Below are 144179 nucleotides of genomic sequence, written 5' to 3'. Positions count from 1 at the left end.
ATGTGACACATGTGGTGGGTAAACACCCTGGATGGTGTGTGTGGTCTGTGTTGTGGATGCCCCATGGGCCCCAATATGGACACAATGGGAATAAGCCTCCCACCCACTGCTACTCACAACAGCAGTCCACGCCCTAAAGGTGCCTGGCCTGGAGGCTGAGCAGAAGGAGCATGTCAGCCCCATGAATGTGTACTGGGTGCCTCAGATGTTGTAGCACAACCTACATGTGTCTGTGGAGCCCGTTATGGAACAGATCCTGGACCTGACTTCAGGGGACAGGAACATGTCTGTGAGTGCCCCCGGGGGAGACAACATCCCCTGGGTTGGTTCCACCTGACGGTATTGCTGGACCAGTACATGAGGAGGCCCCAGGGTGGGACCCACATGTGATGTGGCCAGGTAACATGGGCAGATGGGTTTGGAGAGGTGGGTCTGCTGAGCAATAGTACATATACATGCTATTGTGTCACTGTTATAGAACTTATGTTAGTAGTAATAGTCTACACAATCCCGGAACATGTTCAACAGCATGGATAGATATCCCCAGTGACACAGAATGTCAGATGTGCAGCAATCACAAAGCAGCCATATCACAGGCATATATGGAACCATAGAGACCCTGACAATGGCATACAGGTGGATAGTCTGTAACAGGCCAGCAATGATAGTGTCCACACAGGGAACATGGCTACAAACACATAGCAGAAAGTGTGGTACATTGCAATATCTGTCCCACTGGTAGGTAAGCTGTAGCCATACCTAAGGAGTTGTGTGTACAGTTTGTTGTCAATGATATGGTGGGAGGGGTAACAGAGATGTGTATTATGAACTGTGGTAACCTTGCTGTATGAGTTGCTCAGACCTGTTTCCATCTTTATGTCTTTCAGCCAAGATGTCACATGCACGTCTGCCAACATATTCACCTGCCGAAAATGAAGTGCTGATCACATATTTAATCCATCACTACCTTGTGCTGTTTGGCCGGGCCACCCATGACTAGTAGGAGCAGACCACCCTGTGGAATGACCTACTCCACAGGGTCAATGATGTCGGACTGCACAACCGCAGTTACGAGCAGGTCGGGCATCATTGTACTGACCTGCTTCGCAATGCCCATCAGCGTGCTGCTGCAGTCTGGGGGGATCACCTCACTACAGTGCGGGCCATGCCATCCATCCCCCCTGACACGTGTGGAGGAGTTCCTGGCCAGCCTCGTGGCACCTGCCCATCTGGCCAGCCACCAACCGCTGGACACCTTTGTGGAGGTGAGTGCCACCCACACACTGGCTGAGGAGCATGCAGGTAAGGCCACAGGGCACATCAGTAGACCACTGTTGCGTATACATTCACTTCAGTACATGTAGAGCATGCATATCTGATATGTCATAGGTATATTGTGTTGCTGCATTATAGTGATAAACAGATGTCCATATGTGGTAGTATTGTGGAAATGTGCCACTGATGTATTGTAATACTGCACCCACCCTGTAGCACTGCCATAGGTGTGCCCACTGACATTGCATCTCTCACCCTCTTATATAGGTCCCTCCGGGATACCACCAAGGAAGCAGCCTGTAACCAGTGAGTATGGTTTATGCAGATGCTTGCCAACTCACCGGGCATGTAATGGTGATGGTTTATTCCATGCACACATCTAACACACCTATCCAGAATACATGCTGTACATGTGCATGTATTGTTGCTGTGAAATGCATGGCATCACAGGGGTGACCATGATGAGGTATTGGATGGGTATGTCAGACACCTGCATGATAACTAACATCCTGTCATTGCAGAATGTGTCCACAGGTAGTAACATAATGGTGGGAGACATGGCCTACAGTAGGGACATGTTTGGAACAACACCCATATACAGTGCAACACCAGCGTGTATACTTGTAGGACAATGTCAACTGCTGCAGAGATACACTATGGCATAAGGCATTACAGAAGTCCACATTATCATCTGGGAATAGGCTGTAACATGTGGTGTTCAGTGTATGGGACACTGCAAAGTGACACACATATGTAGGGCTTACTTGTCATGCATCTCCAAAAAGGCTGAAGGAGGGGGGTGTCATCATGACACACCAATGCACTGTAGCAGGGATCCTAAGGATGCTAAGAATGGCAGTATCTGCATATAGTCAGGTGCAGAACCTGTGACAGACGTAACCCTTCCCCCACAGCAATAGTGATGGCAGTGTGTGAACACCAAGGGATGTGCACATGAGTAGACCTTGCAATCATGCAGAGTAGGGGGACATGTGTAGGGCAGACTGAACATACACTGGCAATTGCAGATGGCCCACGCTGGTATACCCCTGCCAGGAGTAGTGACTGCTGCAGTACACACAACAAGAGATGCATCAAACCGTCATAGCACACATATGCCCACACAGAGTGTATGCATAGTGGTCTGCATCCACACACCTAACACATTCCGTAGATACTGCATGTGAAAGTACAGGTCATATGTCACATTTTGGACACATGTACTGTTAAGATGTGCAGTGACATGGTCCCAATGCAGATCATGGATGGGTGTGTCATATCAGGAAGGGTGTGTACACTCCCCATAGCCATGGTATGCTCTGATGGTTGTTAGTGTAAGAGTATTCGATTGGTCATACATGGTCTGCTGATGTTGAAAGCTGTAAATCAGGCATCAGGAATTCACAAATGACATCTGTGCACATATCATCCCAGGTATGTGTTGGAAAACATAGGGGTTGTGAGCATTAAAGCTGACATAACTGATGCAACAGTACACATTCCGCAATGGGTTGTACACCTGTGAGGTGTGGTGCACAATACATGGCAGGGTGCAGATCAGGTGCACAGAAATACCATGTTCATGGGCGCAGTGGTATCCAGGGGAAGGGGCTTCACCTAATTACACAGCACATGCATCACACACATGTATACTGTTGCCAACATAGATTGACTATTGCTGCACTGCATGCTGTCGGGTACTATATGTTCTGCATGTTGACAGATGGATAATAGGAGGACTGTGTGTACTATCATTGTACAACCTCACCTGTATGTGTGTGTGTGTGTGTGTGTGTGTGTGTGTGTGTGTGTGTGTGTGTGTGTGTGTGTGTGTTTGTGTTCATCCTGGTGGTTAGTTAGTTTGTCTGTAGGGTCACTCTGGTGAAGTGGAGGGCAGTTGATGCATGTCGGATGCGTGTGTGCATGTGTGTGTTTGTGTGGGTGGACATGTATGCACATGTGAGATTGTGGAGTGTTCATACAGCAGTACCTCCCTTTGGGACCGTGCAGTACATGGACATGGACTGCTACATTACACACCAGGAATACCTGTCATGTGTGTAATCACATGACAGCTGATAGTATAATATGGTCTGTAGCATGGAACAGGCATTGAAAGGGAAGGTAGGCACCAGGTACACCCTTAATATTGCATTCAGCAGGGAGGTCACCTACAACCCACGTACACAGCACTACAGATGGATTGGGGAAGTACTAGTCAACACTAGGGAGTGTCTCCAAATATTACAGTTGTCACATGATAGGCTGAATGAGCAGCATATCTGGCATGTACTGAGCATTACATACACATGCCACACCAGTGCATGATATTATGGATAGAACATAGTAGCCCACACATATATGGCCATGCTCATGATGTCCAGACATACAGAGGATGCATACCGAATGACAGCAGTGAGGCCATGTAGAACCTCTACACACAGTTCAGGCAGGTAATGTAGTAACAGGTCTTGTGGTGTGACTGCTTGTGTAGGTATTTAGAGGACTGATATGTTAAGGAGTAGTATCAATGTGTGTATGTTAACAAGTGTGATGCAGGATGGGGTACCACATGGAAATATATGTGGGACTGTCTGTAAAGCCATGTACAGGTAGGTATTATGTGTGTGTGTGCGTGTGTGTGTGTGTGTGTGTGTGTGTGTGTGTGTGTGTGTGTGTGTGTGTGTGTGTGTGTGTGTGTGTGTGTGTGTGTACTGTTAGGCAATGCTGTACAGGTTTTAAAGTGCGTTTATTGTTTTCCCTCACAGATGGCAAGGTGGGTCAGGGTCCCTCCTGCTTGCAATCTGATGTCGGTGTCCATACAGACACCAAAGATGATGATAGTACTGTTGAAGCACAGGTGGGGTTGTCAAGGACCGACACTGCACCATTTGACATCCTCCTTTTAGCTACCCCAACCTCGCACACAGTTTCAGTGCCTATACATACCCCATCACCACTGGCCATACGGATGGACAGCTGGTGTTTGGTGGCAGTGCACAGGAAAGTGTGGTAACCATGCCTACTGTGTCCGGTCACAGCAGGCATAGCCAGATGTCTGGCAGGGCACCATATAAGCAGATGTCCCAGGGTGCTTGTGGTAGGGCCGATGGACATCATGCTCCTGGCAGGGGTGACATAGCTGGTACCAGCAGGCACATGTTTTAGGCTGGCATGGCTGCGCAGGCACATATGGAATATTACACCAGCCAGAGCCTGAGGCTGCAGATGGCTGCTCTCGAATCTGTAAGCGATAACATCTGTGAACTGTCTGGTGCCATCCGTGCTTATACCGACCTCATAGATAGATGGCATGGTGAGATGATGGCCCTCATCGGCCGTGGTGAGTCCGTGCTTCAACATGTGGTGGGGATGCGGCGACGGCCATGTGGATGTGGGCCAGCAGCACCAACAGCTGGCAGTCAATGTGGACATGCTAGGACACTAAGGGGCTCCCATAGTGGCAGTACCATCCCCAGCAGTGGTGGGGGGTGCTGTCCACACCACACCACAGCAGGTCACGTGCACGTGGTCCTGGACAGTCCCAGGATGGGCCTGGTACCAGCAGACATTTGTCATCAGCAGGTGAGAGTAGCACATCAAGGCCTGTACCTGGATGTGCCCATGGAACCCCTGGCAGGCACAGTCCACATGTCCGTGGTCAGAGGCAGTAAACTGCACACTCTGCCAGGTATGGTCTGCAGCTGTCCATAAACACCTGTGTAGGGCAGCCACATGGCAGAACTGTGTGCATGCATACCCACATACTATACAAATACACCAAGGGCAACCCCATACCTACACACACCACAGCATCACGTCCAGCTCAACGCAGTACATCCCTCACCCACACACATGGAGTCAAATGTATGGCCCACCCTTGGCCTCTGGCAAACCAACATCATACCCTGTGCATATGATGATACCTGTGCCACATCCTTGTCATCCATACCATCAATGCAGGGACAGGCTAATATGGTCTGATGCACACAGTGACTGTACTACAGTGTACCACAGTACTGCAGTGTAACATGTTGTAAGGAGTTAAGTGTAATGCATATATGGCAGGTAGTGTAGCCATCCAGCAATGATGCATTATAGCTGTTAGTAACACTGGTCAGTTGTGGTCCCTATAATGTTATCCATTTGTGTTATAGGTGTACATTTGTCACCACAAGGATGCCCTGTGCATATGATGATACCTGTGCCACATCCCCTGTCAGCCAAACTATCAATGCAGGGACAGGCTAATTCTGATGCACATGGTGACTGTACTACAGTGTGCCACAGTACTGCAGTGTAACATGTAAGGAGTAAAGTGTAATGCATATATGGCAGGTAGTGTAGCCATCCAGCAATGATGCATTATATCTGTTAGCAACACTGCTTGGTTGTGGTCCCTGTAATGTTATCCATTTGTGTTGTAGGTGTACATGTGTCAGCACAAGGATGCCCTGTTCATATGATGATACCTGTGCCATATCCCTGTCATCCATACCATCAATGCAGGGACAGACTAATATGGTTCTGATGCACACGGTGACTGTACTACAGTGTGCCACAGTACTGCAGTGTAACATATTGTAAGGAGTAAAGTGTAATGCATATGTAGCAGGTAGTGTAGCCATCCAACAAAGATAAATTATAGCTATCAGTAACACTAGTCGGTTGTTGCCTCCATAATGTTATCCATTTGTGTTGTAGGTGTACATGTGTCAGCATGAGGATGGTCTGCAGTCATATTCCACAATGGGGTATGGCACTGTAGTGACACCATGGCTGTGACATATCTGGGGTACAGTTGAACACATGTCACAGGGTACTAAAATGGTTATTGCATGTGCCACATGGACAGGTGACCTGCTGAGGCATGTATACCCTGCAACCTGATGTAAACCCATCCACATACATGCACACTGTTACTTGGCAACACTGGGACTGGACCCCTACCTAGCTATGTAGTGATACTGAAGTGTGTGGCTGACATTGCACATACCACACAAAGTTTAGGGTAAGGTGTGTTCCAGGTTACATGTTATATGCAGAACATCCCCAGACATGTACAGTATGCTAGTGGGGGATGTAATGGTTGTATATGGACACTACACATTGTGACATACCTTCATATACACATTAACAGACACATCACAGGCAAACACACATCTGAGATACCAGAGCCTATCGCTGCTAACTAATTTGAACATGTGTCCAATGTGTTACAGGTAGGCTGCACACAGCACATGCATAACTAGCCTTGATTGTGGTATTGGCTACCTGTATGGTTGATGGTGACAGTGATAACCATAACATGGTACATGGTACTCATACTGGGTGTACCTTGGAGTAATGACAGTGTACACAGCACCCACATCCCCAGTGGACATTTTAATCCCTGAAACCCATGATGACACACTGCCATAACCACCATCACACATTGGCCATGATTGCAATACAACACAAAATATACCCCAACAGTGGTACTACAGTGATATATGCACATGCCACATGTATAGTAGGGTGTTGCACTGTCATGCCTCACCTATGGGCAGCAACAACACTATATGTACTACTGTGTGGCAATGGGTATTGTAATAGGAGTATGTTGGCCTTGGAATGCTGTACCCTACAGATATATGGACATGCACAACTACACATACATAGCAGAACACAATGGGTATCCCATGCCTATCAACCCATTTGTAAAACACTGTAGTGCTGGCACTGCAAGGCTCATAAAGCTGGTATGGGGGGAGCTTAACAGAGTACATCCATTGTCCCATACAGCAGCAGCCACAACTGACTATGGCAATGGGTGTTGCATTGGTTGTGAAGGCCCTCATGGAATTCCCAAGTACAGGTGTACAAACACACAGACACTGTTATACACAGTAATGCACACATACACATATGTCACTACAGGGGTGCATCACTGCAGGTGGTCATAGGTGTGTACCTAGCTATTGTCCAAGGAGAGATGGGTTGTGTAGGGGTTGTGTGTACAGTGGTATCCTGCTACCTGCCAGGTGGCAGCAGGCAATCTATCTACAGTCACTACTGTGGTGACCCTCAGGGTGAGAATGACATGCATCAGCCAATCCTCCAGGTGCCTCCTGCACATGGCCACTGAGGCGATCAAGTTGACATGTATGCAACATGCATTACAACACATGGTTAGTGTATGCGATGGAGACCTGTACCCAAACATGTTCTGTTGACTGTGGTAGTGTAGTGGTGGTACCCATGGCATGTGGCTCATACAGGGAGACATCTCCTATATGTGCCAGTTCTTACACAGCTGGGCAGACATGGCAATGTCAATCAAGCTTAGGTTGCCTGTACATATCCCAGCTGGATATCTGCCATCTGCACATCTGTACAGGGACTGACAGTCATCAGCTTGGCAAATAGATATGCAGTAGGATGAGTGTGTTGACAGATGGACATTTGACAACAATATGTATGCCATAACTATATGTTAAAAGCCCTCAATAACATGTGCTGTACAGACGGTAGTCTACACTTACATTCCACATATGGGATCATTACCCAGTAAGGGGTATATACTGTGACACAGCTCACACACCAGGGATACAACAGGGAAGCCTCAGTGTCCAGCTATGCCTGCAGGTGTGGCTGTTGTCAGTACTACATTTAGCACTCTGCTCTTGCCTGGGTAAGCACTGTCAACAGTAGTACTGCCATGATACACTACATGCCAGTGTGACAGCACATGCCCTGCCCTAATACCCTTGTATGTTACACATTCACATGGATAACAGTGCTGTACAGGCCACATATACATCTGTGTCCCACACATGACACTCACACCCCTTGCTACTGTAATGACAGCACGTAGGTGCATGTATTGTACATGGCATTCCATACACTTATTACAGATGTGAGTACCCTGCTATGACAGGTCTATATATGTCTACATGCACATACATATGTATACCCATACATATGTCTGTATACACATCTGTATAGTGCAACATATATATGGCCACATGTACATCTCTTCGTATGTACACACACACACACACACACACATATATATATATATATATATATATATATATATATATATATATATATATATATATATATATATATATAAATTCAAACTTCTTTTAGGCGTAGTAATTAATACTGAGCTAGTAGAACGGAAATAAAAACTCAGACACTGAATAGATGATTAAGCTTTCGCTCTTATTCAGGTGGAAGAGCTTCATCGGAATAGCCTATAGTCAACAATACTTACATTATATGTAACTAGAGTCAGATGTAAACAAAAAAACAATGAACTACTTATAACTTATTAGTACAGTAACCAATAGTACAACCAGACAATATTTAAACTGTGCCAGTCATCTTAACACAATAACCATGAACATGCATATGAATGACAGGGGCATGAATATTAAATAAAAACTCCCTTGTGTTAGCTTATCATTGAACACATATGCAGTGTGCACACTAAATATGCATGTAGGAGACATGAATATTCATATAACTGTACAAATGGTGACTTACAAGTGTGTCAAAGGTCAAGGATGGATGCAAACACATTTTGTAGAAAGAGAACAACTGTCAAAATAGAATTAAATCTTCCATTTTAAAGTGCATTTAATATTAACACTTTCATTCAGTCCAGGGCATGTTTCTGAATTAAGCAGTAATTGCCATTTAAGTTCTCTTAGTTTTAAATATAATTCCCAATCTCCAAAAAACAGTCAAATTGTTCTAATACTATGAAGTAAAATTTACTAAAAGAAGTACAAAAAATGCTATGTTTAGCAAGGGCATTATTTAAGTTATTTGCCCTGATGGCTCTTAGATGCTCCTTAATTCTATCTGAATGTTTTCTTGTAGTTTTACATACATAAAATGCTTTACAAGATGCACAAATACCTGCATATACTACTGCTGTAGAATGGCAGAAGAAATATTTCAAAAAGTTAATAGTATAATTACAATGTGTGAATGTGTACTGAGATCCTATGAAAATGTTAGGGCATACCACACATTTATTACATGAATGCATCCCATTTTGAGAGTTAGAAATAAAAGTAGAATTAATAAGAAAAGGTAAATCTCTGTTTTCTAAACTCATTCTTATGGTTTTGGTTCTTTTAAATGAAAAGGTAGGTGCAGTGCCAATAGCAGCTGACATAAATTGTTATTCAGTTAATAAATCCCAGTCATTCGAGATGACATTTCTAATTTGTGACATGTCCCTAGAGATAGGTAATGGGAAACTAAGGGTTCTGTTAATGTTACTTGGTTTTGAAGTATTAGGTGTAAAACCATGTAGTAAAATAGGTAAATATTTAGTGTCTGTCATATTCCTGATTGATATATATATATATATATATATATATATATATATATATATATATATATATATATATACATATATGTATATATAGATATATGTATATATAGCTATATATGTAAGCACGTCCTGTGTGTACAGATATGCCTAGTTATGTTGGTATATATGTAGATATCTATAACTATATGTGCATACATATCTATTCTGATATACCTACTACAGTCAATATATATGTAGATATCCATATGTATATGTGCATATGTATCTCTATCTGTATATGTGTAGACATATAATGCTCTGTATATGTATGTATCTGAGTGTTTATATGTATATCTATGTACATATACATATCCATCTATGTATATCGATATGTATATGCGTATATATCTAAATGGATATCTGGATAATTATATATATACATATATTTTCAAATTATGTCCTGAACATGGAGTGTAGCCCTACCTCAGCCCCTTTAGTTCCAACTTCGTAGTGCAAGGTGATGTCAGGTATGTATAGCAGGCATATTTCTGGACTATTGCTACTGTAATAGGGATTGTCTTCACAGACATGGTGTGTGTGGGAAGTCACATCTGCTTTTAACATGTGCGCCACTGGCTACTGACAGACATCCTAAGGACATCATAGTACAGTACCACTGGTAGCAGGTAATGCTCCTATGTACTATAGCAGAGATATTGGTCAATATATGTGGACAGTCTGACACACTCTGGACAGTATAGAAGTATACACAGAACCCCTTAGTGCAAGACATGTGGACCAAGCCTGACAATGTGGATGTTAACAGCCATGTAGATGGGTATAACACGTAACTACTGGTATACATTCACCCGCATAGCTTATGCATTCACACACACCTGTCTGTCCTGACACATACTAACTGCTGGTATGGAGGTGCCATGGCCACATACTACCCACTAGATATTAACATACATCTGTACGGCATCCCACTGCTCTGTCTGACATACATGACTGTTATGGTGTCCCAGCAGCAGTACATCTGGCAAGTATCTGGACATGACATCTCACTGCTAGGCATGTAACAAAGCACTGTGCAGGCTACAAGCAGACTGGCTCAACACTGGCCTACAATTCCTATGGGGAAATGCACATATACCTGCATATATAACAGGCTTTACAGGCATGTCACAGCACAGAGTAACATACACTTGTGTGAAAGTGCATAACCACAACCAATGTGAACACAGCCACAGCCACATATGGTAAGCTAGCGTAATATTACAGTATATGGACTATCTGTTCAACACCATCCTCATATGTGCCACTCACACACTAACCCTATATATACTGGGCCACTACACAGCATGGTCTGATGCCTGTCTGTGGTATGGGATGTGTGTGTATGGCCCTACAAACATGTAAGCCGATAGGGTAACATACAGTGAAGCAGCATGTAACATCAGATAGAATAGGACCAAGAACAATGACATCTACCACAGTCTGTACAAAGGCCAAGGTACATATTAACAATACACACACTGTCAACAATCACCATAAGTACATAGACCTCAGTACTGTATACACAACCACAAAATGTCCAGGTTATGTCATCAAATATAACCCCTACTATCCTTTACATGTGTAGCAGTCTGATATCTCACTGGCTTGTTATCAGATATGATGTCACTAATTATGGTGTACAGCACATATGCACCTCTTACTACATGACATATGTACAAAGGTTGACAGAGTTGTGGCTGGAGGCACATACACAGGGCCAATATTGACATGTTGCTGTGAAAACATCATACATTTACTGCTGTAACAGGGTTTGTTGCTACATATGTCCTATGGGGGATATGAAGTCAGTAACTCACGGCTGTCACCATCTACAGACTGCAATCCTCAAACTACCTTCTGCAGTTCACAGATAGGTGCTCTGAGGGTAACACTTGAAACTAAAGGCACCACACACTGCCCAGTCTGCAGATGACCCTACAGATGAGGGTTTCCTCATAAACATAGCACTGACATGGCAGGTATTAAAACATGTAGAACAGCCATATCAACACACACCCTGTTAAACCAACATTACTCCAAATGCAGTTAAGCAGCACTTCCAGTCTGTAGTCAGATCAGGCACATCCCCCTCCTGTGTGTTGGCCTGTTTCCACAGTGTATGTTGTTAGAGGTAAATCCCCAATCCATCTGAGATGCTGTTTGCCAAACAACATATTGAGTTTCTGCTCACAGTGAATGAAAAGGCCCAACACCAACATGATGTTCCTAGATATTGGAGTGTGTTTCCATGCAATTGGCTATGGGAATGTTATCACAGCTGTTCCACATGCAATCAGCTAGAGGAGGGCTGCAATTCATGCAGAGGCCATCAGCTGATCATGAGCATTACTTAAAATACACATGCTGCTGCCTAAGCAAAGCAGGTGTAAGTCTCCACATCCACCAGAGAGGGAGTGAGAGAGGCAGACAGAGGCAAAGAAAAGACAGGGAGGGGTGGGAGAGCAAAACTTAAGCATGTTTGTGTCACACACCTACCAGTACAGGGTATCAAACCCCTGATGACTATGTAGTGCTATCACATGTCTATGTAGTTACTGGATGCGCCACATAGGTTAAATGTTGAGGTGTCCTCAAAATGTATATGTGATGGTGAGTGACATCTGCAACAGGGATATGGTAGCTATATGGTAGGTGTAGTACACGTGCCTTTCCGCATGAACAGGTGTCAGTGTCAACACAGCCACACTCTCACAGGGATGCACACACATTGCCACACTTGGCAGGGCCAGGAATACAACTCAACACTAGTGAGATTGCCACAACACAGTACTGTGCAGGTATCACATGCACCACATGTCATAAGGAGGTTATATGGGCAAAAAGGGTATGTGGAGGTGTCTGACATCAGACAGCATGCTTCAGTATGCCAATGGGGGTTGTAGTGAGTGTGAAGATGGTCATACACATCATACAACACAGACACAGGGTGCCAGTACTGACATGCATGGGTGCATTGTTTTACAGAAGTGTAGTGGTTGACTGTGCCAGACAGCTATACAAGGTTAGGTGATGGGTATACCTTGGCATCAGCACACATGACAATGGTCTGTATTGTAGCTCAGGGGTGTAGTGTCTGGATTTGCCCACACAGGTGGGTATTGTATTCACCATCCAGTCACTTGGGTGACTATTGCATGTGGCCAATGCTGTGAATTGCTTGCCATGTATGTGTTCCTTAGTGCATGACATGGATGGTGTCTGGGATGTGCACACCTCGCACATGTATGTGCAGTGTCATGTGAAACTGTACATGGGGTGTCTGGCCCATGTTGTGTACAGAGATTATCATCAGATGTGCCAGTCCTGGCCTCATGTGGTGGGAACTGTTAATGGACAGCAGGTTGACCCTGTACCTACATTGATAGCATGTTACCGTTATTCCCTGGTTTCAGTGGCATCTGTCCATACAGGGCATGTTTTTCAGGCATGGTATGTCCTTTGTGGGTCACATTTGATGGCACCACAGGTGTTGCAGGTGTCTAGTGTCTAGTGGTGAACATGGGGAAGGTGCACTGTTGGCATGTACGTGCCTATTGGACTGATGGACAGGGTGCCATGCCCTCTGTAGCCCACTGCAATCACACCATGGTTACTATCAGTGGGCAATATGCAGGATACTACCAACATAGTGGCTATTGCCTAGGCAACTGTGTGTGTGTATGAGACATGGGTTGAGAGTGTTCTCTGGGTAATACAAGGGTTGCTAACTTTGTTCACTTGGCCTTGATGTCACATGTAGGGGTATGGATTTGCACCCCAGCCTCTTGGCTATTTCACATCTGTTATCTCTGTACAGTGGACATTGTCATATATACTAGGGCCACCATTTCAGAAATTAGCAACACCAACTCTACATTGAGTCCAGTTGTTCGTCACTCACAACCACCTCCACACAGGATATGAATGACAAACACAGACCCACACACACAGACACCTGTCATGTCTGGGATTAGAACTCCTACCTAACTAGTTTATTATACTACAGCATTGCACAGTTATAGGACACATCACAGGGATTACTGCAGTATTATTTCCCCAAAAGTGTATTTCACAGTGAATGACATCAGCAGGATTGTCTAAGTAGGGCATATGAATTGTAGTGAATGTGACTAGCCTAAAATGCATTGCTCCCTACACAGACATAGAAACACACACAAAACATCCACAACTGCCATACATGAGAATAGACCCTACCAGAGTTCTATATCACACTACAGCATGAAGCTGTTATATGACACACCACAGGGATTACTGGAGTATTCCTTCCCCAAAGGTGTATTTCACAGTGAATGACATCAGCAGGATTGCCAAAGTAGGGCATTTGAATTGTAATGAGTGTGTCTAGCCTAAAATGCATTGCTCCCTACACATACATAGAAACACACAGAAAAACATCCACAACTACCATGTGTGGGAATAGAACCCCTACCTGTGTTCTATACCACACTACAGCATGAAGCTATTATCAGATGTGCCATGAGGATTACTGGAGTACCTCTTCCCCAAAGGTGTATTTCACAGTGAATGGCATCAGCAGGATTGTCAAAATAGGGCATTTGAATTGTAGTTTGTGACTAGCCTAAAATGCATTGCTCCCTACACAGACATAGAAACACACACAAAAACATCCACAACTGCCATGTGTGGAAATAGAACCCGTACCAGAGTTCTATATCACACTACAGCATGAAGCTGTTATAGGACGGGCTATGGGGATTACTGGAGTACTCATTCCCCAAAGGTGTATTTCACAGTGAATGACATCAGCAGCCTTGCCACTGTAGGGCATTTGAATTGTAGTGACTGTGACTAGCATAAAAAGCATTGTTCTCTACACAGACAGAGAAACACACACACACATGCACACACACACACACACACACACACACACACACACACACACACACACACACACACACACACACACACATGCACACAGTTGCCATGTCTGGGATTAGAACTCATACCTAACTAGTTTATCACACTACAACCGTATGCATTTATAGGAAGCACCACAGAAATTACTGGGCTACAGCTTTCTAAAAGGTGTATTTCACAGTGAATGACATCAGCAGCCTTGCCAATATAGGGCATTTGAATTGTAATGAGTATGACTAACCTAAAAAGCATTGCTCTCTACACAGAAAGACACACACACAGTTGCCATGTCTGGCATTAGAACTCCTGCCTAACTATTTTATCAGACTACAGCAGTATGCAGTTATAGGAAGTGACACAGAGATTACTGGGTTACCACTTTCCAAAAGGTGTATTTCACAGTGAATGACATCAGCAGCCTTGCCAAAGTAGGGCATTTGAATTGTAGTGACTGTGACTAGCCTAAAATACATTGTTCTCTACACAGACAGACACAGACACACACACACACACACACACACACACACACACACACACACACACACACACACACACACACACACACACACACACACACACAGTTGCCATGTCTGGGATTAGAACGCCTACCTAACTAGTTTATCGCACTACAACAGTATGCAGTTATAGGATGTGCCACAGAAATTACTGGCCTACAGCTTTCTGAAAGGTGTATTTCACAGTGAATGACATCAGCAGCCTTGCCAATGTAGGGCATTTGAATTGTAATGTGTGTGACTAGACTAAAAGCATTGCTCTCTACATAGACAGAGACACACACACACACACACACACACACACACACACACACACACACACACACACACACACACACACACACACACACACACACACACACACACAGTTGCCATGTCTGGGATTAGAACTCCTACCTAACAATTTATCACACTACAGCAGTATGCAGTTATAGGACACACCACAGAGATTACTGGGCTACAGCTTTCCCAAGTGGGTATTTCAAAGTGGATGACCTCAGCAGGCTTGTCATAGTAGGGCTATGGGGAGGGCAGTGTGTGTGCATGGGTCATAACCCATTCATCTAGTGGTTGAGACACCACATGCGGGCACACACAGGGTTAAATACCACAGGTATGTGTATACAGCTGCTAGACGTCTACTTCCTTGTACAGACATGTTGCACAGCTAGCACTTGCACTACATAGTCTGTCATGATGACGGATACCGGTGACTAATGTCTACAGTGAGTGACATTTGCACCTCATGTGGTTGTAGCCATTTGGCTGTGTGCTGGGTGGAACAGGCCTCATAATGGATGGCTCCTTGTCACAGTCACTCTCTTCCACATATCTATGTAAGTCTACTTTTGGCTTATTATAGTGTGTTGTCCTTGGATATGTGTCTGTATTCCTAACCACTATGTGTGCAAGGCATGACTGGTGCATACTGAGGATTGTGTGCACTAACATCTGCAAATGCCAGATATGTATAATCCGTTGTTGTTTGCAGGCATGGACTTCATTTGTTTAAGTGTGTGAGCATGCCCAGTATGACCTTTCAGTATGTTGTTGTATGACATTGCCTTCATTTCTCTAAGTCTGTGAGCATGCCTACTATGGCCTTCTATTTTGAATGTGTTGATCGATTCCAGATAGTTTGTACTCCAGTGCAGACCTTGGTGTTGTACACCTACAGGTAGCAAACTGTTTCTTCAGGGTATCCCTCAATCGTTTGGCAATATGGGGACAAACTGTACAGGGGATGGTGTGTACTGTAGGTGATTGTGCCTGTGCTGCTTCAGCTGCATGGTACTGCTGTTAGCAGAGATATTCATACATGTGTACTGTTATATACTGATGTTTTCTGTCCTCATGTACTGTCAGGTGGACATTCTTGCTCACAGTGATGTCTTGGGGGACAAGGGTGACTGAAGCTGTGTCCAGTATTATGGGCAGACACCTACGTATTCATGGTAAGTTATGTCATTCTGGAGGTGGAGATGCAGACACTTGCTGCTGGGTCTGTGTATCTGGTTCAGCACCTTGGTACAGTGCTGGCAGAGGTTCCCATACTTATACACCCATCGGCATGACAGTATGGCCTTATCTTGCTGTGGCAATGCCTCACAGCTGTACAGATTCGCACAGGTTACCCAGAGGCACGGGCCATGGGTCAGGACATTACCCCTATTGTGGTATATGGGCAGGTGCGTAGCCATCCATTTATGTGTTTACAGCCAGGGATAGTGTGTGCACACAGCCTGGTGTCAGACCATGCACATTCCATGCTGCCCATGCTTCCACCCCCACCCCCTTTTCTTCCTAACCTCTTCCATACATTATGCATACATTCTCTGATACTTTCCCTAAGGATATCACCCCATCACAGGTGTGTGTTAGTGTTGGTCCACAGTTCATGCAGTGGGACATGGTGGACATGTTACTGTGGTTTGTCCAAATGGCCTTGCATATGGCTTATGTGGAGTGTGTTATGTTATTTGGGTGTCCATGACATAACATGCATTGGCAGTACATGTGAGACACAGGCCTTTGGCAGAGGCCTGTGGGCCATTAGGTGTTGCTGTGGGCCAGATGTGGCAGGCCATTGCATTCTGTCTGTCCTTCAGACTCAGACCACCATAAAGTATATTCCCCTGGTTTGACACTGTAGGTGTGATAGGTGTTCATTCCAATACCTTCTATGAGTCTTGATTAGGTGGTGTGGATGCTGGAGGGGTGCTGCCTACAGCTAGGGACACACCTGCATGGGAGACCTGCACTACATGCTGCATTCTTCCACTATTGCCATATACAGGCGGCTCATATTGTACCCATTCCCCACAGCAGGGATATGACCAGATAAGTACCTGTGGGTGGTTTTTGTGTGACCTGGGTGCATGTGTGCTATGGACACTACTTGCATCTGATACAGATATGCATGTGGCATTCCAGTTCTGCTGGCATGTGCAGGTACATAAGCTGCTTCCCAATACATTAGTCCTACTTCCTTTGTGATCTGCACATGTTTGGGCAGACATCACCGGTATCCCCTACTACAGGACCAGTTAATCTGAAGCATACCTGTATGTACAATTCCAACGGTGTCTCCATTTCACAGTGACATAATATATACTGCATGTCTGGGGTACTTTCCCCTGTGTACAGCTTGTATATCGAGCCCAGCAGCCATCCCATGTCAGTCTTTCAGATGGTGATACATATTACTATCATACATTTACAATGGCTTACTGCTAGCATGTGTTATACTGGTGGGAATTGTCTTTGGTACTGTAGTTGTGAGGGCTTGTCCCTGTCATCAGCAGTAGTGGGCAATGGCCACCAGGTCTTACCTCAACATGCATACACACTGACCACTCTCACACAATATGAAACACATACCAACCAAACACACACAGACCTGCATATTGTACAAATGCTACAACCTATCCTGCTACCTTAGCCACCTCTGGGCATCTGTTCTCCTCTGGTATTATACCTACTCATACATGTTACTACATTTCTACACATGATTGGGGAGCACACCTGACAGTTACTACATTTCTATGCTGGATTGGGGGAAGGGGCACACCTGACTGTTTCTACATGTCTACATAGGAGTGGGGGGGCACACCTGACTGTTACTACATTTCTACATAGAATTGGGGGGGGCACACCTAACTGTTACTACATTTCTACACAGGATGGGGGGGCATACTTGACTGTTACTACATTCCTGCACAGAAGTGGGGACACACACCTGACTGTTTCTACATTTCTACACATGATTGGTGGTGCACACCTGACTGTTTCTACATGTCTACATAGGATGGGGGGGCACACCTGGCACTTGTACACATTTACTATGACTGTACTGGTATGTCAGGTACTCCATTTTATTCTGTATTCTAACCTATCATGCTGACTAGAGGCATAGCAGTGTAGTACAGGTCTTAGCTTTGGTTGACCTACATATTAGTGTCTGACTTCCTACCCTTCAGATCTAACATCCCACTGCCTGACCTGCTGTAGTCTGTCTGTGTAGGCCTGGGGGGAGGTTACTCATAAGCATCATTCAGAGGACATAGCACAGCCTCTGTTTGTGTTTGTCTACACCTGTCTTGCTGGCTGAGACTGTTGTTAGGGATGTGAACCTCCCTGACTGGCATGTGTGAGTCATATGGACACACATGTCACCCAGCACATTTCCTGCAGTGAGTTTTGTCGCCCTGTGTAGTACTGGCTACTATGGTGACTCCAGTTCATATGTTCATAGGTTCATAGGTAGGTACTAAGCTATTGGCCCTAGGGCCTATACAAGCATAGCCAAACAGGTACCCTGGCTTTCGCCACCCAAGAAAATTATTTTCCTGTGCCCCTATCAAGCAGAGTCACAGAAGTGATCCCCGGGGTGAATTTCCTATTTCCCATCCAATCATCAAGAATTTTCTTGAAGAGAGCTAATGAGGAGCTCTGTTTGACATAGATAGGTAGTCTGTTCCAGAGTATGGGAAGACTCTGGGTCAGGAATCTATCCCTCCAGCACATTCTGTTTATTGTGGTGACAAGATTTGGATCCCTAGGGCATGTAGCTCGGAGGGATTGGGATTTCTTTAAGTGGACTATGTCCAACAGCTCTGGGTTTGACATAGCTTTGTACGTTAGGCAGAGATCGCCTCTGAGTAGGCGATATGCGACAGAGTAAAGCTGGAGTAGGGCATCTGTTTGAGGCCAGTAATCCTCTTTGTGAGGTATTTCTGTGGCCTTTCCAGTTGTTGTAGGTGTCTTGTGAGGTACATACCAAAAGGGGCATTGAACTCTATAATGGGTCTAATGAGTGATGAGTAGAGGGGAACAATGACCTCTTTTTTTCTGGATGAGAAACCTTTTGTGATGAGGTGTGCCACATAGAAGAATTTCCTGACCACTGTGGTGATGTGATTATCTAAGGAGAGACTACTGTCCACCTGTGTCCCAAGGTCTCTTATCACACTTTCGGTGTTAAGTAGACTACCGCCTATGTGGTAATTCATGGGTACAGAGTTTTTACCAAAAGGGATGACAATGCACTTTATGGCATTGAGCTTGAGGCCATGGCTTTGACACCAGGCATCTGTCTCAGTGAGGCCCTTTTGTAGGATGTCCACATTGTTAGGAGTTTTGATTATGGTTCCTAGTTTGTAGTAATTTGCGGACTTAGTTAGCCAAAGACTTTCTGTGTTAGCCTGTACTTCACAGAAGTAGATACCAAACAGGAGAGGACCCAGGACTGAACCCTTTGGTACTCCACTTGTCACGGGCCTGAAATTTGATTTGGAGTCTGCTACTTTCACAGCGTGGGTTCTGTCAGTAAGCCAGTTGGCAACCCATCTTATGACATAGGGATTTATACCTAGTTTAGTGAATTTATCTATAATTCCAGAGTGGGGGATGGTGTTGAATGTCTTGGCGAGATCTAAATAGGCTGTGTGAACCACCTTAACCTCATCTATGGCTTTGGTGACTGCTTCAAAGAAGTCTATCAGGTTTAGGAGACATGATCTGCCTTTTACAAACCCGAACTGTGTGGGGTCCAGTGTTTGGAGATCTCCATTGTCTTTGTTTATGAGTTCCATGATGATACGTTCCATGGCCTTGCAGACCAGGCTCATCAAGCTAATGGGGCAGTAGTTCCCAGGGACTGTCATGGCTCCCCCTTTGTGGAGTGGGATAACCATCACAATCCATCATTCAATGGGCACAAAGCCTAAGGTGAGGCTATGACTGAACATGGTACTTAGGTGGGGTGCTAGTTCATTCTGTAGTTCATGTAGAAGGCAGCCTGGGATGTTGTCAGGTCCCATGGATGCTGTGCTCTTGGCTTTGGAGAGTGAGGTTTTTACCTGTGCAGCCATGATTACAGGAACTTTGCATTCTTCCAGTATAGAGTTGGGCCCTTTAGGGGGTAAGAAGGGGTAAAGTTAGCACTGAACTTATCTGCCAGGATGTTGGCAATATCAGTTGTTTCTGTATATTTAGTGCCATTGTGCTGTAAATCAGAGCAGATCTAAGTGTTGCCATTGAGATTCTTGACATAGCTATAGAATGCTTTGTGGTTGTCTTTAGAATCAGTGGTGATTTTGTTTTCATAACTAGCTTTGGAGGATTTTTGAGGGATCTCAGCTTCTTACTGAGGCTGACCAAGGAGTTCCTCCAATCATGGGATTTTACTCTTTTTTTGCAACAGTTTCATTCTTCTGTTGTAGAGTTTGTTTATGGCAGAAGACCACCAGATTGGCTTCCTTTTTTTGGAGGATAGCATCTTCATTCTGTTAGGCATAGCATGATCCATGCACTCATGTAAGTCCTTATAAAGTGCATTTGTGTAGGGTTCAGCAGTCTTACCTCTATTGTCCATCTGCATGGGTGTTGTGAAGTTTGCCACTTCTGTCTTAAGAAGCATGAAGTTGGCTTTGGAGAACTTTTTTATGGTTGTTTCCCTAATGGGAGGTGGGAGCGGGATGTGGATGTCTAGGGTGATTAGCTTGTGGTCGGATCTGACCAACAAGGAATTGTTACAGATGCCATGGTGCCACTATGGGTGCTGGCATACCATTCAGCCACCCGATTCCCTTGCATGCTCACATCCATACCATAGATACAGCTAATGACACATTCTACTCCATTCAGCAATTGGTAGTTTGATTAACTTACCTTGTGGGTGTGCCAGTATTGAGGATGGTGCTGGAGGGCTGCCTATGTCGGATGCACATAGTACACTCCCTATACATGGTTGAGCACAGGTCGTGTCATCTTTGATATCCCTTTTACTGTATGTGTGAGTCAGAGAGAGATGTCATTCCCTGGGTCCCTACTGTGTCAGTGTATGTGCTATGTGTTGCCTCTTTGCCAAGGCCACAGCATACTGGGCACACCTCCATCTGCCTACTGGGGCAGGCTCAGGTTATTCCTCCTTTGAGTCACTCCGTGCCTGTGCAGACCTTGGCATTGGGGGGGGGCTGTGTGGCCCTCCCCATGCTCTTCCTGCTGCAGCTGTTTCAGCAGGATAATATTGTGTAGCGTGGCACATACCATAGCAATTTGAGTACAGCTGGTCAGTACTGCAAGGCTCCACCAGATGTGTCCAGACACTAGAACTGTGACTTGAGCATCCGAAACACATGCTCTATTATAAGTCTGGTCTGTGCGTGTGCCTCATTATGGTGTTCTTCAAGTGTGTGTATATTTCTGATGGGTGTCATCAGCCATGGCTCCAGTGCGTAACCAGCATCCCCCACTAGGTGACCATAAGGGATGTCCCCATTGGCAAATCTCTGGTACAACTGCATCAGATGCCAGATGTGGGAATCATGATAGCTTCCAGGGCAGCCAGCACACACATTCATTGTAATGCCCTGAGCATCGCACATGACCTGGCAGTTGATGGAGGGGAAGCCCTTGCAGTTGATGAAGACCCTACCCTGATCACCAAGTGGTGCTTTGACACATATGTGCGTGCAGTCTATAGCACCCACTACCTCAGGATATTCTGCTATTTGGTAGAAGAGATGCATATTGCTGGCTAACACCTCACGGGTGGTGAGGAAATATACGTGCTCACCAGCATGTGCTGACATGGCATCCAGGAACTGGTGGAATACTTTGGATGCTGATGCCTGTGAAATCCCCATGATATCCCCAGTTGACCTTTGGGAAGTACCTGTGGCTAGTATTCCTAGGCCTACACATACCTTGGTATCCACTGGGATGGGTTCCCCTCTGTCAGTTCTGTGTGTCAGGCGTGGCCGGCACAGCTCAACAATTTGCTGTAAGAGGTCCCTGTCCACCCTATAGTGCTCCACTATCTCCAGCTCATGTAGTTCTGGTAGGTTACCCTGGGTCAGTGCACTCTTCATCTCCTCACTGTAGGTTGGTCAACAGCATTCACATCCTCACCATCCTCAGCCTCTTCCACATGTTGTTGTATGATGCCTGCTGTAGCCCCTATTGTTTTGTTGTTTTGTTTGTTAAAAGTTCCTCGCTTGTATACACCGGTGGTTTAGAGTATGGGAAAAACCAGAGGGGAAGGTGTTTGCATAGTTTATAGTAGTGTTCTGGGCTGGTCTGCTGCCTGTATAATTAGCTGATTCTTATACATTTCACCTGCCAGCTATGCTAGTTCTCCTTGATTAACTTCCTACTACTGTTTTCCCTTCCCATTGCCTTCCTGTTTAAGCCCAGGGGCATGCCGCACAAATACAGTGCTCAAATGTGCACAGAGCTGCTATTTCCACTTAGGCAATGTAAAGAGTGCTAGGCAGCCTCAGACGCACACCCTTGCTTAGTTGTGCTAAGCTAGGAGCAAACCTGAGCCACAGGGCTCCAATCCTCTTACAGTATGCCTGACACCCTCCTATGATGTCAGCTAACCCCTAGGCTTGCACCAAGCTATTCCTGCTCTAACACTGTTGGGAGCTGACTAGCATGCAGGGGAAATCTGGGATTCACTATCATTCCCCTCATTTGCATAGGACTGCCTGCTAATGCATAGTTACATGTCCCACACTGAGCCTCCCCCCTTAGCAACCACTATTCACTGGCCATGCTGTCTTCTGCCTGCCATTGATTATAATGGCAGAATAGTGATTTTAGTTAGAATGCTTATTTTAGGTTTATTTTCTTATCCCCCCCTATCCCGTTTGCATGCCGCTGCCCTATGCTTAAACAGCCGAGATCGACTAAAAAAAATTAAAAGTTGATTTTTTTTTTTAAACTGTTTTCCATGCCAATGGCCTTATACTTTGGCCATTGGTATGCTTTTTGAATGATATCCACCCTTTATTTGGAGCTGTCATGGCTCCGTTTTGGAATATGCAGAAATGCACTCCATTACTGATGGAGTACATTTCTGCAGATTACACTAGTCCTGCACAGCTGGTTTCCACCTTCCTTGATCGCAAATTCACCTCATTTGCATGGATTTCTCCTGCAAATGGGGTAATTTGCATACATAGGCTGAGTCTGTGCAGGATTAGTGCAGGAGCGCTCGTGCGCGCCCCCTACAGGTTATTCCTGGATCGCATGGCAGACATATTGCCTGCTGGAGCTCCTGCACTAATCCTGCATGCTGTGCAAGGCTTGCAGAATCCGGGGGTTAGCACATAGGAATGAACTCGCATAAGACAGAATGCTTACTCACATTCTTTTAAATGAGAGATTAAAAAGGCACCGTTGAAATACTTTATATGATTCATTTTTTGCCATAGAGATGAGTTTCTTGTCTCAAATAGCTACAAAGAAAACTTCACTCTTAATGTCATAATACAGTTGTTCTCAACAATAAACTGCAAAGACAAATGCTTGTGATGATGCGTAATTCACCTCTTGGAATAATGCCTGCCTCTCTACTTCCTGACAAAAATGGCAGTCGTCTTCAGTCCATTCTCAGGTGTTAGATTTTAATGATCAAGCACAAATGGCCAGAGTCATACATATCTGAACCTACAGACATTTACAAATTTGAACCAAGGTCTTTGAAAAGTATGCATATCCAGCTAAATATCTGGACATCCAACTAGCATAAATTTTGAAATTAAGAATCTTCCTCCAAAATAGAACAGTTGAGAGGTCTGCGAGTCGCTGCTGTCAAACATTTCTATGTCTCCTTACCCCACCCACAAATAGCAAACACCTTCTGTGCACCATTCTGATGTCAGACTGAGACAAAACTAAAACAACAAATAAAACACAGTAGCATATTTCAACCTGTCGCAGTCAGATATATATATAAACAGTAGGCCTCCTTACCCTTATCCCCAAAAAGATAGCCACCTGTATATACATCTGAAAAACTAATGTTCACAGTAATGTATTTAAACCTGTTCATCTTAATCAGTATTCTGCCTCTAGACAAGCTATAATGACCTTCTGTGTATAACTCTGAGGTCTACAAGAAAAGTTAAAGAAATAATGACAACGTCATCCCATACTCCCACCCAAGCTACTTTTGCACACGCCTCATAGCAGAGCCAATTTTAGACTACATTGGGTCCATGGCAGAGGCCATTTCTAAGTCTGTGTCGACATTAAGTTATACAGCCTGTTCTGGGGAACTCCATGCTACCAAAAGCTTGAAGGGTCTGCCTGTTCTGTAATACATTTCATGCCTTATTTTTGAAAGATAATAACTTACTAAGTGTTCTTCTTTACCTATTTATTTTTGCTGCTTCCCAGAAGAATTATCCATGGGGCTGTCAGTACTGTGTATATCCTTATATAAAAACTGATTATATTATGTTTTACACATTCACACATTCACAAACACACACACTGGCACATGCATACACATAAACACACACTGACAATGCCTCTGACAAACCAGGTCTATCACAAGATGCACACTCCCACACTGCCCATTTACCTACAGAAAATTGTTCTATATCATGTATTTGGGTTGTTAAGGGAAACTATACTACCCATAAACCCACAGAGTGAGAGGGAGAGCATGCAGACTCCACACACAAAAAGCCACAGCCAAGAGCTCAATCAATGCCATGTGTTGTGAAATGGTGGTGTTACTCACTATGCTAGTGTGCCAGTGATCAGTTACATCCACAAACATCCTTCTCCTGCCAGACCACCAATGATAACCCTTGTATGCAATACTGATGTTTGTACTACTCACTATGCTAGTGTGCCAGTGATCAGTTACATCCACAAACATCTTTCTCCTGCCAGACCACCAATGATAACCCTTGTATGCAATACTGATGCTTGCATTATAAAGTGAAAGAAATTATGGGCACTCTGTTCCTCTTAATGTACTACAACCCCCTTTACACACACACACACACACACACACACACACACACACACACACACACACACACACACACACACACACACACACACACACACACATACACACACGCACACACACAAGCATAAGCCATACAAATACTAGTTGTGCACTGATTTCAGCAAATACATACGAGTTATGTCACACTACTCCTGCCATACCAAATCAGTAATGTTTAACATTAATCAAACATCAACAGGGACAAATCATGCCTATCCACAGGCTTCTGTACCATTGATTACAGGCATTTTAGAGATTGTGAACTCCACTGATGTCTAAATGTGGTGAAAAAATAATGATTTAATAATAATAACAATAATGATCACAATAATAAATTATTCCATCTTACTTCTCACAAATGGCTTCAAAGCCAGACTACTGACTGTTAAAATTATATAAATGGCAAGAGGGTCAGTATCTTTCATCAGCTCCCACCATCAGCAACTATAGCCACTTCTGAGTATACTTCAGATGTTTGATTGTGATAGAAATATGTCCAAGTAATATATTTCAACTTTGTTCAACATTAACAGTAGACACAAGTTAAACCGTTCAGGTTACTTCACATAAATCACATTAAGCTTTCAAAGCCAAAATAATAAACAAAAAAAGAAGTTAGTCACTTCCCCAGATAGCCAAGCAATTATATATGAGTTGACAGTTTATACCTCAAGATGTCTGACTTGTATAAAATAAAAATAGCTACATCAATAAATCAATTAATCAAACTATCAATCACTCAATTCACTCTCTCTACTTCTTTGTGCAAGACTCAGGGGCAAAGCTGAAACCAGATCAAAAATATGAGGAGAAACCAAGGAAGTTAAGACCTAAGATGGTAAGACTAATGTGCAGAAGTGTGGAAGAGAAATGTCCTAGGAAATGAGGAACATTCCAGAAATACAGCTAGCTCCATACCTTTTAACTTCTTTGCTCAGGTCTCAGGAACAAAGCCAAAATGGGGCAAAAATATCTGTCAGCTGTGCCTTATTATAAAGAACAGTTCACATTATGAGCCTTTAAACACTGTGTTCCATACTGTTGTACATTGAAGGGGCTTGATGCAGATTCATTACTAAAAATGTCCTTAACAAGTATCCAGGGTAAATAATACTAAATATTATTGAATCATATTACTTCATCAAAAGAACACTCATTAGGTATGAAGAAGCAGTTAATAAGCATGATGCGAGCTTCCTGGTTAAAGTTATTAATAAGCATTCCACATGTTACCCATTAGTTCCTTATTGTGAGTGGTAATGTTCCACATTTTGAAGATGGAAGGATGTGAGTAAGGGAGGGACAAAGGCCCAAGATCACATATATTTTCCATATGTTATTCTAATTCACTATTAAAGTTACTAAAAAAACAGGTTTTGCATCAGTGTGCATTTCCTGACATATATGAAGCATGAAACTCTAATGCCTTGCCTTATTGGCTGGTTGTACACTGAAAAATGATTACAAGAAAATCAAAAATGTTATTAGGGACTCTGTAAAACTATGAGCAAAATCAGGAACCTTCAGCAAAATAAGGGACAACTAAGAGGTATTAATGGTAAGTAACAAAATCCCGTGGTGGTGGTGCTGCGGTAGCGTTGTCGCCTCACAGTAAGACGCTGCCCAGATCGATTCTCAGTTAGAGTGTCTTCTGCGTGGAGACATGCGTGAATGGGTGTACCTTCGTTGAAGGTTGTACGTCAGGGCTGGCAACTTGGCACGTAAAAATCTACTGCCAATCATTAGCAGACTGGAGTTCCGCTGTGGCGACCCCTAGCCGGGAAAAGCCGAAAGTCACAACAATGGTAAGCAAACAATGATATTTGGAACCACTTTCCATTCTGCATTACTTATCAGATATGTTATTTACAGCACAGGAATAAGCATACAACAACATTTACAATACAGAAAAGAATCTAGCTAGTAATGGTCACAAGAGAAAATTTCTTGTGTTAAGAAAAAAATAGTTTGTATGAGAGTGGAATATAATCATACCCTTAATGTTTTTGCAACCAGTCATCTAATCAGAAAACAACAAAATGCTTTCTAGTACCTCTGGAGATACTACCATTAGCAAGAAAATTCAAAATTTACTGGAAAGAAAGAAAACAAAATTTGTAAAGCCTTGTTTCATTTCACTGTTGAGAGCTATGCCTAGCTCAATCCTAGAAGTCATTTACCATATCTGTTTGCCTACTAATACCAACATTAGAAATAAACTTACCTCATGCTACCACTGATAGAAAGCTTCTATGCACACTTCAGATATTATGCATGCTATCCATTTTAAATTTGTTTGATTCCTACTCCATACCACCTCCAAACTACACAATGTATTATCATAGGATTATAGGAGTTCACTAGGCTATAGACCCTGAGGTCGTTTCAAGCCTAGCCCTTTCATCCCAATGTAGTACCATAGATACGCTAGTCAATACCAACATTGCATTTAGTAATGTCCAGAAGGGTTGTGAGCACTATCCCTGGTAAGAATTTAAGGTGCCCCATCCACTCACCCAGGTTCCTTTGGAATGGTGTCATAGAGGTGCTCTGTTTCACATGAATTGGTAGCCTTTTCTAAAGACATGGCAGTTGCTGGGAGACAAATCTGTTCCTCCAGCATGTCTTATTTACATTGCAGGCCATATTTAGGTCCCTAGAATGGGTAGCTCTAGTCCTGTTTGATTTACAGATGTGCAGTAAGTTCATTAGGTTTGGCTCTGAGAATGCTCTATAAGCTAGGCATAGGTCTCCCCTAAGAAGTTTATACAATACACAGTATAGTGACCGAGACTTTAGTCGGTCTGTACTGGAGTCCCCTGATCTTCTTTGTTAGAAACTTCTGAGGTCTCTCCACCTGCTGCAGGTGGTTTGCATGGTACATGCTGAACAGGGCATTATACTCAATCATGGGCCTGATTAGCACCGAATATAGAAGGGTTATAATGTTTGCTCTCAAGGTGATGCTTTTACTAGTCAAATGTGCTACATATAAAGCCTTCCTCACTACAGTAGACACATGGTGGTGAAAGCTTAGGTCACAGTCAACTTGTGATTGTCTAAATAGATCATGGGTGAGATAGAATCATAGAACTGTGCAAACATACATTCATAGAATGTGTACAGCAACCAGACCGTGTAACCATGTATGCTGTGCTTGTCCCCACCATCATACCTTAACTCCTTTTTCAAGAAGCTATAGACCAGTCATACAGGGGGTGAATTTAAGAATGCCCATTCAGTTGTCTAAATCCTTCTTAAAGGAAGATAGTGTGACACATTTCTTGATCTGTACAGGAAGTTCATTTCAGTGAAAAGGGAGTCATTGTGTAACAAACCTGTCTCTCCATTTTGATTTGTTTATTTGCTAAAGCAGCGTGAGATCTCTGGGTCTAGTGTTCATGGGGCTGTTTTATTTTGTACATAAATAAAAGGTCTTGGACTTAAGGATCACTAATGGCCTGGTAGGCAAGGCATAGATCACCCATGGGGAATGTATAGGACACTGAATACAGGGACAAGGCCTTCATATTCTCTTGACAGCTCATGTCCTTTAGGCCTATGATCTTTTCTATCAGGAGCCTTTGATGTCTGTCGAACTGCTTGATATGTTTAGTAGGATACATCCCAAAGGGGGCATAGTATTTGATGATGGGCCTGACCACTGCGGAATGTAGGGGAATAAGGACTTCTTTGGATCTAGAGGAAATACCTTTTGTGATCAGCTGTGCCAGATAGAAGGATTTCCTGACCAGTGTTGCAACACAATGATCAAATGAGATGGAGTTATCTACCATGTTCCAAGGTCACTGACAACATCTGTTTGGAGAGAGGTGTTTGTATACTATAAGCTGGAAGAGAGTTTGCTTGCCAAATGTAATAATACTGAATTATTACCATTATTTTTAGCCTGTTCTTAGAGTACCAACTATTTACATGTGTGACATATCTTCTGCATATCAGAAGAGGTTTAAGTATAACCCCAGTTTACAATCATTTGTTCCCTGTTTCTGATATGGTGATCAGAGTATGTATTGAATAGCAGAAATCCAAGCACAGATTCCTGTATTACCCTACGTGTCATTTTCATGCCCTCTGAGCCTGCCACCTTCTCAGTCTGGGTTCTGTCCCTCAGCCAGTTAGCTATCCATCTAACTATATATAGATCAGTTCGGAGTGCATTTAGCTTACTGATAGTGTTGGGATATGGTATAGTATCAAATGCATTGGTGGGATCTAGGTATTCTGTATGAACAGTACAGCCACTGCCCACTTACTTGTATTACCCACTCAAAACAATTCACCAGCTTCATTAGAGAGGATCTATCTAATAAAGTCAAACTGTTGGAGATCAAGTCATATAAGATGTTTGATATAGTGGTTTATCAGGTCATTTATGACAGATGAAGCTTATCAGACTGATGGGCCTATAATTCCCAAGGTCAATGGTGGGGCCACCCTTGTGGAGTGGCATCACAACTGTTGTGCGACATGCTTGTGGACAAAGCCAGTAGATAAGCTCAAGCTGAACAGTTGTTGGAGCAGGTCCACCAGTGCATTTTTGCTGCTGTTCCATAGGCAGCCTGGTAGGATATCAGGTCCCATAGCAGATGTGTTTTTTGCTTTGGAGAATACTTTTAACAAGTGTTCTTTTGTAAAGATTTGTAGTATGGAATCCTTAAGTATATGTTGGTTTTGTCTGTGGTGAAATTTGCATTACATTTGTTTGCTAATATATTTGTGATATCCATTGGATCAGTGTAGGCAGTGCTACTATGAATAACTCTGCAGCAATGTTGTGGTGTGAATAAAGAGGAATTTGGAATTATCCTTAGCTTTTGATGTCAGTCTAAGTTCATGGAAGCCTTTGTTTTCCTGATGGTATTTTCAGTACCTTGGATAGCCTTTTGATGTCGACCGTGATTTGTGGGTACTTGGTTTTGCTATATTTTCTAAGGAGCTTTCTCCTTTTATTGTAATGATAATTTATATGTATTGACTATGAGGCTAGTTTTCTCTTATTCTTCCAACTTTGCCATTTGGATGGAACAGAAAGCCAAAAGTATTGAATGAGCAGATGTACAGAACCTCAGCCCAGCTGCTGTTGTAGCTGCATTTTCCTTTGAACATCAGCACTGTGGGACATTTAATTATTTATTTTATTTAATTAAAGAGAAGCTGAACTTAGCTACTTAAAGGAAGAAAAAAAATAAATACAACATAGTAGAAAAGCATCCCTAGGGGAATGGCACTCTGTGTGACAGCCTAGCTTACCCGTGCATAAGGCAGACCAAGTCTCTCTGCCTAATCAGTAAAACAGGAAATATGATGCACAGCTATCCAAGTCCCCTTGCTGAACATATCCTTGCTGAAGACTGTATTTCAACAGCAGATGGCAAAAACATTTTGGTAACAGTTCAGTGCTAATATCTTGACAGCTAAAGACATCAAGAAAGTCTGAAACAAAACTGATGATATAAAACTGTCATAATAAAACAGTAATAGACAATACAATCCATGATCGTCAGACAGCAGTTTTCAAAATGAACTATGCATTGTATTATTTCCTTAAAGCCAAAGGAAGACAAGCATGAAGTAACGACTATGGTAGCAAAATGCTGAGATATGCTGAGGTCAGGAGAATTAAAGAGAAAGAATATCACTCAAGAAATTCTGTTTCAGCTCCACTTTGACTGACTTCACAAACTGAAGAAGTTACTTAAGTCATCAAGTTCAAAGCAATATGCAGTGCTTTGCAGGATGTTTCATTTTACAGTGTCCTAAACAAAAATCATGAAATTGCTTAGGTACTTAATTTCCTTTAATTTTGATCAGAGACAGAATTCCGTTCACATCAGTAGACCATTAAGGAAATGTAGTGCATATACACTGAAGCTAACCATTTAAACCAGAATAACATGTCATATTTTACACAATAACATTTAACCTATTCAAAAATTATATCAAATAGTATAGAAGCTAAAGTTTACTAAAGAATATATGTGGTTTAGTTTTGTTTCATCAGAGTTGTTGTGTTCATTTGTTCTTTATTATAGCTACAACTTCAGCCAACATTAGCTATAAATAATGACCCAGAGATTTTCAGTTCCAACCAGTCAGAGACATTCATATTTTAAGCCATTTTTCTAAGATTTGTTTATTAACCAGTTATTCTAAACATTTCTGGTGCCTTATCAGGTAGCATGTCCTACAGTGGCATATGTTGATAAGAAGAATGCTATCTATGTTTCATAGCAGACTTAAATTAGCTTATAAAGGCACACATGCATGTTGCTGGTTGAAGGCACAATGCACTTGTTCAAGCAAACACATTCTGGGCATGCATGGGACCTCTGCTGCCATGTAAGTTATTGTTCTTCAAGGGCTGCTTCCATTACACATGTCATACTCATGGCTTTAGAAGTACAGTATATGAACACAGCCTTTTCAAAGGATAGGATTATTTCTACTTTAATAATTCTGATGCTTAAGAAATTTTCACTCAAAGTGATTTACAGAACAGCTGCCTGTCTCTAACCCTCATTTTATTTCTAAGAAAATCAAAAAAGTGATCTGAGTAAATTTGCTCTGATATTTTACAACACATACTCCTTTAATGTCCTGTCTCTCTGGTTTTATGTCTACACACAGCAAAGACACTGCCATAGAGTTGTAGATGATGCATCGATGGTGACAGACCAAAGGGTATATTCAGTCCCATGTCTTCTTGATCTAGTATAGTGACAGAAATGAGCACAGCAAGGACACAATTTGGAGAGCAAACATATATAGCAGATGAGGAGAAGCAAGAAACTGAAAAGACCTCATGAAACTGAATAAACTATAAAGAGATAAGTGACTGCTTAAAGAGAGACAAAAAGGGCTGAACTGAGAAAAAAATGTAGAGTGAGGTAAGAATTGTGAAAGATGGTGAGCAGGTCGGATTCCAATGCTCAAGTGTTTCAGTACCAAGGTCTGTACTAGTGTAGAAAAAACAGGTACAATATTAGTCAGTAGGAAGTCAAAAAGGTGACAAGCTGATAGGGAATGAGTAGGGTTTTAGTTTATATTAGGTAGATGTTGGCTTGACACTGCAGGGAAAGGAATTCAATATTTTGTTATAAGTATTGAAGATGGATACATGAATGAAAATCAGAAGGTTAGCAAGAAGAATTTTAGAAGATAAAGCAGTTGGATTTCAGAGGGATGAAATGATAGAGTTGTCAGAGTTGGGTTTAGAAAATTGTCTAAGGTGTAATATATAAGATGAAAGTTTAGTCAGGTAATGATGACTTGTGACTCCAATATCTGTGGTTTTATCTGCTACCACAAGCACAAGAGATCTGAGTGTCAGTTTGGGGTTTACAGTATTGACTGCAAACTGACAGCAATGTACATTATTGTGGAGCAGAGCTGGATTAGCAAAGGGACTGATTGAGCTGCTATTCCAGGCCTATATGTGAGAAATAGGCCTTAGTGCTTATCCTTGCAGTTAAGTCTGAAACCGTGTGTTATTATCACACCAAATTAATAGACACCTTATACTTAGCTCCAGGTCCGTGAGGCCCATAATCCAACACTGCTGTAAAGCAATGTTTGCTCTCTGCTTTCAGATAAAAGATAGCCTTATCCACCATCACTCAAAGAAAACTAGTAAACAACACACCATGATGTTGGCAAAAACTGTATCAAATTGACATTATATCTTGTAACTATAATCTACTGCAGGTGGTTTTAGTATAATTCATTATAAATAAAATATCCATTTCTTACAGTCACTTACACATGCATACTCCACCAGATGAGGCTGTAGGTGAGCTGTTTGATTCACACCATTGACATATGTATCATTTTTGTTCTCCAAAGTATAGTATAATAGTATTATTACATTAGGCTAATTTATGTGAAGTACATACATATTATACTGTACATGTTCTCTAATGCTTTCAGCTATAAAGAAAGAATACTTGCAAGAACAACAGTAAATAACAATGATGCATAATCACATTTTCTGCATTCTTTGTAAAAATCTTAATACAACATTTTCTTGCATAATATAGTCTATCTGCAGTTTGGGCACTAATCTGTCAATGACAATATTCTGAAAGTAGACTATAGTCAAACAATGTAAAGACCTTATTACAGACCACATATGCCCATACTGATAAAGTAATAGATGTGCAGTGTTGAGAAATGTTGACATTGTAAGGTGCTGTTTGATTGCCTAGAAAATATCTAACTGTTTCTAGACCCTTGACCAGTAATAGCTATACAAGCACTATAAGATGGCTCCCCACCATAAGTGATACCTACATGTTTAACTCTACCCACAGTGGATATAGGTGTGACATCCATGGAGATGAAGGAAGAGGGCAAAGATCTATTCATAGCAAGAGATTTGGGACCAGAAACAGCATGGATACAGCTTTTAAAGGAATCAGTATAGAGCACAGTCAGGTATCATGATTACGTGCAATGTAGAGCCTCTTGCAGATCAAGATAACCAATATCGTTATTAAGCGTTACACTTACCAGTACAGTCATCAGCATGCCAGAGGAAAAACATATATTATTCACAGCACTAAAAATTTCAGGATTCCCAGACTGACCTCTCAAAAACTCATATATGTAAAAAAAAAAAAACAGGCCTAGTCATAAAGCCAGCTGATTAACTGGGTATGACTGAAGCTATATATACTGTATGAAATCAGACATGTGGGGACATCATATTTTATCAAATCAGACCTCTGGGGACATCACCCTCAAACTTCAGTGTGTCCACAGAATATAATATTGAGCTGTATCATCAAAGGCGTCAGGAGAATGAAAACTTGCCCTCAGCAAAGTTACCTTTGTCAAGAGAAGATTAAAATACATCATTGTAACCAGTGTGTACACTATGCTTAGTCATAAATCTGTATTGAATTTTGGAGATAATGGAATATGTGAATAGACAAGAAATAAGCTGAAAGTGGACAACTTTCTCTGATACTTTCGCTGTGGAATATAGGAGGGATTTGCTTATCTATCTGCAAAAAATGTTGCACCAATATGCACCATGTTCAGAATGCAGTCGGTAACAACGTCACGCTTTTTTAGGTATGTGTATGGTAGTCTCTGCAAGATCCAAATTACTAGCTGCCAACTTACACCATCGGTCAGCATAGAAGAGTTTCCATTGCAGTGATGCTGCAGGTTTGCTATACTTAGTAGGAGACAGAGTGATGAGTTGCTGAGCAGTGGCACTTGATCTGCTATTGTTGCAGTATATGCAGTGAGGATACCTTGTTTTATTGTGGTGGATGGAGAGTTCTGTTGTTGCAAATGAACTTGTGCATTGCAGCTTTCATATCTGACTTCAGTGCTTCTTTTGACAGTTTCTCTTACATGGCTATTGAAAACGTCCGCATATGCATTGTATCTTAGCATATGTAATCTTTAGTACAGTTGGGAGGTAATATTACCTGACTAAAGTATCAGTCTCTGACTAATACCTACACAAATGCACATCTGGATAGCTCAACATATTACTTGATTTGTCTATTTTTACATTTGTTAACCTGGTGAGTAAGCTTATACCCATAGCCCTTATAATAATATTGTATCGCTCTTTCCAAACTGAGTATTTTGCTCTTTGGATACATTTGCCATTCTTTAGCAACTGCAGGACCGATGGTGTCACTAATTCATTATGCTGCCCTCTGCAGAGCAGTGCTGTCAATTTGTCTAACTGAATGCACGCACAGCACCAGATCTTTCTGGTGTTCTGGCTGAGAAAAGCAATTAGCTGTGTCCATTACATGTGAATGATTGCATTAGAGAGGCAGTACTGAATATGCAGAGCACATGCCAAGGAATGTCTCATTTTCCTTTTGCATGGTATTGGAGCTTTCCATTGGATGACATACAAATTGTAGTATTAATCTTTATTTTGGTACACTTCCACATAAATGGAAAACAGATTAAGTAACTACCCCATCAGTGCTCTTCTCAAAATGAATTTGTCTGCTGGTTACCAATAGACCTCTGTTTTCTGGCCACTGTTATTGCTTTATGTCTTGGAATATTTGAAACTTTCCTAAAACATATAATGTGCATGCATACTTGCTGTTACCCTGACATCTATTTTATACAATCTGTGTTCTTCTGATATTCCTGTTTAACCAACATGGGCATGCATGTGAGTACATGAGTGTGTGTGTGTGTGTGTGTGTGTGTGTGTGTGTGTGTGTGTGTGTGTGTGTGTGTGTGTGTGTGTGTGTGTGTGTGTGTGTGTGTGTGTGTGTGTGTGTGTCTGTCTGCAAATACCAGTTTTCCTTCAGGTAGTCACTACATGTATAGCTTCCTTTGTGGAAGGTCTGTGCATTTGAATCATGAAGGGAGCCGTTAGGTTCTGCTCTGCCATGCATACATGCAGAAAGTTCATAGTTATTTGCTTGCTGAGTGTTTATAAAATCTCCTCAATTTGTAAAATATTAAGCTGAGTATGATTCTGATCTCTTTAGTGTCTTGCCATGCTAATCAGTGATAACACAAAGTGCATTTCACAGTTTATATATTCCCTTTTTTATAGGTTCATAGGTAGGTACTAGGCTATCTGCCCGAAGGCATTTATAAGCCTCGCCAGAATGTGTTGGCTTTCGCTGCCCCCTTAGATTAGTTCCCTGTGCCACTGTCCAGCAGTGCCACTGAAGTGATCCCTAGGGTAAGCTTTCTGTTTTCCATCCACTCGTCAAAAGAGTGTAATTTATCAATAACCTGAATCTAATCATCATCATCTAAATTAGTTTCCTGCATTTGTAGAATATTAATACTGATCCCCCAAACATAATGGAGTCCATAAATGTGGGTGCATGGTGTACACCTGCACACAAGCTAAAAAAATTAAATGATTAACAGCCACAGTTTTATTAGAAATAGTAACTGAGATTCATAGATGTCACTGCACTGAGGAGGTTCCAGTATGAAGTGCCTCACAGTTGATCAGAAATGTATTCAGCTTTGAATAGCACTGGTATGCTGAACAAATGATTGCATAAGAAAATGGGGGAGCAGTGATAATGTAATAAACATTGTAAAGTTGTAACCATTCGATATTCCATGACTTGTAACTATGAGCACCAGAATAACAAGGCCTAATAATTAAAAATGCAGACTTGTATATACTAAGTTCTAGAGTGCTCTTTCAATTCATTTTCTCCAAGGCATGGTGATCTTATAGCTAGCATATATAAGTTTGGGGGTACAGAACTGGTTGTTCCACTGCAAAAAACAACTTTAAGGGGAGAACAGTGATGTGAACATTTGCTGTTCTTCCATGTTTCATACATGTTTTTCATATTTCTAAGACTCACAGTTTTGAGTTTCAGGATTACAACAGGGAGACATGCTAAGCTGCTCTACAATAAGTGTGACAGTATACCATATGACTGACATGACATACATCATGGCTGAGGCAAGTTAGTATGTCTGAGTCAGTGTTCACTCATGCATGCTATGTAGTGCCACATAGATGCATCTCACAATCATCCAGCACAGGAAAGGTGGCATAATGGCCACCAGACAGACCAGTGCAGGTGTGCACAGCAAGGTGCCAACCTTGTTCATCATATAAATGGGGAGAAACAGGGTACACAGGAAAGAAGGAAAGAACAACTAGCAGAGGTAAGCGCACAAAGGTAACCACATGGTATGAAAGGTGGGGATGGGAAGAAGGAAGGGTACTTTTTTGTAGGGAAGATTTGCAAATGAAGGGTATTTGAGGAAGTTAGCAAGTGATGATTATGGATGGTATAGATTTAGAAGAGCAGGTAGTAGGGGGCAGACAGATGAACATAGATCACTAACTCATGCAGGGTTGCAAGACACAAAAAATGGGGAGAACAGGGAATGGATGCAAATATAAAGTGGAATGGACCATGAACAAGGAATGGGAATGACAAATAAGGATGCAAAAACTCTTGGATGGAGATAGGCTGGGGTCCATGCATGGATAACTGCCAGTCCCACGTGGACACCAACAAGACCAAGCAAAGCTCACCAGGGTAGATGATGTCATGGGCCTGTTACATATCTGGTGGCATGATGGATAGGACCTGCTGGTTGCATGATTACACCAGGATGGCAGAATGCACTCCTCTTCCCCAGGTGTACCTTAGCAGCCTCCATCCTCTGTAGGTAATGGCAGAAGATGAGGGGATACCCCTCCTTTCCATTTTCAGAACAGCAGCCTTCACCACAGCCTGTGAATTGTGTTCAGAATGCATCAGTTACAATTTCAGGTCCCATCCAGCACAGGGATCATCATCCTCCTGTTAAGTAACAAACCTGGCAGCCACTGGTGATCCATCAGCAGAGGTACTGACCATAGCAGCCTGAGCTAACTGTAGCTTCATCTCATTTCTTCCACAACTAGAACTTCAGAAGGATAATACAATGGGAAAATATGATTACACACATATGAGAGAAAGGTAGTCAAAGTTGTACAATAAAGTGGCACAGATGTCATGCACATCCTGCTGCTGAGAGAGGTGCTCCTACCTATTGCAGCACCCAATCATATTCAGCTGCTTCTCCACTGCTACTGAAAAACAGAGTATGTTCTCTGAAGTATACATCTAAAACAATTTAAGACAGTAGAAGACAATGGTGCAATGCATTTCAGTCTCCTCCCTCCATGAACATTTGCTTCCCACTGATAAAGTAGGTCAGGACAGCACCACTTCAGGTCATTGTACCTTTGCAGGTATTGTCTGTTGATGTCAGTGGCATCAATCACCATTCTAACAAACCTGTGCCAGCTATCCACCTTCCAGAATGGACCATTGCAGTTTTCAGGCCAGTGCTCCCTGAAGTACCTGTAGAGGAAAAACAGAAATGAAACTTCCTGCTCTTACTAGAACATCCCACTGTAGCCCTGCATTTCTGAGTGCCTGAAGTAGCCATAACTGCTCACTCAGGTGTACTTGAGTTGAAACATAGTAGATATTTGTGCAGGGTTGAATGTCTGTGAGTCATTTACTATAAAATGTAGTGCTGCACCATGGTGCTTAGACATGGCCTAGTACTGCACATTGTCATTAATACATGGCCACAGTGCTGCACTGTGGTGACATACATAGCCTATGACTGCACAGTGTCATTAATACATGGCCACAGTGCTGCACTGTGATCATGCATCACCTACTGCTCCACAGTGGCATTAATACATGGTCATAATGCTGTACTTTGATGCTCATACACAGCCTAGTACTACACAGTGGAATTAATATATGGTGACAGTGCTGTACTATGGTTCTCATGGCCTACTGCTGCACAGTGGCATTAATACATGACCATAGTGCTGCACTGTGATGCTCACACATGATCTACTGCTGCACAATAGCATTAATACATGGCCATAGTACTGTACTGTGGTGCTCATACATGGCCTAATGCTGTGCAGTGGCATTAACACATGGCCATAGTGTTGCATCATGATGCTTTGGTCATGCACATGCCATATTCAAGAGCATACAGGTCAAACCGTGCTTCACTGTCACTGTGACATGTATGGCTAGTACTGACATATTTGAATAGTGCATTGCTCACTGACAATGATTCACGAACATTGATACTAACTGGTTTCATTAGCATAACTGCCATGCTAAGTAGCTTTTGTTAGCATAACATAAAGCATTAGCACTATTCTGTATGACAATGCTTACAGCAGTACAACCATGAACTAGAATTCTAGTAATGATTTTCTAGAAATGCAGTTTCAAAGAGTTAAGCAGTGGTCCTGCCTAGTAAAGTACCTCAGCAAGAACAAAAAACCTTGTGGTGGATGTCAGGGACAGTGAAGCAGATGTCATTGTGTATAATTAACTTGGAACCCATAAAACTAGCATGGCATTGTACCATGTGGCTGAGGCTGTGGGGTACAAACCATGAACACTTGAAACCTTGAGTAGGACGTGCTGTTAGGGGTATGGGGTTTCATGGTCATATGTTGTAGCATGGCTATGCAGCACTAACTGTATCTGATGCAGAGGTGCATAAAGGCAGAGGTGTTAGTCATGACTACAATGCATACAATGGGGAGGATCTGCATAGCACTAACTACAGCTAATAACCAAGAGAAAAACACAGCATACTATCCACACATACTGACACACAATTTTTGTTCACAGGTGTACAAGTACTGACATGATAAACCAAGGGAGATAACACTTAGAAAGTCCACTAGCTGAGAGAATAGTTTGCTGATGTCCCTCTATACACAAGGCAAGCAGCTCCTGGACAAATATGTCACTTATAAGCATTTCTGGAACCAAATTTGGCAGGGAATAATACAGGATTTCAATACTGTGGACAGCAGTAATAGGTTTCTACAATAAGTGCAGTGAAAAGTTATTGATATGACTGTCCATGCAAATGACAAACACGGGAATTGCATGAAAGCAGGTCTTCTCACTGGTGGGGGGGGGTGGCTTTGGGGCAGTCAACAATTAAGTGTTTCATGGAGACAGGTGGGTTTTTGGTGTCATTCATAAGAAGTAGGAGCATATGTCTCAACTTCTTTTCTGAAAATTCTTGGCAAAGCCATAAATAATGTGGGACAAAGGCCAAAAACTATGCACAAATTTAAATAATTCTCTATTTCACGTAAATATATAATATAACAGCAGGTTTTGCATCAACATGCATGCTCTGAAGAATACGAAATATGAAACTCTTATGACTGGCATTATTGACTGACTAAAATCCTCAAAGACTTAGTGGAAAAATCAAATATTTTATGAGGACAAGGTAAAAATATGACAATAAAATCAGAGATGTAATGCAAAATTATAGAAAGTTCAGACATATGGGGGGGTCATGACTCTTCGTATGTCGAGTAGCTTGGATGTGCTAGATAGGCTGGCACTGAGAAAGAATGTGCCAGTATTACAGTAGCATATTACAATACACTGCATGTTTAAGAGGAATGATTGTCCAATGTCCACCTGGACATCTTTCATTATTGTTGGTGTCCTCCAAGTAATGGGTGGCACTGCTCCTCTGGCTCACCACCTGGGATGTCTCACTAGACTTCCCATGCTTCACTCCATAGTTCTACACCCCTCCCAGCCATTTGTGGTTACAAAGCCTGACAGCCCTGTTTATGAGCATCATCCAAGTTATGGATTCATGCTGTTCATCATACTCAACATATGGGATGCACCATCAACATGCATGTACATAGTCTCACAGTTAGACCACTTTCCTGCCACACACCACATGTTCCTCCACTGACTCTGAACCCTTCCATTCCACTGCTGCTCCAGCTGTTATGGAAACCCTAACCTGTTACTCCATCTGTTTGGACATGGCATGATGTACAGCATGGCACACACAACAAAAATCTTGGTGCAGATGTCTGGACTGTATTGCAATATCTCCAGTGAAGTCTAGACATTAGATGTATCCCTTCAATATTCCAAACACATGCTCCACTATATTTTATGCTTCTGTATGGACTGCGATTTCCTGCACACCCTGGGAGGCTAAATATTGCGATCACCATATATGTCTCTGGGGCATTTCCAACATCGCAAACTCCAAAAAATCGACCAGCACTCAAATGGTGGTTCCAAATAAAGAAATATTATATTATTATAGCCCAGTTCAAAAAAGACAAACCAGTTCCGGTTGTATGGCATTCATCAGCATATCCAACATCACCTGCAGTATACAACAAACAATGTATTATATGTGGCCTGCTCCCTACTTACACGGTACTTGTGTGTGTGTGTGTGTGTGTGTGTGTGTGTGTGTGTGTGTGTGTGTGTGTGTGTGTGTGTGTGTGTGTGTGTGTGTGTGTGTGAACCTACCAACCAGAAGACGCTGTGGGAAGTTGCTCAAGAACCACTCCAGGGGTAAGAAATGTAAAATAAAAATAAAAAGCTTTGGAGTACTTTGGTTATGTGCTAAATGTATGAATCACTTGGATAGCACAATGACACATTAGAAATAATACCATGGGCATTACAACTACCTCTAAGTTCAGAGCTTGGAAGCTATTACTTTTGGTGTATTGTAGACCCTCTGGACCAGTCATTGCCTTGATGGCACCATATGTGTAATCTTTAGTGCCCAGGACCTCAAGGAAATTGGCTAAAATGCCTGCATAAGCTGATTCTCTTCTCTGCTATCCTGGGAAAGCAGATATGCTCCTCCACATGCTATAGCATAATGTTGAGGAACTGGTTCAGGATTTATGAGGACTGTGATATCATTAACGTGTCTCCTGCAGGGTGGTGGGAGGTCCCTGTATTTGAGATAATTAAGGCTTCACATACTTTAATATCAATAGGAATGGACATACCATATATCTTGCCCTTGATTTCACTTCTAGGTAACACAGTTTACCGTGGTCCCTTACGGTCTCCCTGTCCACCCATACATAGTTTACACTCTTCTAGGTTGTGATCTTGTTGTACCTCAGGCACTGTTTGTACTTCCTCCATTCATGCAGATGGCTGTGGCTTGCAACATTGCAATCACTAGCTTTGTTGGTGTCTGTTAATACACACTATTCCTTCTGATATTCCTAGCATCACTCCCATCATGTAAATCATGAATCTCTGTTCATAATGGGCATGGTGTGCTGTATGATGTGCCTAATTTACAAGTTTTTGAATTATTTATTTTATTTATTTATTTTATTTTTTATTTTACATTTGTTAACCGGGATGGTCCGACTGGATACATGTCCTTTTTCAGCGGAGGCCCGGGGAGTAAAGCTCCAACAGAGTTACATTGATAATTAGGTACAGTAAATGAGCTGAAAGAACTTAACAAAAACATAGGCTATTTATGTACAAGTACAAGACTGCCATTACTATTTCTGAGATTACTACAAATGTAACATTAATAACATATTAGCAAGGACGGTAGGCAGTATAATGACATAGAGTTAGACAGGATACATATTTCTTTATCACAGTATACAAAGTACTTATCATCTTAGCTAGTTGTTTATGTTTTAGTTAATGGCACAGAGCTAGTCTGGGTTTGAGCAAGGACATAGCCAGTGTGACTTGAAGTGGAGTTTTAGACTATTTTTGAATTGACTTAGAGAAGTTGCAAGCATGATGTTATTTGGGAGAGAGTTTCATATTTTACCAGTGGTGTTGGCAAATAGCGCGTCACCACCTAGGTTGAGAGATTTAGTTGTTTGGACAAGGAGTCTGTTTGCTGAGCGAAGGCAACTTAGATTAGTCCACCATTTTGAGTGTTGTCATTTGCCTAATCTAATTTGGCACACTTGCATGGAGTTTCTCATTTACATGTCATTATGCAGTCGTTAGCATGTTCATTCTACAAAAAACAAGTAATCTTCGTGGTATCCCCGAAGTCTCAAAACAACCCACTAAAGTGTAGTGGCTCTAAAAACTAAACAGTGTAAGAAACTTCTCTGTGTGGAAGATTTTCAGTCCATATATTTCTAGTTAATCACTGTATATTAATCAGATCAGACAATAGTAGTAGAAGTAGCGAACGTAAACTCGTCAAGTCAAAAAGTAATAATAGAAAATATATAATTCTACAGCATTACTAAGTATTCGAAAGTAATCCAAGCAAGGCAGGCAGTCTGTTTCCAGTCGAAAATCCTTTATTAAGTACACAGACAAGTGATCCAAGTAAAATAAAAATAGAGTAATAATTTCCTCACAAGCTTTCTAAATATATATATATATATATATATATATATATATATATACTTTTTATCAGGCATGGGAGTGGTTTATTGTGCTGTAAAACAAAGTGTTATTGGTAAACATGTTAAATTCACATCCCTTCCCCCATCAGTGTGACATTCGAGCTGGTCCTGCCCTACCTAGTAGTTGTCATAATAATATATAGCCCTAATGTACTTTAATGGTACATCTTATTTATCCAAATTATTAAGTTTGTGATTTTATACAAGGCAATATACTACATGGTTGGAAATATATCAACCTTAGTTGATAGCCTAGAAGGAGAATTGGTATGCTGGAATCTGTGTTTATATTTTTTATCCCTGATATTGTATATGAGAGTCCAACCACACTGTACTGCATCTCCTTTGTTACATCTACTAATATAGAAGATAAAGTTGTTTTTTGTTTTATTTTGCTGTCTTTGTTTTATTACAATGTATTAATCTCTGTTTTTACTGTGGAGCTTTTCTCCCCGGGCCTCCGCTGAAAATGGACATATATCCAGTCGGACTATCCCGGTCAACAAATGTAAAATAAAAATAAATAAAATAAATAAATAGTTCATTTTGCGATCAAAAATTATATATAAATATACACATATAGATTTTGCATGTAAAAATCAGTTTCTATTTTCATATCCTATTGTTAATAAAGATCGCTTTCGTCTTTCTAGACTTCTTCAGGTCTGTGTACAAGAACCCTAAAAACCTATATAATTGTATAATTAGTTAGTATTGTTATTACCATCATTTTGAATAAAGTGGAAAAAAGAGAACCAGAAAAAAAAAATATATATGTATGATGATGGAAACAAAATATACACTTAAATTTCAAATGATTTAAAATGGTATTTAAAACCAATTTGTAGAAAAAAAAATAAAATAACAATTAATCATGTAAACAATGTGGCAATTTTCTAAGTTCCAGTACACTTTTAATTGAACAGTAGTAGTTTAGTCCAGGCTTTCTAAAAGAGCTCAGCTTTAATTGCCACATGAGTTCCTGTTTCTCCATAATATTCGAGATGTCTCTTTCAAGATCACCCATGTCTATGTGATCCAGGATCTGGAACTTAAAACCTGTGTGTCTTTTATGAAGAGAAAGGTGTTTGGCTAGTGCATTATTTTTACATCCAGAGCGGATTTCTGACAGATTCCTTCGCTTGAGTTTATTTACAGTCTTGCCCACATAGAATGCATCACATTCATTGCACTGTGCCCTGTAAATTACTTTTTTAGTGTTACAGTCACCCCCTGCACTGGTTTTAATGATCTTCTTTAAATAAGGGCAATACAAACTATCACCTTTCTGTATAAATATACAAAATGTACAATTAGTTTCACATCTTTTAGTGATTTTCTCACATGGTCTAGGTTTAAATTCAACACAACTTCTAATATTCCTGGCCTTCCTATAAACAAATGATGGGGCTTCACCTAAGATGTTAATCAGAAAAGGGTTTCTTGTGACAATGTCCCAGTTTTCTTCAATAATATTTTTGATACTCTGATAATCCAAAGTGTATGTCAGGATGCAGCTATGTTTGCATTTGTTATTCTCTGTGGGATTACTTAACATTTTTCTACTGGGGAGGTTGAGTGAAGGTGCTTCAGTCCTTTTCAGTTCTATAATGGGTTCCAGGATGTTTTTAACATCTGACTTTCATAGCCTCTCACTAGAAAATCATTCTCTAAGTTGTTCAGGTTTCTCAAAAATGGTTCCATCTCTGTGGTGATTCAAGCTAATCTATAGCCTTGGGATTTCACTACATTATACTTGTTTTTTGTAGGATGTAGACTTTTACTGTGGAGTAATAAGTTAACCCTCATTGGTTTTCTGAATTGATCAGTGGTGATTCTGTTATTGTTGATGTCCTTGGAAATCTGCATATCTAAGAAAGTGGTTGAAGTACAGCTATGGGAAGAGGTAAACTTCAGGAAGGGGGTTGTTTGATTGAGGTAAGTGATAAAATCTCCAAGCTGCAAGGTGTCACCTTCCCACACAATAAAGACATCGTCAATAGAACGTAAATAGCATGTGATATGTTGCATGTAGTCTGTGTTGTTTAACACAAAGTCCTCCTCCCATTTGCCCAGGGCTATGTTAGCTATGCTGGGAGCCATGGCAGCCCCCATTGCTATACCAGTTTTTTGTTTGTAGTGATTGCCATTGAAAGTAAAGAAATTGAAGTCCAGTACAAGATTAATGAGCTTGCTTAACTTTTGCAGTTGTGCCTGTGTACCCTGATTATGTTTCTTAAAAGACTCCATAACTGCTGTTATACAGTAATTGTGAGGGAGCACTGTGTACAAGGATTCCACATCAATAGTTACCAAAATACTGTCAACTTCCACTGTAATGTTTTTTATTTTCTTCAAAAAATCCATTGAATCTCTTGTGTATGACTTATTTTTTTCTGCTAGAGGTTTCAGCAAGTAATCAAGGTAAATGGCTGTGGCTTCAGTAAGGGAACCTCCACTTGCTACCACCGGTCTATAAGGTGGGTCTTCTCTGTTCTTGTGTGGCTTTGGTATTCCAAAAAAGTAAGGTAAACGTGGGCATGGGCTCCATAAATAATTATAAAGATTTTCAGTGATAAGTTTTTTTTCCCATAAAGTGGTGAGATTAGTGTTCCATAAATCATATGCTCTTTTTATGTCATTCATGGTAAATAACTCATAAAATCTGTTATCCTCCAGCATGTTCTCTATCTTTTGGTTGTAGCTAGTGGTATCAGTCACAAGTATACCTCCTCCCTTGTCTGTCTTCATTACACGCCTGGATTTATCATTGCCTAGCTCAAGCAATGCTTTTCTTTCTCCCTGTGTTAAGTTATAAAGTTTTTTCTTTGGAGGTTTTTTAAGCAGTTTCCTGATATCCATCTCACATTTCACTTCAAAAGCAGCTAGTGTTTGATGTAGTGGTGGACAATAGCTGCTAGGCCTTTTTATAGTTTCATCAATAGGCTTATTTTCAGTGTAATTACTTTTGCCATGAAACTGTACCCTTAAGTTGAGCTTCCTCACAAACATTTTAAGGTCTATCAGTACTTGAGCAACCTCACTCCTGCAGCTTGGTACAAAAATAAGTCCTTTGGACAACACACTTTTTTCCTCTTCTGTCAGTGCTTTACCAGAGTGGTTCCAGATAAGTGGAGCACCTGTTATTGTGGTACCTGTTGTTGTTATTGTACCTGTTATTGTGGCTGTTTCCTCTGTCTGAGCCTGGGACCTGGGTTGTAGTCGGGGTTCCAGTCGGGATTGCCCAGGTATTGTATTTCCCTCACCCCTATCCACTCTTTTGTTCTCCTGTCTCCCTGGGAGTTTGTGAATAGAGTATAAGACCTCTGGAATTCCTCCTCTGCTTTATGGAATCTCTTTGGGTTGTAGTAGTATTCCTTGCTGTGGCTGTGGTATGGGGGGACCTGTTAAGAGGGACAAGCTCTGGGGCTCTAGTGGTGGTCGTCGTTCTTGTTCTGGTACTGGTGCTGGCTTTGGTATTGGTGTGGTTGTTGATGTCTGTGCTGTCGATATTGGTCTTCCTGAAGAAACTGGTCTCTGTGATGGTGTTGCTGCTCCTGGTAGCTGGATTGTCTGTGGTCCCGGTTGTCCTGGTAGTCCTGTAATTTGTCCTGTAGAACTCTCTATCGGTTCTAGTTTCCGCTGTGGCTTATGTTCCTGTCCTGATCCTTCTGTGATGTCAAAGGCTTCTGCGGAGTGTTGATAGGCAGAGGGGATTGGGATTGTGGGGAATGAGATGTTGGAGGGGCAGTCTCCTGGTGGTCCTGTATTGTGCCCCTGTCTGGTTTCATGCGAGGATCTCCCCTGGGAAAATCCCGTTGAGGTCTGCTGGCACGGTTATATTTTCCCTTATATCCCCTGTAATAACTAGAACCTTGTCTGTTGTTGGTTCTCCTGTTCTTGTTGATATTATTATTGTACCTCCTAGTAAGTCTCCCAGGATATTATTATTGTACCTCCTAGTAAGTCTGATCATTGCATGGCTGCACTATCTGTGCTTTAGAATCACCCACACCCTGTACATAGCTGCTAACTACCCTAATTTGTGCTGTGCAAAGCACTACATATCTATGAATCCCAGGCAGGCACACCTGACACTCATTTATCATGTACTTTTCTTTACAAGAGAAACATTTTTTTCTGCATTACGAAAGCTATCATCAAAATTGATACAGTAATAAATTGTTACTCAATTATTGTATATGGATGCAACTTTTAAAATATTGTGAAATATTTTTGGATGTTCAAGAGAGAGAGATAAGAATGGTCCAATATTACTGGTTCTTACCTAGTTTCTTAGAAAATAAAGGCAGGGGAAGTGACACTGAAATACACAAGAAGAGGAATATTATTGGTAGAATTTGATACATTAGAATCAAGAAGTGTAAGTAATTAAATGAGCTAAAGCTCTGTGACATACTGCCAAAATTTATAAAGCAATTATGTATATTATAATATATAATATAATACATAACATATTATATTATATTATATTATGTTATATTATATTATATTGTATTGTATTATATTATATTATATTGTATTGTATTGTATTATATTATATTATATTGTATTGTGGTATATTATAATAATATATTATATTATATGATATTATATTATATTATATTATATTATATTATATTATATTATATTATATTATATTATATTGTATTGTGGTATATTATAATAATATATTATATTATATTATATTATATTATATTGTATTGTGGTATATTATAATAATATATTATATTATATTATATTATATTATATTATATTATATTATATTATATTGTATTGTGGTATATTATAATAATATATTATAGTGTATTATATTATATTATAATATACTATACCTCACTTCTAGAAATATACTTCAAATATCTTTGCTTAATTGACTAGCTAGAATCCTTTAAGCAGCAGTACACTACAAATATTCATCATAATAATCACTGTTATAGCATGATTCATTATACCTGTGAATTAGCCACAGATGAATGGCCATCCTCCCAGCCTAAGTTTCAGAGCTTTGGATATGAATGTAGCAGAGTGGATCACCTTAGCCTGACAAGGATTTTTGCAGAACGCAGTAGGATGTTTGTTAGAAACGGAGGAGCAGCATATCCCATTTTCAGTACATTTTTGCTGCAAGAAGCAATTGGCCATCAGTCCACTAGTCCACTATTTCCTTCCAGAAGCACACAGTTTGGTAAATGTCTTTTTTCTTTTCTCTTTTGCTCTTTTTGTGCTTGTGTTTATTGTTAGTTGTTGTTTACAGTTGTGATCTTTTGAGGAATTTTTCTGTGGCTGATTACATCCTCAGAAAGATTACCAATAGATATGCATGTGGGAGAAAAATTTCTCTAAATTACTATCACCTTTACTTTTTGTCTTGTGGAAAACAGGACAAAGCCTGCTGTCCTACCAATGGACTACAGATGGGCTTTAACAGGTAAGGATCCAGCATAAGGAAGCACTAGGGCTAAGGCTGGACAATACTGTGCCTCAATAGAGCTTTTGTAAGCATTTTGTATATATATATTTGTTCTTTTTCTATGCATTCTGGCTGGATCTTTTAATCTTAACATTATGTTCTTCATTTTGCTATGTTCTCATTCTGTATATAGGAATGATAATTAAAAAGAATGAGATTATTTTCCTCTGTTTGAGCTCAAGTTATACCTCAAAATGGTCAATTTGATCAGTCCATTTACTCAGTTAATAAATATTAAATAAATAATAAATTGAACTATTATATTTTCTCCTATGGCCATTATCCTCCTTCATGGGTCTCAAAATATTTAGGCCTTCCTTAAATGCACAAAGCTTTTAGTGCTAGACCAAGGCAGATCCTCCATTTCCCTAGCAGGAGAGCTATCTGTTAGAGTGATCTAGAAATCCCGTAACAACAAGTGTCATCAAAGAGAAATGCAGAACCCTAATAAAGTAGTGGTGAAATACTCTGTGAAGAGGGAGCACATGGCTGTAATAATATTATCAGTCATTAAAGAGCCTGAGGTCTCCAGCTCTAGTGTGGCATAATATGTCCACTCTTAACCCTAATGCTTCCTTCTACTGCACGCTTAGCTGTTACATCTCTACCAAAGTCCAAATGTAGGACTGTAGGCATACAGCACAGCAGCAACTCAGTGGTAGAAACAGTTGTGTCACAGCTGAATGCCATTTATCAGGCATTTGCAGAGAACAGAATTATGGTGTCAACCACTAGAAGATGTTTAGCTTTTTGGATACACCTACTTTATTTATTCAAGAACCACAGTCTCAAAGAAAAAATAGTTCTCTCACAGCACTCTGTAAAAAGTAGTCCAAGTGGCAGCAGCCCCTGCCAATCCTTTAACATCAGATACAAGCATGCACCTCAGGGACATCTGCCCTGGTAGCACTTCCCTTCAACTTCAATTGCTTTTGCTGAGGAATATGTAGAACCCTGGTAAAGAGTTTCCTGCATGTGTACAGTAGAACCCTTTACTTCTGCCATCCCTCCCACTAGCCAAATGGAAAAGAGACCCTACGTCGCCTGGAAGGTCTATTGAGTGATCAGGGAAGAAGAGGAGTTTAGTGGCAAATTAGGTGGATGTAAAAAGTACTATGTCACTTATTAAAAAAGAATATAGGAATTTTCCTGGTATCCTGGTGAAATTTTTCCATAGTCAGCATGAATACAACCTCAAGTATCCTCTAAAGACAGGCTGCAAACCTAGTGGGAGTAACTCAGTCAACAAGCCATAAATAAACAGACAGACAAATGAAAAAGCAAACAAACAAACAAATAAATGAATATATAAATAAAAAGTTAAAGCAAATAAACAAATGTATGAATGAATGAATACTCTAGCCAAGTTTATTCCCCTTCAGGGTATAATAAAAATGTGAAAGGCTCTCTATCATCTCCTGATATGAGTCTTCTTTATGGAAACTCTTAACCTAATGAGGAAACATTTTAAATGTGGGCATAGCTCTTGACTTCTAAGTGTAAAAAATCTGGACAAAGACAAAACAAATGGGGGGGGGGGACAAAGGCCAAAAATCTGGGACAGATTTTAAATATTACTGTTATAAACAGAAAATTGCAAGAATAACAGGTTTTGTATTGGCATGCATTTTCTGAAGGATACAAAGCCTGAAACTCATACACCGGCCATTATTTTGTGACTTAAATCATCAATGATTTGTCAGAAATTCACAAAATTTATGAGGAACAGACCACAGATATCAGGCAAAGCATATGTACATTCTACAAACAAATCTGAGCATCAGAGAGGCTCAACCAGAACTCCCAGAGGCACCTCCTAGGCTTGGAAAATTCTAGTCCTACTGCAGTCCCTTTAGTCATCCAAGCATATGGCTGCATGGTCATAAATGTCTTTCTTTAGAAAGATTCTTCATGCCCAACCTGGAAAAGCTTGACAAATACTATGGAATCCAGGAAAATTCACATCTGCCTTAAAATCCTGGAACTGTGCTGTCATATCTCCAGATATTGTCCAAGCTTGCTCCACACTTAAAACATTCTTCCAAATGAAAGGAAGGGTAGGATGATGGAGCATTTTTGGGAGAGGTACAGACTTCCTCCTCACTGGGCATTTAAATAATTAAATGCCAGGCACATATGCTCCAATATCAATTTGATATTGTTAGTCAAATGGAGGGGGGGCGCAATGAGTGGTTTATATGATGAGACTTTTGAAGACAGGGTATTCACTCGATCACATAAGGCTCTAAACATAAGCACATGCATTATCACATATGGTTATGGAACACGGATGCTGAATGGGCTGCCACAGACACAGTAATACAATGATATGCATGTCTAAGAATACAGCCATTACTTGAGGGTGATAATGGACATATTTCAAAAGAAGCTTAGATAAAGAATTATTCTTTGGGCTTCCTTTGTAATGAGTATTCAAAAGACATGAGGAGTAAGAGAAGGATATTTAGTCAGTTAAACAATTATTTCTTCCTACTATCCATATGTATAGTAGAAACTACCCTACCAAATGGTGGCCATTTTACAGAAAAAAGTATAGGTACATAAATGTAAGCAAAGGAGAACATTTGAAAGAAACATTAGAAAGGAGGCAGAGAACAGGGCAAGTAATACATTAGGAGAAGAGGAAATGGTTCCAATCCAGCAAAGGAGAGCCTGCCTAGTACTGATCATACCACCTTTATCCACCTCCCCAGCCACTCTCTTCCCTTGCATCTTCTAGGAGGGAAATTTTCACACTTGAAAGAGAACTAGTTTAGCTTAGCCATGAAACTTTAGAAAAGACATTTTTTTACAAAACACAGTTCAAAGCCTTTTCACCAATGTTGGCAATGTCTTACTGCTCCAAGACAAGATCTCTTCAGCATTATCCATCTACACCTCTTCTAGAACCAAGAGCCATAGAATGGGTTCCTTTAGCATAGCATAGCATATGAGTTATTTATTCGTAGTGGCCAAAATGAAGGTTCTTGAAGATCTATTTTGTTCAACATTTTCCTGAGGGAGAGAACACAATTCAAAATGCTAGCCTTTCAGTGTCTTCTCCATCTGCTGAGGCTGGTTGTGTTTATATTAACTCTGTTTATTTCTACTAAGCAGGACATAGTCTATTTCTCTGACTTGTGAAAGGGTTAGAACATTTTCAATTCAATTTTTTGTCTTTTTGTCTTTCCTCTGATCCCAGGGCATTTGAAAATATTTAGTTTCTGTGTTTCTAACCCCAGAATAAGGAAATTTCAAATGTATTTATATTTGGATGCCTTCCATATATTCAGACCAGTTACTGCATTGGAAGGAACAAAGGGTGGGGTGTCTCAATGTTCATCAAAAGCAAACACACCCCAATACTTGTGAAACTGTATGAGGCACTTCAACATCTACACATCCAAATTGCCATAAGCAAAGTCCCATATCAAATCCTTGCAAGCTATAGATCTCCTTCTACCCCCCCCAAAAAAAAATAGCTCTTACCTAAGTGTACAAGAGCAGCTCCCCATTCAACCTGACAGCATATTCATGGGTGACTTTAACTACCCCACTACAAATGGCAATCATACACAGCCACAAACATGCAGGCCAGGAGTTCCTGGAACCAGACAGTTTATACATCCACTAGGGGCACAAACATCTTTGACCTGGTCTTCATAAACACAGAAGAATACTGCCCATGTAAAATCCTTACTGGTCAGCTGGCCCATAAAAGCTATTTCCTTTGAAATAAACATACATTTCAGGACCCCAGCAAATCCAGGTACTTTTAGGAATTATTCTTTGTCAAACTTCCTATTATTAGGTAACACACTGGGAAAACTCAAAGCCCCCCTCCAAACCCTGAGAGCACTGCTGGCTAAGTGGAATTATTCATAGAAACCCTGTACAATCATGTTGATATCTGCACTGATGTAGCTGTCCCTTCCCAGAAGAATTACAAGGCAAACTAAAAAAAAAACAAATCACCCTGGTGGAATACCCAGCATCAATAGGTTGTAAAACAAAAGAAAGGAGATCACGGGAAAAATTAGGAAGTGCAATACTCAGAAAGGTAAAAACTCCCTTATGAATCTTAACAAGAATCTTAGGTGACTAATAAAGTCTACCAAAGCTAAGTTTGAGGTGAAAATAGCCTCCTAGGCCAGGGACAATCACAAGATTTTCTTCAGCTACGTCTGCAACCTCAAAGGCAATACACAGTAATGTGCTGAGCTAATTGTAAAGGGAGCAACCTATACTGATCCAGAAGCTATAGAAAATCTACTGGCCAACAAATTTATCTTCAATTTTACCTCCCCTTATCCTCTTAGACATACCTCAGGAAATATCCTCAACCGTAACTCGTCCAACTATCACCAGAGAATAGGTCTTCAATGCACTGTCCAAGGCCAAGAACATTGCATCAATAAGCCCTGATAACATCCAAAGATGTCTTCTTAATAGCATAAAATACAACCTATCGGGATGACTAGAGTCACAATTTAGTTGTAGCATTCTGCCAAGGGAATGGAGGACTGCAACTGTCATCAAAGGTGAGCCATCTACAAATGTGGATAACTACAGACCCATAAGTCTGACTAGTCTCTTATGCAAGGCCATGGAAAGAATTATCATGGAAATAATAAACAATGACACTGGAAAGCTTCAGTCACTGTCTCCAACCTAGTTTGGTTTTGTTAAGGACAGATCATGCTTACTCAACTTGGTGGATTTCTTAGAAAAGTCACAAAAGCAATAGATGGGGGAAAAACAGTACATATTTCCTACCTGAACCTGGCCAAAACATTAGACACAACACCCCACTCAGTCATTGTTGACAAACTCATGAAATTAGGTATAAGTCAATCACTAAATAGTCAACTGACCTCACAGATAGGACTCAAGACTTTATGCTACGAATGTCTGCCTCCTCAAAGAGGCCAGTTACTAGTGGAGTCTCTCAGAGATCAGTGTTGGGGATGCTCAATTATGGTATTTATATCTCTAAAGGCAAGGCCAACATCAAAGGCCTTTGTTTGACCAAGTTTATATACAATAGCAAACTGAATGCATTCATAGAATCCCCCAACGATGTAAATACTCTCCAAGAAGGCCTGATACTGATAAATGACTGGTGCCAGAACCACGGTCTAAAACTCAGTGCCAAAAAAGGGATAATAGTATCTTTTGGGAAGACAGCTACCCCAGGAAACTACCACATTTACAATACAACCCTAAGAGTTGACTCAGTGGTCAGGGATCGGACAACATATGAAGAAGCAACCTGGCATTTGATTTTCATGTATCTACAGTGGTAAGGAAATCATTCTATGTTTCACTGCTTATACACAAGGGTGTGGCATCTAGGTTCAAGAATGTTACAGGTCTACTGTCCGCAGCCCTCTTCAGTTCAATCATTCAGTAAAACACCCTTTCAAAATGTACCTGACTAGGCATATGCAACGTCTAGAGCATCCATGGAGGTTCTTCACAAAAGTAATACAAGGCATAAACAACATCCACGTGAAGCAGATCTCTTCCCTAATCCAATGGGTAAGCCCTAGTCTACATATACTCCCTAGAATCATCTTAAGTTTCCTAAACTTGTTAGATACAATTGAAAAGCATGGCTAGGCTTAAAATGGCCCCTGTAGTCAATGACCTAGTATTCACATATGAACCTTTGAATATATGAAAGTTAGCAGTTTATTAATATCAGTATTATAGCATTAGTATTAGTATTAGTATTAGTATTAGTATTAGTATTAGTATTAGTATTAGTATTGGTATTGGTATTGGTATTAGTATGAGTATTCATATTGGTATTAGTATTATAGTATTAGTATTAGTATTAATATTAGTATTCATATTGATAGAATTATAGTATTAGTATTGTATTAGTATTATAGTATTAATATTAATATTAGTATTAATATTATGGTATTAGTATTAGTACTAGTAGTCACTATTTTGCAGTAGAAGAGCTACAGACCTCTCTCATCTGTTTGTTTGAAAGATTTTTGTCTGAGATCACTAGCCATTTGCTCTTAAAACGATAGTGTTATGATTCTAATACAGATTATATAGTTTATTTATGACAAATATTCAAAACTAATTATGCACTTGGACAACACTAATTTAAAACTGTAATGAGTCATAACCAGAAGAATAATATCCACTTTGCTCTTATACAGATTATGTCCTTGAGAGCACTGGTTAGAACATCCATATAGGAATATGCTCATATGAATGTCAGTGAAGTGGAATATCTGAGGAAAATTTAATTGCACAGAAAAGGCTTGGAGCATTATTGCTTTCTAATATGTTTAAAGTGATAAATGTTCAGAACTGTTCCTTGATTTTGAAATGTAGCTGTATAACAACCATGTTTGCTTATTCCTGGAAGATGAATTTAGGGGAAATGCACTTTAAAATAACCTTCAGTAATAGCTTCATAGGTTCATAGGTTTACTCTAGGCTAACGACCAACAGGGTCTTTAATATGTTTAATTCTGAGATATGGAAATCTCTAAAGGGAAACAAATTACGTTATTATAAATATGTGCTACTGTGACCATATATGTGATGTAATAAAGAAGCATGTTACAGTGTAATACCACAATTGTTTTGGTTTCCTGGGTAGTAAAATTTAAAATAGTGCACAGCACAGTGGAATAACTGTCAGGCAGGGGACAGAAAGGAAACAGAAACTTTAAATATGTTAAATATATCAAATTTGAGACAAAAAATAAAACAGGTATTCATAACTTTCTAGCCCTTTGCTTTAAAATGGGCTGCAGTGACAGGTGTTCATTAATACCTGGGGGTTCATTGGCATTCAATGTTAACTGCCAATACAGTTCTTTAGATTTTATCTTGTTACTCCAATCACCTCCTCTCATATTATGCCTATGTCCAAAATTCTGAACTTAAAACCAAGAAAATTCGAACAAGATTGTGAGTGCTTGTATAAGGCATTATTCTTATTGTGTGTCACAATGGCATAGAGATGTTCATAAATTCTCACCCTCAGGGGTCTCTCTGTCTTTCCTATATGGAAATGATTGCACCCTTGACAAACATTAAAGTACACTACACCTTTTGTATGGCTGTTACCCCCTGTCAATTTCACTCTACGTGGGGTATCTCCTAACCTCACTTCCCCACTTTCTAAGATGTAAACACACTGGTTACATCTACTGCATTTAATGGTCTGTTTTAGAGAGCCTGTGTGTGTTTTCGGGTGCTCCAGCAAATATTTCATATTCCTACCCACTTTGTTGGTAAAAAGTGGACCTTTCCCTAAGAAATTTATGAATTCTTCATTCCCTTCCATTATCACCCAATTTTTAGATAAAATCTCCTGTATCTTCCTACCAAAGGGACTGAACTCAATCACCACTGAGTGTGCGAACCTATCATTTTTAACCCCATCTCGAGAATTACCAACTAATTGTAGTTGACCCAACAATGGGGTGTATCTTGTACACCATCCCACCAACACCTCTCTTTCGAGGCTCAAAATCCAATCTTCTGGGTATCCTTTACTTACAAACATTTGGGTGAGTAGTGACAGCTCCTTTTTAAACCCAACCAGGGTTGAACACATCCTTGCACCCCTAATCATTTGTCCATGAACCAAGTTCCCTTTGATATATAAAGGGTGCTGACTCTTGAACCTCAGGAAGCTATTAGAATATGTAGGTTTGTGGTGAACCCCTGACACAAAAACTTTCAATTCCATATCCTTGGTCAAACTAACATCTAAATAATCTATACTATAAGGACTATAAGTGTGTGTAAATTTGAAAAAATCACAGACATTGTTAAAGTAATTAAAAAACTCATTAACTACTTCTGAATCTCCTTTCCATAAAATAAACACATCGTCCAAATAGCGTAAATATAAAATCCAATGATCTGAAAATTTTGATCCAAAAATAAACTTCTTCTCCCACATGGCCATCACTAAGTTTGAAAAAATCAGGGCACAACTAGACCCCATTGCCACACCCCTTAACTGTTTATAAATTTCCTCCTCAAACATAAAATAATTACTTTTCAAAATCAATTCCATAATTTCCATCATGAAATTGATCATACTCGCACTCGATTTATTATATTCTATAAGTGCCTCGTGAAAGCGTTCCATACCTATATCATGTGGAATGGACCCAAACAGGTCCACCACATCTATGGTAGAGAACCCAGTAGTGTCATTAAAAAATTCCTGTCTGACCCTGGATAAAATTCTTGTTCGAATTTTCTTGGTTTTAAGTTCGGAATTTTGGACATAATTGGGCATATTATGAGAGGAGGTGATTTGGGGTAATGAGACAGAATCTAAAGAACTGTATTGGCAGTTAACATTAAATGCCAATGAACCCCCAGGTATTAATGAACGCCTGTCTCTGCAGCCCATTTTAAAGCAAAGGGCTAGAAAGTTATGAATACCTGTTTTATTTTTTTTGTCTCAAATTTGATATATTTAACATATTTAAAGTTCTAATTGTTCTAATTTTTAATTGTATTAAATTGTATTTAACACAATACACATATTTATTAAGTTTGTATAGGTTATTAATTGTAGATAATAATTGATTTAGGATGTTTAATGCTATAAATGGTTGGAGTGGAAGTTATATTTCCAGTTTGAAAAAGTCTGTCATGTGAACAGACGAAAGCGCTTACTCTAACTGCTTTGGCATCCCTGATTTTGTATCAAGAGTCCTACTATTTTACAGTTTATACTGATTTGTATATTTTGTTTTGAATAAACAATTGAAAGAAGCTGTCATTTTGGGTTGTCTGGTTTTAATCTGGATTGGTCAATTTTGAACTACTTTTATTTGAGTCATTTGGTCCTTGTACATAGCCTGCACTTCGAACCACCACAGTACTGCTCAAATCAGCTTTATTGGAACCTTGTCATATGCTTTCTCCAAGTCTAGGAATGCCCAGTTGGACTCTTTCCTCATTTCTAGCTTCTGCTCAACTATCTGTCTCATTGCAAACATCAGATCAGTTCTACTGCATCCTGATCTGAATACGAACTGCTCATCTCCCATTTTACATTCTAATACTCAGCATATTCGTTTATCAACCTCTCCAGAACTTTCATGCAATATGATAGGAGTCTGATGCCTCTGTACTGCCCATAGTTGTGGATGTTCCTTTGTTCTTGTACACTGGCATGAGTATGCTTATTATCCAGTCATCTGTGATACGCCTTTCTCTCCACACTGCTATGAGTACCCTCAGGAGCCATTTCTCCCCTATCACACCCAGCAACTTTATCATATCTACTGTGACCTAATCTGAGAGCCTGCTGCTTTCCCTGACTTAATTTTCTTCAGTGCTGTTCTTACTTCTTCTATGATGGGCTCCTCCTCTTCTCCCAGTGTAGGATTTTTCTGGGGCAGTAATGCTTCTGCAGGTTTTTCTTCATTTACAAGCTGCTGGGAATATTCCTTCCCTCTGCCTTTGATGCCCTGTGGACTGGTGAGCAGGTTGTTGCTGGCATCCCTTATGAGGAGTGTTTGACTACCTTCTTTATCCTTCTGTCTTTCCCAGTCACTTTCTAGAAGCTGGTAGAGAGCCTCAGATGCCTTGTTCTTTGCTATTGCATCTCCTTTCTTAGCTCTTTGTTAGCCAGCTAGTATTCCTTCCTAGCCTGGTCAGTTTTTTCTATATCAAACTTTTTCCTGCAGTCCTTCTTTCTTTGGATGACTTCCTGGATTCCTGCACTCCACCACCACTTTCCTTATTTACCTTATTTCTATACTTGGCGTGGCCACATGGCTACATACCAGTTCTGTATTCCTCACACATGCTGTTTTGAGGCTCTGCCATTCTTCTTCAACTCCACCTATTTCCTCCTCTTCTTGGGGTGCGAGAACCTTGCGTAATTCCTTGAACTGTTGTACTTTCTCTCCAGTCAACTTCCAGATCTCAAGCCTGGTGTCTGTTGACCTTACAGCCTTCTCTGAGCACTGCTTGCAGCTGATTGTGGCACCCAGTGGTTTATGCTGTGGAATGACTGTTTCACTGGGATGACTTTACAATCATTGATTCTACCTCATTGTTCTTTCCTTACTTGGAGGAAGTCTACCTGAGTTGCATTTGCCTTCCTTATCCCTGTTGTCCCACCCATGTGGGCACAGGCAGTCCTAATATCCTCTTCTATCTGTCTTGATATATGTGCATTCAAGTCCCATTATGAACACCAATTCATGTTGTCCTGCATCACATCTCTGCTGTGAGACATAGGCTGAATACTTCCCTATCATTACACTTGCGTCCGATTGCCATGTCACTAATTCTGATGATATCCCTCACTGCCTTCTGAAGCTTCTGTCTCACCACATTTCCTACACCATTTCTAGCCTGTCCTCCTCCTGTGAAGTAGACTCTGGATCCCAACCCAAATGTTTTCGCTGTACTATTTGTCTCTTGGATACATAGGATGTCCAGCTTCCTCCATATCATCATGTCATCCACTTCCAAGATGCATCCTGTCAGTGTAGCAATTCTCAGTTCATATTTGGCAAGTTGATTGATTTTATGTAAAGTTTCACTCAAAAGAGGTATCCCAGACCCAGGCTGGGTAACTAGACACCAAATAGCAAGTAGCTTTATTCACCATGGTTATGGCAGGCACACACTCTCCCACTGTTAGTATGGGTCCCTGGAGTAGATTGGAGTAGGCCAGGTCCTCAGCTGTAACTACCCATGACTGATTTTTATACCATCACATGGCTAGCAGCATGTTATCCAATCTTGAGGATACTGTGCACCAAAGTAGATGCCAAAAGTGGTTGGTCTGTACAACTCTTCTCCCTATAGGCAATATGTAGAGTCTGCACTGCTACCCACAGCTCCATTCCTTGGTGAGCTTTGAGATGGAAACACTCAGCATGATGTTTGGAGGTGGAAGGAACCCCACAGAGACACAGGGAGAACAGGGAAACTCCAAACAAGAATTGTCTGGAAGTCAGGATTGAACCTTGTACCTTCTGCATGGGAGAAGAAGACCTTAATCATTATGCCAGCTGCTCTCTTATGAAAATGCCAGTATACCAGGTGTGACAAATGTCATTAAGTCAACTGATGGCTCAAAAACTGCAAATGACATGAAATTATAGCGTAGCATAACTTCTAAATTGACTATGTGCTCAAACATGCACAACTCCCAGCTTTAAGCTTCACCTTAAAAGCCATATTTTGAAGTTGGCTAGGCCTGCATATTCTGATCACTATTTGTTCTTGGAACTCCACGTGCCACAGAGAAGGCCAGTGGAAAGTTTCAAGTAGAATTGAGAGTCAATAACAATATTTTAATCGTGACAACACTTTGGTGGTAACTCACCAAATTTCAGCAATTACACAAACATTATTGTAGACTCTCGAAAATCTCTCTCCACCAGCAAGGATGGCTTTAGCTAAAAGTTTGCTAATTTGCAAAGAGTATGCCCTCTGTCTGATAATCCTCCAGTCTGTGCCCAATACCCTAAAAAATGCAAGTAATAGAGAATAAAATGTTTAGATTTTTCTCACCTGGCAGATATGAATTGCCACCACTGTATCCTGTGTGATAATGAGTGACACATTTGTCACTCATTATTAACAGAGGTGCTTATCTACTAAGTGCTCTGCTGTTTAAAGTTCTAACACCTGTTTATTGACCCCTCATCATCACACACTCAAAGGCATACTCAAAATTAGGGAACAAAGGTACTCCCTTAGAAAGGAAGAAATTAAGAAAACACACAGATACTGGTCAGACTGAAATTCAGACTTGCAACTGATGAAAAAGCATTTTCCAGGATAGGACCCACAATTTGGAACCGATTTCCCACAGACATGAAAAAAACTGTGAAACTATTACATCATTCAAGAAGGATCTTAAGCAACATTGGCAAAATGAATCTAATTACACCTGCTTTTGAAGTGTTAGCTAAATGCTTACATTTTATCAGTGCATAGTCTTGAATGTATTAGCTGCAGCTGCATATGTTGTAAATAAAGAAGCCCTAACAAACTGAAAATACTCTAATGTAATACTGTAAAAACCGTTAGCTATTGCTTTATATAATTACTGCATTTTCCTCTGAATAATGCATTTCTGCGCTTTGCCATTATTTTATTTTAACCTTTCTGTAATTGTAACAAGCATCAGCATACTGTATATATTGATTTATTTTCCTGTTGTACACTTGTATCTGACTTGTGACCAAAAAGGGTCATTAGACAAGCTCACTTAGCCAGTTATCAAATGGAAAATAAATAATTGGGATAAATGGCAACTTACTTTAACTTCTGAAGAATACTATCAGTCTATATATTTCAGAAACTGCCCATTCTGGGATTCAGATATACATTTTAGACCACATAACATGTTTTTTAAATTAAGTGGCTGCTTATTTGCTAGCTCTAAACATATATTTTGCTGATAGTGTGAAGCCCCATGGAAGTGAAATAGACAGGATTAAGGGTGCAAGCTGTTGATGAGCTTCATCATGTAGTCTAGGGTTTCATTCTCCCACTCTCCATTTGTCTACTGTGTAACTCTGAGAAAATTGCCTAATCAGACTGTTTTTCATTGAAAATGGGCCACAAGACCTAATTAGCAAAGCATTTAAATAATACATCAATTTATGATGATGGCTTCAGAGTACTGAGCATTGTGTTAATGAAGAATAATGATAGAAGACAGTAATTAAAGTGATCAGCACAGCTTCTCAAAGCTAAAGCTTCATTATTCTTAGCTATATTTTGTTGAGTTCAGGCACAGAAAATGTGTTATTTTGGATGCTGTACTTACATGATGCAAAACTAATGCCAGACAAAACTTCAAAAAAGGTTTTAACATGGTATGATAGCTGTGACAACACTTTGGTGGTAATTCACCAAATTTCAGTAATTACACAAACATTATTGCCAGCTCTCCAGTCCAGTAAGGATGGCAGACATGAACAGTTTACTACTTCTTGACCTACGGTTTGACCCCTTGGCTGCTCAAACTGAGAGCAAATCACTATGCATATATCTACCCCAACAGATACTATGGCTATAAAAAATGCATCAGAATCAGTGTGAGCTACTTTTTATTACTCCTTCATAAAATGAATCATATCAATTATCTATAAACGGGAGGGATTATGATTGATTTTGCACATGCCTTGCCACTGAGGACTAGTCAGGCTTCATTGTCTTGGTAAAAGCAGAAGTGGCACAAATAAATATGAGCATAATCTATGTCCTGACACAGAGTACTTCTATAGTCAGTTGTTTCTAATACAATTAGTTTCCTCCTTTTTTAAACAGGTGATCCAAGCACTATAATGTTATGATAAGACATTAATGTATATGAAAATCAGGCTTTTAAATTTGCAAGCTCATAAATTCATAGTTTCAGAGACTGTTACTAAGCTAATGGCCCCGGGGTAGGGGGGGGGGGTGCTTTACAACCCTAGCCAAGTTTTCCCAAAAGAATAATGATGTCCTGCAATAATCAAACAGGACATTGAGGGCCAGGCATGTACAAACATTTTATAACAGCTCTTATTTTGGACATGTATTATTGAATGGCAATTGGTTCCTTTCTCTAGAAGGTACTGATAAGCAAACTGAATGACGTCACTAACTATCTAGCATCTCACAAAACAGATCACTGCTTTGATACTCTACAGAAATAGAGAAATCAAGTAAATAAAATCATGTATGCAAAAACAGAACAAAATCTCAGCAAATTGGTTTGATATTCACAATCATTAAAATGCATCAAAGCTGATAAAGAGATTGCATTAAAATAAATAATTTGTTCATGTTAGCTTTTGTCTGATTTTGCTTCTCTTCTTGAAACAAGTGTTATGAAAAACTATCCAACTACAGTTAAACAAAATAGATATTAAAAAAATAATAATAATAATAGCAACTGCTGACTTATTTATAAGAGAGTACATAAAAACAACTGGGCACAAATATCATAAAAAACTGCCCAGCTACCAACAAACAAAATAAATAAATATATAGATATAATAATAATAATAATAATAATAATAATAATAATAATAATAATAATAATACATTTATTTTTTATAAAGATGCAGGTAATTAACCCTTACATGTACTTTACAAAGTAAAATGAGCGGCTGCACACATAACTTTGTTTACCCTCCAAAATGTTTGAGAATAGCCGGTGTAAGAGATGTATACACTGGCTGCATGATCTCTGTAGCCTTACTCAATACTAGTTATTGAAAGAAAATATCCTGTTAAAAAGTATGGAAACAGATTGCTGTATTACCAATTGCCAAGCCTGCTATTCCAGTGCTTGAAAACAGCAGTGTTTCTCCTAATAAATTCAGTCAGCATAACATTTTAAGCCAAACATTACTTGCACCTCTCATACTGCTGGCTATATGATGAAACAGGAATCTTTGGTCCAAATTAACATCCTCTTTAAGGACTATTTGACCTTTTTAACCATACTGTGAATGCAAAACGTAAACACACCACTGAAAAAATGGCATTGATTTTTAGCCACAAAATAGTGCCCTGTAAGGAAAGTCTGCAAACCCACGACAAAAAACTAAACACCCAGCACAAAATGGAATATCTTAAACTTGATTATTTGAAAAACTGTATTGAAGAGAATCATATATGAGTAATGGCATTGCCAAAAGGCAAACAAGTTTTTCTGTTAGATAATTTAGACTCCATGGAATTCAAGATATTTCTCAAAATTAGTGATGTAACAGTGGTATAAAATGTACACAAAAATAATCCCACATGGAAGAACAACTAATCTTCCTAAACACCATTCATATGCTCATATATTATAATATAGATGATCAGGCAGATTCAATAAACCCTACACAATCCGCTAAAACAGTGTGCATGTTGCAGTGTGACGCCCACATGTTAGCATACTGTTTTGTATTCAGTAAGCAGCTCTACACAGTGCATAAAGCTGCACAACCACGGTAAACACTGTGACATGTTAATTACAGCATAAGCAGCTGAATTGTATGCTAATCAACCAATCCAAGATGGAGGAGCTATTCAACAAGCTATAAAGCAACCATGTAGACTCAGTGCTGGTTTTCCCTGAAAATTCCGAACGTATTAGAATACAACCACAGAAAGGTGTCTACACAGAAAGAATGTTAGGGGCTGCTATTGCTTTAATTCATGTGTAAGTGCAACAGGCTGAAGTCTATGCTGCTGCTGCTGCTAATAAATCAAGGCCAAAAAGGAGAAGAGTTTTCATACCCGGGTTAACTTATCACAATCTGCATGAGGTGGAAATTGTAGAGCACTACAGGGTGGATAAAGACACACTACAGGAACTCTGCAACCTCTGTCATCCTCAGTTCAGACCCAGGGTAAACTGAGAGGAATCAATAGCACTCAGAATTTTAGCTACAGGAATCTTTCAGAGACCAACATGGGACATACTGGGGGTGTCACAAGCATCTGCATCCAGGATCCTCCATCATTTCCTGAATGCTATGCTCCAACATTGCAGAGACCACATATATTTTCCTTGTACTCCTGAGGACAGGACCACAAATATGCAGGAATTCTACCCTGTAGCACACTACCCTGAAGTACTGAATGCCATAGATTGTACACATACAGAAATCAAGGCACCACCCAGGGAACGGGGAAGGGTGTACATAAATAGAAAGGGCTTCCTGTCCATTGACTGCCAAGTCATGTAATGCTAATGGAATCATGTTGAATGTGTGTGCTGGCAACCCAGGCAGTTACTACAACTCGCTTATCTGGCACATCTCCCAGCTGCATCAGGTGTTCAATAGTGGTGATATCCCACAGGGTCATTTACTGGGGGATGCAGGTTATGTACTGGAATCGTGGCTGATGATGTCCATCAGAAATGCACACACACCTGTTGAAAAATGCCATAATGAGGCACATGCTCAAACCAAAAATATCATAAAATGTGTATTTGGGCTGCTGAAGTTGCAATTCCGGTGCCTAGATACATCCGGGGGAGCCCTGCAGTACAATCCACATGCATGTACTGAAATCTTCACCATCTGTGCCATGCTTCACAATATCATCCTGAAAAAACAGCTTCAGCAGGAGCAACAAGGAGAAGGAGCACAGATCCCACCACCAATGGCAAGGTCACCATAGCCACACACAGGCAAGGGGTCAGCGGGGGATAGGCAGGCGTAGGCATGGTCAATATGCCTTTGCTTTGGCTAAGAGGCAACGCATAGCACACTCACTCACAAGCTAACGGGCTAAAACCTTCATCCTACACAATTGCATATAGTAATATTGATACCAGACAATGCTCACAACCATTAACTACCCATGTAATGGCTGTTTACTCCTAGCACCAGGCAGACTCAGGCCTGAACTAAAACTGTAGCAACTGCTGGATTTATAAGGTAAGTGCTGAACCTGGACAGTTAAAACAGAAGTGTGTAATAATACAAATGAATGGTATATCCTTGCATGTTGTTACTTGGTAATGTAATTAAGTAAAAGGTGGGTGATTTGTACAGCAATGACATCAACATGTGACAGCAGAGACTTACGTGAATACATGTGTTCTCTGTCAAGTAATAGGCCTCAGGCATCAAAGATTCACACATTCATTTTTCTCAAAAGTTCTGGTGATCACTGAATGTCCTCAGTTTGGCCTCATACGTTTGTACTGGAAAATCATTAAAGAGAGAAGTTAGAAAGTAATGAGATACATTTCAGTTTCAGACTTATAACCCTCAGAAAATTCTTAAAAATACTGATACAAAAAAGTGTTTTGATTCTATCAACTGTCTAACTTTGTAACTTTGTAAGACCAAAATATACCAAAAGTACAATTAGCAAAACAACATCACAAACACAGATATACTAAGCACTAAGTCAGTTATGCACCCTAAGCATCAGACACAAAGCTTATGTATCCCTGAATCCAAAAGACAGAAAACAAGGATATGGCACAGTTATCATCACCTGCACAGACTGTTGGGGTGGGGCTAGGCTAACAAAAAAGATAAGTGAGTGTGAGTAAGAAAGAGAAACAGGCAGACATTTGAATAATGTAATAAATGGCCACTGTGACAGAATGAGCTTTAAGCCTCATGGCTGAAACATGTAACTGTTGTGTGTGTGTCTGTATGGGCCTTCCAGGTGAAATTGGTGTGTGTGTGTCTGCAAGAACACAGTCAAGCTTTGTGCTAGCTCTACATCTTGGCATGTCAGACAGGTGTGAGCCGTGCATGGTAGAGGTGGCAGTTCATCATTGTCATACCTGACCATGAGAACTGGCTCTGCCAAGAGTTGCACTGGTATGTCCACGCCCACAGTCAGATGCAGTGCTGCTACTTGAATGTGACTGATGTCTGCTGGATGAGCTCTCTTCACTTGGATGCCCAGGACCACGAGCCCATGGCCTGCCATGAATGGGTGTAGATACCTCAATCACTGACAGAGTAGTGGGCGTGGTTCCAGTACTGGAGCATGATCAGGGATGGCCACAATGGCTAACATCAGATGATGTGGCTGACCTATGCATATGTGGATGCTGTCACCCTCCAAGCAGACGTTCCATCCAAGACACTGCCTGTTCCCAAGTGTCATTCATCTGATCCATCAAATCGGCAACATGGTGGAGGCAGTCACACATGTCAGCCTGTGCCACATCTACAACCCTAAGCATTTCTCTGGAGGACCTTTTGGAATGTGCTTACACTTCAATGATGGCCCTAAATATACAGCAAGTGGCACTTGGCACAGGAAAAAACACCTGGATCAAGTGAAGAATGGACAGCAGACCTCCTCTAAGCACCCCTAACAAGTCTCCTGCATGGCACCTCACCCACACATTTGCTACGGCCACAATCAGCAGGCACTGAAGCCACAGTAACCATACTACCTTGACTGAGTGTCTCACTCTCTGCCTGTGCAATATCTGAGAGCTTACTGGAATGGGTTGGAGTAGGCCTACTGGCTGTGTCCGATGGAATTACAGGAGATGACTAAATTGTCAATCTCATTGTCAGATTCAACCTCTACACCCCCTGACTCTGCCTCTGTTTCATGACCATCATCATCATCATCAGAGTCTGCTGATACTCTGACATCAGGTTATAGGAATTCTACACTTCCACTGTCAGGATCACCTGTGACAACAAACAAACACAGGAAAGAAATTAATACCTATACTACTATAGTCCAGTATATGCTAATAAGCTAACAGTGGTGCCACTATTACAGAAAGTACAGCAATATACACAGCAGTCCTGACACCCACATCACATATATGAATAAAATAAATATTTTATTTTGAACTGCTCATCAATACTGACTTGGCTTACCATGTGCAGATGATTGTAGGCTCCCTATGGAGGATGATCCTGGAAGAAGTTAAGCGAAAGGTAAGGACACCATCATCACAATTAACAGCAATACAGGGGGTTAAAACTTTTTGCCCTTTGTATGTCTATAAAAGACATTTTTAATAAGAACTTGGATGACACATACACCCCAAGCCCATGTGTAATAAACCAGAATGTGTTGTTAACTGCATCAATCTAACCCCCAAAAAAAATATGTTAAACAGAACTTAAGTATTGCTGTTAATATTTTACTATACAAGAGTTATTTAATAACTGAGATAGCTAAGCCTACCTGGAAGATCATCCTGGGACATACTTGCCCTCCCTGAAGCAGCAGCACTGACATCAATGACATGCTGTTGTGCACTTTCCACTGAGATGTCTGGATCCATGACAGCAGACAAGAACTCTTCATTTGGTGTCAGTGGTGACTCTGTATCAGGCTCCCTGTAGTAGCCATCCATTCATAAGCCACTGCAGTTGCTGTCTGGGCTAGTGAAATCATGTCAGTGACCCTATGGTATGCCTGATCATATGTCCTGCTCTGGCCACCTACTGTGATCACATCAGCCACTATCTGCTGCCAAATTTGCATTCTGCCAGATATATCCCCATGTCCCCTTTCTAGCAGAAAGGCTCTGTGTTGCCTAAATGCTTCCACAATGACTTCATTCTCAGGGTCACTGAAGGGGAGGAGTTGCAGGGATTGAGGTGCCTGGGTGCTATAGTCCTAGGTGACATAACACACAAAAGAAGGCTAATAAACATAAGTATCACATAAATAAGTGTCCTTCTTAGATATAACACACAAAATGTAGTATTCCAATACTACCCACTGGAGAAATAAAAAACAGTCAAGATATTTAAATATAAAAAATGAATTGTGTAATTATAACTTATTACAATCATACACAAAGCAAGGTTGGATCCAAAAACAAGGAGATTAACAATATCAAATTTTTCTTGTGCCAAATTTAGAAGCGGAACTTTGCTCCCCTACCAGCAGAACAACAAGCAAATGACACATTTTGCTAACAAACTGTCAGTGAACTTATAAAAGTACTATCAAATAAACTGTCCCAAAAACATATGTACACATTAACCACAGAACATTACATTTTATGCAATTGCCAGTCATGTCTACCTGTGGCCAGCACTCCCCTAAAGGTATCTATGGGCCATCCTAAAAGGCTAACACCCCTGTGTCATTGACAATATAGGACATTTACATTTCACTGAAATAACAATACAAGAGCGTAAAGAGAAACACAGTTGTAACATTAGCACTTGTGATGTCAGTTAATAAGGCTGTGCATCTGAGAAAGTAAAATGCAGTGGCAAACATGTCTATGCCATCAGTAAACTTCTAAGAAGTAAGTAGTGCATACAGATAAATTTAGCATTTGCTAATATATATATATATATATATATATATATATATATATATATATATATATATATATATATATATATATATATAGATTCACTTCATAATCTCAAAATACTGAAATCCTGAATTTCAGTATCTTGAGACCATGAAGCCAAAAATCCATAAACCTGAAACCCTAGAAGCACAAAATTTAAAATTGCGACTTCTACACTAAACATACCGCAAACACAAACACAAACATACACCTCCCTGCACATACACAAATACCTACCCTACATACAAGCAGGGGGGCATGCACCCCTGCACCCCCCCACACCCCCCATACTTAAATATACTAACTCCGAGTTCGCACTACACAGACAAACAAACAAAAACACCACCACACAAGCTACATTCCCCTCACATACACACATCACACTAACAAAACACACAGACACATGCAAAAACCTTACCCCAAAACCCGTAAAACACAAGCACTTACCTACATCTCCAACCACCCACTCACACACTGCAACACCAGAACCGCTAATTCAAAATCTCCGAACTTCGGGATTTTGAATTTCACGCTGCTGGAATTTCAGTATTCTGCACTTTCACCTTCTGGTCTCAGGCTACTGAAATTTGGAATTTCCGTAGTTCTAGATTCTGAAGGGAACCCATATATATATATATATATATATATATATATATATATATATATATATATATATTTATATATAATTTTTCTTAGTGACATTTGAACATATCCAGTATAAATCTGAAAAAATTCAAGAATACCTTATCAAGATCAGAAGTCTTCTGTGCAAATAAATCCCAAAGTAATATCTTCTTCTGTGTTATCCACATACGTAAGTCTCCTCACCTTCAGGTTCCCTAGCTACATGGCTCCCTTTTTATAGTCTAGATTCAGTGCTGTGAGCACCATGAAGATGCAAATGAGGTGTAAACTCCCAAATACTTGGCTCGGTGTAGCAGAGATAAACATGGTGCAGGCATTCCCTCAGAGTTTGTTGTTAATGGATTGCAACTGTGAATGATTACTGGCAGGGAGAAGGAAAACACAACAAATGTTTAGACTCCCGTATCTCCAGTGGGTGTGTAAGCCAGGTTAGACTTACAATGTATAGAAGTAATTGTTTCAAGGTTTTAAATGTAAGTAAGCAACACACATTTCACAGTTTCTGTTCAGAAACATCCAATTTCCCCTTCATTTCTTGAAAACTGTATATTATTGCATTCCTTCCTGTGCAGGCTCTGGCTCACCCTTTACCCTCCCATTCCCTTCTCACTCAATCTTTTGACCTGTTATAACATGCTCAACTACCTCACTTCATCTCAACTCCAAATACATATCCAACTGGCTTACACCTAGCTTCCTGTCACTACCACGTATACTACTCACTCAGTCTCTTCTCTTACTCCTCTATCTTCCCCTTCCATCCCATTAGCCTCTCTAGCTTGTTCCACCTTTGTGTGGAGCATCTGCTTTATATCTGTTTGAGTTTAGTGCAATATTTGTATATAAGACTTGGGTATATGAGTTTAGAACAGTATCCATTTGAGCATAGTACTATCTGTATATACATCCTACCTTTATTCCTAGCCTCTAGCTAGATATTGGTATATCTGTTCATTACTATGTTTCATTTTGTATGTATAGCTAATGTTTTCTGCAGTATGTATTATTTGTTATTGTATGTATATTTGATTTTTTTCATGTACTCTGCGGCTCATTTATTGTTCTGTGGAGCTTTTCTCCCCAGGCCTCCACTGAAAATGGATCTGTGTCCAGTTGAAATTTCCCAGTAAACAAATCTAAATAAATAAATAAATACATGTTGCCATGTAATATCTTCACATATTTCAAGGACAATGATACAGAATGCCTTACAGACCGCATATCTCAGATTACTGGTCAGATAAGACAAAAAAGAGCAATAAACACAGAGAGAAAAGACAGAGCTGCATGTATGCAAGCAATAGTCATAAATGGTTGTGTTATCACTCACTGCATTACATCTGAAATTAATACATGTAGAAACAACTGGCATATGTTTTGTTAATATTGTGGATGATGTTGCAGTTGCTTGTATGCACAATGATTTTCATTCTCTGCTGCAAAGTAGGATAAGACACCCTTACTGTGTTTTAAAGGTTCATTGTAATGAGAGTTCAAATTCAGATGTGCGTAAAAATATTTTGTGTGTGCCAACATAAATTTTTGCAGTGTTGTTTATTTAATAGATTTCTTTTCTTCCTTTCTCATAATTTTCCCTTTTTTAATGCCAGTGTTTGCACTGTGCATGGCTTAGCACAAACAGGGGAAATGGAGAAAAGCAACAAAGGTCATGTTTATCATTATTATCACTGGCTATCTCATTTACGAGATAGTCTTAGCAGTGCACAAACCTGGACTACTGGCCCACACAGGAAGCAGATAGAACACCTGCAGACAGGGTGTAGGCATTCTAAATGTCAAAAAGGATACATTATTGCAGTTTTTGCTTTCCATCTAGCAACACCACTAAGCAACGTTGCGTGATGGATAGCAAGATCCCTCCAACACCTGCAGCCATTGAACACCTGTAAAGAGGAAGCAGACAGTCAACAATTTCAAAATAGATACATTCTATTAATTCTTTGGGCATCACACAAACACGCTAAGTGACACTGCGAGGAGGTTAACACACAGAAGTTAAGAATGGCTACAGAATATGCAACGGTTATTTACCTATTCCTGTGGCAGCAGGTGTAAGTGTAGGGCTGTAATGCAGATGGTCCTGGGTTCTAATGCAGGAAGTTCAACATATTTTTCCTGTAGTAACAGTTCAGTTTATGGTAATGAACAGGAAAATATCCAATTGTTATTTCAATATTCCTGTAGCAACAGATGTAAGTGTAGGGATGCATACACCTGGTCCTGGGTCCACATTATATTAAAAATCACTTATAACAATTTATACATAATTATACATGGTGGAGCTGATATGGATTATATGTATGATTGAGAAGACACCCTTACTGTGTTTTGAAGGTTTGGATGTATGACTGACGGCATACTACTATGTTTCTGTAAGTTTAATTCTGCTATCTGGATGGGATGGGCTTCACACTTAAATAAAACACATACACAAATGACAAATGAATGTCACATACATATATAGTTAACACCTCAATCTGTCATCTGTATTTATAAATAATTCATGACTATGTCTGAGAAGCACTTCTTCTGTGGCAAAGATGGAAAATCACTATTGTTGAAGAAAAATGTTTTGTCTCTTATGCATAAGTTCAAATCCAACACTGTAAAAATCAATTTTAGCAGTTTATAAAGCCAAAGACACGTGTCATGTCATGAAATGTATGCCTCCAGTGTGTGTCTACAAAGTTAAATCACCTAATAGTTACAGCAGCAAACACCACTCAAACTAATGTCAAGTGTCAGATTAACCTGCCATTTTCAAAAAAAATGCTTTCTTCTCTGTTTGGCACAGTTGCACTCCACTTAACATTGTGCAAAAGCAGTTGGCATTGTTGCCCGGGTTTCTGCACTACCAGTAAATGTGATAACAGGAATTGGCAGGAAACCATTATTTGCTATCACACTGCTTTGGAATTAGACAAGTCTGGTGTTAGAGGGGAAGGTGCCCAATTTACAGAGTAGAGATGGGGTGTTCAGGAGTCCAGAATATTTACTGGATTCCTGGTAAAGCACCACAGTCAAAGGTTTCTGCAGGGGCACTATTCTGGATATCAGTACAAGACTGAGACTTAGAATAGTCTGGCCAAGCTGTATCCAGTGTGACTGGCATCCCACACACTGGAGAACAGTGTAGGCACTACTTCAATGACCTAAAAAGGTGTAAGAGAGATACACACGACCAATGGTTGGATTATTTTTTGAACTAGCAACATCCCACAGTTGTGTAAGTATGCTAAAGAGAATTCGTAATACATAGAAAGCTAAATGGTATGTGTAATGCTGTTCTGTTCTTTTCTTTTCACAGCTAATTCTGAAATAGCTGTGAATAGGTAGGCCCATGCTGATCATCTGGAGAGACTAAGGGAAGCAAGTGGCATTTATGCAGTGCAAAAGAAATATTATTGCAGCTTTAAAATTGAAAGAATTTTTTTTCTTTTATATACAGTAGTAGCAAAGTAACCATGCATATCATAACTGTAAAAACAAGTATGCCTGCATCAGTCTGTGGCACAAACCAGCTTTAAGAGTCAGGTGTAAGACTGTAGTCAGAGTTTGTAGGTTCAGATACCACAAGTAAGAACTACACAAAACTGCAATTCTTTAATATTACATAAATTACATTCTACACATCACATAAATGCCCTGCTGTTAGCTATAATCTGTATAATTGGAGAAAGCATATGTGGAATATTTGCACATTGCAAGAATTACTTTGAAGAATCCATAATTATAGCTTGCAGTTGTTAGGAAGTATACTTAAATCTAAACCTTCAGATAAAATATTTGTATTATTGTGATAATGCATTATATGCCACATATGATTGTGCTAATTTTATCTCTTTTTTTCTCATACTCCAACCCTTACCTCTTTTTTATTTTTTATTAGGTGTCATCAAAATGTCTCCATGTCATTCATCTATAACAAATCACTAAATGCTTCACAGTACAGGGAGGTAGGCCAACTCCAATGGCTCAGTCTGCCCCCCTCCAGCACCAATGTCCAGCACAGCTGGGACCCAATCTGGCAGTAATGCTTCTGCTGCTCCTGCATTGTCATGCTCTCAGGTAGCACTACCCTGGCAGCTGGTGCTATAGCAACCTCTTGGAGTACGGGTGGAGGTGGAGATTTCATCACCTGCCAGGAGATGCCAGGGTTGGTGAGTAGGGTTGTGCACTGCACCATTTGTGTACACCTACACTGGATGGAGAAGCTGCTCTCCCTCATGGCCCATAAGAGGAGGAGACATCAAGCACTCCAGCAGCCAGCAGAGTAAGAGGATGGTGATGACAGTCCTGCGGGTGAGGACTAGATTCTTACTGTCCCCATCTTTGATGGGCATGGGCTTGAGTTGTCCCCTCCCTAACCCCAATGTTGGTGTCCCCCAACCTTTTGCATCCCTCACTATTCCTGTCTTGTCTTGTTTGTTCTGATTGTTTCCATTTGCTTACTCACCTACACAACTTTCCTGACCCAGAAATACCAATGTCCCTTACCAAGCATTTCTCTCTTACTGAAGTAAAAAAAAAATAGGCATTTGGCCCACAAAAAGAAATATAATCCCATACATAGCTCGCAATTTCACATGCATGTCTTCTCTACACACTTAATTTGATCTAATTGGCTATACAACATGCTTGCATTGTTGTCACCCCCTCATTGTGGAGGTGACAGTCCAAGTTCAGCTAATATTCCGTACATATTTTAATTTTACACTGTTGAAGAAATGGATAGCTATGGTTCTTTCCTACCTCCTTCCTGCACATTCCTATATTGCTATCCCTTTGTTCTTCCCCATGCTTGCCCCCCATTTTACCATTTTCCTATGTACCCCATTTTAACACCTATAATCTGGTAAGAAAAAATTAAATCACACACAACACACATAAGTAACAAAAAAATAGGGTCCTTCACTTTTTGGCCTCTATGTTTGCACAGAGTTTGACATCTTGCACCAATGCTAAGCAATGGTGAATGCATCTTCTGTGGTTGACCATGTGGCTTTGGCAGCTATCTTTTGTCCATGTTAGCCCCAGCTGTAATATGTTAACATCATTGGTGGACTCAAGTGATTGCACCTAATATGCAATAATCAGCAAACTTGGTAAGCCAAAGGCCAGATACTTTAGCCTGGACTGTCAAGAAATAGATTCCAAACAGCAAAGGACCCAACACAGATCCTTGAGGTACGCTGGTTGTGACAGCTCTACTGGTAGAGGTTGATTCTCCAACTTTCACAGTATGTGTTCTGTTAGTGAGTCAGTTGGTTAACCATCTAGTGATGTAAGGGTTAATCCCCAGCTGGGAAAGTTTCTCACTGATAACTGAATGGGGGATTGCGTCCAAACCTTAGGGCTGATCAAGAGAGGCAACATGCACTGTCTTACCTTCATCCAGGCCTACCACACAGAATCAATGGGATTGACAACATCACAGATTGGCTTTAGCATGCCTTTAGCATGGCTCTGAACATATACCTACCCGACACAATTGGATACACACTTCAACACACCCTCCATATGGAATATGTTCCTGTAGAAGGGTGTGCATCAACATGTATCTATCTGAGTAGGGGGGACAGTACCTGATGCATGCATGTATAGGCACATCCTGACTCTCCTCATACGTGAGGTAGACCAACATGTAACCATGGATATTTTCTAACTGGACACTGGTAATATCCCAGCTTTGTACAAAAGACATATGTGAGTTGTTAATGCTAAATCCATGTCTGTTACATCTGTTAGATGTCCTCAAACAGGTCATCGAAAACATGCATGATGGCAGCACTATCATCCTGTGGAACTTGACCAGGCCAAGGCATTTGACACAAATCCACACTGATGTATTAACCCAGCACTGTCAGATGTGGTCATAAACACCTATATTGCCAAGTGGGTAGACCACTGGATCACATACATGGCATCTATATATGCTGACATGTGTGAAGTGACCTAGTTCTCAAGTCCAGTGATCAGGTCTATACATCAAGACTGTGTGCTAGGCCCTTTTCTGTCCATTATTTAAGTCACAGATGTTAAAAATGACATACACATCCTGTGCCCAAACAGCTGTCTGGAAGACTACAGATTGTGGGTAATCACTGACTCCAACTGTGATATTAGTATAACACAAATAGTATCAACACACACCAAAGATTGCTGCCACAGACATGACAACACATGAGATGAAACAACAAGAGGGGGGATTTGTTACATTATGAAAACAAATACCAACCCATTGATAATATAGACATCACACCCCTATAAGCAGATTAAGTGGTATGTGACCTGTGTCCAGGACAGGTGGTATGTGGAACATCCACCAGCATGTGGCCACAGTGGTGACTACTCCCTAACACAACTAGTGGATATGTACAGGACATTCATATCAAAGTCCATAATACCTCTATTGTTCACAGCCTTTATCACACCAATAACTAAATACAATGCACCTTCTCCATGTACCTTCGTACACATCTTCCAGTGATTTGCAACTGATGTGTACCACCTTTGTTACAGTGAGCTGTCACACATCTTATTGAGCATACCTAGGTATTCGTTTTGTTGCATAAACATTACTGTCTGATATTGCAGAACCCCCAACAAGATGTTATACCAGATGCATGTGTGATACTCATTCCAGTGATGCACACAGTACTCACATAGCTGTTTGACAACACTGATGGCATGGGTTATATTAGTGACAGTGTGGATTGTGCCATATATATATGCCATACACACTAGTCAGCTAGCCTGGAATGAACATTATGTCACATACAGGTATAGCAGTGTCCCTCCTAACACCTCCAGCAGGTGTTACAGTGTCAGGACGGTGTGCTTGATTACCCTCTTAGATTGCTGACACATCATAACAGTTGTACAAGTTTGTTTGTGTAGAACCATCTATGATCACTCAGAATCATATATGTTATGCCAGAAACATGGGATTATTGGTGGTATTATTCTGATATTGTCCATGATTGTCCATGCTTTTGTTTACTCTTGCCCATGAGCCTATAACTGTTCCCCACTTGGAGATCTCTGCCAACATTTAATTCATATTCAGGTAAATCAATTTGCACAGCTTCACAATATGCATCCAACCATGATTGTATAAAACATCCCTGATAGATGTCCTCTCCATTGTTCATGTCAAGATACTTATATCACAAAGACATCTTTTCTGTTATGTCACCTTGTCTGACAGTCACATAATATGCATTTTCACTGTACAATCCTTACTGTACTATGTTGATATGTGATTAGTGTTCCTGCTAAAATTGTCTTCCATTTAAATGCCCTCCTCTGCTGTACATTATGATATTTCACCTGTCTTCTTTCCCTGTGTTCATTCCTACAATGCATCTGTGTGTCCCTATTCAGTACACACACTTTCTCTGACTGCTTATTTTAAATGGCAGTCCATGTACCCTTACAAATCTTTTACACAACTTTTGTACAAAATGCCTAGAATGGGATTTCACAATAGACTCTGCATTGTATACACTGTCCTGTAATGTGTTTGGACCATATACATTGCTATATGATAAACCCTGGTAACCATTGTGGCATTTTGCGCAATCTCGCTAACCTAGTTTGCTCATAGGTAAACAAGTTTGCTATCTGTGTTGCTTTACATGGTTTCCTAGTCAGCAACACTGTTGCTGGAAACATGGTGCATGGCATAAATATGTAATTAGCGCTGCTGCTGATTATGCAAACATGTAAATTCCTGTAGGCTTTATGTGAAGCCTACATGGAGTTTATTGAATCCTATTGGATATCATTTTACATCAAACCAGCACAGCAGTGAATAATGTAAAGAATGTAGGATGCTTTGTTAGGGGGAAAAAGTATCATTTCACCAAGCCTGTATATAGTTAAAAAATCTGTCCACCATGGATTATCTTACCAAACTTGCAGTTCGTTTCCAGATTAAATTTCTTATGTTCCTAACTATGCTGTCGAACAACAACTGAACCATTACTGCACTATGGTATGTTATAGGTGTGCATATAATCATTAGTAAAGTCTTCTGATGCCATTTTAAAGCAAAAGAGAATATCCAAGATTTCAGATGTAGCAACAACTACTATTGATCTTATGAAAGGAAAGCAAATACTACCACAACTTCTAAAAAAGTAATCTGAAAGAAAGTAGGCTAACACACAATAGTTTTTTTTAACCACCCTGAGTGAAATTCCATGGTTTTCAGTTGCTGAATGCATGGTTCTATCTTACATTTCAAACAGATGTGCCTTTCTAGATAAAGGTTAGGCACAAAACTGATTGATATCATAGGTTCATAGGTTCATAGGTAGGTACTAGGCTATCCGCCCGAGGGCCTATGTAAGCCTAGCCAACAAGGTTCCCTGCCTTACGCAACCCAAGAAAGTTATTTCCCTGTACCACTGTCGAGCAGAGACACAGAAGTGATCCCCAGGGTATATTTCCTATTTTCCATCCACTCATCATGCAATTTATGAGTGCTAATCCTCCACCTAGAATACACAGAAATGCTCAATTGGTTCGGAGGGGCAAACCATTCCAAGTTGTATCCCTATTTGCTGGACAATCTATTCAAAATCTGTTATGATGCTGATATATGTTTCAGCAACCAGTTCACTCAGCATTCCATACAGTAATCTTCTAAAGCATGCCCCACATACTTTTTCTCTAAAACACCCACATGAATTGACATTGTATCTCAAACAGGTCCTGTGCGAGCCTATGTTTTATTCAATGCAATTGCATAAATACTTGAAATTTTCATACTGTGCATGGCTATTACAATAATTTGCCATTATGAACATGAAATTCCATCACTCAAGCATATTATGTTACCCAGCAGATACATCCATCTGGCATGCTTATGTTTCGCTTCATTCTGATTTGGTATTTTTATTCCTTCCCAATATACAATCCAATAAGCTCAGTGTATTAGACTTTAAAATAATGCCTTTTGTATTTCTAAGTAAGTGGAATGGAAAACTGTCATTAGCTAATGTTAACATTTACAAAGTCTGGAATAAAATCCTACAATAAATCTTTTATTTCTTCCTCTCCTTCTTGGTTCTCATTATTTTCTTTTTGTTTTTTCCTTCCTTTTCTTTTTTCTTTCCATTTTTTTTCCCAAATGTAGTCAACCAAAATTCTTTCTCTCAATGCAAAATATTCCCAACTTAAATCCCTTTTTATTTTCTGGATTCTACCTAGAGCCAGTATAAAAACTTCAGCCTTGTGTTCTTTTTAGGTTCATAGGTTGTTACTAGGCTAACTGCCCTTGCGAGCCATTTTAAGCCTAACCAATTATCCCTTGTGAGACTCAAACCCTGCACCTTGTGTTTGTAAGGCAAACACCTTAACCATTAAGCCACACTCCCAACATCTGTTGCTCAAATAAATGTGCATAATGGAGTGATTTAGTTTACCAGTAGGATTCTACACATACATATTTAGCTCATACTTAGTATTTATTTTTCATTTTTTATTTATTGCATTAGTACTGCTTTCATTGAAGGTTGTGCGTCAGGGCTGGTAAGCCGGTACGTAAAAATCCACTACCAATCATTAGCGGACCAGAGTTCCGCTGTGGCAACCCCTAACTGGGAAAAGCCGAAAGACACAAACAAATGTATTGCATTAGTACAGCTTCCTAGTCATAAAACACTGTCAGAGACCAAGCAGCCAGTGTGTCAGACAAAGTGCAACACCATGTCCAATATTTGATAATCGCCATGAGAAAAATTTGATGACAAGCATAGCAAGCATCTATATTATATTATCCAACCAATATGGACCTACATAAAAGATCAGATTTGAGTTGGTTCCAGTACTGGATCAAATTTCTTCTTTATTCAGTGTGTATACATAAAGGAAACCTACTAATACTGCCTAGTAAAATCATCTAAGTACAGATAATGCTGTTGACTAATGCATTTTGCATTTCCAGTTCACTACTATTTATCATTACTGATCATGGTTGTTCGTTAAGTGGTTGCTGTCTTATGATAATTGTGGAGTCATTTGCTGTTTGTTTGCTCTTCTTTTCATCTTTGCATTATACATTTGTACAATGACACTGAAAAAGCACAGAATTTCAGCTTTACTATCCATTTGCCTTCTTGGAGCTCTGCATCTTCAGTCCTAGCACAATCATTCCATCTATCCATCCATCCGCAGCCCCTTTTTCCCATTTTTGCACATGGGGTCAGGCTGTCACTTCAACAGTGACAATCAACTACAGCCAAGGTTTACACAGCCAGGTGGCTAGCCCTACGACGGTAATTCTTCCACACCACACAGTCACACTCACACCTATGGCCAATTTAGACTGCCCAGTCCATGTCTTTAGAATGTGGGAGGAAACCGTAGCACCTGAAGGAAACCCACATGAACACACGGAGGACATGCAGCCTCCACACAGAAGACACCTCAGCCGAGAATCAAACCGGGGAACCTCTTTGTCAAAGGAAAAATATACTTTAAAAATGATCAATACACTGTAGGTTCAGGTTAAGGCACTTTAATCTTGCAGCAAGGAGACAAAAACATGCTAATACAGAGTTTGTCTAACTAGAATTAGGAAATACCAGCATTTTTATACATCTTCTAATAAGACATTGCCTACCAAGCTGACGTAGCAGATCACAAGTTTTAACAACATCATTGCATAGCAGTTGTTTTCATGTTTTTCTGCTTGTACTATCAATTTTTGTGAGAAACTTCCTAAGAAAAACAACGTGGCCTTGGCTACCACCGGTTAGATATATTCAAGGTACTATGGCTAATTTGAGCACAAAGCAAGTATAGATTGCAGTTCATTTCTTCAACAGTTCTTTGTCCATCTTTATCTCTTCCTTCTGCAGCTGTGCATGTTCTCATACCATGAACAGAGCTAATTGTTCAAAATCATAACACTATAGAATATAGCATTGTTCATTCATTGCTTCCTGACCTAGCAGATAATCACCTGTTTTTCAAGTACATTTCCAAAAGGCATAAACATGAATTTCACTGTGCTAGCAGTTACTAGGTCAGAGGGCATCTTGCAAGTTTCAGAAAGCACACTGCAGTTTCAAAAGCATCTTTTAGTCTCATATAAAACTAAGCTGTATATAGAATAGTGTATATAAAATAGAATGAAAAACGTGTTAACTCTTTTAGCTTCTAATTAGCATTAAGCACACACATCAATACATATTTTTCTAACATTTCCCCCCTGTTAATACTTTTGAAATCTATTTTCAAAAGCATAAACAGTTTGCTTCTTCTCCTAACCTCTTCCATTCAGGATTTGCAGTTAAGAGAGTCATTCAGTTTAGACTTATGAAAGTGTTTCACTTTTCAACAATTCTTCAATTTCAGTACTTTGATACAAAGTCTCAGAAACTGACATGTCTATAAAATATTTGATTAACTTCTTCATGCAAGGAATACCACAACAAATGCATGCTCCTAATAGGAGTAATCCCACACAAATGGCAATCAGGATGTTCATTAGGATGGAACCCCACCCCCCCAAACAAATTCTGGAAAAATTCCGTCAGAGGGTTTGGGCCTGGTTTGGTCATGGTCGACACTTGCTGGATCACCTCAAGATGGTCGTTATCTCATGCTGGTTGTCAGGAATATACGAACAGCATTCTTCTTTGATTAAAGTGCACGTACCACCTCTCACCGCTAGGGTGAAGTCAAGAGCCATGTGGTTCTGAAGCACCACAGTTCTCATAGCATTCAGTTCATCAGTCACTAATTCGAGAGCAGAAAAAGTTGCATTGCTCATAACTTCGAAAAATTTAGACAGTTTTCTCAGCTCCCAAATCGATTTCACTGTGCCATATGCAGGGGCTATGCCTGCCCACGATATAATGGTGTCACTCAAGTCCATGTGTGTCAGTTTATTTTTGTTTTTCACGGAGTTATGGTTTCTCCACCCTGCTTCGATTTGTCCCACTGGATTCTCGGGTCTCTTGATTGGACTTCTAGGTTTACTGCTGACCTCTCTGACGTTTTGAATTTTTTCCTGAGGCAAATCTGCAGTGTGTCATATGGCCGGAACCAGGTAACCCAAAAAACAACTGCCAGACCAATTCTCAGGTAGCCATTTATATGATTTTTTCCCACAAACAAAATAACAATTCTCTACTTTAGTATTGATATAAGCTTGCCCTGCATGAAACATTTTCTTATCAATAATAGAAAGCTGTTTTAAAAGAACAGGATTATGTTGTATTTCACTAACACTTCTATGCATCTTCTCAAAATATGCATCATAGTTTGTATCACAAATAGTTTTTTCCTTACTGGCCTTAATATAACATTTATAAGAAACAGTCACATTACAATTGCTCCAACCTACCTGAATAGTGTCATTTTTATAAAAACATACAATCCCTTTTTGTGTAACAGGTAGGTACAATGCTATTTTGTCTTGTGATTTCACAGGTGTAGTATCAAAAATCAAGTTTTCCCAGGTCTCATTGACCCCTAGGGGGACAGCAGTCATTAATAATCCCCCGTATGCTGTTGGTATAGCTGTGCAAATCCAGCAGTTTGAAACATTAAAAGTCTCAGCATACAGATATTTAATTGCTTGGTAAGTGTTAAAGTTTGGATGCCAGTCTATGAGTAATGCATCACGTTTGTTCAGTTCAGCTCGTGTGGCTGGGAAAAGGAAAGACCACAGCAAAAAGATCAATGTTATCAGTATAGCTATCAGAATAATCATGCAAGTTTTTTGAGGTTGTTCTGCATCTCTGTTTACTCTATACCTGGTCATTTTGTTCTTGTTTAACAAGGTTTTTGTCCAGTTCAAAGTTCTTAACCAGTTTACAGTGTGTCAGATGAATCCAGGACGCTTGCTCTGCGATCTTGACTGCAGTGGGTGTTGACAGTAGCACCTGGTACAGTCCTTCCCACTTCAGAGAACTCCAATTCTTTTTCTTCACAACTTTCACACAGACCCACGTGCCTGGGGCTATTGCTGATTCCAGTGGTCTGGTTTGTTCTTTATCTGAAACAGGATTTAACTGCAAAAGTTTGTTATTCAAAAATCATCTCATATACTCTGCAAGTGAACTGTCAGCCTCCTGCTCTGCAGGCATGAGAGGTTTCCACTGAGGTGTATAATATGCCCTCCCAAACAGAATTTCAAAAGGAGTTAACCCTTTTACATTTGGAACAGTTCTCATACTCAACAGTGCCAGAGGTAGACAGTGCACCCAGTTCTTTTGTGTCTCACTAATCAATTTCCTAAGCTTGTTTTTCAAAACCCCATTGTGCCTCTCTACTAATACTGCAAATTGGGGGTGGTATGCGCAATGGGTTTTCAGAGAAATCCCAAAGTAACGGCTTAATTGTTGTATAGTTTGATTTACAAAGTGTATGCCATTGTCACTATAAATCTTTTATGGTATGCCAAATCTAGGAATAATTTATTTAATGAGGACTTTTGCAACAGTAGCTGCATCTGGATTTTTAGTCGGAAAAGCTTCCACCCATTTGGAAAACATGTCTATAATAACAAGGCAGTACTTCTTATTCTCACATTTGTTCAGCTCTATAAAATCCATACAAATAGTATGGAATGGATACGGTGATGTAGGGAAACTCCCTTGCTTAGGCTTCAATGCCCACTGTGCATGATGCTTGTTACAAACATGGCATGCTGCACAAAAATTTTTTGTGTAGTTTGTAAATCCATACGTTGTAAACACTCGATTCACTAACTGTACCATCCCCCCTGTTGAGACATGGCACTGCCCATGGCTCAACAAAGCTGCATATCTAAACAAGTTAGATGGTAAAATCGGTTTCCTCTCTTTGGAGATGTACAGCCCTTTCTCAAGAATTGCTCCTCATTTTATCCATTTTTGTTTTTCTACATTTGTAGTGTCTGCATTGTTTTTAACATTTATAAGTCTAAAATCTCAGATGGTTGTAATTCCTCACTCAAAAGAAATACTTCTGAAGCTGAAGCTGCTTGTTTTGCAGCTGTATCAGCCCTCGCATTATCTTTTGAAATCCTACCCTGTTGTTTGGTATGAGCTACGCATTTGCAAATAGCTACTTCATGAGGTAACTGAATAAAATCTAACAAATCTAAAATAAATTGCACATGATTAATTGGTTTACCAGTAGATGTTATCATTCCTCTATTTTTCCACTGCTGCGCAAAAACATGTACAGTAGAAAAAGCATACTGGCTGTCAGTAAAAATGTTCACTCATTTATCCTTTGCCAAGGTACATGCCCTTGTTAAAGCAATCAATTCTGCTGCTTGTGCAGATAAGTTGTGCGGTAAAGACTTTGCTTCTAAAATCTCAATATCAGAAACTACTGCATACCCCACTAGATTCTGTCCTGTAGGACCCCTTCTACACGAGCCGTCCACATAGTATGTCACCTTGGCATCATCCAAGGGAACATCTGTGAGATCTTTTCTAGGCAGTGTCTTTTGTTCAATCTCCTGCAGGCAGCAGTGCGGTTTGCCATCTGCAGGGGTTGGGAGCAAGGTTGACGGATTCAAAGTTGTGCATCGTTCAATTGTCATATGAGGTTGGCTCAACAGTATGTCATACAGGAAAGATGTCTAGCAGGAGAAAGATATGCTAATTTTTCTTGCAGTAAAATAATCGCGACTGCATGAGGCACTCTCAATATGAGAAGGTGGAATAACACTACTGAGGCTGAAGCCTGCACTGCCATTGCAGCTGCGACTACTGCTTGTACACAGTGGGGCAGGGATCGCGCCACTGGGTCCAGCTGTGATGAATAGTAAGCTATGGGGCGTTGTTTGTCCCCATGTTGTTGTGTTAACACTGATGTCATTTAACCCTGCTTACAATCTACAGTTTGGAAAAATCGTTTATGATAGTTCGGTAATCCTAAAACTAATGAAGAAGCTATCAGTTGTTTCAATTTGCAGAAAGCTGATTCCACTAAATATTGTGCTGCCATAGGCTTCTTGAATATCAATTTGGTCAGTGGAGCAGATTCCAAGGCATAGTTTGGAATCCAGCTCCGACAAAAATTAGTAGTACCTAGGAAGGACATCATTTCCTTCTTGGTAGTTGGTTTAGGTGCTTGTAATATTGCTGTTTTTCTGTCTTCATCTAATATTCTGCCCTCTTTGGATTTTACATATCCCAGGTATTTGACCTGTTTTTTCCAAAGTTGCAGTTTGTTTTTGTTTACCTTGTGTCCTTGAGTAGCTAAAAATTGTAGTAATGCTATGGTATCTTCTCTGCAATCTTGCTGGGTGGGGGCTGCCAGCAGAATGTCATCTACATAAAGTAAAATTTGGCTGCCTTTCAGTGGGATAAATCCCGCCAGGTTACTTGCCATTTCCTGTGCGAATATTGTTAGACTCTCACAATATCCCTGTGGTAGTCGCGTATATGTATACCTTTTTCCCTGAAATGTAATGCAAACCAAGGTTGACTGTCAGGGTGTATTGGTATTGAGAAAAATGCATTGCTGATATCTACTACAGAAAAATACTTTTGTTGAGGTTTTAAATCATTTAATAAGTTGTGTGGATCTGGCACCATAGATGCCCTGGGTATAACTGCGTCATTTACAGCTTGTAAATCTTGGACCATACGCCATCCTCCATTTGCTTTCCTAACAGGAAATAAGGGTGTATTACATGGTGAATTGGGAGATTCTATCAATACTGCTTCCTTAAGTAAGCCTGCTATTATAGGTTTGATTCCTATTTCTGCATCCTTTCTCAAGGGATACCGTCTCTTTTTAGGTCTAAATGCTGACTTTGGCGTGATAGTGACTGGTCCTGCTGTACGAATAAGTCCTACATCTGATTTTCCTGTTGACCAGAGAGTTTCTGGTATGCCTTGCAAGGCTTTTTCCTCCTCTTCTATTAAGAGTGCTACTCAGCTGTCTTCACTTGCCTGCAAGTGTACAGCTGGGTGTGTCTGTGTTATCCAATTTAACTTCTGCTTTTGTACTCCCTGTTCAGAAAGTTCTAACTCTGTCTGCTTTTCCCACCTTGTGACTTTTTCTCCTAGGTCTGCCCACTTCACATTTCTATCTTTAGTCAAACTAACATGTGGTAATCGATTAGATGTGTAAAGTGCTAGGAATTCCTGGGGCAATGAACAGCTTACTACACTATTTGCTTTTGTGTCCCAGTACAGATTTTGTAATACTAATCTGTTAGCATGGTTTCTAAACAGTTCTTGCTCATATTCTTTATCAGGTCCTGGTTTGCTACAGTAATATAGAGTACAATGCAACAAATGATGTTTATCAGTGTCAAGGGAGGGGGATTTACTGATGGCTACATTCATCAGTTCGTCGGTTACTGCCCCTGGAACAGTCGTAACCAAGTCCTGGCTGTACCAATAAAATGTTTCACCCTGCAGTCGCACTACAAAAGTATCTATTTGTCGCTGTGCTTCCATACCCTGCATAGTTGGAACTACTGCTATGCTAAATTTCTGCATTAGGTCTCTGCCCAAAAGATTTACTGGGCATTTTGCAGAAACAACAATTTTGCTACTCTAGGTCATCCCTGAAACAGGGTCAGTTATTGCTATGTTGTGGGAAAATGGCTCCCGATACAGCTGTCCATTAGCTGCTTTCACTAATATGTAATCAAGTGATTCTGAATTTTCTGGTAGTTTGGAAGGATATATCAGGGTCCATGAAGCCCCTGAGTCACACAGGAATTTAACTTCCCTCCCCTCTACCAGAAGTGTAACTTCCGGTTTTGTGTCTGCTAAGTAGAGCTCTAGGCTCAATAATGCTAAATCTAAAATTTCATTTTCTTCATTATCTGTGATTTCATGCACATCCTCTATTTCTTCTATCACATCCTCTACTCCTTCTATCACATTTACACTTGTCTTTTCTTGATTATTCCTTTCCAGTGATTCTTGACTATCATATAGTCAGTCCTCACCCTCCTTGTCTTCTGTGGTTACCTTCTTATTTTGCCTGCAATCCCTTGCTAAATGTACCTTTTTCCCGCATTTAAAACATTCACCCCTTTTCTTTCTCTCTTCAAAGTCCTCTGATCATTTATCAGATTGTTTGTTTCCCTGGGCATTTTTCTTACCCTTCTTCCCAGTTTGTACTACAAAGACTTCTGATCCATCTTCTACTGCAAATACTTGAGTTTTCTTTTTCTTTTTGCTATTAAAATGCCTTTCGGCATGTCTTGCATATTCAAGTAATGACTGTAATCTACTTGTACAATGATCTACCATGTGCTTTGTAATAAAGCTGCTAATGGGTGCAATACTGCCTTTCAAAAATGCATTCTTTAGCTGCTGCTCATATGGGGAATCATGTGTTTGGTCTTCAGGTACCTGCATTCCACAATGGTTATTAAAACACTCTAATAATCTGGCATAATATCTATCAACAGTTTCACCTTCTTGTTGTATGCATTGATTAATGCAAGTCCAGTCAGCCCTAGGCTTCCATTTCTCAGAGATTCGGTCTGTCAGACCTTTCACTCTGTTATCCAGTTCTGCATTACTATGTGGGAGTGGCCTCAGTTCTGCATCACGGGGATTCCAGTTGCCATTGATCATGTGCCAATCTGGACTCACAATTTGTCTGACTACTTTCTCTACTTCTTCTCCATTCAAATGATAACTTAACCTCATGCCCTGTAAGTCTTCTAAGAATTTTCTAAAATTAACTTTCGGATGGGGAATTCCCTCTGTGGCTTTCCGGACGTCTTCCGGTGTCCACGGTCTATATACTAGAAGAGTTGGGTCCTGTCCTGCCTGACCTGCCTGTGGATTTGGAACTTCTATGCGTGGACATATCTCTTCTTCACTCATAGCTTGAGAATTTTTATTTATTTCATACAATTCAATATCCCCTCTTAAGTTGCATGTTCAGAACCTAGTCTCAATAGGATCTCTGACAAACGGTTTTAGTTTTGCAGGAACAGCTGGATATAGCGGAGGTGGATCAGCTTGTCCACTCGCTTCATATTCTGGTAAGGGAAGCGGAGGGGGTGGAGGGGCTGTTGCTATTTCCAAGTTATTGTCCTCTTTATCTAAAAGCATTGCTTTTGAATTTTTATTCTTTTGTTCCCTGCGGTTTGCTTCCTCAAGCCACCTGTGTGCCTGAGGGACTCCTAATTGACGTTGCTTTTTTAGCTGACCTTTCGCGTCTGTTTTAAGTTGTTTGACAAGTTTGATAAGTGAAGGTTTATCTAAATTACCATCAAATTTGTATTTATTAACCCATTTTGTATAGTACCTAACATTGTCGGCACTCTGTAATTGCATATATTTCGCGTCTTCGGTTAAGGGCGGATCTCGGGAACTTTTTGTGCACTGATTTCACATGTTGTCTTAGCTAAGTTAGAAATTTGTTACGTAACCCTTTTTATCACGTGGTACCACGATTTACACTTCTTCACAGTTTATCTAGAATAACTGCCTACCTCTTCTGTTTCCCTGATCTATGACAAGACAGTAATCTTTTTTGTCCATGATCTGCACTTGCAAATCTCCCTGACAAAAACAAAAATACTGTAACAAGTCCCTGATCTAAAACAGAAAAGGGTAAATTCCTCCTTACCTGAGCCTCCATGTTTGATCCCACTGGAACGTTGACTCGTCCTCCAATCGCAGATCAGAAACAGTGGCTGGTCTCTTTTGAACGTCAATTCAGTCGGAGGTCTTTCAGAACAGAAGAACCGATGTGGTCTCTTCCCCGTACGGTTTCATGCCACCGGGCCCATCTGACCTGAGCTAGAGCGAGAGATATTTTCCGGCTCGAAGGACCAATCTGTCAAAGGAAAAATATACTTTAAAAATTATCAATACACAGTAGGTTCAGGTTAAGGCACTTTAATCTTGCAGCAAGGAGACAAAAACGTGCTAATACAGAGTTTGTCTAACTAGAATCAGGAAATATCAACATTTTTATACATCTTCTAATAAGACATTGCCTACCAAGCTGACGTAGCAGATCACGAGTTTTAACATCATCATTACATAGCAGTTGTTTTCATGTTTTTCTGCTTGTACTATCAATTTTTGTGAGAAACTTCCTAAGAAAAACAACGTGGCCTTGGCTACCACCAGTTAGATATATGCAGTGTTACCATTCAAGGTACTACGGCTAATTTGAGCACAAAGCAAGTATAGATTGCAGTTCATTTCTTCAACAGTTCTTTGTCCATCTTTAACTCTTCCTTCTGCAGCTGTGCATGTTCTCATACCACGAACAGAGCTAATTGTTCAAAATCATAACACTATAGAATATAGCATTGTTCATTCATTGCTTCCTGACCTAGCAGATAATCACCTGTTTTTCAAGTACATTTCCAAAAGGCATAAACATAAATTTCGCTGTGCTAGCAGTTACTAGGTCAGAGGGCATCTTGCAAGTTTCAGAAAGCACACTGCAGTTTCAAAAGCATCTTTTAGTCTCATATAAAACTAAGCTGTATATAGAATAGTGTATATAAAATAGAATGAAAAACGTGTTAACTCTTTTAGCTTCTAATTAGCATTAAGCACACACATTAATACATATTTTTCTAACACTCTTGCTCTGAGGTGACAACACTACCCACTAAATCATAATAAAAAAAAACCTGTGTTGCAAGAAATGTACCTTACTTTGACAAGCTATATTAGTAAAACAGGACACATGTTAGCAGTTATAACCAACATTTTCTGACTGTCAGTCTGATTCCCTTTAATGCAAGCTATATAGGCTTTAAGTGCAATCATCATTCTTTATAACACTGAGTTACACAAACCTTAATCCATGGAAAGGTTGGTACATACTTCCTGTGATTACTTTATCCATAGCAGGCTGTGTGTGGTGGGGGGGGGGGTCACTTTAATGTACCATTACCTAAACCAGCAACTGGAACAGGAAAGACAAAATGGAGATGAATAACTTACAAAGACCAGATTCAAGTGGGAATAACTAGAGTAAGGAAAGTCTGTGCTTCTCTGTCTGACACTGTCTTCCTGTACTCTCTAGTGGGGGGAATTGTAATGCAGTTACAGACTCTGCATCTGATAAGTTACACAAATGCAGGCTGAAATGCAACATTCTGAGCATAAAACCAGCGCAGAATCCAATTAAAATCTGGCAGGCCAAATGCATAAAATACTGTGATTGCAATTAATTTCCCCCATTCTAGGCATAGCAAGTAGACATGAATTTTGATGGGCAAACTCTGAATTGATTATTCTTGACTGCCAACTACCACCCCCTATAGCAATTTTTCCACTTCTTCTCAAAAGAGAAGACTCAAATAAAAAGTGATCAGTGGAGAAGAATCCTTTAGCCGAGAACTAGAAACATTTTAAAATAACACTGAAAAAGAAAACAAAAACAGCCAAAATAAGCACTAAAGTTTTGCATGACTTCAAGCTGCACAGCTCTTGAACAATATATCGAGCAAACTAAATATACTAATGTGCAAATGCCACAAAAATTAAAAAATAAAAAGTAAAGCAAAATATGTCTGTTTACATAACAGCAGGAAAAATAGGAGAGAATTCAGCTGTTTATGGGAAAAAGGAATACATTTATCCAGATTCACAGCTAATTTCAAAAAAGGAAATTGAGAATTTGAATATCATTTCTCCTAGATGAAAATGGCAATCCAAAGTACTGTGTACAACCTAACAGCAAAACCGTGTACAGCTATTAGAAAGCACTGTATAGTACCCCACCTTCTTTGAATCAAAGTGACCTTGAAAAAGCTTCCCAGCATGTTTAAGTATTACAAAACATCCCACAGTAATACTTTTCCCAAAATAAGACCACCTCTACCCAGTTAAATAGGAGTACTACCCTGATACAGGCATCTCTGTACCTTTTAAATCCCGTCATACAATTGTGTTTTATGGGAGGCAGACTGTAAAACCACCCTTCAGACTATACTGGACTCTCTACTCTGTTAGTAGAACAGGAATTATGACATCTCCCTTACTTGCCTATTAAACAGGAGTAACTTGACACTATGTAATGATGCATGCAACCGCCATACCACCATTGTACTAAATCTAAAGATAAACCTTTTATTTAATAACCAAGACTTCCTACAGAGGAATTGTAAACCCATGTAAAGATGTACAAGAAAAAATGTAATTGATAGATAAAATCATATTTTTGGACAGCAGGCAAGCACTGAGTTGCTTATTACAAGGGTAAGAAATCTTAGTCATAACTGGCAGTTTACAGTCTCAGTAGCTCAACAGGTTGCGCACTTGCTGCTGGTGCAAAAGGTAATTGGTTCTAGTCCTACACCAGGTAGTAATATTCCTTTTCCAATACTGACACTGCAGTAAAGGGGGTGCTGCACTCCTGAGTGTGCTGACCTTCAGATGAGATGTTAAACCAAGGTCTCATTGACCATAAGTTGGTGATAAAAGGTTTTAAATATGCTGACCAGTCACGAGTGGAGTCCCACAGGGATCGGTCCTGAGTCCTCTCCTGCTTGGCATCTACTTCTCAGAAGTCCAGGCCAACAATGAGGGACTTTGGCTGACCAAGTTCACAGACGAGTGCAAGCTGGAAAACATTATTAACTCCCTAAGTGATGTAAACATCCTACAGAAAGGCCTCACTGAGACCAATGACTGGTGTCAAAACCATAGCCTTAAGCTTAATGCCAAAAAATGTGTCATCATCCCCTTTGGGAAAAACTCAGTTCCCACTATTTACCACATCGATGGGAGCCCACTAAACACTGAAGGGATTATAAGAGATCTGGGGACACAGGTTGACAGCAACCTCTCCTTCGACCACCACATTGCCACTGTGGTCAGAAAGTCCTTCTATGTGGCACATCTCATTACCAAGGGTTTTGCATCCAGGAAGAAAGAGGTCATCATCTCTCTCTACTCTTCCCCCATTAGGCCAATCATCGAGTATAATACCCCATTTGGCATGTGCCTCACTAGACACATGCAACAGCTGGAAAGGCCACAAAAGTACCTCACGAAGAGGATCCTAGGCCTTAAACACATGTCCTACATGGACAAACTCAAAAAAACTCCAGCTATTCTCTGTCTCATATCACCTACTTAGAGGTGATCTCTGCTTGGCTTACAAAGCCATGTCTGACCCAGCTCTGCTAGAAGTGCTACATCTAAAGAAATCCCAATCCCTCCACACCACATGATTCAGATACCTCAACCTCATTAACACAATCAACAGAACAAGCTGGAGAGATAGGTTCATAACCCAGAGACTGCCCATGCTCTGGAATAGACTTTCCATACATGTCAAGAAGAGCACCTCACTGGTCCTCTTAAAGAGAAATATTGACGAGTGGATGAGAAATAGAAAGTTCACCCCAGAGATCACTCCAGTGGATCTACTTGATAGAGGCACTGGGAACTCACATCAGGTGGCATGATGCCAGGGCACTTCTATGGGCTAGGCTTGTAAAGGCTCCAGGGCCATTAGCCTAGTACACACCTATGAACCTATGAAAATATCCCATGGCACATATTAAAAAGAGTGGATGAACTTCCCCAGTGTCCTGGCCAAATTACCACTTGTTAGTATGAATACCATTAGCTCAGTGGGACTAACTCAGTCAACCCAATGTAAATAAATAAACAATAAAATAGCACTGAATGGATTGAGTCATACATTAAGTATTCAGGTACATAAAGGTAGTGTCATAAATAAGCATCACCTGTGTTACTGAAGTGAGAGATAATCTGGAGATAAGCACTATTCGATAAAATAATAATAATATTTAGATATTTCATCTCACAGTGCATTATGCTTGAAAGATAAGTGCATTTCTTTTCAGTGTGTTTCTTATGCATGTTTATGTAGAATATAGACTAGACCTTCTTTGGAGTTTTACATGACCTCTTTTTTACTTTGTTAAAATGTAAAACATTTGAATTTAGTTCTTTTCACTGGGTTTCTAAACTGACTTTGCAATATTCACTGCATTCTGTCCAGTTGATTGTATAACATTTGTATTTATTTCATATGTATGTGCATACAGGCTATTTTTAAAATAAAAGCATAATTTGAACTTATATATATATATATATATATATATATATATATATATATATATATATATATATATATATATATACTCTCCAGTCCAGCTGGTGAACCTGGGTATACTGAGGCAATCTTACACTGCCTCATGTACACAGGCAACCGTCTCCTCCTACCACAAAACATTAACATATGCAAAAGATACAATTATATAGCTAAATTGGGGCTAAGCTCTCTCCACCCAAGACTAGAACGGGCAATCATGAGGAGAAGGTTAACACTTGCACCACACCTCCAGCCTCATACAGACATACTAAACCAGCACTGGCAAAAAATACACATAAATACATGAAATCATACTCGGAGGCTCTAAATAAAAACCTACAAAAGCATCAGAGACCTCCAAAGCAGACACCCAAAACACCTGCACCTCCCGTCACAAACCAGACAACACATAAAGCACAAAATCAGTGTGCCGCACAATCACAGCCCTTAAGGTGAAATAACATACCTAACACACTAGTAATAGGTGACTCTATATCAGGCACACTGACATCCCACTCACTAGGCTGGACAAGGAGAAGGTTACTGTTAGCTGCCTGTCGGGAGCCAGAATCCGCCACATAACACAAGCACTCAGTTCACTCCAGAACAAGTACAAATATGACTCTGTCATTGTTCATGTTTGTATGAATGACCTGAGACATACCTCCCTGGACTATATGAAAAGAGACATGGAAGAGCTCTCTGATCATGTAGTCCAGGCGGGTATGACCATGACCCTGAGTAGCATCCTGCCCTCACCAAGAATGATACCGCAGTATAAAGAAAAAATTATCAATTTCAACAATTGGCTAAGCTTCTGGTGTCATTCAAAGGGGATCCAGTGTCTGTCAGCCTGGGACGACATGCTCGACAAGCTTCATTGCTTCACAAGATACGGCTTGTACCTGTCACCCCTAGGCTTTCGAATACTAGCCAAGGATCTTGCTGCCCCCATAGTGCCTTTTTTAGGCAAGGCTCAAAGGTCAAACCCACCTCCGTAAACAGCACAGTAGCGCCAGGAGTTTAAATCTCAAAATGCATGCGCTCGAAGCACTCCTCAGTATGGAGAGCTTCGACATCTGTGCAGTAACTGAAACATGGTTCAAGGCTCCACAAAGCACCCCAGCACTACCAGGCTACAACTCATACCACACATTTTGGCCACAGAACATGGACTGAAACAGAAAAGGAGGGGGTGTATCCATATTCATCAAGGATACCTACACCTCCAGGTTAGTGATGCAGCATGATACTTTTGAGATCATCCATGTGCAACTAACATCAGGCAAATCTGCAATGCAAATTGTGGCCTGCTACAGATCACCCTCCATGACTCAGAACCACCACTCCGCCTTTCTGGAGACACTGGAAAACATGAAGGTCCTACCGAACACCCTGATATTGGGCAATTTCAATTACTCTACCGTTAACTGGGAAAACTACTCAAGTACAAACTCCCAGGTCCAGCGCTTCCTGGAATTTATCAACTCAAATGCCCTGTATCAGCTGGTAAGCTCCCCTACCAGAGGTGAAAACATATTGGACCTGGTCATCACCAGCATGGGCGACAGGTGTTCCACACCGGAGGTCAATCCGTCACTGGTTAGATCAGACCATAAACTAATCACTCTGGATGTTCACACCACACCACCATCTCCAACCAAGGAAACCACAGTGAAAAACTTTTCTATAGCAAACTTCACCTTACTTAAGACAGAGGTGGTAAGTTTCACAGCCCCCACGCTAAAGAATAACAGTGTCCAAGATGCAGAAACCTTTACAAATGCACTCTATGAGCACCTACAAGGATGCATGGATCGTGCCATCCCTAGCAAAACCAAGACTCACTCCACTAAGAGAAGGAAACCAGTCTGGTGAATGCCTGCCATAAACAGGCTATACAATAGAAGGAGGAAACTAGTTCAGAAAAAAGCAAATCCCAAGAAGGAAAGACATCCCTGATCAGTATCAGTAAGAAACTAAGGTTCCTCATAAAATCCTCCAAGGCTAACTTCGAAAGAAAAATAGCCAAGGATTTGAAAAATAACCACAAAGCCTTCTTTAGCTATGTCAAGAATCTAAGTGACAACTTGCAGATATGCTCTGAGCTAGTGCAAAATAGCACAAAATATACTGAACCCACTGATATTGCCAACATCCTGGCAGATAGATTCAGTGCAAACTTCACCCCCTCTCACCCCCAAAAGGACCCACAACAATACCAGAAAAGTGTAGTATCCTGGAAATCACAGATGCACAGGTGAAAACAGCCCTTTCAAAAGCCAAAAGCACAGCGTCGGTGGGGCCAGATGGTGTCACAGGCTGCATCTTGCATGAACTACAGAACGAACTAACCCACCACCTAAACACACTGTTCAACCTCAGCCTCTCCACAGGCTATGTGCCCATAGAATTGTGCACAGCAACGGTTATTCTGCTCCATAAAGGAGGGGCCACAACTGACCCTGGCAATTTTCACCCCATAAGCCTGACTAGCCTGGTTTGCAAGGCTATGGAGCATCATCATGGAACTCATTAACAAAGACACTGGGAACCTCCAAACATTTGACCCGACCCAGTTCGGCTTTGTTAAGGGCAGATCATGCCTACTAAACCTGGTTGACTTCTTTGAGACAGTCACCAAGGCCATAGATGAGGGGAAGGTAGTTCACACAGCCTTCCTTGACCTCGCCAAGGCTTTTGACATCATTCCCCATTCAGGAATTATAGAAAAACTCACCAGCCTGAACATAAACCCCCATGTCACAAGATGGGTTTCCAGCTGGCTTACAGACAGAACTCACATGGTAAGAATAGTGGGCTCCAGGTCCGACTCTAAACCAGTCACAAGTGGTGTCCCACAAGGCTTGGTCCTGGGACTCCTACTGTCTGGCATATACTTCTCAGAAGTACAGGCAAACACAGGAGGACTATGGCTAAACAAGTTCGTCGATGACTGCAAACTGGGAGCCATAATTGACTGTCCAGCTGACTCGGACATTCTCCAAAAGGGCCTTACTGAGACGGACACCTGGTGTCAAAGTCATGGTCTCAAGCTAAATGCCAAAAAATGCATAGTCATCCCATTTGGGAAAAACAAAACACCCATGAATTACCACATAGGTGGCAGCCCCCTTAATACAGAAGAGGTAATAAGAGATCTGGGGACCCAGGTAGATAGTAATCTCTCCTTTGACAATCATATTGCCAAAGTAGTTAGGAAATCCTTCTATGTGGCCCATCTAATTACTAAAGGGTTCGCATCTAGAAATAAAGAGGTTATAGTGCCCCTCTTCTCGTCACTCATCAGACCCATCATAGAGTACAGTGCCCCATTTGGGATGTACCTCACAAGACACTTCCAACAGCTGGAAAGACCATAAAAGTACCTCACCAAGAGGATTACTGGCCTCAAACATATGTCCTATGCAGCCCGACTGGAAAAACTCCAGCTGTACTCAGTCTCATATCGCTTACTCAGAGGCAGAGTAACTCTGCCTGACTTACAAAGCCATGTCCAACTCAGAATTGATGGACATGCTCCACATAAAGAAATCCAAGTCACTGTGAGACACTCGCTCTAGTAAGCTAAACCTCGCCACAACAATAAATAGAGCATGCCGGAGGGATAGATTCCTGTCACAGAGACTCCCCATGCCTTGGAATAAAATTCCTAACTACATTAGGCAGAGCCCCTCACTAATACTCTTCAAGAGAAACCTTGACGAGTGGATGGGTAACAGAAAATACACCCCTGGGATCACTTCATTGGCTCTTCTTGACAGAGGCTCAGTTAATTAATCAATGGGGCAGCAAAAGCTGACACACTCTTATAAATGCCCTCGGGCAGATAGCCTAGTTCCTACCTATGAACCTATGAACATATATATATATATATATATATGTATAGCTGTATAAATAGCGTCTCAGGTCTCTCCTGATACAGGCTAGTGGACTGACCGGTCAAGAAAAAATAAAATAAAATAAAACCAAAATGGCATTATTTCCAAACATTACATTCTATATCTAAAATATACCATAACTAGGAACCTCTAGGTGGATGCAAGACTCCAAAATCTGTCATACCTTCTCATACAGGATGGAACTCCTCTGGGAATCAGCTACTTTAAACTAACTAACCCGACAACTAGGGGTGAGGTACACTTCTTAAACATTCAGCTATAGGTGGGCTGGATACTTATTGTCATTTTTTAAACGATGCTTATCTTTGAAATCCATGTGGACTCCAGAAAAGACAGCTTTTCCAACTATCCACAACCATACTGTCACAAAACAAAAGCAAACAAAAGGAAAGGAAATGAAAGGAAAGCAAAGAGAAATTAAAAACATTTGGAACTCCCTGGAATCCCACACAAGACTACAGACGAAAGAAGATAAAGGGTGAGTCTCCCTATTAATAATGCAGCACAAACATCAAATAAACTTGGATAATAAAACTATATGCTGTACTGAATGTGAACACCAACATGTACTCCTTCACTGACCTCCTTATCTTAGGCATTCAAGAACTGAGTACATTGAACAAGTTAAAAGACATATTTAAAACCTTTTATCCCAAACTATTACACTTCCTCCAGTTATAGTCCATATTCAGTTGCCAAAAAAGCAAAATGGTGAACTTGCAAAGCATATTCCATTTTAAGCCAGATGTGTCTGTATGTGGCACAATTAGCATAAAATGTCTTACCAAGACAAGACTGCTGTAACCTTTCTCATTCCTCAAACAATCTCAGGTCAAACTAGACAACAGCCCCTTAATAATCAGCCCAAACGATTTGATGCTTTAATGAGCTGGGGAAAAAAAACAACTCCATTTTCTGAATCTCCAATCTCATTTACACACTTCATACTAGTACAGTTTGCCAGACTCCTCAAAATAGCTTGAGAAATCAATCACATTCCTTATCTGACAAATGTCAGAACTACATCCAAAGACACATTAACTACCTGCATATAATTTTTGGAATGTCAAACCACAAATTTTTATTTATTTTTTATTTATTTATTTATTTATTTATTTGTTTATTTAATTCTGATGACTGGGGAAGTCCACTGGGACCGAGGAGCCCGTTTTCATTGGAGGCCTGGGGAGAAAAGCTCCAACAATACAAAATACAGTGGGTTACAGAATACAATACAAAATACAGTAGGATACATATTCAAGTAAATACACAGAATATACTTACACAACAAATGCAAAGCAGAAATACAAAAATATATGCTGTTTAAAGAAAAGCATTTACAATATTGGTCTAAAAGCTGTTGTAGTTACCAAGTTGAGGACATTAGTAAGTTTGGAGTTATAATAGCATATTGGAAAAAAATAGATTTTCTAGATATGGGACGTTGCAATGTAGAAAAAGAGTATTGACAAGAGTTATTATTCCTTTTGTAGAGAAGGTTAGTATAGAGCTTAGGTGTTGAAGTGTTAGAAGGGGGGTGAGCTAGGTTGGGAGAATGCGGGTACATTTCCAGATATAGGAGAGGTAGGAATGAAGCTAAGTTTTAAAGTTTTCCACATTCTCCATTGCCCTTAGGGTAGGAGGAAGAGAATTCCATTTTTATGGCTACAGAAAAAAAGAGGAGAAGTTGTCCAGGTGGAAGGTTAGGTTTATGGACAGTAATTAAGTTTTGGTGAGCTGACCTAAGAATTCTATTAGGGATGTAAGGGAGTAGGATGTTTGTAAGGGCAGGGCATTTGGTAGGATTGAAGAGTAGTTTATGGGCTGTGATGAGTTGGAGGTAGTCCAACTCATTGAGCAAGAATGAGGCAGCGTTTCATCACCTTTATCACTGAGTCAATGATTGGTTTTAGTTATTGAGCATTCCCTTACTGATCACTGATTTATTAAAAAATAAGTGTCATTGGATGATGCTAGTAACCATTAGTCATAGAAATTCAATATATACTCATGTTTAATTTAAGAAATTGATGCTAAAAATTACCTGTCAGCTTATGCTTGAGTAGGATAATATACCACAGTGCTGCAACATATCAGCCATTAAAACATACAGTATTAAGTGAAAAACTTTTTTATTTTCACATTTTAATGACTGTCATGCCTTACTAACTTCACATACCTTTCAAACTCCAATTATTAAAATAATAGCTCTCATCTTTTAAAAAAATCATAGCAGAGGGTCAAAAAGAGGAGCACTTTCTGATTTTTTCACACTGAAATTTTTTTATATACTTGACTCTATATTATTAGTGGTAGGTTAGTTCATTTATTTAATAAGGTACATTCCTATAAATAGATCTGATTTATGAAGAATATCAGTAAATCTAGAAGGAACAAGGCTAAATTTCACTGCTAAAATCATAGAGTTATGCCTAAATCATAGTAGCTGAGAGTTCTGCTATCTCATCACTTACATGAATGCAGTTTAACAGATGTGGCAGGGATGGTTACTGGTGCAGTGTTGAAATGGCAACTGTTTTATGCAATTGTCACCTTCATACAACGATGTGAAGAGTCAGTTTCACTTAATACTTTATGTTTTAATGAGTGTCATACCTTATTGACACTTCACTTAACTATATGCAGTTAACAAATGGAGTAGGGATTGTATCATGATTAAATGGTCACGGTTAAGTGAAGTACCAATAAAACACGACAATGAGTGATTTTGTTTCACTTAATACTTTATATTTTGTTATGTTCATTAGTAGCCTCAGTTGATAATACACTATCTATAAAACAATGAAAGCTTAATGCTTAATGTGTTACAAAATGCCAAATTTATTCACTATATAGACAGAAAAGTGGCCAAGGTCCACCATTTAAATAAATAATTAATGATGGGAATGTAAGTTGCAATGCTGGAGCTAGACCACAATGGTATAGCCTAACTAGCCAAACAGATATGCAAGTGGATGAATGTTACATAGCCTATAACCTCTGACCTGACCAGATTTTTTTCTATTAAGTTTATTGGTTTTGATATTTGTAACATTTTTTTCATTGAATTTTTTTTGTAAGTTATGTTTTTTTTTATTTCAATTTACTTAATTTAGGATATGTTGATTTTGTTATTTAACACCGGATATGCTCAGTCCAGGTTACATAAATAGTAACAACAGTAAAGTAATTTTAAAGGTATAACTGAATTATACAGTATAGTGCCATAATGCAGATATAAAAAATTTACAAGAAGGTTTAAAATAAAGTAGGAAAAGGAGTGTACAATGCAGAATACTAGTGCTATAGGTGAGGCAAATGGGGTCCAGCCAAAAGGATGGACATGGTTTATACAGACATGAAGATATGAAGTTCACAAACTTTTTTACACAATCTTCTCTACAATGTAAAACGAGTATACCTTATACCTGTAGATTCGACAGCTGTATGTGTAAGGAATACATAGTTTAAACTTTTATAGCTTTTTTATGTACACTTTCCTTATCTTGTGTTTCTTGCAGGGGTGGCTCGTGATATCAGACTGCCGGACTGCAGCCCTCCCACCTAGATAAACACAAAAAAAAAATCTTTAAAACTAAAAAACAAAACTGGAAAAAAAAAAGAACGAGTCCCAACTCCTCTGCGTTGAAGACTTCAGACTGCCTTTATCAGCAGTCCGGATAGAGAAACACAGGTACCCAGCAATCATTGCTGCAAGTGCACCCAGGAATCAGTGCAGTGACAACCACACAGAAGAGGAGGTTTGGACTGCTTCAGCTGCAGGCAGACCCAATGAGGAGAGAGGTGAGCTGGAAGACCCAATGAGGACTGAGAGAAGTGAGCTGCTCTCGCGGGACATATTGCACGGGTTGGATTGCTCCATTTCATGGGCGGGTTTGGTCACTGGATTGCTCCGTTTTGCAGGCAGGTTTGGTCGCTAGCTGGATTCTTTCAGGAGGTAGGTGGTCGCTTCATTCGTTGAGACATACAGGATGTAGGTGGTCGCTGGCTGGATTCATTCAGGAGGTAGGTGGTCGCTTCGTTCGTTGAGACATACAGGATGTAGGTGGTCACTGGCTGGATTCATTCAGGTGTGTGTGTGTGTGTGTGTGTGTGTTGCCCCAGTTACTATATACTGGTGGCTAGAGAGAGCAAATGGTGGTGGATAGAGATACTCAGGCTTGAACGCTGTACCTTGGATGCAGGTGGCAAGGACCTGAATTCCCTCATCACCACCATTTCTAAAAAAATTTGCAGATTTTTGCCTCATATTTGTTCTGTTCCTCATAAAATCTGTGGTTTCTGTATCTACATTTTTCCTTGCAAAGTCTGTAGTGTAGTGGTTCACTGGTAGCATTGCTGAATAACAGCTACAGGTTCTCTAGTTTGATTCTTGGGGTGCCTTCTGTGTGAAATTGTTCTAGCAGTTGTCTAAGTTTATAACATGGATATTTGAAATTTGTCCCTATTTTTGGGACTGTATTCCCCCATTATTGGCTTTGTACAGGTGTTTTGTGCCAAGAGGTTGACAGCTATTGGCTTTGTCCAGGTATTTTGTGCTAAGGTTGAGAGTTATCTATGGTGAGAACTGTATTCATTGAATGTTTGGGGGCTGTATCCCCCCCATTACTGGCTTTGTCCACATGTTTTTTGCAAAGAGGTTGAGAGCTATAGTGAGAACTGAATTCACTGAATATGTTTGGGGGCTGTATTCCCCCCATTATTGGCTTTGTTCAGGTGTTTTGTGCCAAGGGGTTGACAGCTATGCTGAGGACTGAATTCACTAAATGGTAGCCATTTAAGTTTGTCATCCTCTCTTTTACAAAACAGCTGATTTGGCATAGTGGTATGTTTCTCTGACTGTTTTGCACAGGGTCCCCTGGGTTAAAGACGTGGCAGTGAAATGTATGGTGGCAACACAGCATTTTATTCTAGCAACTTTCCAACATTATTCAAGCAATGTTTAAAATGTGTCCCTGGTTTTTGGGCTTTTGTCCCCCCCCCCCAATAAATTTCGGCTTTTTACAGATTTCTTGTGCTGCAAAGTTCAGAGATACAACTGCGTGTCGAGTAGATTTTACTAGTAGCTGAGAGCTGCAGGGGAACAAAACTTTAGTGCTGCTTATTCTAAGTCTGCTTGCATTAATAGCACAACAGGTAGTGTACTTGCTTTTGATGCAGAAGGCTGTGGGTTCTACTCCCACAGTAGATAGATGCAATGCTGATACTGTACTGTGTTGTAAAGTGGGTGGATGCTGCAGTCCTTTTTGGCAAAGATACCTAGAGTAGTAACTATGAACCTGAACCTGTTATCAGTTTGCCATACAGTCCCTATTGCTATATTACTAGCTTATCATTTTATTTTAATGCATGCAACATAGGCAATTTATTCCTCAAGGGCAACAGGCAATTTATTTGTAGATGAATAAACAGTGATATATAAAGTTGTTTGCTAGCAGCAACCTCTTCATTGTTACAGATTTCTTTAATGTGGAATTATTTAGATGACTTTTACTACTTTAGAGATTGTGCATATTTACTGATACTGGTGGACTGTAGAAGGTTGAGTAGACTTTTATGATGGAAATGTTCTGAATTGGGTAGTTTTGTCATTGGTGCATGCATTTTGTTTCATTGTTTACTGGAAAAATGTTCAAAACAATAAATTTAAAATGCCGTCTTACAACTGTACTGTATTGCACAAGGAATATAATTTAGTAGAATCAGGAAGGTGTATCAAAGAGCACATGTATGTTTCATGTGCAAGGGGCCTATGATTTGAAAACAACCCAAAGTTAATCTTTATCTGCCACTGGCAAAATGTATTTTCTTTGAATGTGGGTTTCAATGCTGTTTCATTGAATGTGAGTTTCAAGGGCAGAGAAGTTTTTAATGCTAAGCCTGTTTTCATTGTGAGGCTGCGTTGCTTTGTTTAGCAGATATCTTAGTGTTTGTGCTGTAAAATGCAAAATAAAACTTTCAAATGAAATCCAGATAATCATAGAAGTAAAGCAGTATGCACATTAGTGTTTATGGTAAATGGAGTGAAATAGCCAAGTAATGGATCATTGGAATGGCTGCAAGAGGGAGGGCTCCATTTGACCATGATTTTGTGAGGGGGAAGGGCGGCAAACTCAAAGACAGCCCCAGATGAACTATACCTCCCAACTGTCCAGATTTTCACAGAATGAATAGATGTTTGCTTCTTATTTTTGGTTTGTTCCTCATACTATTTGTGGTTTTCTCATTTAGGAATTAAGTCACTAAATAATGACACACTGAGTTTCAGACTTCATAACCTTCAGAAAAATGCATGCTAAAGTAAGACCTGTTCTATCAACTGTCTCAGTTTATACAAGAGCAATTTTTAGTACTCTTTATATGTTCCCCCAATATATTTGGCCTTGTCCAGATTTATTGCATTAACAGGTTGAGAGGTACATGCAAATAAATTGCTTTATAGAATTAGGCATAGCCAAACCTCTCAACTGTCCCCGAATTTGGCTCAAAATGTTGCTCTTCCCCTAATAATCCCTCCACAAAATAGCAATTTTGGAAGAAAACATGGTGGGTTTACAATTAAGAAATAACTGTAATAATCAGAGTTATAGATTACTTTTATTTCAGAAATGCATGTAGATTCTTTTATTTTGTAAGCTGCTCAAGTTAGCAGTACTATTATTTAAAAAGTTGACAGGTTCCCAGCTGTATTGTGTGGCTATTTTATATTTTTGCATCACATTTTGGTCCACTTTTCATAAAATAGTTTTTTTTTGGCAAATTAGTGGTAAATCATTAAAGACTGAAGTTAGAAAATAATGACAGACATTTGAGTTTCAGATTTCATATCCTTCAGAAACTTCATACCAATGCAAAACCTACTATTCTATTATCTTTCTACGTTTATAAGAGCAATATTTAAAAATTGTCCTTATTTTTGGGCCTTTGTCTCACTTCTATGTATGGCTTTGCTCTGAGGGTGAGAGGTATGACAAATGTGTCAGGGCCATCACAGTCAGCCAGAGACATTTCAAATTGTGACATACTTGTTGCACCCCACTCCCCCATGTAGTGACTCTGGATGTGTCCAAGCAAGGCAAGGAGCAGTTATGCAGTGTAAATGTGCAGGGTGTCCCCCCATCCAAGGTAGAGTACTACAGTGGCTTTTCATCTGTTCTTGATTTTGCAGAATGGTCTGGTTTCTGTCATATTTTTGTACTGTTGATTTATGCTTATTACTCAGAAAGTGCCTGTTGCTCTGTGTTTTAAGTAGCAATGCTTTAATGACCATCAGGTAAGCTTGTCTGAGATCATAACATGCAAGTAAGCTTTAATAAGCCTGCCAACATTGAAGCCTTTCTGTTGTTGCCATGCAGAGAATACTTAACTAGATAATGTATAAGCGTTGGGTATTGAAATGCATATGACAGTATTTGTAATAAAGGACAGGATTACATTATTTTAAGAAGCTCATTACACTTGTTGGAGACTTCCAGTGATCTCTGAGGGCTTTACCCATAAACTAAACAGAATGCCATTCATGTGTGGTCCATAACCTGTACAGTAACCCTTTAAGCAATGTATCTTGAGCTTGTTTGCTTTTCATTTTTTACTTTGATCATGTTTTCCCCATGAAACAAGTAAATAGTTGTCAGGCAGCAGGTCTTTTTTGGATAAGAAACATTTTTACAAGTGGGGGCATCACAGAGATTGCTACTTTCAGCATGTTACTTAGTACTTTAATAAAGCTGAATATAAATTATAATTAGAACTGCAGTGCAAGGAGAAGTGGTTTGAGTTGAGTGCTGCTTGTTTTTCTTATACTTGATTTTGACTGGCATTCCAGTAATGTATTTAAAAAGTAATTTATTTTTTCATGCCTTTCAACCTTTTTGTTTCCATCTAGATATTAAGTAAGCTGTCAAGCTGCCAATGCATTGAACTATTTTTATTCTTTTATACTTCATTTGTTTTGATTGGACTGTCATAATGAGGGTTTGGCACACAGGGCAGCATATTTAATTAAAGTTTAGTTTTTGTGGTTTTGAGCATAGCTCCTCCCCTTTCTACTTGTCCGCACCCTCTTCCCACTGACCCCACACATTCGGCTATCTCCTGCAGCCCCCCCCCCTTTGATTTGAAGTCACCAGCTGCCACTGGTTTCTTGTATATGATTATGATGTTACTGTATCTAGACAAATTGTGTAAGTTACTGTATCTTATGTACCTCTCTAGAACTTCTCTCCTCTGGTCTCTGCTGAAAATGGGCTTTCTGCCCAGCCAGACTAACCCAGTTAACAAATATCAAATAAATAAAAAAATTAATAAGTGTAGAGAGAAATCTTAGCAGTGAAGAGAGTATCAATTGCAGAATGCTAAAATCTGCATTAGAAGAGCTAATTCCAGGAGCTGTGAGTATTAGACATATAGTAGGGAATAGACAGGGCAGATGGGGAAGCAGTGCATGTGAGTTTATATGTTGGAACAGTTAGGAGATTAGGGAGCCAATATTTTCTGTGATTAATGTATTAGTGCAGCCATGGGAGTTAGGTGACATGGCCTGTGTTCCGACCATGTGCACTTACACTGTTTAATTACCTAGAGCTTAATGTGAGGTCTGAACTGTTTGTAGCTCTGATTTCAGTAAGATCAGGTTGCCAAGACTTACACAGTTTAGAGGCAAGATCAGAGATGTGGTAGTCTGTGGAACGAAGTTTAGTGGACAGATTTATGAGGGTAGATCCATTAGTGGCTTGATTTCTTTGGTTGTAGTGTGGGTTGGATGCAGTCTAATAGCTGAGGGATGAGGAGTAGGAGTATCTTAGAATTTGAGAAGAGAAGTAAGTCAGGAAAGAGGTTGGCTCTGCCATGAATGGGTAGCCAATTTGCCTTTTCCAAGGTGTTGTGCTGACATTCACACTGAGGGTAGTTGGTAATGAAATGCCAGATTTGACTGGAGATTGTAAGATGTGTTTTTTTTTTTTTTTTTTGTAACACAGTGGCAATTAGGGGTAGGCCACATTCTATTTGTGCATGCAGGACCCCTTTACTTGGCTGCTCTTAGCAGATTGTGAGAAAAAAGAAGATATCTTTTTGGCCCAGAATAAGAGGCAGTTGACTTTAGGTATGGCTTTCTGTATGTAGACTTTAAAGCTGAGGGATATATCAAGCCAAATGCCAAGGTATCTACATGATGTGGTGGATTAAATTAGGTTGTCTGTGTCTTTGATATGGAGAGAGCTAGTGACTATAAAACTGCAAAGTCATGTCTGAGTCACTTAGATTTAAATTATTTAACTGCATTTAATTTCTCAATTACCTTTTTATGGCTCTCTGTCAAAGTACATTGCTATCTATGTACACAATCAACAGACTGAAGATTGCTTTTTCTCTCCCTACTGTGGTTCATCTTGCAGACTGTAACTGTTTTACACAATTGTAAACAATGTAAAGGGATACAGTGTTCCTACAACTGCTTAAAGAAGAACTGCACCCAAAAACTGAAAAAAAAACATATTTTATCTTGACTTTTTCTTCATTACTAATCTCTTTGTTTCAAAGTAAGTGGTCAGGGTTATTTTCTAATTTGTTATACCCCAAAATTGTCTGAATATGGGCTGCCAAAAGTATCATGATTGTTTTAAGGCAATGCCTTCACCTCCCTGTCATTTTAAAAGGAGAGAGAGAGAAACCTTATAAGAAGAGTATCATTTTCTGTGATACTCCCCTCGTCATGTAAATAAAGTACTTTGACTGCCTACTTTTGACTGTCAGCATCACTGCATTATTTATTACTTTGCTTCCTGTGATTTTTATTAGTGTCCATCTCTGATATATTTTTACTAATGTCTGAGTGACAGGCTTGAAAATGTAGCTGAGTTAATTGTATTTTTCAAAGTAACAATTGCAGTTCAAGTAAGAGACATCTGACCACTGTGATTAATAGGTGTTACTTGAACTGAGCTGGTTTCTGTTATATTCACAGTTTTTTTTTCCAAAAACATTTTTATTTTGTTTTCATTATAAACATACACAAATGTACATATAACAAATACAATAAAACAATAACAAAACTATTCACAATATTTACATTCATCCATAATAAACAATCATTTTATCCATGAGAAGTTATCAGTATTTGTTCAAAAGGTTTTCCAATTTTTGCCATGCTATTTTTTATGAGTAATGTTATGCATTCTATAGCAAATGGTTTGCAGTTCTTTTTTACAAACAACTTTTTCTAAATTAATAAATTCTTTAAACATCACATCTTGTTTACTTTTCCAGTTCAAAGTAATAACTTTTCTGGCAATTGCAAGAATTGACCAGAGTAACTGAATCTAAGATTTAGGTATTACATTAGGGATAGAAACATTGAATAGGATTAGTGAGTTAGAAATATGACAGTTATCAGACCATAAAGCCTTTAAAAATATCTGAAGTCTTTCCAGTATTGAACATTTCTACATTCAACGAACATGTGAACCCAGTTGGCCTCTAGTAATTCATCACATTTCCAACATTTACTTTCAATGTTTTTGAGTATAAGATTTATTTTATGTGGCATATAGAAACTTCTGTTCATAAATTTCCATGTATACAATCTCCATATAATGAAGAAGAGGTACCATACATAGATTTCAATAACCGTTTTTTTTGGATTCATCAGATATTTGTTCTCCATTAATCTTTACATAGTAATTCCAAAAATCTGAGTCAAACTTTAGAGTGTCTTCTCTTAGTATCTTATAGATAGGTGAGATACTTAATTTTTGATCGTCTGTCTTTTCAAGATACCTAATAAAAAGTTGGTTCAAACTAGGTATAGATTCAGTCTTTAGGTTGATTGATACTCCCATTTTGTTTTCTATAAACTGCCATAATGAGTGTATAAACAACCATCTTGACTATTATCAGAATTACATAGAAGATAGTTTAGTGGTTTAATACTCTTATTTTCAATAAACTGATGCCAGAATATCAAGTTATTTTCCTTTAATTTTTGCATTGCATTGATGTTGAAATAATCTAGGCAATCAGGGGAGTATGCTATATGGAATATAAGAAATAGGAATTGTTTAATGTTGTAATTACAATCAATTATATTTTTAAAGTCATTAAATATTTGATTAATGCCATAAGAAAAAATCTCAAACTTCTTATTAAATAAACAAAATTTGTGTAAAAGCCAATGAACTCTACTTATTCCGGATTGTTCCTTAAATTGATTTTCTATAGTTCTGATATCAGTTATATGAATATCATGTATTATTTTTCGGCCAGATATATAGGTAGGTGAGATCCAATGTAATATTACATTAGGTATAACTGATTTGGAATAAAGATCTAAGCTAGGGGATGCTATCCCGTTACTGTTCCAAGCGCTAATGTACCATTTATATGCAATGCTAGGTTTTAAGGGGAATCATAAAAATTTAAGTAGCATGGACTCTAATTTTTTAAATATGTTTTTGGGAAGATGTAGTATCAATGACTCTATATAAAATGAAATTTTAGACAAAATTATCACTTTAATTAAAGAGAGCCTATCTTCCATTGTGAAGAACATTTTATTCCATCTTTTGATTAGTTCATTAATAGTGGTTATTAAATTATTGTAGTTTAGTTTAACAGACTCTTTCCATGTACTCTTTATACTGACACCCACATATTCTAATATATCATTCTCTCAATTAAACAGGCTATTCTCTCTTAGGTTTTGTTGATCTTTTTGTTAATTAGTAATGTTTTGGATTTATTATGATTAAATTTAAGCCCTGAAATTCTTTCAAACTTGCTTAAGGTATTAATAACATCATGGTAAGAACCATCAATATCACCCAACGTTAACAACATATCATCAGCAAATAACTGTATCTTAGGACAATAGTCCTTATTAACTTGAAAGCCTTTTATATTTTGCTTGTTTCTGATATATGTAGCAAAGGGTTCCATTGAAAGAGCAAATAATAATGGTGACAAAGGACAACCTTTTCTAGTCCCCTTGAGGATTTCTAGTGGTGAGGATAGACTTGATCCGATTTTCACATAAGCTTGTGCCCCACTATAAATTTTCATTAATAAGCTGACAAAAATCTGAGGAGAATTCAAAATCAATCAGAATTCTTTGTAGATAAGACCAACTAATAGAATCAAAAGCCTTTTCTATGTCTAGGCTGATAATAGTTAGTTGTTGTTTTTATTTGGATGCTATGTCTATTAATGATAGTAATTTAATAATGTTATCTTGCACTTTTTTATGAAGAATGAACCCTGTCTAATCATTACGTATTAGATTAGGTAATATTTTCTTTATCCTATTAGCTAATACTGTCATGAAAATTTTATAATCAATGTTTAGTAATGAAATTGGCCTATATGAATTACACGATTTGTGGTCCTTACCTTATTTTAAAATGAGGGAGATAATTGAATATTCCATGATGGAGGTGTTATACATTTTTTGCTTAATCATAGTAAAGGCACTCATCATTCTCTTTATTATATATTCAGGAACAATCTTATATAGTTCAGGAATTATTCAATCCAGTCCTGGAGCTTTATTATCTTTTAACATTTGTATTTGCTCTTTCACTTCTGTTAGTGTTATTTGTTTATTTAATATGTTATTTTGTTGCATTGATACCTTAGTACTTATATTTTCTTGAATAAAAGATTTTATTATATTATCTGTCTCCTAAAGTGGTGTGTTGTTATTTATATCTTTATAGTAGTTTTTGAACACTTCTAATATGCCCATTAAGTTAGATATACTCTTAAGTGAACCATCACTTTTAAATTTAATCTCATTAATAAGATTTTGATTGTTTATTTGTTTGGATCTTATTGCTATTTTATGCAGATATTTAGGATTTACAGCATAAGATTGCAATTTCAATTTTTCCAGGTTTATGGCTACCTTATGATTCAGAACTTCTAAATATTTTTGATTTAACTTAGTAATTTCATTATGCGCTACTTTGTTATTTGGTTTTTCATCCATTTTTAGCTTGTCTATTTTTTCTGTAAGTCTAAAAGTTTTTTGTCCCATACTCTCTCCTTTTTTTAAAGTGCCAATATTTTATTCTACAATATATATCAACTTCAAAGGTGTCTCATAGTATAGTATCAGTCACTTCACCATTATCATTTGTTTCCATAAACATGTCTATTTCTTTCATTATCCATTCCCTAAAGGCTTTTAACTTAGTTATGTAAGCAGGAATTCTCTGTAGAATTTTTAAATCATCTGTATGTGTAGTTAATGTAAAGTTTATAGCATTATGGTCTGAAAGTGGACAAGTCAGTATAAATACGTCACTTATTTTTGAGTATATATTATTTGATACAAAGACCTTATCTATGTTTGTTTGTGTACCAAACCAATATGAATAGTGAGTATAGAATAAGGAATAATGTTCTCTTAGACCATGTATATCTTTAAGGTTTATCTGGTTTGTAAAGTCATTTAACTTCTTGGCTTAAGATGTTAGTTTTATTTTACCATTTTTAGAAGTATCATTGCCTGATAATAGCCAGTTAAAATCACCTGTTGCTATAATTTCCCCTTTTGCATTTAAAGTAATCAGGTCCAGATATTTCTCAACATATTTAGCACTTAGTCCTAATATCCAGTATTTATTAATCAAAGTATAACACTTCCTATTTATTTCCAAAATAGCCATGCTTAGCATCCCATCTTTATCTGAAATTGTATCCATAATTCTTGGCAGAGTATAAGTATTTTTCCATAAAATAAAAGTGCCCCTTCTCTTAGTCTTAAAACATGAATCAACCAGAATGGTATAGCCATTAAATGAGTATTTTTGTAGGTCTTTTTTTTAATAGATGAGTTTCCCGTAAAAAGATGCTCTTGGTTTTATGCATTTTGATATATTTAAGGAAACCAGCTCTTTTGACATTATTGTTCAAACCATTAATATTTAATGACAAACATGTATAAGCCATTGCCTATAATGTGTATGCTGTTACTTACTGAAAAACCTTTCTTCCATGTTGACTTGAAATCTACTGAAAACTTACTTATCATGGATGTATATAACATGTATTAAGCACTACTTTCAAAAATCCAAAACTACAAACACATACATGAAACATTAAGTTTCTGGTTTACTTAAAATCTTAACTAAACCATTCATCCACCACTTCTCCAACACCAAAAGACACAAGTTATCCATCTCTGCTTAGACTATAGTATAAAAACAAAAAAGAAAAGCATTATGAAAACAACTAAAGAAATGAGTCCATGAAATATACATTAAAATGAGAGTGTCCAATATAACTGAAGCTATATGGATATGTCACATATAATAATAGCACCTCTGATTAGTAGATATGTCATAAATACACATCTGATCAAAGTATGTATAAACACCAGAAGCTGAAGGTTAAGAAGATTGTCAATATTTCTAATACTTTTCAAGATCATTTTGTCAGTCATCTTTCTAACATTTTTAATGTAAGGATGTGTTGAATATATATATATATATATATATATATATATATATAAAATGTATATTATATATATATATATATATATATATATATATATATATATATATATATATATATATATATATATATATATATATATATATATATAAACACTTATTACAAAAAAAGCCTCACAACCATCTGTTTAGTTACTAAAGGTTTAGTTATGTAACATAAGTCCAATGTTAATATGCATGAGTTTTCTAATGCAGCTCCTAGTTCATTTGATGTGATTTAGTTATTAAAAGTGTCACTAAATCTGCAGAATGTATGCATCTATAAAAGAACATAGGTATTTTCAAAGGAGTTAAACACTTTTATCAGAACTAATTATTTACCATTTAAAGTATCTAAGTGAAGGATAACAGAATTTCAAGAGAAAAGAATTCTAAATACAAACATTTAGCAATTTCAAATGGTCAAGTGATGTCATCACTGTTGTTTCCTCAAGCTGCAGCTTCATAAACTTGATAAAAAGTATCTAAATAGGCTCTGCACAGCAGAGGTTGTCTCTAGTAAGGAAAAAAGCATTTTTGGCAGTAAATCAAATCTTGAAGCTTTTAGAGTTTACAGAAAGCAAAAAAAAAAAAAACACTCAGGCTGCCTTGTCAGTGCATGTCATGAATCTCCACAATGAGAACAGTCACACAGACCACCAGTTTCCTCACAAAACATCAACATAGTGAAAAAATTAACCCTTTCATACAAAAACAGCTGTTTAGAAGTAACAACAGCTGCCTCAAATCAGAAATCATTTTATAACATTTCAATCATTTACCCACTAATTAACCAAACCAGAGGAAAAAAAAGAACCTAGTATATATATATATATATATATATATATATATATATATATATATATAAATAACTTATATTTAGCCATCTATAAAACACCATTAATGTACTGCATTAATGTTTATATGTGTCTAAACAAAGAGTCTAAAACATCTAGTTAGAAACACTAATCAGAAACATATTGTTACCCCACCACTGACCCACTAGAAAAAATGCATGTTGGTATTAAGTCAAATTATAGCATTACTGAAGAATTTAGAATACATATATCATTTGTAGTTATTTTAAAAGGGAAAAGTATGCAAAGTACTTATAGTGGGGAAAAGAGAGAAAAGGAACATTAGTAATAAAAAGGAACAGGAAGAAAGAAGAGAGAGAGAGAGAAAGAGAGTGAATGTTATTTAAATACTTAGTACTATATGCAATTAGAAGAAGTAGATATAGAAAGGAAAAGAGAAAGTTAATAATAAAGATGAATCACATTACCTTACAGTATAGAGATTTTCCAGAATCAAATATATTATGATTCATAAAACAAAGCATTTAAAATTAGAAGGAATTTATTCATTTGTCTTTTAGTTTCTTAGTTTTGTTTGCTCCTTCTTTCACAGACCATCCATTTTTGTTGCCTGTCTCTTCAAACTCTGGGATGACCATTCCATTTCTTCTATGCCTGACAGTATTTTCCTCTTTTGAATAAATTCTACTGCTTCTTGTAGGGAATCAAAGATCTTCACTCCTTCTGGCAAGGTGATTTTTATTCTTGCAGGAAAAAGAATTTGAGCTTTAATATTGGCTTTTTTCAAGGACTTAATTAGAGGAACACACTCCTTTCTTCTGGATATGACTGTAGAGGTGTAGTCATTGTCAAAACGAATAACTTTTTCACCCACCCTGATAGGGGAATCAGTCCAAGCTGATTTCAGCACCAAGTCCTTGTCTTGTGAGGAAAGAAATCTAACTATTATAGGCCTGGGGTTAGATGAACTCAGGGATGAAGCTGGATTTGCCAGGGATTGATGAGCCCTCTCAATTCCAAAAGAGAGGGATTTAGGCATGTTTAGTGCTGATGAAAATCACTTATTGAGGAACTGAATCATGTTAGCACCCTCTTCATTCTCAGGAATTCCATATATTCTTATGTTATTCCTCTTTGATCTATTATCAAGGTCTTTCAGTTTCTCAATCAGCCTGGTGTTTTGTTTCAGAAGAAATTCATTGTGATGTTCATTTTCTGTCACACTAGTATCCAGGTCAGTTATTGTTTCCTCTAAGGCAAGAAACTGTTCAGATTGTTTTTTACTGTTCCATTTAGAAGTTCCAGTTGTTTACTGCATTCTTGTTTTGATAATATCCATTTTGTTTTTGAATTTGTCCATTTTTAGTGACAGCTCTTGGATGTTTGTTATTATAAGATGTAGTTCTTTCTTCACTGCACTCTCCTGGTGTGGGTTCTTCACGTTGCTCATGTTTTTAGTGACAGTTCTTGGATGTTTGTTATTATAAGATGTAGTTCTTTCTTCACTGCACTCTCCTGGTGTGGGTTCTTCACGTTGCTCATGTTTTTAGTGACAGTTCTTGGATGTTTGTTATTGTAAGATGTAGTTCTTTCTTCACTGCACTCTCCTGGTGTGGGTTCTTCACGTTGCTCATGTTTTAGTGACAGTTCTTGGATGTTTGTTATTATAAGATGTAGTTCTTTCTTCACTGCACTCTCCTGGTGTGGGTTCTTCACGTTGCTCATGTTTTTAGTGACAGTTCTTGGATGTTTGTTATTATAAGATGTAGTTCTTTCTTCACTGCACTCTCCTGGTGTGGGTTCTTCACGTTGCTCATGTTTTTAGTGACAGTTCTTGGATGTTTGTTATTATAAGATGTAGTTCTTTCTTCACTGCACTCTCCTGGTGTGGGTTCTTCATGTTGCTCATGTTTTTAGTGACAGTTCTTGGATGTTTGTTATTATAAGATGTAGTTCTTTCTTCACTGCACTCTCCTGGTGTGGGTTCTTCACGTTGCTCATGTTTTTAGTGACAGTTCTTGGATGTTTGTTATTATAAGATGTAGTTCTTTCTTCACTGCACTCTCCTGGTGTGGGTTCTTCACGTTGCTCATGTTTTTAGTGACAGTTCTTGGATGTTTGTTATTATAAGATGTAGTTCTTTCTTCACTGCACTCTCCTGGTGTGGGTTCTTCACGTTGCTCATGTTTTTAGTGACAGTTCTTGGATGTTTGTTATTATAAGATGTAGTTCTTTCTTCACTGCACTCTCCTTGTGTGGGTTCTTCACGTTGCTCATGTTTTTAGTGACAGTTCTTGGATGTTTGTTATTATAAGATGTAGTTCTTTCTTCACTGCACTCTCCTGGTGTGGGTTCTTCACGTTGCTCATGTTTTTAGTGACAGTTCTTGGATGTTTGTTATTATAAGATGTAGTTCTTTCTTCACTGCACTCTCCTTGTGTGGGTTCTTCACGTTGCTCATGTTTTTAGTGACAGTTCTTGGATGTTTGTTATTATAAGATGTAGTTCTTTCTTCACTGCACTCTCCTGGTGTGGGTTCTTCACGTTGCTCATGTTTTTAGTGACAGTTCTTGGATGTTTGTTATTATAAGATGTAGTTCTTTCTTCACTGCACTCTCCTTGTGTGGGTTCTTCACGTTGCTCATGTTTTTAGTGACAGTTCTTGGATGTTTGTTATTATAAGATGTAGTTCTTTCTTCACTGCACTCTCCTGGTGTGGGTTCTTCACGTTGCTCATGTTTTTAGTGACAGTTCTTGGATGTTTGTTATTATAAGATGTAGTTCTTTCTTCACTGCACTCTCCTGGTGTGGGTTCTTCACGTTGCTCATGTTTTTAGTGACAGTTCTTGGATGTTTGTTATTATAAGATGTAGTTCTTTCTTCACTGCACTCTCCTGGTGTGGGTTCTTCACGTTGCTCATGTTTTTAGTGACAGTTCTTGGATGTTTGTTATTATAAGATGTAGTTCTTTCTTCACTGCACTCTCCTGGTGTGGGTTCTTCACGTTGCTCATGTTTTTAGTGACAGTTCTTGGATGTTTGTTATTATAAGATGTAGTTCTTTCTTCACTGCACTCTCCTGGTGTGGGTTCTTCACGTTGCTCATGTTTTTAGTGACAGTTCTTGGATGTTTGTTATTATAAGATGTAGTTCTTTCTTCACTGCACTCTCCTGGTGTGGGTTCTTCACGTTGCTCATGTTTTTAGTGACAGTTCTTGGATGTTTGTTATTATAAGATGTAGTTCTTTCTTCACTGCACTCTCCTGGTGTGGGTTCTTCACGTTGCTCATGTTTTTAGTGACAGTTCTTGGATGTTTGTTATTATAAGATGTAGTTCTTTCTTCACTGCACTCTCCTGGTGTGGGTTCTTCACGTTGCTCATGTTTTTAGTGACAGTTCTTGGATGTTTGTTATTATAAGATGTAGTTCTTTCTTCACTGCACTCTCCTGGTGTGGGTTCTTCACGTTGCTCATGTTTTTAGTGACAGTTCTTGGATGTTTGTTATTATAAGATGTAGTTCTTTCTTCACTGCACTCTCCTGGTGTGGGTTCTTCACGTTGCTCATGTTTTTAGTGACAGTTCTTGGATGTTTGTTATTATAAGATGTAGTTCTTTCTTCACTGCACTCTCCTGGTGTGGGTTCTTCACGTTGCTCATGTTTTTAGTGACAGTTCTTGGATGTTTGTTATTATAAGATGTAGTTCTTTCTTCACTGCACTCTCCTGGTGTGGGTTCTTCACGTTGCTCATGTTTTTAGTGACAGTTCTTGGATGTTTGTTATTATAAGATGTAGTTCTTTCTTCACTGCACTCTCCTGGTGTGGGTTCTTCACGTTGCTCATGTTTTTAGTGACAGTTCTTGGATGTTTGTTATTATAAGATGTAGTTCTTTCTTCACTGCACTCTCCTGGTGTGGGTTCTTCACGTTGCTCATGTTTTTAGTGACAGTTCTTGGATGTTTGTTATTATAAGATGTAGTTCTTTCTTCACTGCACTCTCCTGGTGTGGGTTCTTCACGTTGCTCATGTTTTAGTGACAGTTCTTGGATGTTTGTTATTATAAGATGTAGTTCTTTCTTCACTGCACTCTCCTGGTGTGGGTTCTTCACGTTGCTCATGTTTTTAGTGACAGTTCTTGGATGTTTGTTATTATAAGATGTAGTTCTTTCTTCACTGCACTCTCCTGGTGTGGGTTCTTCACGTTGCTCATGTTTTAGTGACAGTTGTTGGATGTTTGTTATTATAAGATGTAGTTCTTTCTTCACTGCACCCTCCTGGTGTGGGTTCTTCATGTTGCTCATGTTTTTAGTGACAGTTCTTGGATGTTTGTTATTATAAGATGTAGTTCTTTCTGCACTGCACTCTCCTGGTGTGGGTTCTTCACGTTGCTCATGTTTTAGTGACAGTTCTTGGATGTTTGTTATTATAAGATGTAGTTCTTTCTTCACTGCACTCTCCTGGTGTGGGTTCTTCACGTTGCTCATGTTTTTTGTGACAGTTCTAGGATGTTTGTTATTATAAGATGTAGCTCTTTCTTCACTGCACTCTCCTGGTGTGGGTTCTTCACGTTGCTCATGTTTTTAGTGACAGTTCTTGGATGTTTGTTATTATAAGATGTAGTTCTTTCTTCACTGCACTCTCCTGCTGTGGGTTCTTCATGTTGCTCATGTTTTTAGTGACAGTTCTTGGATGTTTGTTATTATAAGATGTAGTTCTTTCTTCACTGTACTCTCCTGGTGTGGGTTCTTCACGTTGCTCATGTTTTTAGTGACAGTTCTTGGATGTTTGTTATTATAAGATGTAGTTCTTTCTTCACTGCACTCTCCTGGTGTGGGTTCTTCGAGTTGCTCATCTTGAGATCTCAAGTAGAAAACTTCTTGACAGGAATAATTAAAAAATTCTCTTGACTATGTATTAATTTTTAGAAAATAATAAATAGTCTATGTTAATCTATCTTTTAGTATACTTTTAGTTAGATTTTTCTAAAAATTAAAGTATATTTCCTGTCAGGATATTAAAATCTAAGCACAGCTATGGATTTCTGTTGCTATCAGACTGGCATCCTGGCCACGCCCAACCACATTCACAATTTTTAATACTCTAGCTAGAATTAGTGACTTTGATGATAGTATTCATTCCCCTATCTCACTTACTGGTCTCAACAAAACACTGTATACAATAAAAAAATGTTGCAACAAAATACCAGAAGAAACATGCACTTTTACAGAAAATATAGTATAGAAAAAATTGCAGAAGGGTGAGATGAAAATATTTCTTTCATTGCGGCATTCAGAATTCAATTGAAGGGAAAGACAATGAGTTTATACAAAGAAAAAAAACTAAGTGTGGGTTGTGTTTTTGTTAATTTGCAAATGAAAACTCAGCTTGAAAGCCTTGCTTTTGTTTAGAATCCTGTCCACACTATTTATATGAGGTGTAATGCTGCAGTCTGTAACTGCTAGGGCACATTTATATACCATTGTTTAAGAGCCATTGTTTTCTTGATGGCTCTATAGTTGGAATAAGTGATCTAACCTAATTACTCTGCCCCTCTTAGTAGCCCTCATGATTTAACAGATGATGAGACAAAAATAGGACAGAAAGGCAAACAGAAATAATTTCAGACATAAAACAAATGAAATGATTATTGAATGATGCTTTTTCTGTATGTGATTTGCTTTGTGTTGGATTATGGGAAAGGAAAATCACTTTTTGGAAACTTGACATATGAGAGGGGTTTTCTTTTAAATATTTCTTAACAGTGTCATAGCAAGGATAGAGTGAGAGGGTGGCTAGCCTGGGAATAAGCATTTAGGGGAGTTGTGATGGCAGCTTTAATGTAAGTGCTGATTAGCTCTTTATCTGTCCCTGTAGTAGTCTTACTTGTAGTGGTAAAAGTATTGAAGCAGGCATGATAATTAGTCATGAATGTGGCTGCTTAAATGACAAGTACATTCCATGTACATTATGAACTAGCAGTAAAGTCTTTACTACAGCTTAGCAAATCACCTTGCTAAACTGTAGCAAAGGAGCTTTTTACAACAGTTTCCTTTTGGTCCTCTGGCCAGGGGTGGGGCATTGTCCATGTCCTAACATCATCTTTTTTGTGTTCCCCCACTTAATCAATATATTCTACTAGATTTTAAATAGCTATTAATTTTTATAATCTGAAGTGTAGTTCTTAAATAGCTGTTAGCTTTTAATATCCATTTTATCAATCTGAAGACATGCGGAATGGGATTTAAAAAAAAATAGAGAGAGATTTGGTATGCCATATAAGCCACATACCAAGCCCTAAACAATTAATATAAAGATGCCTACCTCCCTGGAGTGGCTAGCTATACTACAGTGTGCCTGTAAGAGTCCAGGTATATAGTTGGTATGTAAATAAACTGCCACAGTATCATTGTAATTCACAAGTGACTTATCTGTGAAGTACTGCATGTATAGAAACAAGACATTTATAGGACACTTGAGAGTGCATACAGATCACAGAGCATGAGCCAAACTGCTGATACCCCTGTAAGGGTGATGCACTCTTAGACATAATATAGCTAATCAGTAACATCAGCCTTATAGGGATGTATTCAGCCAGTTACACACTGGGATACTAAGAAGCATTCTGAAGATGTGTATGGTGCAGACAAGCACTGTACCATGGCTACAGCCATCCTACGTCCACCACGGGTCTATATTAAAATCTTGAAGTCTGACAATATGAATACGATATTGTTGACACAAGAATACCAAAAGTGCACTACATTGAACGTTTAAACGGAAAATCTCCATAAGAGGTGATTTCCGTTTACTTCAATGTAGTGTGTTCTTGGAGTTGGTATATTTAAGTAGGGGGTGTGGGGGGTGCAGGGGGTCTTGCCCCCCTGCCTACACACTATTTAGTTTTTTTTTTAATTTAGTATTTTTTTTTTTGGTTTCGATGGTTTATTGGTGAGGCTTATAAGGGCAATAATTAAAATACCAAACAAACGTCAGAGTTGAAGTGCAATAGACATAAACACACCAAAAATTTCAAAAAACACTTGCACCAACGTAAAAGTAAAACAACAATTTATGAAAACAGAAAGCTTTCAGGTATAAAATACCCTTTTTCGGTGCTTACATAAGTATTATTTTACTTTTATGTTGGTGCAATCTCTAGATTGAACTTTAGTGATCGAAGTTTTAAACCTTCGAGATTATAATATAGATCTGTCCACCACAGTGATGACATCACAGTCTTCCCAAAGGAAGTAGACCCTGTATCAGATCCATTCATTAACCCAATATTCCACATATGTGGCAAAAGGGGTTGGAATATGAATGGCTCGCAGTCCATGTACGTGGTGGCGGTGGGTGAGGCAAGCTGTGTCACAGACATGCAACTGTCATGGCTGTACACAATCCATACAACATAAAGCTGACTTTCTGGCATTGTTCTATGCTACAATAAGTACTTCTTTGCAATACTTTAAAATATCTGTATAATTACATTATACTAAATAAAAATACTGACTGTGCACTGCCTTATCATTTACAAGGAGTATATGCAGTCTCCTATCTGTCCCCTGGATCCAGCCTTAAGAGGTGATCCACTCAACTGAGGTCTCCCTCTTAGGTCTTTGGCCATCTCAGAGGTGGTTGGTTTTCTTTTCTATCATGTGTATGTGTTGGCCCATGTCTTAAGTGATAATTTATTAAAAGAGTTTATGTTAGTGGAGAGATGATTAAATATAACAATCTTAATTATTTTTATTCTCACAAATTATTTGCAGACAGAAATATCTGAGTGATAGAGCTGAAAATACACACACCAGTAAAATGTACCTTTTCTGTAACTAGTTTGTCATAGCTTCTTCAGAGTAACAAACTCTTACATGGCAGCTTCCCTTAAGATGTTTATTCATAAATCACTGTTAAGCAGAGTTGATACATGCATTTTTACTAATGCAGTCCATAGGATCATAGGATCATAGCAAGTTACTAGGCTACTGGCCCTGAGGCCTTTATAAGCCTAATAATTCAAAAAACACTTGCACCAACATAAAAGTAAAATAATACTTATGTAAGCACCGAAAAAGGGTATTTTATACCTGAAAGCTTTATGTTTTCATAAATTGTTATTTTACTTTTACGTTGGTGCAAGTGTTTTTTGACATTTTTGGTGTGTTTATGTCTACTGCACTTCAACTCTGACATTTGTTTGGTATTTTAATTATTGCCCTTATAAGCCTCACCAATAAATTAGCGCATGTTCCTAAAAGTCAGACCCCGATGCCCCTGTCCAGCAGGGACACAGGTGGACTCCCATGGGTCTATTTTCTATTTCCCATCCAGTCATCCAGTTTCATCTTAAAGAGGGATAATGAAGTACTCTGCTTGACATGGAGAGGGAGTCCATTCCACAGACGCGGGAGTCTCTGGGAGACAAATCTCCCACCAGCATGTCCTATTGATGTCACAGACCAAGCTGAGGTTTTGCATGTGGGTCTTGTGAGTGGAGTTTGGCTTGTGGATATGTAGCAATTTCATCAAGCTGGGGTCCGAGATTGCTCTGTATGCCACACATAGATCACCTCTGAGGAGTCTCTATGAGATGGAGTAGAGGGACAGGGCTTTTAGCCTATCCCTGTAGGACAGATTTTTTGAAGCCTTGGATTCTCCTGATCAGGAATATCTGTGGTCTCTCTAGTTTCTGCATGTGCTTTGCAAGGTACATGCCAAAAGGGGCGTTATACTCAATGATGAGCCTGAAAAGGGAGGAATACAGGGAAGTTATGACTTCCTTCTTCCTGGAAGAAACACCCTTACTAATGAGGGGAGCCATGTAGAAAGCTCTTCGTACAATGGAGGCAACATGGTGGTCAAAGGTTAGATTGCTGTCAACTTAGGTGCCCAGGTCCTTCACAACTGCTTCCATGTTTATGATGTTGTTATTAATGTGATTATTTGTTAAGACATCACTCTCCCCAAAGGGGATGATGATGATGCATTTTTTTGGCATTTAGTTTGAGGCCATGTTTCTGGCACCAGTCATTTGTCTGGGTGAGACCCTCTTGTAGTATGTCTGCATCACTAGGGAAATTGATGACAGCACCCAGTTTGCAGTAATCTGCAAACTTGGTCAGTCATAAACCTCTGTTTTTGCCTTGAACCTCAGGGCATTATATCCCAAACAGCAGGGGCCCCAAAACCAATCCCTGGGGTATGCCGCTCATTATGGGTCTACTACTTGAGGTAGCTTCCCCTATTTTGACTGAATGAGTTCTATCAGTAAGCCATTTAGCTACCGATCTAGTCACATATGGATTTAAGCCAAGCTGGGATAGCTTATCTATTATGCTCGAGTGAGGAATAGTGTCAAAGGCCTTGGCCAGGTCAAGGTAGGTAGTGTACACTGTCATCAACTTGTCCATGGCTTTGGTGGATGACTCAAAGAAGTCTACCAAATTTAACAGGCATGATCTCCCCTTGACAAAACCAAATTGTGTGAGATCAAGCATTTGGAGGTTGCCAATGTCCTTGTTAATGTGGTCCATGATAATGCCTTGCAAATCAGGCTAGTTAGGCTGATGGGTCTATAATTGACTGGATTGGTGGATGCCCCACCTTTGTGGAGAGGGATGATGGTGGCCATCCTCCACTTGGCTGGGATGAAACCTGTACTCAGGCTTAGGTCAAATAGGGTGTCTAGTGATGCTACAAGTTCCTGCCTGAGTTGATGCAGGATGCAGCCTGAATGTTATCGGGTACCATGGAAGCTGTGTTTTTAGCCTTTGAGAGGGCAATAATGACTTGTACCCTAGAGATAAGGGGTGGGGGTAGGTGCTGGGGATATCCTGGATTACTGATGGGAGGGACAGAGGGGTTGAGTTTTCACTGAACCTGTCTGCCAGCAGGATGGCTATATCCATGTCATTTGTGCATGTGGTGTCCTTGACCATCAATCAGTTCTGAGCAGATTTGGGTGTTTCCCCTTAGACTGTGCACATGTGCGAAGAAGGTCTTATGATTGTCTTTAGTAGATGTGGCCAATTTAAACTTGAAGTTAGCTTTGGAGGACTTCTAATACCCTTATTTGCCTATTTAGGCCAAGGAGAGATTGCATCTAATTTTGCACCTGTTCCTTCTTGGTCTTGGACAGCAATTTTTTCCTTTTGTTTTAGAGTTTATTTATAGCCAGTGTTCACCAGACAGGGTTACTCTTCCTTGAGGAGGAGGATTTTGTCCTGTCAGGAATTACTGAATTCGTGCATTTATATAAATGGCTGTATAGTACTTTGGTGTAGGTTTGGACATTAGTGGCAGTTCCTACTATTGGGGATGGGACTTTGAAGCTGTTTAGACCTTCCCGCAGGAGGTTGTAATCAGCTTTAGAGTCTTTTTTTGTTTAACCCTAGCTGGAAGGGGGGCAGGGGAGATGGTGACTTCAAAGGTGACAACTTTGTGGTCTGATCTTACCAGGGATAATGACACTGCTGTAGTGGTTTCCTATGTTGGTTGGTACCAAGTTCAAGACATTGTCACCTCTTGTGGGGGTGTCAACCAGCTGTTCCAATGCACTGGCATCAATGAAGTCAAGGAATCTTTCAGCATTTGTGTTTTGGCTCACGTAGCTCTTTCAATCAATGGTTGGGTAGTTAAAATCGCCCAGGATCAGGGTATAGGGTTGAATCTTAATAGATTTGAGGAGGTCCAGATAGGCAGTGTGGGCATCCTGAGTCAACACTGGGGGCCTGTAGCTAACTATGATTTGAATAGAGGTCTTGTCAACCATTAATTGCACCTGGAGCATCTCTTGTGTGCCATACTGTTTGACCAGTCTGGAGGCGTGTTTATCTTTAACATATATATTGAAACACCGCCTTCTTTGGCTTTGCTGCCCTCCGTTTGGGGGATGTATGTATGATAGGATGAGAAACCAGGTAAGGCTGAGGTGCTCTCCCCAGCTTTGAACCAGGTTTCTGTGACTGCACAGCATCTTCCAGTGTTAAGAATGCTGGCAACGAGTGCAGTTTCATGTTGAGACTCCAAGTATTCTGCAGCATGGCCTTTAAATTGCATTTAGTTGAGATTCTCATGTTGGTAGTTTTGACATCAAGACATTGCCTAAAAAAGGCACTATGGGGGAGGCAAGAGCCTTTGCCAGGAACCTAAAGCCCAAGGGAGACAGATGCAGGCCATCTTTGGTGATTCATTACAAAGTGCCAGGTGTGTGTGACATGGAACAGGAGCATCATTGCTTGTTATGAATCATGCTGCTTTGCAGATTGTGTAAAGATAATAGGACTGGACACTGCAGCTGCACACAATGTTTGTAAATACAGTGCTTTGTCTTTTGAAGTTTGTTAGCACATTTCTTATTTCAGTCCCTCCTCCTTTTGCCTGAGGTGCATTTTATATGGGGATAGTGAGATTCAAAAAAAACTGCAATATGCCAAAATATGTTGTGCAGATAAGAATGCCCTTGAATGTTTTTTTTCTCCAGTCTTCTTTTGAGCAAATGAACTATCCCTCAAAGCCACTTTATTGGACTGTTTATTCCTCCTTAATGAAACCCCTGGGAATACAGTTGAGCATACTGGGAGCAATGGCATCATTTGAGAGGGTCAGAGTTTTACCTTATGCCATAACTCCCAGGACAAACCAGACCAGTGACCACTTATCATGACTGAGGAGTGTAAAGGGGCATATGAGGGGGACTGCCTTGCCTTTATGGTGATCTATCTCCTATCAAAGCCCCTGTCCACATTTTAACCAAACTTGTCAATCGTCATCATTTCTGGTCTCACAAGTGGGAAACATGGTAATGATCTGCTTCACCAGTATTTCCCATCTCCTGGGAGAAAAGCAAACAATGTTCCATCTTTTCTGTTCTCCCTTCCCAGATCCAGCATGTGTTCAAGTCACTAGTCAAACCTGGGTTACCACGGTCATAGTCAGGGCTTTATCCCCATTCACCAATGGAACTGGCTAAGAATGTTCTTGAATCGTACGGTGCACAATTCAGAAAGGGAAACCAAAAGTATGACCTATGATGCACAGTGCATCAGTGTAAGTGAGATCAAATTGCACTGGCATACTGTGGTACATAGCTGCTATATCTGCCATCAGAAAAGGCTCAATGTGGAAGGAGAGACTATAAACACCATTCACTATGCAATCTATAGCACAGATTCCAAGATATGTTATTATGGAAAGCAGGGTTACTGCAGAACACAATGTTGGTAAAAATATAAAGAACACAATGTTAGAAAATGTGCTACTGCATATAGACGGGTTCCAGACATTTGCTTGAATGAGCAAACGACCGAAACCCAAACGGCCGGGCATACTTACGCAAAAGTGCTTTTCACCAAAGAAGCACTTTCGCGTAAGTATGCCTGTTGCCAAGGCTATACTATGGTGTGGGTAAGGGAAATTTCCCTTTTCTCCACTGTAGTGTGGTCTCTGAGGGAGAATATTACAGTAAGGGTGGTGTGGGGGGTGCAGGGGGGGAGAAGCCCCCCTGCTAAAATGTAAATGTAGTGTTTTTTTTTTTTGTAACACGCTTTAACGAAAGCGCTTTTTCAATAAAAGCGCTTTCATTAAAGTGTGTTTGGTTATTATGGATTTGGACGTTTGCTCATTCAAGCAAACGTCCTAGATCCATATAGACAGAGAACTGAGGGATTGTTTTTAGAAAGTGGATGCAGAATTAGTCAGTTTCCATGAATACATTCATCCTCTGATACCTGCTGTATCAGTACAAGGCAGAAGGGGATTCAGAGCCTGTCCAGTTACTCTCTGGCAACAAGTCAGACAAATGAAGTCTGTGTATGATGCTAGCTCATTGTAAGACACACACACACACACACACACACACACACACACACACACACACACCAATTATTATATAGAGCATGTATTATGGTTGCAGAAGAAAATGAGCATGCCTAAGAAAACATTTGCAGGCACAGTGAGAACATGCACATTCTACATAAGAGCAATCAAGTGGAAAACTGCAAATGCAATTGCTGTGAGACAGCAGCACTACAGCAAGAAATAATTCCTGTCACAGATATATACGTCACAGTATGAACTGCTCATGAACATGTGATCAGCAGCCTGTCCCCTCTCAGTAAATTACAGGGGCTGTGACTGGAAAGCAACATCAAGACAATTAAAACAAATGAATATATGTCTTTCATCATATACTGATCCCCTGTGTATTGCTACTACTTCATCAGTAGAAGCTGACACATCTACCTGAGTGTTGTGGTTCATTGTGAATACAGTGGCAGCCTCTGCACTGAACTTCAAGGTACAAGTCAAAACAGGGACTCATTTACATTCCTCATTGTGTATTTTTGCGCAAGCCTAAAACATCTTTTTTGTGTATTTTTAGTTCACACCCATAGCTCCTTATGGCATCCAGACCATTTTGGGGGTCTGACTTCTTTAATTAAGCAACTTACCAGCTAATAATTAACAGCATTGGAAAGTGCAAGAAGTTATTAATAAAATGTCACTAAGATTGTTAATCTAGGATGTGCTACAGTAGAGAAATGAATCATTATTTGTCATTTATTATCCATATTTTCATATTTGTGTTCATATTTTTATAACCTAGAGCCTTAGAGCCCCAAATGCTACTGAGTGGTATGATGTGATATGACATTATAGTAGACAGGGAAATTCAGTGTTAATGTTCATTTATATCCCACTATACCTGAGATATTGCTAGCTGTTTGTTAGTGATTATGAAAATGAACAATAATTTCATATGTACGTAATACTTCAAAAACAACGTGACTTATAAACTGTTGTATGACATCAGGTGAAATCTTAGATGTTGTTGAAGAAAACGGTCAGTGTTATTTGCACTGCTAGTTGCACATTTTGAGTGATATTCAGAGTTCTTTTAAACAATTAAGCATGTGTCATATTTCAGTAAATACCTCAATAAATATTGTCTTGTGAGAGCTTGTGTTTGGTTAACAAAAATATTCTAACAATATTTGTCTAGGTAGTACAGTTTCCAAGATACGAAAATTGACTTGTGAAAGTTTAGCAAAAAATATAATTTGGGGTTTGTGCGCATTATAATATGTTATAGTATTTAAGAAAGACTATACACTATTATCACTTGTAAAGAATATTTGTTACTGATAACTTTGCTATTTGCGTAGTTTTAATAACTTTTACTGTTCACAAAATATTTACATTTATCTATGTTATGCTTTTAAAGTTTATTTTTTGGAAAATGCTCAGGAATGCAATCTGTGTGGGGGCTGCTAAAGGTGCAACATTCCACAAAACAAAAGTGTTAATAAGTTAATACATATAAATGACCTATCTGTTCTGGTCATCTTTTTGCATTTTGTCTTATTTTTGTAGTTTATAGGTTCATAGGTTCATAGGTAGGTACTATTCTATTGGCCCTAGGGCCTATACAAGCCCAGCCAAAAAGGTACCCTGGCTTTTGCCACCCAAGAAAATTATTTTCCTGTGCCACTGTCGAGCAGAGCCACAGAGGTGATCCCCCGGGTGAATTTCCTATTTCCCATCCAATCATCAAGATTTTTCTTGAAGAGTGCTAATGAGGAGCTTTGTTTGATATAGATAGGTAGATTATTCCAGAGTATGGGAAGTCTCTGGGACAGGAATCTATCCCTCCAGCATGTTCTGTTTATTGTAGTGACAAGGTTTAGGTCCCTAGAGCATGTAGCTCGGAGGGATTGGGATTTCTTTAAGTGCAGCATGTCCAACAGCTCTGGGTTTGACATAGCTTTGTATGTTAGGCAGAGATCACCTCTGAGTAGGCAATATGCGACAGAGTAAAGCTGGAGTTTTTTGAGACGGTCAGCGTAGGGCATCTGTTTGAGGCTGGTAATCCTCTTTGTGAGGTATTTTTGCGGCCTTTCCAGTTGATGGAGATGTCTTGTGAGGTACGTACCAAAAGGGGGGTTGTACTCTGTAATGGGTCTAATGAGTGATGAGTAGAGGGGAACAATGACCTCTTTTTTTCTGGATGAGAAACCTTTTGTGATGATGTGTGCCACGTAGAAGGATTTCCTGACTACTGTGGCGATGTGATTATCAAAGGAGAGACTACTGTCCACCTGTGTCCCAAGGTCTCTTATCACACTTTCTGTGTTATGTATACTACCGCCTATGTTGTAGTTCATGGGTACAGAGTTTTTACCAAAGGGGATGACAATGCACTTTTTGGCATTGAGCTTGAGGCCATGGCTTTGACACCAGGCATCTGTCTCAGTGAGGCCCTTTTGTAGGATGTCCACATCATTAGGAGTTTCAATTATGGCTCCTAGTTTGTAGTCATCTGCAAACTTCATTAGCCAAAGACATTCTGTGTTAGCCTGTACTTCAGAGAAGTAGATACCAAACAGGAGAGGACCCAGGACTGAACCCTGTGGTACTCCACTTGTCACTGGTGTGAAGTCAGATTTGGAGTCTGCTACTTTCACAGTGTGGGTTCTGTCAGTGAGCCATTTGGCAACCCATCTTGTGACATAGGGATTTATACCTAGTTTAGTGAGTTTATCTATAATTCCAGAATGGGGGATGGTGTCAAAAGCCTTGGCAAGATCTAGATAGGCTGTGTGAACCACCTTACCCTTGTCTACGGCTTTGGTGACTGCTTCAAAGAAGTCTATCGGATTTAGGAGACATGATCTGCCTTTTACAAACCCAAACTGGGTGGGATCCAGAGTTTGGAGATTACCAATGTCTTTGTTTATAAGTTCCATGATGATACGTTCCATGGCCTTGCAGACCAGGCTCATCAAGTTAATGGGGTGGTAGTTCCCGGGGTCTGTGGTGGCTCCCCCTTGTAGAGTGGGATAACCATTGCTGTGCGCCATTCAGCAGGCACAAAGCCTGAGGTGAGGCTATGAATGAACATGGTACTTAGGTGGGGTACCAGTTTGTTCTGTAGTTCATGTAGAACGCAGCCTGGGATGTTGTCTGGTCCCATGGATGCTGTGTTCTTGGCTTTGGAGAGTGTGATTTTTACCTGTGCAGCCGTGATTGCAGGAACTTTGCATTCTTCCGGTATAGAGATGGGCTCTTTAGGGGGTGAGAGGGGGATAAAGTTAGCACTGAACCTATATGCCAGGATGTTGGCAATATCAGTTGGGTCTGTATATTTAGTGCCATTGTGCTGTAACTCAGAGCAGATCTGTGTGTCGCCATTCAGATTCTTGACATAGCTATAGAATGCTTTGTGGTTGTCTTTAGAATCAGTGGCAATTTTGTTTTCATAACTAGCTTTGGAGGATTTTATCAGGGATTGCAGCTTCTTACTGAGGCTCACCAGGAAGCTCCTCCACTCATGGGATTTTACTCTCTTTTGCAAGAGTTTCTTCCTTCTGTTGTACAGTTTGTTTATGGCAGGGGACCACCAGATTGGCTTCCTTTTTTTGGAGGACAGCATCTTGGTTCTGTTTGGGATAGCATGTTCCGTGCACTCATGTAAGTGCTTATAAAGTGCAATTGTGTAGGATTCAGTAGTCGTAACTGTATTGTCCATCTGCATGGGTGTCATGAAGTTCACCACTTCTGTCTTAAGAAGCATGAAGTTGGTTTTGGAGAAATTTTTTATTATGGTTTCCTTAATGTGGGGTGGAGGCATGATGTGGATATCTAGGGTAATTAGCTTATGGTTGGATCGGACCAATGAGGCATTGACTTCAGGTGTGGAACACAGGTCACTCATATTGGTAATGGCTAGATCTAGGATATTGTTGCCCCTGGTGGGGGTGTGGATAAGTTGATCCAGGGCATTGGAGTTTATGAATTCCAGAAAGCGTTGAGCGAAGGAGTTGGTACATGAGTAGTTTTCCCAGTTAATGGTGGGGTAGTTGAAATCGCCCATTATTAGGGTGTTTGGTTGAACCCTAATATTTTCCAGTACATCAAAAAAAGATGAGTGGGAATCCTGGGGCATGGTGGGTGATCTGTAGCAAGCTACAATTTGGATTGCAGTTTTGCCCAGAGTTAGTTGCACTTGGATAACCTCGGCTGCATTATGCTGAGCAACTAGCCTGGAGGTGTGGATATCCTTAATGAATATAGATGCACCTCTGCCTTTGGTGTTCTGGTCCAGGTTACATGGCCGAAAAGTGTGGTATGAGTTATAGCCTGGTAGTGCAGGGGTGCTCTCTGGAGCCTTGAACCAGGTCTCAGTCACCGCACAGATATCGATGTTCTCCATTTTAAGGAGTGCCTCGAGTGAGTGAATTTTGAGATTTAGACTTCTGGCATTGAGTAGCATCACCTTCAGTTTTTGCTTGCCTGTTCCTGTTACAGTGGTGAATTTGTCATTTGAACCTTGCTAAAAAAAGGCACTATAGGGGCAGCAAGAACCTTAGCCAGTATCCAGAATCCCAGGGGTGACAGGTGCAGGCCATCTCTGGCAAAGCATCATGGTCTGTCGACCATGTCATCCCAGGCAGACAGATACTGGATCTCTTTAGAATGGCACCAGAAGCTTAGTCAGTTGTTGAAGTCAATCATTTGTCCTTGTACTGCGGCATCATTCTGGGTGATGGCAGAATGCTACTCAGGGCTAGGGTCATACCTGCCTGGGCTACAAGATTGGAGAGCTCTTCCATGTCTCTTTTCATGTAGTTCAGGGAGGTATGTCTCAGGTTGTTCACACCAACATGGACAATGACAGAGTCATATTTGTATTTGTTGTGGAGTGACCTGAGTGCGTGTGTTATGTGGCAGATCCTGGCACCCGACAGGCAGCTGACAGTAACCTTCTTCTTTAGCCTGGTGAGTGGGACATCAGTGTGCCTGACTATAGAGTCACCTATGACTAGTGTGTTGGGTACATTGTTTTGCTTTATTGGCTGTGCTATGTGTCATTTGGGTTGTGTTGGGGAGTGGAGGTTGCTTGCATTTCTGCTTTGGAGGTCTCTGTTGCTTGAGCAGATTATTATTGAGAGCCTCCGCAAATGTTTTTGTATTTCTATGTGTGGATTTTGGTGGTGTAGATTTAGTGAGACTATGTGATTTCAACTGGAAAGGCCTCAGAAATACCTCACTAAAAGAATCACAGGCCTAAAGCAGATGCACTATGCTGACCGCCTTAAAAAACTCCAGCTATACTCTGTCGCATATCATCTACTCAGAGGCGATCTCTGCTTAACATACAAGGCCATGTCAAACCCAGAGCTGTTGGACATGCTGCACTTAAAGAAATCCCAATCCCTTAGAGCTACACGCTCCAGGGATCTAAACCTTGTCATCACAATAAACAAAACATGCTGGAGGGATAGTTTCCTGACCCAGAGACTCCCCAGACTCTGGAATAGATTGCCCATACATGTCAAGCAGAGTGCCTCTTTGGTCCTCTTCAAAAGGAACCTTGACGATTGGATGGGAGAAAGGAAATTCACCCCAGGGATCACGTCAGTCGTCCTGCTAGACAGGGGTCCAGGAAAGTAAATAATGTGGGAAGAAATAGCCAGGGAATTGTTATGGCTAGGCTTGTATAGGCCCTAGGGCTGATAGCCTAGTACCAACCTATGAACCTATGAACCTATGATAAGTGTAGTGTGGTGCAAGTGTTTACCTTCTCCTCTTGACTGTCAAGTTCAGTCTTGATTGGAAACAGCTTTACCTCCAGTTTGGCTAGATAAGTGCATCTCTCACAGGTTGTAGTGTTGGGTGGTAGGAGGAGAGGGTTGTCTTTGTACATGAGGCAATTTCTACATTGCCTCAAGATGCCCAGATTCATCAGATTAGACAGGAGAGAACACTGGGAGCTGACCCTTGGACATGCCTGAATAAAAAACTATTTTCCTCTAGATAAGTGAGGAAAGTGAGTACAAGAGCTGTTTTCATCTAAGCAAGTGAGGAAAGTAAGTACCAAAACTGTTTTCCTCTAGGTAATGAGGAAGGTTGAGTGCTGTAGTAATTAGTAGGTTATTTAGTGCTTACAAGTTCTGAATAAGTGCTGATCACGAATAAGCAAATTCAAGTGCTAAACATAAGAATCTGTATCTGGACTAAACTAGTTACAGGAAAGGGGGGAAACAAGTGCATTCATTTTCTGTGTCATCTCAAAGGGTCCTCCATATCTTGGTAGGAATTTATTATTTTCACCTCAGAGGCTGACATAAACACATTGTCCCATTTTAAAACTCTATGAGTCTGTTACTTTTATTATACACCTTCTGTTTTATTTCTTGTGCCCTTTGTAGAACTTTTCTCACTATCGGCATAACAATTTTTAGCCTATCTTACAAGTTTTTGAATTATGTTATTACACATTTAAGTTTGCTTTTTCTCTTTCCCCCCCAAGTTTCTTTGTTATTTTCAGCAAACCTTGGGGATATCTCCAAAATAGTAATTCAAATGGGATAAATCCTACTGAAGTTTGGGATACCATTCTTACAGGAAAAATGCAGTAGGGAAGTAAATGACTGCAGTTTTTACCATCTTGTTCTATGTCTTCTTTAACACAGACTTCAGAGATATGTTTCAGGGTGATACACTGACGTTCTTAACTGTTTTTCTTTAAACCGCTGACAAAGGTGAAGCACTGCCCTAGACATAAACGTGGTCCTTTCATCCATGAGTGTTCCTTTGGGTATTCCTTTCCTTAAGAAAAGTTACACTAGCTCATCGGTTATTAGTTTAACACTGACTTTTCACAATCATATCCCGTCAGATAACACTGTGGTATAGTCAGTAATGACCACAATGTATTGGAAGTCATTATTATACTATGCTTATCAACTCAAATGGGACCTCAATAGCAGGCATTCATATCACTGGATGTCTGAAACCTGGATGATATGGTGCAATCTTTCCACATTCCAGAAGTGCTGCATAGAAATTCTCAATGTCTTTCATCTCAGCAGACCAAAAACCCCTAGCTAAACTCCAGCTTTGGTTTTATCCACCCCTGAATATCCCTCTAAGTATTACTATGTGCAGTTTTCACCACAACTGCTGATCATGGTTTGGAAAATAGTTTTTGGAACTAACATTTGGAATAGCATTCTCTGTCTAATTGTTATTCTCTGATTTAAAATACAGGTATAAGATGGGACTACCTCACAATCTGTCTCTACTTATGCTCTAGCTATATTTTATCTGGCCCAGATTAATGTCTCATCTTCTCACTGTACTTTCTTAAAGCTGTTATTGATTATCTGCCAAGTCAGGAACACTTTCAGCAGTAATACTGACATGAGGTGGAGGGACTAACCTCTTCATCTAAGGATACAGATATAGGCCTTTGTTATTTTATTTCTTCATCTGCTAAAATCAACAAATCAGCAATTTTCTTCTGTTTTTTTTTTATTTTTGGCAATTTCTTCATTTTTACCTCAGTAACTTTTTGTCTGAGTAGCTGCTTCTGAGAATCCAGTTTCTGATTAGCCCTCTGTTTTGACCTTATAGAAGAAAAATCATAGGACTCTGCTCATGGTTTGTTTCTTCTCTTATTGAGTGCAGTTAGTGACTGGTGTGAAGCCTCTGGCCCAGTAACCAAAGAACCTCAATCCTCACCACTGGCAACAGTGGGGAATGTTCACAATGGGAGGATTACAAGTACACACACAGTAAAATGCTATTTTCCTTAAGAGCACACAGAGATCACAGTCAGTCTGGGGCTGGTTTCTACCTCTTTCTTCAGATCCCCAATAAGACTCCCCACTGGAACAGCTATAGGGTTAAGATCTCAATTGAGGGGTCAAGCCAAGACCTCCAGCACCCTCTCTGTCCAACCAGTGCTTCATGTGCCTGCCCAAGTAGTGCCACACACACACTTTGAGATTTGATTATATACAAACACACAGACACTCCTAGGGAAGGCTGGCACAGGTTTACTAGCTATGCCTTCCTCTGCCTAGACTATAAGGTAGTTATCACTGCCACCAACCCCTACTTATCAGCTACTATAAGGCCCTTACTAAAGGCTGACCAATCCTACTGTGTAACGTTACTATTATCCAAATGGTAGTATTGACCAAGACTTGCAAGGCTATTTAGGAGCTGCCTTTACAGTGTCATCAAATACATATGTAAGTACCCTAAAAGTGTAAGTATGTCTCACAAATATCAGCCACAAAGATAGGTTTAAATATATTTAATAATAAATAATAAAAGAGCATGACAAAACTTAATCAACACAGTTACTTCAGAGTTCAGAATCACAGGAAATATTTTAAAACAACTTTGCAGGACAGTCTCAAATAAATACAGAAAACTTCTAAACCTATCTTTACTATTTTTCTATCTGTATCTAAAAGAAATTACTGTACCCTAGTTACTTACTATTAGCAAGGCAAATGCAGATGAGTGGATGTTCTTGCTAGGTCCAAGACAAAACACAAAATGCAAAGTCTCTCTCAGAGTTCTTAAATCAGTATCACATATTACTGCTGGGTTAGCTTGGATAACATCACTTTTTGTCACCTGACTTTAGTTCCCAAGCTAAACCAGAAACTAACAGAATTTTAACATCCCTGTATGAGAAATACATATCTCTCAGATGTGCTCAGAACTGTATAGCTGCTAGGAAGTCATAAAGCAATAAAATGCTTTTACATTTGAAACCTAGTAATTACTCTCTCCAAGACGATACAAAAAACTTCCAGCTCTAGGCATCCTGTCTTCTTGCTGCATTGAAACTAACTTATATAGCACATCCTAAAGCACTTAATTTCAACTTATTTTCTTGAAGTTTTGTATGTTAATCTTCTATGTTCCAGCAGGGATTGCTGTGATTACATTCTTGAAGCTCGGTACATAACATACAGTTCTGTATAAATCATATCAATATTCACAAATGACATAGAATTATTTACAAAATTCCAGATAGTTGGGCTTGCAGTGTCACAACTGGATTTACTGAATTTCTTTTTATGTGTCTATGTCTATCTCAAGAGAGTCAGTCTTTGTTCCTTTACTGGTTGGAACCTTTTTGACAAGTTCTACATAATATACTAGGGGTTGTTTCCTATCAGTTTCTAGAATGATTTCTTTCACTTTTTTCTGGTAATATACAGTTTTTTATGTTCCCTCCAGCCAAAGCCAGATTCTAATACATTTTGAAGTTACTACATCTATCCCATTTCCTATATCAGAGATTTATTATTTTTTAACAGAGGGTCAGATTGCTGTTGCACTTCTAATAAGAATTAAAAATATATTCAGGAGGTTATAGTGTATTTGTTCGAATGCACAAAAGTTGAACAATTTTGTGGTCCTCTTAAGTGAGCGAGTGCTCTTATGGTCAAATGTTTCTTAGCGTAAATAGAATTCATGCAGCATTGGTATTTACATGGATAATTTGTATTTGGGGTTTAATGATTATGCTGTGGTGGGTTGGTTTGGTATGTTTTTTGGATGGATTGTTGCTTGTAGTATTTGTGTTGGGGAATCATCACCAGTGTGGTTGTTACTGTGCAACTGCAGTGATTCCAATGTTCTAAGAGAATTCTATCTTATCTAAGGTGGTGCATCCATGGAGATGGTTTATTTAAGTCTAGGGTGTAGGGATCTAACCCCACATAGGTGTGTAGAGGGACTTGTCATCCTACAGAAACGAGTTCTGTTTGATTTTATCTTCTGTAGGGGCTTTTTATTTGTGCCAATGTTTTGTGGCTGTGTGTGTGTGTGTGTGTGTGTGTGTGTGTGTGTGTGTGTGTGTGTGTGTGTGTGTGTGTGTGTGTGTGTGTGTGTGTGTTTATGTGTGTGTAGTACACATGCAATCCTAGGAGGGCATCAGTCTCTGTGACTGGGGAAAAGGCCATACAGAAACACCTCCACAGGTAACATTCAATATGATGCAAATCTGATTCTGAGAGAGGAAGAATATAGTTAAATTTCTACCAACCTTGTATGAAGGCCATAAAATTCTAGTTGGGGGAGGGGGGCAAACTAGGTTGTACATAGGATAAAAAGTTTCTTCTCCCTGTAGCAAGCAAGAGAAGGGAAAGAGTGATGACAGTTGCACAATCTACTCTTATGACTGCCTGGACATTGACCCCCCGCCCCCCCGGAAACTGTTCTCATTGAAGGAAAGAAGGAAAGATAAGAGGAGTGGCAGGCAAGAAGGGAAACATTTTGAAAATTATAAACAGTAGTCCCAAGAAGATGAAATGTGGTCCAAATACTTAAAATTTCCAAACCAGAACAAACAATGACACCGCTAAACATTTTATTTAAAATGAATAAAATAAATAAAATAAAAATGCAAACACAAGGTTTCATACAAAAGTGCTGTTTCAGGTAATAAAAGGAGAATACATTTATTTATCCTTTGTTGAGCAGGCCAGTCTCACTAGGCTGGTGGCCTCTTTTCAAGAGAGACTTGAGGTGGTATTTATACTACTAGTGGAAATTTGGCCAGGGTATCATTGAAATTCTCCTACTCTATTCGATAGGTGACATGGGATTATTTACATCCACCTGAGCTACCACCAAGTCAAGCAGATGGGACCTCTGTTTAACATTTTATCTGAAGGACAACACACTCAGTGCAGTGTCAGTAATCTATCTACCTGGTGTGGGAATAGAACCCACAGCTTTCTGTACCAGTGCTATCTATTATGCCACTGACACTTACTCACTGGTGTACATTATTCATTCTGGTCAGATGATCTTCAAAGGTTCATAGGTTTATACTAAGCTACTAACCACCAGGGTCTTTACAAGCCTAACTGTGCGAACCAGCCAGTTTTGTTCCCAAGTTCCTTGGACACCTATAACAAGGGGTACGTTAGTAAGGAAGTAGTTAATGGTTATGTGGAGGGTGTTATTTGAGGATTAATTTATTTATTGTTGCCCTCTGTCTGTCAGAGACATGGGGTCCAGACCGGGGGTGAATTTGCAATTTCCCATCTAATGATTAAGGTTTGATTTCAATAGGATTAGAGATAAACTCTGCTTCACATAGATGGGAAGCTTATTCCATAGTGTAAGGATCCTTTGAGACACATATTTGTCTCATCAGCATGTACTATTTATGCCGGAGGCAAAGTTGAGGTCCTTGGATCAAGTGTTTCTGTTGCTTTGTGGATGTGCAAGAGATCCATCAGAGCTGGATCTGATGATGCCTTATATGCCAGGCATAGATCATCTCTCAGTAACCTATAGCAGAGTGAGTACAGAGAGAGGGCCTTAAGATGATCTATGTAGGACAGGTTATTCATACCCTTGATTATCCTGGTGAGGAACTCTGGGGATGTTCCAACTGTTGGCTAGGTACATGCCCAAGGATGTATTGTACTTAATGATGGGTCTGATGAGTGTTGTGTAGAGTGGTACTATAACTTCCTTGGACCTGGATGCCATACCTTTGCTTATGAGCTGGGTGACATGGAATGATTTTCTTTCTATCTTGGCTATGTGTTGGTAGAAGGCCAGATTACCATCTACATATGTTCCCAGATTCCAAACTATCAGGTCAACTCTTAGGGGCATTTTATTGATGGAGTAATTTGCTTGTATGGATGATTTCCCAAAGGTCACTATAATGCATTTCTTTGCTTTGAGTTTTAATCTGTGGCTTTAATACCAGTCATTTGTTCATGCTAGACCCCTTGTTGGTGTCATTTGGGCAATCTATGATAATTCACAATTTACAGTCATCTGCAAACTTGGTGAGGCAGAGGCCTTTGTCACTAGCCTTGACTTCCAAGAATAAGATGCCAAACAGGAGCAGGCCCACCATGGAGTCGTGAGGTACTCCACTGGTGAACAGTCTCCAGGTGAAGGTGGTCTCACTGTTCCTGACTTCTTGGGCCTAACTGTAAGCTAGCCAGCAATCCAGCAAGTTATGAAGGTATTTATGCTTAATTCTGAGTTTGTCAGCAATACCTGAGTGGGTATTGTATCAAACGCATTGGCCAGGTCAAGGTAGGAGGTATGCACCATTTTCCCCGCAAACATAATTTTTTGACCCTCACAAAGAAGTCTACCAAGATGAGTAGGAAAGACATTCCCTTAACAAAGTCAAACTGGGATGGTTCCAGTGTCTGTAGGCTGCCATTGTCGTTGTTGATCAGTTCCATGATGATCTGTTCCTTGGCTTTGCATATTAGACTTGTCAGACTGATGGGTCTGTAGTTCCTGGGGGTCAGTTGATGGCCCAGACTTATGAAGAGGGATAACTCTTGTAGCCCTCCATTAACCTGTTTTTGAGGCTGTATTTGATGAGTGCCACAAGTGGTCTTGCTAGGTTATGTTATAGACTATTTAGGAGGCAATCAGGGATATTGTCAGGGCTCACTGAAGCAGTGTTTTTGGCCTTAGCATGGACCAGCAGGACCTGCTTCCTGTTGGTAGTTGGGGAGGATATGCTAGAAGGGATTTCACAGGGATCTGAAGTCAGACTTAATTTTATCACCCTGGTCAGTGAAGGTTGTGCCATTTACCACCAGTTCTACACATTTCTGAGTGTTACCTTTAAGGTTCCTCACATAGCTGAAGAAGGCCTTGTGAGTGTCCTTAGCCTAAGAGAGTATCCTGGACTTCTGATTGGCCTTGTTGGATTTTATTAGCCCTCTTAGTTTTGTGTTTAGTTGAATCAGAGAGCTGTTGTTTCTATGAGAGTTGCTCTTTCTTATTCTGTTGATTACTTTTTTCTTTTGTTATATACCTCACTAAGGTAAGGATTCTACTATTAGAGTATGTTTTTTGGTATTAGATCTGGGCTTACTTCTGGTAGGTATGGCAGCCTCAGTGCAGCATTTACATGTTTGTATAGGGTTTATGTAAATAATTCCGCATAGGTAGCTGTGTTCTTGGAGGAACAGTGACATTTGACAAATTGTTACTTAATAGGATATAGTTTGCATTAGAATAGTTCCTAACTGCTATAGGTTTAGTTGGGTTTTCCGGACTGATTTTTATTTTGAGGGAGAAAGCTCTGTGGTCCAACCTCATCAATGAGGACATGACATGGGGGGGGGGTTAATGCTCTCCCTTGTTGATAAGTTCTAGGTCCAGTATGTTTGATCCTCTCATTGAAGTGTTCACAGTCTGGTCCATGTTGTTTCTGTTATTAAAGTCTAGGAAATGTGCTTGTGAGTTATGGGCAGTGCTTGTTTCCCAATCTATGGAGGGGGTAGTTAAAGTCTCCCATGAAGGGGTATTTGTTTGGATGGTGAGAGCCTCTTGTAGGTCTAGATAAGAGTTGTGAGCTATGTGATTAACAGAGGATGACCTGTAGTTGGCCAGAACAATGTAAGGAACCTTGTCTATGGAGACTTGGACATGAAGGAACTTAGGGCATCATCTTGTTTAACCAACCTAGAGTTGTATGTGTTGCTAATGTAGGTCAAGACACCTACACCTTAAGCCACTGTCTGTGCTGCTGCTGGTCTAGATGTGAGGAAGGCACTGTAGCCTTGCACTACCAGAGTACATTTTGCAGCTTTAAACCAAGTCTCATTAACACCACAGATGTCTAAATTTTCCAGAGTAAGGAGAGTTTGGTAGGGTGTGGAGTTTCTTGCTTAGGCTCCTAGCATAGAGCGGTAACACATTAAGTGTCATATAATTTATCTAGTTAAGGCAACAGAGTACAGGTTACATGATAAAATTACATTGGTATTTTAATTACCTTAATTTCAAAGCTGCCTTTATACTATTACATTATGCATTAGTATGCACCCTTTTTATTTCTCAGATATGTTCTGCTATATGCTCCTTACATTTTCTACTGGATTTATCTACATAGGAGGCAGATTATGTCAAACAGATAGCCAAGTAAGTAACAGTTCTAAACAGAAAATTTGAGTAGCATATCTCTGAAAGTAATAATGAGCATGTTTCATTTCACTGTCATGCAATTTATAAAATGGAAGTAAAAGAGGTAGTCATTTAATGACTATGACAGGGAAGTGTGAGTGTAGCTGGATTAACTTACTAAAGGCAGATAAACTTCCTGATTTAAAAGGCTGTGTTAATATAAAGCCAGCTTTAAAATTAAAGTAATTAAAGCACTAATCTGATTTTGTCCTGTAACCTGTACTCTGCAGATATAACTAGTTTAATCGGAAAGGACCTTTGAATGTATGTATTCTGTATTTATTACCTGAAGATGCATTTTTGTGTGAAAGCTTGCATTTTGATTCTTACTTGATTCTTGCTTAATTTATTTTAAATAAAGTGACTTGTCTGTGATTTCCTGGAGAACATTGACTGGTCTGGAGGGGAAAAAAATGTCTAGAAAAAAATATTGTTATTGCCGTGTCTGTATTGTTTTGAATCTTCTAGAATTTACTGTAAAGGGAATGTCAGGATGTCATTTGACTGATGTCTTCTCTACCATATGCATCTCTGAAAGCAACAGGTAGCTATGATCTTTTGAGAAGTACTGCTGTGACTCTGGATTGTTTTGATACAAGATTTCTTAGTCCATGGATCACATACCATATAATCTGCATAGCTCCAGGCTGATTTTCATATCTCTCTCCCTATCTATCTAAACTTTTGTGCTTTGCAATATAATGGTGGGTATATGATTTTGATAATGTCGCTGAATCACGTACATCCATTTAACAGCACTAACTCTGCGCATTGTCCGTATGTAAGATGCACCATGGCACTAAATATATAATACATTCAGAGGGAGGTAAGAGAATAAGGAGTAGTTTGGCACGTTCCTTCTATTGAATATGTGCTTTGTAAGTAATTGACAACACAACATGTTATCAACCTTTAAATAAGTGACAACACAACATGTTATCAACCTTTAAATAAGTGACAACACATGTTATCAACCTTTAAATAAGTGACAACACATGTTATCAGTCTTTAAATAAGTGACAACACGTTATCAACCTTTAAATAAGTGACAACACAACATATCAACCTTTAAATAAGTGACAACACAACATGTTTTCAACCTTTAAATACGTGACAACACATGTTATCAACCTTTAAATAAGTGACAACACAACATGTTATCAACCTTTAAATAAGTAACAACACAACATGTTATCAACCTTTAAATAAGTGACAACACATGTTATCACCCTCTCCCAGTAAAACGGTAGCAGACAATGGCCTTTAGATCAGGCTTTGATCTGTCAGCACAACAGAGATTATCAGTCTTACTGGTAACGTTATATTATATTTATTAGTTTTTAATGGTCATCTGAGTGATATTTAAAAAGTAAATACTTCATTTTTTTTATGATACTGAGTTTGACCGCCACTTTTATTTTGGAAAAAAAATCATTGTTGAGCATTAGAAGCTAAAAAGAATAAGGCATTCTTGTATTTGGAGAACCTATTAACCTGTGCTTCATCAAACAAATTAACCCAACAGCCAGTCACATTATGACATTTAATGCTTTAAGGCTCTGCACAACAAATGTTAAAAAGGTTCATCTAGTCAAGGTATCACTGTTGCTTCAAGTGCTGTTACACAATGAAATTCCTTTAATTCAAGTTGCAGAATCCTATGTCCATATGTCTTATTTAACACAATTAAGTCTAATACTTGAAAACAAAATTCTTTAACATTTCTTATAATTCTATGTTGACTTAATTGTGTTATCAAGATTGCTTTTTTAAAATATTATACAAATGCTGATAACTTGTGTCACTTCCCCTTTTAATAGCCTTTCCTACATAAAACCAATCAAATCTCAGACATCTGCTTAAATAAATAATGCCCACATTGGTGTAGGTAACATACATTTTATACATAAATGCATTCTTGTTTACAGGGTGGCAAAACATATTACTTTCAAAATCAAAACATGCTTTCAATATTTGTATCTACCATATGGATGCATTCATTGTTTTACAACTGGCTTCCTTAGGATTTATTATTCCCCAAGAGCTGCGTGCAGTTTTTGTTCTTCTTATAAACAAACAGATATTTCATCTGCCAATGCCATAATGGTTGTATTAGACAAAAGTATCCACCATTTATTAAGCACACAGAAAGCAGACACAATTACACCCTACAAAAATTACCCCAGTCCACCTCAAACAACTTCATAACATCAAACCCACTCTAGTATTAAACTAAAAAGCTAAAAATAATTACACGATAAACTGAAGTAGACTGCATTTCCCATTCATTACAATGCAAATACACAAAAATGTTTCCAAGACCAACATTTTCACCAAAATCAATTTTAGATATTAAATTCGGACTTATAAGAATTAAATATTAGTATGTTAGTCATAACTTGCCATTTGAAAAGCATCATTACTGATAAAAATACTGAATTCTAACTAAACTATTAATAAAATAAACCTAAATTATAAACAACTAACTCATTGTTTTAACATAACTAACACTATATAAGTGGGTTGTCATTTTCAATAAAACCCAAGAAAAAACTTTTCTCAGAGGTATAGTTCAAAGCTGTTCAGGAGATGTTCTCTTTGTTTACACCTATGCTATCTACCTATATCTGTGTTCAGTAGAAACATGATCAATTAATGTAATCCACTGAAGCCAATAGGAATCACTACCTTAATATAAAAATCACAGAAAAATGGATAGATACTTGAAGTCCACACAAGTCTGGTTTCTATGATATATGAAATACCTTCTACTGCAAGATTATGTAACTTGCATCACTGCTCATTCTCTAAGTCTCCATTGCAATGTAATTCATATATCGCATACCAGATTCCCCATGTATTTCATAACATATGAGAAAATGCAATATTTGATATATTACAGTTTGTGTAAAGGTTTCTTCAACTTTCTTTTAATATGTAGAATATTTTTCATGTGAGCAATATTACATATTCTAATCTACAGGAAATGGTACGTATTGTTTGGATATTTTTCTGTATGAAAGATTGTTTATATATGGGAAAGTTTATTCCAGCTCGTAATATAATATAATTTCTAACTGGAGTGACATGATGTTTAATGCATTATGGTCTCTTTCCCTCCCTGAGCTCCTTTGGGTAATTTTCAAGTACTAACTGCAACATATTCCATAAGCAAGGTTTTCCATGTAAACACACATGCATATACAGACACACACACACACACATGCACACACACCACATGCACATATGCACATACAGAAATATATATTTTTTCCCAAATAAAAAAAATGACTGTACTGTGTGGACATTATCAGTAGGCCTTTACCCTAGCCACACACATTCTGTTAAAAAAAGTAGCCATTGTTTCACAGTCCAGCCTAGTGAGTTGCTTCATGTATTTCACAGTACCGTGTCCCACACACATGCACAAATGTATTCTTTTCCCCTCTTGACAATGCAACCCTTATGTTACAGTTTTCCCTACAATGTTTTTTAGATAGTTTCCAGTAATAGTTGATAATTTTTCAATAACTAGAAAATCTCAGTAACTCTACATCATGTGAGAAGGGGGAACGCATGCTATTTAGTAGTTTGGAACCTGACTTTTGGGTTCAGGTTGGCTAACTTTCTAACTGCTAATGAAACAATTTTGTCTGTGCATTAATTTTATTTTCAGATATAATCCTAAACTAATTCAAGGTTTGTGGGTTATTTATTTTTAGTTTACTAGAATGTATCTTTTACCTTGTGTTCTCTTATGGATATGGAAACTGAGTTATGTCAGTGCTTAATGCATTGGTACTGCTTTGGGTACCATGACATCTTGTGACCCACAAGCAAGAGATTAAGAATAGGGAAGACATAAGGAGGGTAAAAGTGTGGGGGGAATGTTTTATTCTGTAAGAAGATTGCCATAAATAAAGATAAAAGTACTGTTTGCCCTTAGAATTGCATGTATTGTATAAGGTATATAAAGGTCTATAGCTTTTATGAGGCAATTGATCTAAACAAACAAACAAACAAACAAAAAAAACAGTAAGAGTCTAGCTTCTGCATCTCACCGGATTCCCCTGTCTGTAAGTGATTGAGGGGCTTGACCTGGGGTGAATGTATGGTTTCCCATTCATTCATCCTGGACAGATATAAAGAAAGGGAAGGAGCTACATTTTTTAACTTTGAATGGGTACTTATTCAAAAAGTAGGGCATCCTTTGGTAAAGATGCCTATCTCTCTAACAGCTCCCTTTTACATTATGTTTAAGATTTGGTCCCTCGAGTGGGTCTATGTGGTGTTCTCAATTTTATCAACATGTTGGAAGTCAAGCAGAGCATAATCTATTTGCAGTCTTGTAGAGTTTGAAGGTTAGAAGACCATAGCATGATGGAGCAATTAGTTGCTCTATACAGCTTAGGGAGCTCATACCTATATTTTCTTTTGTTTTTATTTAGCAGTCAGTTTATCAGTAATGCTGGAAATTGAGATATTATTGAAAGACCTTAGCTGGTCTAGGTAGGTGGTGTATGTTTCAAAAAAAGTCAAACAGGTTAAGTAGGCAAGATATAACCTTTCTAAAACTAGACTGGTTTGGGGCAGTGGACTGTAAGTTACTAATATATTAATTTATGAATTTTGTGATTACATGCTCTGTTATCTTACAAACAACATTGGTAAGGCTAATCAGCCTCAAGTTCGCAGAGTCAGTGACTTGGCTACCCTTGTGGTTATTCTCAAAGCTTCAGGTGCATAACTACTGAAGATGCCGAGACTGAATAGTTTTAGAAGGGAATTTATGAGGCACAATTTTAAACTAACAAGATGCAGCTCAGTATGTTATTTAAATCCTTACTGCAAGGGCTGTTAGTTTCAAAGAGGGCTTTTAGTACTTCTTCCAAGTTAATCATTGGGGAGTGATGGCTGGATGCTCTGGATGGGGAACAGAGGGGAAAAGTTTAAGCTACAATTTTCTGATATTTTGTTTGTGAGATCCCTGAAATCAGAGTGGGTGGTAGTTTTTACCCCAATTCATTGCAGTCCTGTGTATTATTTCAGAAGTTGCAGAAGCAGTTAAATAAGGCTTTATGGTTATCTTAACATGTGGTATAAGTCTTACCTACTTAGCTTTGCAGGTCTTGAAGTTTTGCATTAGTTATTTATTTACCCTTTTGAGGTTACATTGCAATGAGGAGATTTGAGTTTATTTCACAGGTCCAAAAGATTTTCCCCTTGTTGTGGATTTTGTTGATGCTGGAATTCCACCAAAGTGGCTTGTTTCTGAAAGTGGCATTATATTTATGATAAATGGGGCCCAAAAGCATCAAGCCAGGAGTTTAGATAGCAACAGAAATCTGTAGTATAAGTGTCTGTTTTACCATGAGTATCAGACATTAAAACCAGATTGGGAAGGAGTGGTGTGACTACAGTGGAAATATGTTTCTGCAGTTATACAAATGTCTTTCCCTGCAAGGGTTGTGAAGACTTCAAGGGTAGGCAACTTTTTGTTTAGGCTTCTAGCACTGAACAGCGTCATGTTAATTTATACCTGGATTGAAACTGCTACCGAGATAGGAGAAGGAAAATGCCTGAAAAATGCACTATGGGGGGGGGGGGGTATCCTTGCCAATATGTGGAAGGTCCCAGGAGAAAGTTGCAAGCCATCCCTAGCAAAAAAGGTAGAGCTGTTTACCATCACCCTCCAAGTTAATGCACATGGGACCTCTGTGGAATGTCGCCAATTACTTAGGCAGTTGTTGAAGTTGATCATTTATTTATTCATTTTGTATTGTGGTATCATTCATGGTGGTAGGATACTGCTTAAGGTGTGGGTACTTAGTAGCCTCGGTCGTATACACAACCAGCTCAGCCATATCATTCTTCATATCAATCAAACTGTAATAATGAAGGGCATTCACTCCTATATGTGCAATACGGGCCTTGTGACACTGTAAATTATGCCACTTGAGACAGCATTGATCCTCTTTCTATCTTTACTGCCCTTATTAGGTGGTTTATCAGTATGTCTGGCTATTGAGA

This window comes from Protopterus annectens, chromosome 1.part2, assembly GCF_019279795.1.
Source record: "Protopterus annectens isolate FY-2018-M chromosome 1.part2, PAN1.0, whole genome shotgun sequence".
Lineage (NCBI taxonomy): Eukaryota > Metazoa > Chordata > Ceratodontiformes > Protopteridae > Protopterus > Protopterus annectens.
Note: the sequence above shows the minus strand (reverse complement) of the source record.